Raw genomic sequence first — 119,359 nt, forward strand, 5'->3', positions numbered from 1 at the left:
GGAGCAGAGGCGACTACTATATAGTTCGATTGTGCGATCATAACGAGTAACACACCAATCGTATGAAAATTTAACTGGTTCGGCAGAAAGGGCGATAAAAAAGTAAACATTTAGAATAATAAAAACAAAAACAAGAGAGCCAAGGCCGAAGTAAACTATTTTGGTTTATGCTTTAAAACAATGCATGGCAGCTAAAGTATACCATTTTAGGAAGAGAGGATTCCTTCTGCAATTAGCTGTCATCGACTAGTTACCCTTGCAGTCAATAGCCATGTCCGTCTGTTCGTTTTTACGCAAATATAAATTCTTTATATGGTCTTCACTGACTTGCAATATACTTTATACTTTATTTTTTTCAACTATACAAAAGCAATCTAGAACGTTCAGAACGTCATTTCTGTTGATAAAATAATTACATGCAATACAACGTTAAGCGTTCTAGTATTAGGTTTTTTTTAAAACATTTAAAAGTCTATAAAAAATAGACAATTTTTTATTGTAACTATAAATCTGCATACTGTTGGGCAGATGCATTATTTTTAACATGGCGTGCAATTGGGCGTTATTTAAGATAACATTTTTAAATTAAAATAGCGCCATCTAGGCTGTGAACAGCAGAAACCTAATAATACACATTGTCGCATAACATATGTTGATGACATTCAGTTAAACTACAGAAGCCTAACAGAATTCTTTTAACTGAAGGAACTTACATGACATCCGTTGTGGGGCGCCACAACAACGATAGACAAGACGAAAATCGATTATCGACAGCGCGCAATTTTTTTAAAATGTTGACCGAAAAATTTATGAAAGTGCCAGGTACTGGTGAAAAATAAACTGTTTCAATAATACTTCCTAACTAATAAATGAAAAATAAAAAAAAAACTTTGAAACGGTTTGTTTATGTTTATATAATGTTGATACTTTTTAAATGTTGTTCACATTTAATTTTAAGGATTTACATGTCTTGACTGCTTTGGTTTTACAGCAGAAACTTTAAGCAAGGAATTTGGTTTTAAATAGGAAGGAATGTCTTCTATAAAAGTACAGGTAATTCTGTATATAAAACACCTTGCTATCCTTCCCATATTTTGGCAATAAACTGCAGATAACAACAAGTTAATTGAGCCACAAACTGGATGATAATCCAGCAGCACCCGTTCAGGAACTAATCAGCTTATCGGATGACCAAAGTGCCTCAATTTCGGGCACAAGCCCGGCCTGCATTGTCCGCAAGATCAACAATCCAATTATTCTGTTAATTGTCTCACCTTTATGAGCAAATTAAAATCCTGCCGAGAGTCAAATGGACCCAAGTCGCTGGGCAGGACGAAGCCATCGGCTATTGTCCTGCGAGGCGAAAAGGCAGCAGCAATCGCATCAAGAAGTCGTCGCCGCTGATCATTATCTCACAGGACGAGACGCAGGACAATCCAGGGATATGCAGAGACAAAGCTGGCAAGGGAAGAAGGGAATGGGATTGCGACTCAGACTCAGTCGAAGAGCAAAAGCCAAAGACAAACACAAGGCTGGAAACGAAGCGAAGTTTTGAGTGAAAAATTTCACAGTCAAAGGATAATCGGGATTAAATCTTCTTGAAAAGTTAATGTTTACACACGCACCTACCGTTGGCGATGAGCGGAAAAAAAGATGCAAAAATTATGAAAATATTGTCACAAGTGCACAGCAGCCAGCGCAGAGGAGCGCAAGGATCGCCAGGACGAGGCTGGACCGGAGCGAACAGGACAATTGCAGGCGGCAATCAAAACATGCAATTGTCCGTTTCGTTCCGCCTCGAATCGAACTGCAAAACGAACCGAAAAATCACAAAAAGGACGAAGGACGCTGGACGCAGGACACTGAGCTCTGAGGCCGAACCGTCGTAAGAGGATTTGCGCGTCAAGTAAACACACGAATAGTAGGAGCCCGACTTTCCCAGTCCCGGCCAGGATATACGAGTATGCGATTGAGCACAGCCTGCAGGACGAAATGAAAAACCAAATCGAAGATGCACAGCCTGCATAAATAAATAAATAAATAAAATGATTTGAACATTTTTATTTTCGCACAGAGAGACACACAGAGAGACGAAACATTATTCTTTGCGTTAAAACAAACAATTTTTTAAAAACCGTTTGTTGCACTCTTATTTACTTTAAATTTATGCGAAAATTAAAAACGTTTTTCGCAAGGATTTCCAGCTGCCGGAATGTTTTCATAGACGAGCCGTACCAAATCGCCCGGACACCCGAGCGGAGCGAACAAAAATATAGATTTCCCCACAAACAGGGGCCACTCAAAGAGTTTTTCATTGCGAATATTCCGCTTCCACTCTAAAATCCATCCGCCTGCCCCTCTCTACACCGGCAAACGTCTCTAGTATGTCGCGTATTTCTCTACAAATAAACAAAAGTCTTGTTGCAATAACATGGCATGGAATATTTATTAAATAAACATTAGACCAGCAGCCCGAGAGGCAGTTACAGCTTTGAATGGGAAAGACGATGGCAAGGTGATTTATGAATGAATTCATGCGCTGCCTGCGAAGGGTAGTGTACCAAATGCTAAATGTAAAAGAGTTATGGACAAATCAGGTAACGAAATGTGGGCTGCGATTTCTTGGCCAGATTGGTGGGTATATTGAGCCAGTGGTGCATATGTTTCTGCTCCTGATCGAAAAAAAGTCTGCCCTATGTGACTTACCGAAGAGTTTAGTTAATTACTATAATAATTTATGTTAAAAACGATTTTTCAATTCATTAAACTTTAATTTTAAAACTAAACGCATTTTTCCAGAAAGGATATTAAATGTCACAAAAACAATTGGCTTTGAATAGTATTTTTTTAATAATGGCTACACACATATTAAGACGATAACCCCTACTTCTAAGACGAAGGATTTTCCTCTTTTTATTTTAACATTTATTTTCAATTGAAAAACAGCAAATATTTTACTGCAAATTTCTTTTATTTTGTGAAATGTATGTCAAAAAATCTAGTTTTATTTTTTTTCCGTTCATTAAACTAATTTTGAGATTCCATAATGGAAAAAATATTTTAACAGGTAAGATGTCCAAGGGATATACATGGATGATATTGGATCTTGGTGGTTATGATTCCTGTGAAAGAGTTTTTACAGCTTTCGAAATATATATTTTTTCAACCAAAAAACCATTGTCAATCTTTTATTGATTTTTTTTAATGCTGGCTTGGTTTATAAATATTTGGGTTATGTTAAAATTAAACATAAGTTTAACTCCGCCTGAAATTTTAATAGTTCACCTTAATAACAACACTTACACTTGGACATCCCATCGCCGGTCAAATTCTTTTATAATTAGCTTTCTGTACAAGGAACTTCCTGGAAGTCTCAGCAAGCAGCTCATTACTTAGGCAAAAGATCCACACCTCGGACACGCTCCCAACTCATCCTAAAGCAGCCTATCCAAAACCCAGCAGCAGCGGTAGCCAGGAACACCCACTTCCCAGCGGGTTGCGGCTTGTAAACCATAAAAATGGAAACCGTAAACCGCAAATAAGCCACAAAAACCGCAGGACACGCGTGGAATCATTATCATCATAATCATCATTACGGGAACGGGGGGAAAAACCGGACACATTGAGCAGCAGAGGTCAGGTAGTCCGCATCTCGACTTCTCTAAATCTTAAGCATCTGGGGGAAAACCCGGCGAAAACTCTAGATTTCATTAAGAATTCCCGTGGCGCGCATTAAAGTCTAAACATGCCTAAAAAGTTTCCCCTCTTTTGGCCGATCAATGCCTAAGCATCGATGATTAGCATTAGCATCCGGTGTTGGCCAGGTAGGAATCTCGTTTCTGAATTCTGGATTCTGGATTCCGGACTTAGCGCCGTCTGCTGAATTTCCGCTGCTTATGACCGGAAGATTTTCGCCATGATTACGCTTATGATTAAGCTAATGGCGGATATTTCCCAACCCCTTCCCGGGATCGTTGGCGTGTGTGTGTGTGTGTGTGTGTTTGTCTGCAACTAATCTGCTAAATTGTCTGGGCAGGAAGGAACAGCAAAAAAACAGTCGAGAATATATGCATAATAAGCTCGCAACCGTATACAAATCATAAATTTTAATGAGTGGCCATATAGACTCCCTTATGCGAACCATAACTGCGGAACCACCCCGAAACTCCCTGTCGAATAACCCAAAAAAAAGATATTTCGGTGGATGGGGGCAAAGTATCTACGAATTTTTTGGGTACTGGAAACTGCAGTGTGCGAGGGAGATGGGGTCATACAGTCAGCCATCGCTGCATCTCTTTCTCTGGATAACCACGCCCCCTTTTCAATGCTGCGCAGTCGTTTTTCGAGTGTATGTGTGAGTCCCCCTTCTCATATTGGCAGAGAAAACGTTGCATATTCATGAGAGAGCAGCCGAGCGTGCGAGAGTGTGCGTGTATCTGTGTGTATTTGAGTGTATCTGTGTGAGTTACTCTGGCCTGTGTGTAGCTGCGAGTGCGCATATTTGAAAGATTGAAACTGCTTTATCAGCATTTTTCCTGCATTTCCTTTCGCTTACCCAAAAAAAAAAAAATCGTATTTTTTTTGCCGCTTAAGTCCTTGGTTCAAGTGTCTGATTAGGTGCACTCCCCTGCACTTTAAAATCAATATTTGTCTTGGATTACTCACCCAAAAAGGGCATTGCCAAAATTTAATAATGGGCAATGAGCAGCCACATGTTCGGACATGGACTCATCGTTCCACCGCCATGTGCCGGTTATGTTGGATGGCCCTCAACCAGCTCCTCATTTTCGGAGTCTCCGCCAAGCGTTGTCAACGGCGGTGTCAACGTTCCGTTGACTGCATCAAATTGAGCGTGGCAAATGGGCGCGACAGCTCCCCAACTCGGCTTGCCACTTTTCCAAAATTATTGCGGGGGATGTCATTTGAATATGGCGATTATGTTTGGCAAACCGACAGGCTTGGGAGAACGTGTCTCAAATAGCCGCCCATCAAGGCCTCGAGTTCAAAGAACTGTGATTTAACGTTTCTTCTTTATTGGATAATTAAGGGTACATTTTATGTCTTTTAATAATAAAAGAATCGCATTATATTTCAGGGTTTAACAGACATTAAAATTTAATAAAAAAAAACCATATTTTGTTAAGCAAATATTTTACTTTTTCATATTCTTAAAAAAAAAAATTTCAAAGCATAAATCTGTGAGATTATATTAATGCACAAATATTGAAACAATAGTTTCGTATTATTAAACACTATTAGAAAAATGCTAAGCTTTATTAATTATTAACGTGTTAATTATTTAACCAGTTTAATGACCAATATATTAAAACCCATTTAATTTGTTGTACTATAAATTGTATTTTATGAATCGAGCAGCCTTTTTGTTATAATATATCCATTAAAACAGTTTCCATATCGAAACATGTTAAACCTCTTTTACATTTCCGATCCAGCTGCTTTTCAACTTTCACTGCATTTGTGGAGAAAATGTTAAGTTGCAGTTTTGGGAAACTAAATCAATATTTGGATAGGTCAAATGCAGTGGGATGCCTGCAGATATAGATATAGATACGACTGCGAATAGTCAGATCCGAAAGATGTAGGAGAGCGGTACGGATATCGACAGTTGAATGGTATGGGGAAATCGGACAGACAGGCAATGGCAACTACGTAAAAATAACATGAACTGTGCAAAAATGCACAGACGTACTCAGACAGTTACTCACAAAAAACGGCTCACACCCACACAGTCGCACAGTCACCCATACAATCGCAATCACGGCGCCGATGTCGAAGACGAAAATTTGTTAAATCAGCAGCGACATCCTGAAACTCAAACAAAAAAAAAATGAAAAAAAGCCACAAGGAATCCAAATAATATGCGTAAAATGGAGCAGATGGAGCCAGAGTCGCCTCATTCGAATTTCAAATGCAGGACTCGCCTCGCATCCTGTCGAAGGACATGGATAACTGGACACACACATGGCGATGATCCATTGCCCATCTCCTCCGACAGATCGCATGCGAAAAATTATGTTAAAACAATAAAAATATTTGTCAAAATAATGCGATTGCGTTAATAGAGCCAAATATTATTCTTGTATCAATTACCCAGGCGAGTGGGGTTTTAAAGTGCGAAAAAGACAGCACACTCATGCAAAGCGTTCGGTTTTTTTGGCGTCGACCATAGGAAAATAATAATACAAAATAGTCAGCATACTTTTAAATTATACAAATATAAAACATACATTTGTTTGTTTTCCCTGTGTCTAATAACCAGACAAGCACGCAGACCAACTCATTCTGCCGCTCACGCACAAACTCATACACGCATACTTGCCCTTGCCCAAATAAACATATAAAATTTACTTTAAAGCTGACAAAGTCAATAAAAAATATTGTTTCAATAAGCAGAAAAAAAGAAACGAAGTCGGCGAAAAAACGGCAATGCAAGAGCAACAAGGAGTGGGGGTGATAAGGGTAAAGGCGGGGAAGGACTTTTTTATAGGTATATTACTGTATCTCTATTTGTTTTGTATTTGGGTTAACAACTCATCGAATGTTTGGGAAAAAGGTGTGAATGAGTATCAAGTCTAATCGCATTTATGTCAATCGACCAAAAATGTAAATTAAATATTTTGATAAAATCATAAGCTTATACTAAATAAGCTTTAAATATTATAAAGTCATCTACTAACAATCCTTCTCTAATAATTTTGTTACTTTAAATTTGGGGGTGTCAACAATAAATGAAGTTCATTTTATGAGTTAAATTTAAAACACAAAACAATGTTGTTTTTATATATTTTGATATTCTCTTTTAAGCCCTTTTTAACAAAATTTAAAGAAATCATATTCATCTAAGAATAAGCTTAAGAATATCTGATATCTGGAGCTCCATTAAATTAAAGCATCCTTTTTCCTTAATATTGATATATCTTATCAGTAAAAATGTCTTAAGACAAATAACATTTCAATTTTTATGTTTTTTTGTAACACTAATAGCCTTAAAATTCTTTTAAAGTACAGCCTGTACTATATCTTATTTTTATACGCCAACAAAAGGTTCTTTCCAATTTAAGCGCCCCAAGACAGAAAATGGTAAAATACTTAATGCCTGGCCCTCAACGTAAACAACCTTCAAACGTGGCCCTTAACTTGGGCATCTTGGCACAAAAGATCCATCAAACTGCAAATTAGCAGACAAATTTTTGGTCTCTGCCCCCAGAAGCTGAACTTTAAGCTGAAATCGAAAAAACTTTGCCCACTAATTTATGCCAACGAAGGAGGGGTGGTGGGTGGTTGCTTGAAATTTTCCGCCCAATTTTCACCCCTAGCCCCCATCACCCATCACCCATCACCCACTTGTGCTGTTGGCTTTCCCAGGTGCCTCAACTATGCGTGTGCTCGCTCTCACTTGTTTTGTATCTTGTATCTGATGGATGCGATCGATAGAGACAGAGAGAGAGAGAGAGAGGGAGAGAAAGAGGTAGAGAGACAGAGAAAGAGCCTTTTGCCTAGGCCGTATTTTAAGCATTAGTTTGAACAACAAAAACACGGGGTTGTAAAGTCGGGGAGGGGGAAGGACTCACCGGAGCTAACTAACTATTTTCCACTGTGAATAAAGCATGAATGGCGTCCGCTCTCTCTTGCCAGATACATTCTGTGTCTGTGTGCGGGCACTTCACTTACTGACTGCGAGTGGCAGCCATCGTTGGTTGGCTGCAGATACAGATACGGATACAGACACAGCTACAGCTGCAGCCACACACAGATACTTTTCGAAGCAGATACTTTTTGGTGCGGGCGTCGCTGCCGACGTCAGCGCTTCTGCTCGATGCGAGCTGTGTGTTATTTCAGTTACACAGATTCAGTATCAGACGTGTTACTATACCGAACGGTTCTGCGCTCGCTCTGCGCTCCGATTTCCCCCATCAAACAAACATATCTATATATATATATATATATAGATAGAAGTATATGTATATATAGATCGTACTTATGTGCCCGACTTGTTTAAGCAAATATTATCGCTAGAAATAATAAGAAGCAGCGTGGTGAAGTGATTGAATTGAAAGCGAAATAAAAGCAAAGAAATAGAAAATAACTGAGTTGAGGCGGCAGTGGAAGGTTGAGCAGAAATCCGCCGGATCCGCCGAAATGCATACGTTATTCAGCGACCAGAACTCCTTTTCGCGGCACTATGCCCAGACCGCCGCCGGTTACGGATCAGCATCGGCGGTGGCGGCGGCCAGCAGCGCATCGGCGGCGGCGGCGGCCCATTACGCATACGACCAGTACTCCCGCTACCCGTACTCGGCCAGTGCCTACGGCCTGGGCGCTCCGCACCAGAACAAGGAGATCGTGAAGCCGCCGTACTCCTACATCGCCCTGATAGCCATGGCCATCCAGAATGCGGCGGACAAGAAGGTGACCCTGAACGGGATCTACCAGTATATCATGGAGCGGTTTCCCTACTACCGGGACAACAAACAGGGCTGGCAGAACTCCATTCGGCACAATCTCAGCCTCAACGAGTGCTTCGTGAAGGTGGCCCGGGATGACAAGAAGCCGGGAAAGGGCTCCTACTGGACTTTGGATCCCGATTCCTACAACATGTTCGACAACGGCTCCTTCCTGCGGCGGCGACGGCGCTTCAAGAAGAAGGACGTGATGCGGGAGAAGGAGGAGGCCATCAAGCGGCAGGCCATGATGAACGAGAAGCTGGCCGAGATGAAGCCGCTCAAGCTGATGACCAACGGGATACTGGAGGCCAAGCACATGGCCGCCCATGCGGCCCACTTCAAGAAGGAGCCCCTGATGGACCTGGGCTGCCTGAGTGGCAAGGAGGTGTCCCATGCCGCCATGCTCAACTCCTGCCACGACAGTCTGGCCCAGATGAACCACTTGGCCGGCGGCGGTGTGGAGCATCCCGGCTTCACCGTGGACTCGCTGATGAATGTGTACAACCCGCGGATCCATCACAGCGCCTATCCCTATCACTTGAACGAGGACAATCTGGCCACGGTGGCCAGCAGTCAGATGCACCATGTCCACCATGCAGCGGCCGCCCATCATGCCCAGCAATTGCAGCGCCATGTGGCGCATGTGGCCCACCCCCTGACCCCCGGAGGTCAAGGGGCCGGAGGTCAGTCCTCGGGTCACTCGCCCACCACGATCTCAACGCCCCATGGTCCCGCGCACGGTGGCTGGTACACCCCGGAAACCCCGCCATCCGAGCCCATTCCCAACAATGGCCAACAGGGCACACCCACGCACCCGGGCCACAATAATAACAACAACAACAACAACAACAGCAGCAGTGTGCTCAACCACAATGGAGTGGGCGGAGGAGGAGGCGGAGGAGGAGGACCCTCCTCCGTGCTGACCAACAGCCCCACCTCGGCACTGGGCTTCCGCGACATGATCTTCGAGCAGAACCAGTCCTGCCAACTGGACAGCGGCAGTCCAACCGGCAGCCTCCAGTCGGCCAGTCCACCCGCCTCCGCATCCGTGGCAGCGGCCTCGGCGGCAGCGGCGGCGGCCGTGATCAGTAGCCACCACCACCATCATCATCACCATGCGGCGCTGAGCGGGAACCTGGGCCAACTGGGCCAGCTGAGCAACCTGAGCCACTACCGACCACATGTGGGCCACTACCAGGAGTACGGCATCAAGTACGGGGTCTAAGCGCTGGCGAGGCACTGGGCTGGGCTCTCTTGTATATTCCTGTAAATATACCATATATCATATACCCAAGAACGAGCCACAGCTCTCTAGGATGCTGTCTGTCCAGAATCTTGTATCTCAGATCTTTTTGTTTTCCATCTTGTTTTCGATTGTACTGTATACGAATGACGGGGGGTATCTAGTTGTTAAGCAACCGCATTATTGTATTAACTGTATTTGTAACTGTAGCCCGTAATATTGTTATCGAATTTAGGCTTAGTCCCAATTGTCTGCTATGCAATTTGTGATGACGTTTTGCTACACAGAATATAAACTTAAACTAGCGCATTTTGTCAATAACTAAAACTACCGCATCGGATCTATCGCCTAGTACACTAGCCTAGCCCACGTAAGCAATAATAAATTATACAACTAAATCGTAGCTATAACATTATTATCAAAACTAGCGTACACAACCAATATGAGCCGAACAAAAAAGTGTATTGAAAATATGTTAAAATATCTCAAATCGTGTGTTTTATTTAACAACCTAACAAGCTTTCCTCGATTTTCCGAACCGAAGTGGCCATTCCATCTGGCCATTGGGCTCTGGCAAAACAGACTTTTTACCCCGAAACTGGATAGCACACACGCAGAATTCCTAGATAAATAATTATTCAAGCCGTGTCCGTTTCGAGGCGTGAATGGGTGACTCAACTGGCCAATTGTCACTGGAAGATGGCTTTTTCGGTAGTCGTATCAAATCATCATTGGGCGATCAAGTGGCTCCAGCTCTGGTGGACTTGCAAATGGAGTTACGAGTATCTTGTATCTTGAGTTATCGGTTTAAAACAAATTTCATATATTCTTGATCAGGATCAATTGCCGAGACGCTCTAGCCATAACAGTCTGCCTGTATAGAAGTCGGGATCTCGGAAATTATAAAAGCCAAAGATTTGGTAATTAATATGCACGCTTTAGTTTCTAGTGTTGACAGTGAAGGTCAAAAAGTAAATTTCATTAACTATTTACATATTTGTAATGCAAACTTCAAATACAGATATTTTTGAACCACTATAAGTTCAATTGCTGAGAGAGAAATATTTTAAATATATTAGATTTTGTTAAAGAAGAAAAATCTCTGTTTGTGTTTATTCCTTTATATGCCATTTATAAACTAAAATGTTAGCTTTCACTGAGACTGCCGTCTAACAATGGCCAACAAATTACAAATCTTTAGCTAAGCAAGCTGTGGCCAGAAGTTTTTCCTTGTCCCTGCTCCTAATTGCCAAACAATTGCAGCAAATTGGTAGAAAGTAAAACACCAACCTGCGCAACATGAGCGATGAGTGCGAAAAAAGTATTGGCAGCTTATTAGCCAGCAAACCAGTTACCCAACCGAAATCGATCGATCGAGCAAAAATGCCGAGATCGATAGATGGATCGCCACTGATTGATGGCCGAAAATGCTGGTGATTTGAGCGACGATGATGATGATGATGATAATGATAATGATGATGGGGAGCTTGTCATGGTCTCGTCTTGAAACTCAGTTATTAATAAAGGTTGTACGACGCCATTGTCACTTGAATAAACTCGGTTTGGCGCCACCGCGGCATTGAGATCGCACTCGTGGAAAAAATCTGTGGCTCTCGATTTGTGGGCTAAACTCCGCTCAGGTGTTTCGCAGCTGAACCCACGGGCTCTTCGGAGGGGGAAGCGGTTGTTTTCAATGGCGGACACGGCTTGAAAGCCAGTCAATAGCTATGGCTATCTGGACGTAGCCACAACAAAGAAATACCTGGCTGGGTGGCATGTGAATGGCGCTCGAGTGCCAGCAAAAAGTGTGCCAAAGACTGTAGGCCTGAAAGTGAGCTTCAATTGGCGTCTACACTGAGCAGCGTACACTATTAATCTGCTTTGCATGTTTTTTTGAAATTTAAATTACTTGAAAAAAAATTAAAATTGCCAAAAACTCCTGAATATATATGTATACGAAAGTTAATGCAACAAATAATTAATTAAAGCCAAATCTTACCAATTTCAATAAATTAAAATCTTTCCTTTTTTTGAAAAGCTTTTATGTTAAATGAGTAGTTAAAATAAATATCTGACTGTTCAAATCAAAATTGTATATTTAATATTAAAACTAAATATTAAATCATAACATTAATTACAATTCATATCAAATTGAATGATTTAATATTAAATTATTAAATTATTTAAAAATAGTTTCATATTTATTTATATGCTTTTTATTTATGTTAAATTTGGCTAAAACTCGAATAAAATGTATATATTTAAATGCAGATATTAAAATCAATTCCGAAATTACACAAATGAACATTTTTAAAAATCTTAAGAGAAAAATATTTAAATTGAGAAGCAAGTATTTGAATTTACTCCTTTTGTTTAGCAGTATACTGATCTAAACATTCATTTCACAAAATTTAGAAATGTTTTCTAACTTAAAAATATTTGGCACTTTTATTATTATTCGCACTTATATTTATTGGAGTTCTCATTGAAGAGATGTAAGTAGAATCATGTTTTATTTATTATTAAACTATATTAAATCCTAATTTAATACAATTTTGTAACTCTTTAACGTTATTGCTTATATAGGTAGAACAGCTAAGCCCCATTTTCGTTAGAATGAATTATTTTTTTTCAAAATGTATTTTGAAGCGGTAAATATCCAAACTCAAATTTTTTTTGGTCGGCCAGTGTGCAACGAGTTTGGTATGCAAATTCAGCACATTTGGCACCAACATTTTGGGCTGCCGCGTTGACAACAAAAATGCGAAGCCATCCCGACTCCATTCGGTGTCAAAAGCAACAAAATTAAATGCGAAAACAACAAGAGCCGGGAAGGGACGGTGGGTAATGGATAGTGGATATGACGGTACAGGGTGCATGTTTGCTTGGAGTGCAGCCGTCGCTGATTGCGCGGGTGGTCCAGTGGTCCAGTGGTCCAGAGAATTTACAAGTCCAGAATCCTCTGTTCCACAGGCGGAGGACAAGATAAACAAATGCGATGGCGACAAAATGTTGCACTGTTTGCTTAGCGATAAGGACGCGCCCACACACATGGAAACGCGCAGGACAACAATGCCAAATGCCCAATAATCAAATCGGGTGAAAGGCAGGCGGGATGGGTTGTGCCACTCACAAATATTGACAGCTGTCTGTGGCTCATCGCGCAACCAGCCCGATTTACATAAATATTATTGCAAGCCTAATTAAATGCAAGTATTAGCCGGCCAGCTGCCAAACGCTTGTACAAGGATTTCGGTATCTACCGGATACGCTGTGAATATATCTATATCTATTCTGTGACTATGACTTGGCCCCCGGGAGATCCTTTGTAATTAACGCTGCTTATTTTTCGCGCTTTTCGCTCCTGACCCCTGACCCCTGACCCCATCCTGATATTTATTTACCTGGCCATTTGTGTTGATGACCTGTTATCATTGCGTCCGTTATAACAATAAATTCAGCGGTCGCCGCTGAACAACGGTGACAACAACAAGCCTCTTTCGGTGTTGTTGTTCTTGCACGGTTTGCCACGGTTGTTTTGGCAGCTGTCGTTGCAATTAACCAGGCCATAATAGACAATGGCTCTAAAGTAAATTCATATCGCTGGTTTAATAACCACACTCACTTGCCGCAGGTCGGCGGGATGACATTTGTAACGGGTGTGAGAAAAACTCTCGTAAATTAATGAACACAAATTTGTTCGATTTTATAAATGTGAAAAAGCTAAAATAACAATGGGAAATATGACACGAACAAATTTAAGTTAAATGGGAAAATATTAATTTGCACAAAAAAATTAAGAAATTCGTTAAATTTACTAGATCAAAAAATTAAAAATACGACTCCTTTCAAATATTTTTTTCAATTTTTCTTAAAAAGTTGCTCTAAACATTCGACACGATTGACGTGTAATGATGCCATATTTAATGAATTATTTTTATTGATACCTTAAAAAGAAGTGATATTAATAATATTTGTTTTTTTCCGTAATTTTGTTCTACATTTTATGATCTATATATTTTTCTCAAGTGCAGTTTAATTACCTAAATCTTAGATAAGCAAAATGTAAGCAGAAGTTAAGAAATTCGTAAAACTAAATTCGTTTTAAGACATAAACAAACTAATTGGTGTATTGTTATTTTAAATCTTGAACTTTTAAATCAGTTAGTTTTAAACGCTAAAATTATTTCGGAAAAAACAAGAGCTCAACATGAAAACAATTAAAAATAAGAAATCATGTATTTGACTCCACAGTCAAATATTTTTTTTTCGATTTTTCTTATAAAGTTGCTCTAAGCGATCGAAACGATTAACCTACAATGATCCCATATCTAAGGAATTCTTCTCCTTTATACCATAAAAGGAAATACTACTAAACAAGAAATAAAAAAAAATTATTTTAAGGACACATTATTAAAGATATCGAAAAATAAACATACAAGCTTCGGTTTTATTTTGAGAGTTATTTTCTTAATAGCTCTTGAATGACTTGAATGTTTCTATTACTACGCCGAAAAGGAAATTTCGAATACTTAAATGGCATAATGGTTTCACGGAAATTGGACTCTGTATTTCTCGATCAAATTCAGATTGATTGCTTGCTCTCCGGCAAATCAATTGAACTTTATAGACGCTCCTTTTACTCCACGGACCCACAGAGTAAACTTCCGCTTCCCGTTCTGCCCTTTGGCGCTGTGAAGGCCATAAAGCTATAGCCTGGTTTTAGTGCCCGTCCGATGGCTGCTAATACACAATAACAACGACAATAACAAAAAGAAAAGCAACTGCATTTTTATGGCATTAAACAAACTTTGAGAGCGTATGTTTTCGAACACTTTTGAAGTTTTATTGAGTTATAAATACGCAGAAATGACTTTCGAGTTGGCCAACGGCGGCCTTAGGCAGCAATTTTCAAATTAAATTTATGATCGATTTATGCAAAAACGAGAAGCACAAAACAAAAATCGCAAAAAGCAGCGCCAGGCGTCGACATTTGAGTAAATTATCCATCCAACGCGTGGAAGGAAAATCGAAGGGGGAGTTTTGGGCGGCGAGGAGTGCAGAATTTATTGGCCGTCTAGGTTGCAACACCAACTTGCAACTGGGGGAAATTTTGATTGACTGTTGTGCCTGGAACGCTTTGATCTGCAATCTCTGATGGGTGTGGATCGATGGATCAGTCATGCTGCCCGGCGACGCCAGCAAAAAGGTGCTCATGGAGCCATTAAATGGGATGTTAGAATCGGGATCAGAGATCATGTCTAGATTTTTTTCAGGGATAAGTTATTATATAAAAGCAATCAAATAATTTAAATATCACTTCGAAAAAAATCTTTTTTTAAGTTTCCTTAATTTTAATTTAAAGTCTCATTTTAGTTTATTATTCAAAGCCGATAAAGAAAAAACGTGTCATTAAAGAATAAGCTTATACAAATTTAATTTACATAAATTTGCATAGCTAATAACAACTCTATACAGTTATATCCTAAAAAAACTAACATCTCAAAATTGTAATCGATCACCTAAAACTAACAAGCTTAAACTGATATGTAAACAATATATTAATTATGCAAAAGTTACTTATTAATACCATTTAAAATTAAACGCGAATGGCGTTCTTTATCACATAATAAATCCATTAGCGCGAGAAGACAAATACCGAATTAATTTTCCCTCGTATTTTCACTTGCAAAAATATAAAAATAGAATTAAGGTTAATTGCATTCTTCGAAATTTTCTGTGTTTTTTTGAACTAAAAATGTCTGAAAACGGCCATAAAATGGCTGAATAGACAACACCGATCCTTTCCCCCTTCTGCATGAAGTAATCGCCTGGCTGTGTTGATTATCTATGCTGATGCTTGGTTTATTTGGCTTATCAGGCTTTTTGGGCTTTGATGTCACTTCGGCAATATCATCATCATCAGTCGGATTCCAATTTTGATTCAGATCGATGCGATTTGGGGCGATGTTTATGCGTCAGCCGGGCTTCGAATGTTCTTTTTATTTTTTTTTTGGCCATTTGATGCTGCCGCCGAAGTTGCCAACCAGTTGACGCGACATAAGAAAATAAATAAAATGGGGAATAACGAGAATTGCGAATAGTTTATAAGCCAGCCCCTCTTCCCCGATTTTTTCCCCTTTTTTTTTGCGTACATTCAGCACTATCAAAGTGCGCGGGACCGACTTCGTCTTAGGCCGAAAGTCAAATAATCAAATTCAGCCTTAAATCCGCATCACCCGTACCAGCCAGCCAGCCAAATACTAAAATCCATTGTTTATTTTCTAATTTCGTTGGCGTGTAAATCACGGAAACGACTTCTTCCCAACAACTCGTTGGCATTCCTTTGGGAACAGCAGAAAAATATAACACCCACCCCTCATTAACCGATCCGATCTGCTGCCTGGCCAGACATTTTGTCGACAATTTCCAGGGAAGTGGCCATAAATCAATTGCAAAAGCTTTCCAATCACTTTTCTGGAATTTCGTGTAATTATGCTGAGTGAAAACATTGGGGAAATGAAAATGCTGTAAGTGACTGCAATGAGGTTATATAATTGGGCTGTGGGGCATATTTTATTCCGTCTGTCTATGGACTATTTTCCATGAATTGAATCCGCCAGTCGCCCGGAATCATTCACACCCATCCTCGCCCACGCAAACGCCCTTCTCCAAATGCATGAATGAACAGAAACCATTCAGCGAATCGATCGTGGGGTTGGATTTTCCAATTCCAAATCCATTTCGTAACCCAAAACCCCCGGCCCCGGACAGACACACGTTAAACAATCGGACTGCAAGAGGTGTATTGTTTAAACAATTAACAATAACATAAATGCATGCATAATTACCGGCCGATATCGTGTGTAATTTCAAGAGCTTTCGACGGAAGCCCGCTCCACACGACAGCCGCCAGTGCGTCGTCACAAAATCTACGGACAGTAATCAGTGATGATCAAATTAAAATAAGGTAAATTTCAATTGATCAATACCTAATAAATTTAAACTTTAAAATTAAATATTTAACTTTTATAGAATGTCTTGTCAGCCGTCTCTTTGATTTGAAGTCTTCGAAGTAGGAATGGGATCATTAAACAGTAAATACAATTATAAAAAGGGTTAAGGCTTAATACAAAAAAAAATATAGGATGTACTGAAAAACTTTCAGTGAAAACACATAGCAAAAATATTATGAAATTGATTTTAAATAATATTAGAGAATAAGTAGGAACGATCTCTATGGACGGCAGTACATGTAGTGACAATGCGCACCAGGAGCGAATGTTTTAGTAGAATGTTTAATCCTTTTTCGTAATTAAAATTAATATCAGAACTTCTGAATGTTAAGAGGCGTTTTTGTTTAATTATTATTCTTAATTTATTAATATAAATTAATTAATATAATATAAATTTGTCTTATCTGAAAGTTGGTTCCTATAAATCGTAGTGAAAATCTGTGTGTTAAAAATTTGCAAATTTTCTTTTATAACAAAAACTTTATACCTTAATTATTTTCTTGTTTTTGATACTAAAAAAAGCTAGGCTGGCACCACTAGCCCGCGCAAATTGGTAATACCACAATGGTATTAGAATTGGGCAACAGGTGTACTTGGATCGCGATGTGGAGGAGGAGGACCACTTGACCAGCTGAAAGCCTTAATGAGCTGCTCTCAAGTGGACCTCGAACATTGTCAAAAGGTCCCCGATAGAAAGGACTCAACTGGGGTGATACCATCGCTTTTTTCCCAATGGCGCCAAGGTGTTTATCGTCGCCAGCGAGCTAAACAAACCGCAGCCAGCAGTGAAATTAAAAGGCGGAGGATTGGGCGGATGGAAGCGGAGTGGAGTGCAGTGGAGTGGAGGAGGAGGAGGAGGAGGAGTTGCCAAGAGGGCGAGGCGAGTTCATTGCGCCACGGGCGCACTGCAGATTTATCGCCCACGGAGGTGGTAAATGCCCCGACCAACGGAGATCTTGGGCTATAAAACAGACACCCGAACTGGACTGCCTAGCGCCAGCTCGTGCTGCGACTGCAGCCGTGTTCGGTCTCGAACACGCGTCCATTCCGGGCCACATCTAATCCGTAATCCCTCACACATGGCAGTTCGGGCCATGGGCCAACTGATTGCTGCAGAATCGCCCATTTCCAGAAGCGGGGGCGTGGCTGCCCGACACTGACCAAATAACTTCGCCCACAACCAGCTGGAAGTCGCATTCATGAAAAACCATAAGAAGATCGGTTTGATATTGCAAATATGACTTTCAGAAGATACACATGTAATTGTAATATTTTTTTTTGTAAAGCTTTAATACAAACTAATTCTTGATAAACTTTAAAATTAGATGATTACTGTAGAAAAAAAATTTTTAATGACTATTAAAATTATTAATCTGCTTAAGTTATAACAACGATATTGAAACTAAATAAAGCCACGTCTTAACTATTGTTAGTTTTGTTGTCATATTAACATAACAAATATTAGTTTATTGAGAACTGTAAATTAATTGTTTACAATTATTTTATGTAGAGCTTAATAAGGTAAGATAAAGCTAAAGAAAGTTCAGAACTAAAATCCCTTATGATTTTTCAAAATTTATTATTTATCAACAGGCAAGTAAGTAAATAAAGTATTATTAACAGAAAAATAAAATATAAAAACTATAACCCTAAACAAATACAAAAATAATATACTAGAAATGCAAGTTTAAATATTATTTATAGACTCTTGGATGTTAGAAACGGAAGTGTTGAATCTCAAATAGAAGCACCCGACAATGCAGCACTCCGATTCCCAATCGATCATCGTCAAGGGCATGTTTTGGGATACATGTTTACGGAAGCCTGCCCAATCCATTGTAAATATAGCGTAATAATAATCGCAAGTGGGAGAGAGCCGGCGATAAACTTGGGCAAAGCAACTCATTTAGAAATGGATTGGCAGATAAATCTTTCGGCCGCAGAATGCAGTTTACATGTAAACCATATGGTGGAGTCCCAAGGAGGTGCTAATTTATGGTTACGACAGCTTTTTGGCGTTCCAATGTTTGGCCAGGCCAATGCATGGGTAAACAATTGTCGGCGGAGTGGCTGCAATTGCGATTGGGATTGGGATTGGGAGTGGAAGTGGGGCTGTGGCTGTGGCTGGAACGGATGGAGAGGCCCTCGCAAAAATGCCAAAAACCACCTAGAGATCGGTAAACTTTCAGCATCGGCCACTCATGGCCAATTCTTCATCACTCATTCGGCATATATATTTATTGGCTTGTTTGTGTAACCCAGATTATAAAAACAGAAGCCTAATCGTTCATCATTTGGCGTTGCTCTCTGGCAACTTGGCCAGTTTCAGATCGATTGTTATTAATTTGCTTGCAAACATATTTCATGCGCTTTGCCCAATTTCATTCAGCGGGGTCTCTCCGAATCCCCGAATCCCAGAGATACGACGGCCAGCAGATGTATCTGTATCTGCGTTTTCTGTTGCACTCATGCTGCGCGTCGAAAAGTCTACGATTTCCGTTCCTCGTATAAATCAACTAGGGAAAAAAAAATCGAAACTCAGAAAAACGCCAGAGCAACAACAAATTTTTCTTCATTTTTATCTCTTTGGGGAAAATTGTGGCTGCCTCTAGTATTTATTTGTGCATAATAAGTTTTTTGAATGCTGCCAGGGGGGTGCGAGAAAGGGCTGCAGTGGGATAGCTACTAAAAAGTTCGTTATGGAACTAGACATATTCAGGGAACTTCGTTAAAACACAATCTTTGCGGTGGTGGTCTAAAGAAAATTCCTTTCGAGCGACGCCTCTGCTCGTTTGGGTTTGGTATTGTTGCCCGTCTGTGGATATCAAAATACCATACAAATCGTCAGCTCGTCATTTTTCAGACAGTTTTCTCTTCGATTTATTATTGGGTTTACGCGTGTGTGAGGAAGTAAAAGTCAAACAGTGCTTTAAGTTCGTATGCAGACAGCACGCGATGCCTTAAAAAATGAATTTAGTTATTTCAAGGGAAATGGTTTTCTTAACAAATTTTTATTTCTGATTTTTGATATTTATTTTTATGTTAATTAATTTGCCAAAATTAAAGTATTTATTTTAACATTGTTTTACTGAAACAATAACGAATTCACTATCCCAGGAAACACTAAAATTTTTTAAATATAGTTTGAGACCGTTTTCCGTAGCTGTTAATTATTATTATTATAGAACTCTATTATTGTTATTATAGACTCTAACAGGGTCAAATCAAAACATAGATTTGAACAATTTCTTGAGCTTATTTAATAAAATATAAATAAATTCAACAGAAACTAAGCTGGAACACAGGAACACAAGTTTAAAGGAACGCGTCACACCATTTTAGAAGACAGTGCCAGCATTCATTGGCTTGACGGGTATTCGCTTGGCATATTTCAAACATCCAATCGCAGAAGTACTCTTTGTCCATGTCGAAGAGAAGGAACTGCCCCAGTACACTGCTGGCCCTTCCAAAACCGGCATCGGTCAGTTTGTAACCCAATGTTACGCCGATTCCTGGCAGCTCGGTCACGGGTTTGTCGCGAATTGGCTCGGTGATAAAGTTAACCAGTTTCTGGGAATTCGATATTATCAGTTAAGGGTTGAGCTTTAAAATTATATATTTGGCTTCTTACTATGTTCCGAGTAGACATATCAGCTTTTTTAGAAAATATATTGATGATATATTGATGAAAGGTGAAAAACGATTGGAGATGAGCAACCACGACTTCTATCGTTCAATTTTTTTGAACAATATTTAAACTATCGATTAAACATGTGATGAATGATTTGTCAACACTTTTTTAGAGCCAATACCATTTTAATTTTTATATTTATGGTTGCAAAATGGTCTTACTAGCTAAGCCAAAGTAGCAAATACTTGCTAACAAACAAAAAACAAAATAAACAACTATAATACTCAATGAATGCATTTTACAATTAAAAAACGCGTAAGATAAATAATTATTAATTAATTGATTATTCATGCATTCATGCTACAAACCGTTTTCCCTAGTCTTTAAGATTGGAAAACCAACTTTTGGCGGGCACTGTGCCGTCTTGGCCAACCTGCTCCCCCGATTCCAAATTTTCAGAGACTTGGGGGCGCGCATGTGGGGATTGCTTATTTATGTACATAGTTGTTGGGTGCGTGGTGTACGTGTGTTTGAGAAGCAATTCATTAATGAATTTTAAAATGTTGCTAATCGATCGTTTGCGCCACAATTAATGTCAGCCCGTGGCAATTGGAATGTGTTATGTGAAATTTCAGCCGCGGCAACTTGATTCATTCGACCGGGGAAATAAAATAGAAGAGTGGACCGCCCGCCGTGGCTCTCTTTGACCTTTTGTAGGGCCCGCCAAAGGGCCAACAAAAAAATAGGATAAACCAGGGATGAAGCTCTCAACATTTTGACCACAATGCAAATTGAGCTAAAGTAGAGCACATCCAGATATTCTGTTTTCTTTGTTCCATATTCGATTCTATTCTTTTGGCTTCAGGCGCATTTCTTTTATATTTCTTTTTTTTTTTGCCTATGGGATGTGAAACACTTGGTGCCGCGCTGTCTGCACGAGCGGCTCTGGCAATTATAACAACAGAAATTAGAGCAACAACAATGGGCAGCGGCCGCAATAATTGTAGCAACAACAAACACGGACCACCACTGCATATTTCTTATGAATAGAAAAGAGCCCACCACCAGATGCAAAATGGATAAAATCACAATTAAAGAAACAAATAGGATATCCACGCAAAGCAAAAATTAAGAAAAGAAGATCAGTTCTATACATTAAAAAAAAAACTGAAATAAGGCTTGTCTAATTTATGAAAACTAAAATTGCCTTAGACAAGTCATATATTATCAATAAAGCCCTTAGTTTCATATATATTCTTAAAATATTTTAAGTTGATATCCAACAAAGATGTATATATATTTTTTTGTTTAAGTGCATGCCGATTTCGGTCTGAGCTTGTGGCCTGTTTGCTGTTTCTCCGCGCCTAGCGGGAAAAGTGTTGAGAAAATTAATAAAACAAATGCCAAAGTCAGCGGCAGACACAACGACGGCGATGTGAATTGTTGTAATTTTTAACCAGTTTGCTGAGCAAATATTTTATCAACATATTTTCAGAGACAACACGCAAATGTTTGTCTTGAAAATATTTAAATATTTACATTGGGAAAACAACTGCAGCGAGGCGAGTAAGGAGAACGAGTCTACCACGACGAAGACGTTGACAAATATAAAGACACTGGGCCTGCGAGGTTTGTGGGTGGTACCAGGGGGTGTTTTTCTCTCAAGGGGCTGGGAATCCCCAATGTGGACGTGTTTCAAGACTCTAAAAGCTTAAGGTTTAATTTAAGTAGAGGAAGTTATATGTACAATGCTTATTAGCTTGCTTGTTTGACAAATGATTATGGCTTATACTACGCAAAAGGATTAAACAAATATATTAAATTTTAAAATAAATTAAGCAAATACTTGACAATTTTTAACCATAGCTTAACACTACATTTTTTCTCATTTAAACTTCAGTTTACTCAATACTACATTAATTCATAACTATTCCGTACCTACAAAAATCCAATGTCAACTAGTTATTAATATTTAAAAATTTTTTATTTATTTTACGATTAATGTCATATATCACTAGATGTTTGTTTTATAGCATCCTTATCCTTAAATCTTTCAGTTCATCTTTATAGTAAAATTTAAAAATTTGAACCCATTACTTGAATTTGTCCGCTATTTGTAACATATTATTTGTATATTATAACCCATCAAATCATTCATCAAATTATTTAGGTACTTAAATGTTTTAGTTTCAGCAATAATTGGTAAGTATCCGACAAATGGCAGCTACTTGAGCTAGATACTTATCTGCATCCACAAGTAGCCATCAACGGGATTATTGAAAACGTATTGGCAGCACAGCCATTAATTATGCAGCTGATAAGCAATGAAAACACATTGGAAAATCAACAAGAGTGGATGTATCTGTGACTCTATTTGAATTTGTATCTGTATCTGCAACCGCAGATTAACACAATTAGTTGAGCGATGCACGGGCAGCTGGGAAGTTGGGAAGTTGTGAAGCTGGGAAACGTGTCGTCAATGGCGCGCGGCTAAGCAAACAAGGCCCAAAAAAGAAGCTGTGGTAAAAAGACGAGCGGAAAGATGCAGTCAAGGCTGATTGGTGGGGGAGTAGGGGTTTTAGGGGAAGTCGAGTCCCCCCAAGGCAAGCACATGTCAACAGTTCCGAAGATTTCGCAGTCAATTTGACGAGTAACGCCCATGAAAGTGATTATTGTGCGCGAGTATATGCCCATGTACCCTGCTCTCCGGCCGAGGCATATTAATTGGTAGGCCATTTTGCGGCCCGGCTAGGGTTTTAACAAGGTACGCAGACGTATAACCCTCGACCGCCCTGCAATGAGCAATTTCCTGCTGCCTACACTCACCGCCGCCGAGCCAAGACAATTTGTCCTAAATAAACATTTCATCTCTCTTGAACTGCCACAGCAACCACAGCACGGCAGCAACAGCAACCACAGCAGCAACATCGCCAGCGACAGCAGCAACATTTTATGAAAGTGGCGGCCAACGAGACGGCTGCACGGAGAAAAAACTAAGACTGCACTTTCTGTCTTCAATGTTAAATTTTTACTACATTCGTGATTAATTGAACAATCGAAAGTTTGTAACATTTCACTAAAAAATTAATGTCAAAACTGAGACTTTTTAGAAACTATTATAAGCGTAAACATATTTATTTTAATTACAAATTGTTATATACATTTTTGTAAATTTGTTAAAATAAGACCAGAAAGTTATAAAAGAAAAGTGGTTTTAAAAAATCGTATGTTTTTTAGCTGTTTTTAATACCATCTATACTCCTCTTCATCACCCTTTTGCATCTTTAAACTAGGCTATAAATATAAAGTTACTTTGCACTGGATTCAAAAATGAAGAGGCTTAGACGTTTTTGATATGCTTGTTCATGCGTCAAAGCAATTAGCTATTAATGTGGTATTTAAAAATTGAACCTTTTCTTTGCGTGTACCACTGCTGATGGCAATGGTGATGGGTCGAGTAAATTGTCTGCCTGAAATATACCACCGTTTAAAGGCAGACGCAGAGCACTCTCCCTGCGAGTCCCTTTGCGCACTTCCGCAGCAGCTATGTCGCTATATCTCTTCCCCTAAAGCAATGTGGCCATATAGCTATAGCCACTTCCCTTGGAAGTCCTGCTGCCCCCGATTCCCTTTCCCTTTCCCTTTGCCCGATCCAGTCGAGCGTCGCTCATTCGCCCGTCGCTATATGCTAAATAAACATTTGGGCACGTCATGGCTTATTGAATTGTCACTTATGCCCGAATTCGAATTTCGAGTTTCAGTTTTTGTTGCCATTGCGCTGCCTTCCCTTTGGAATTATCCGCATCCATCCACTCCTGGCTGCGTTTTGTCGCCTTTTCAATTGGCATTCGTAATGGCGACTATCTGCCTCGTTGCCTCGTTTATGTCCATCCCATTTCCATTCCCATTCACATTCACATTCCCAATCCATCCTCCTGCGACTTCTTCGGCGGCTGTGGCCACTAAAGTGCTTCCATTTAATTAGTTTTACTCCCTGGAAATTCAATTTCAGCAGTATGCCGCCTTAAATGCATTTGGAAAGAGCTGAGAGCTGCTTCAAATAATCAATAATCGATTTATGGTGTTTACTCTTCGACAGAGGCATGGGATCTGGAATATAAGATGATATGTGGCTTTATGTGAAAAAAACTAAAGTACATATGAAAAAAATTACAATGAAAGCTAATGAAAAAAAAAATGATCCTAAAAATCCACACTCGATAACTCAAAAAAATTAACTAAAATTTTAACTTAACGTAAACTTAGTCAACTTTATATTCGTTACAATATAAAATCGTTAATTGAAGTAGAAAAATTACAAATAAAATCCAAAAACCTGCAAAACATGATTGCATATCTATAAAGAATTTTGAATGGTCTTTAAGCTTTAACAAAAACACTTCATTTGTTTAAATAAAGGCTGACTTAAGAACTTACATTCTAAACTAATCATACAAGACGCGCAAGTCCATATTTTCCTATTAAATTAGCAGCCAAAGCCACTAAAATAGTTAAATCCATCTATCCAAACATTTTCATTTCATAAAAGTTAATTAACCTGAGAGCCATGAACACACTCACCGCCAACATATCCAAATGATTCCATTGACTATTTAATTGAAATATTACACAAATCTATGCATCATAAAATTTTAGAACAAATCATTCAATAACAAACAAAAATTGGCAATCAGAGCCAAATGGAAATGGAAATTGAAATTGAAATGTTTCAGGCTTCATTAAAAAATATGCCAGTGCATGTGCGCGTTGTGTGCACAATTTATCCGCCGGATACATTTCAAATAAATAACAACAATAGACACACGGACGGACGGTGCGAAAACAATAATACAAAATTGCTAAATTACAATCGAAATTACAATTTCCAATTTCATTTTCATGACTTCCGTTTAATAACAAATAAATCGCATAATCCCTAGCATAATATTTGCACAATTAAAATTTCAAATAAATTTTTAGCCAAAGCAGACAAAAATCAAAGCAATTACAAAACTCAGGCGCACACATGGACACAATGCAATAAAATAAATTAGCACAATCGTTGTAAAAAAAAATAAATATAAAAAGGCGAGGGAAAAACGATTATTGACACAAACACAAAGCCAATAAATGCGGGCTAAAAACGAGATAGAAGGCAAATCGATTGAGCAAATAAACAATGAAAATTAGCAAAATTATGCAAAATAGATAAATGCAAAGACAACCTGACCAGGTTGTGGCGGCTGGTAAAAAAAAAATCACAAATCGCTAACCAAATAAATAGAAGGCGGAGAAATTTCCACGTTTCGGCCATTTTTGATATAACTCGTTATTTTTTTCACTTACTTTCTGGCTTCCGTCGTTTAGCAAAACTTTTTCATAATCTGTCTCTGTTTTTTTTTTTTTTTACCTCTCCCTCTGGACCGCCAGTTCACACCTTGGCAGAAAACCCTGGCGAAAAGTATCTAAAGTTTATAAATATTTATGTATCTAACTGGGGCGTGCCGTTCGAGCAGCAGGGGCAAATTCAAATTGAGCGACACACAAAAAGAATTTTGGCAAAATTGGTGCCGGTTCAGGCCACGCCCACAGCGCTGACTGCGCAGCAGATACGAAAGTAGCTCACAGATACGAAAGTTGCTCACAGATACAAAAGTATCTCACCGATACAAGCGCAGTGCGGCAGCAGAGAGAACCACAACGCCGACGTCGCTGCCACCAATAGGTTATGGTGAGAGGGGGAGAGGCTGAGGGGGGTGACACAGGGTTAACAACTACAACAATTGCCAATTGAATAGTACAACTCGTTCGGGCCGCGCAGTCTGCCTCTCGATGCCCAGATCTCCAGTTCTCCTTCCGCTGCCAACATCTATATTCCATATCCCATATCCCATCGACACCGGGCGACCACCCCCTCCCCCTGCTGTCTTCGGTGGACTTGTTTTGACCAGTCGGTCAGTCGGTGTGGCCATTTGCCTCACCTCCACAGCCAAAGCCTCGACCATCGATGGCCGCACATAAATTACTGGCAACAAGACCGTTCCCCCCTCCCCGGGATTTCCCTTCCGACTTGTCCATCATGGTCGCTCTTACCTGTCGGCCCACATAGATACGAAACGCTGTGAGTGTGTGTGTGTGTGTGTGGCCCCGTGTCGGTGTAGGTGAACTGTGCATCTTTCAGGTTTTGCCGTCGCTGTTTGCATATTTTGCGGTAAGTTTGGTTTCAAAAGAGATAAATTGACCAAGTCATTTTTACACAATTGATAAGAAAATTTAAGAAAACTAATTTTAAAGCTTTTAAGGAAAATATGAGTTTATTAAATATTTTAAAGTTTTGTTTAAGTAAAGTGAACTTAAGTGAATTAAAATCATAATAAATATTTTTTTTAACTTCTAGCTTAACTTTCTAAACAAATTTTTGTTATATTTTATACACAAAACTTATTTACAATTTTTAACAAGCAAGCTTTACCTTTTGCTTAATGAGTTTAAATTGGTTTGTCAAATACAATAACTAGTGTAAACGTAATAATGTACATTCGTATAACTGCAAACATACATTGATAAAGGTGGTTCTAGTTTGTCAAAATACAATTAACATGACGTACTCATTAGCTGAAATCCAAAGAATCCTTTCAAAATTAATTAACATTATAAACAATGTGTATTTCAACAGAGTAATAGTTTTATCTGTTTTCTTATAAACACATTTTTGATTTTAGAAAGAGTATTCCAATGAAGAAACATTATTTCAGAGACTCTAATTAGCAACCCAAAACAATAAATTTACCCAATCAATTTAGAGGATTTGCGAATCCATCTAACAGACGCCAGCCATGTCTAACACGGAACACGGAACAATTAGGTAGCGAAAACATTTAACGAAATCGAATAGAACTTATGAACAGCCACTTGAGAAGCCGAAAACTAATATACATGCATTATCCCTGCGTAAGATGTGACTTGTGCATGTTCATATGCAAATCGGCAGCCGAACAACTGTGGCCCATTAAACCTCAGACCACTGCGGGCTAAATGGCAGCCCAATTGAAGTGCATTGGAAATTTTAAACCAATTAAAACAGCTGCTGTCAACGCTGCGGATGCGTAATGAAAAGAAAATATTAATAAATCATACGTGACCAATCAATTTCATGCCGTTCTGGCGGTTGCAAAAAGCAACTGCAAATGGTGAATTGGAAAATGGAATAAAAAGTGAAAAATGGGAAAATCGAGAGAGTGCCGGTCGGTCGGTCGCACGCACAGAATCAATATTTAATTTATAATTAACTTTACAACATGAAAAACAAGCGCGGTGCAAACATCAAGGAGTCCCCGGATCAGTTTGCTTTATCTTTTGCGCACACAAATCGAGGAGGAGTTCCCAAGGTAACGTGTATAACACGTGGCGAGGGGCGACATGACATTTCGTCGGTGGGGATTTGTGGCGGCTTTAAACGCTCGCCACTATGGGCAATTAACGCGGCCGTAAGCAAACAAAAGCCTGATCCTTTAGACAAACACTCCCGTGCCCGAAACGACTAGAGAGACGGGACGATGCGAGGCAAAAGAGACGGGACGATGCGAACGTTGCCAAGTAAGGGTAAGTTTTCCTTTTTCCCTTTTTGCCCTTGCCCGGCCACACATAAAGGGGCGGCTGGAAAGCAGAGAGACAACTTTTTGGGGGTGCTAATTGAAAAACTCAATATTTGTCTAGTCTGAGCTCTCAGGGTGGCTCTGTACTGGCACTCCATCCACTCAACGGGGGTTACCACTGTGGCGGCCATTTTGGTCGGCGATCGCTGGGAAAACTTGTTGGGAAAGGTGTCCGAAAGACATGGCCCCTCGGAAAAAGAGGAAAGAAATCAGTAAAGCAAACAGGAAATGCTCAAAGTACGGGATTGGAGAAAGGTAAAAGGCAAATGTCAAGGGCATTTTCCACGACTAAAATGGCAGACAAGTAGATGCATTTCCAGTCTGCTTAAATTGGATGAAACTTTTTCTCATGGCTTAACTTTGGGCTATCATTTATTTGATGATTTTTAATATGCATTATAGTGAAATCTACTGATTTGCTCACTAGTCTTATGATTATTAAGATACACATTTGAAAACACTTTGTTACTTCGTTGGTATGTTCCTTATCTTCCAAGCAAACAATCGGTAAATTAAAAAAATATCTATATATATCTATTTTAAAAATTTGCTGGCTTTCAGTTTTTTTTTTTTTTAATTTTCTAAATAATAATGGTGATATGGTTTAAAATAATAATTTTATAAAAATACATATTATTTGCCCATTTAGTGGATTTTTCCTGAATTATTTCCAAATTTGTGTAATTTTTTTTTCGCAGTCATTGAAATATTTCATTTGCATAATTATACCTCAATAATCTCCATTCACTGACACATCGGAATCAGCTGCATCTAGTTGGCACCGTATTGAATATATCTGGGCTATATATCTGAACGATGTGGCCATAAACATCAACAGCGTTCTGCACCTTTTTTAATGGGCTTTGCCATTATACGCTCGCCTGCTTTTTATGGACTTGCTGCTGCACCGTAGACGTTGCGTCGACAGTTTTTTCCCAGAAAAAACACAATCGGTCCGTTTCCCATTTGAGGCATGTGCCCAACTGATTCCAAGCGATCCCCCACTTGCCCATCCCCATCCCCTCCCCCTGTACTCAGCACTTATTAGAGATTTGATATACAGCCCAGGACGGAGGATTTGGAATGGGGGAAGCCCTACGACAACGGGGTTTCGGAATCGCAGGGCATTAAATGTTTGTATTATTGTTGGAAATAAACTCTGATTTTATATTGTCGAGGATTAATGATATTGTTTCCCCTAAATTTGTTAATTACTAGCAAACAAATTTGTGTATACAAACCATGCTTGAGTTTTTATGCATTTTCTATAGAATTTTTGAGTGATTGCAGTGGATGAACGAGTCTGAGGCATGTGGAAGCTGAAAGTTTCACCGGATGAACTCGGGGTGAAGGAAAAAAATGTCAATGCAAATAGTAAAAATTTGAAAAACAAATTTTAAAAATAATTGAATAAAAACGCCAAATGATATATCCATTTCAGATTATAGTAAAGTAATTTTAAATTATTTCCCAATAGATACCAAAAAAAAAAACAAATTACAATCGCAATCTTGGAATATCATTCAGCCCAACACCTTTTCTGCCTCTTAATTGCCATCCAATATCCAACCAATTAAGAATTTTCCCCCTTGGCATATGGAAAACCGCAGCGGATAGGCTCAGATGCAAACTCCGACAATCCCAGACCGAAGCATCAGCATTAGTTTAAAAACAATACAAAGTAAACAAACATTAGCATGCAAAACATCTGTTTAGTGGGGGATTTGGAGCTGGAGAGTGGGTGGATCGCTGAGAGGAGCGCCTGCAGCCAATATATCAATTACATGTCGATGTCGAACATAATGCAACAAGGCAAATGAATAGCGGAAAACCCCGCTCCGCTGTACACAGAATACAGCAAACAGCACACAGCTCACATGAAAAGAGCCTGAAACTCGAACTTGCAACTCGCCCGTCTGTCAGCCCAAGTCAATCAAAGTCGAATCGCGCCCCTCTCATCGCTGAAAAGCTACAAATGCCTTATTGTCAAAACAACAATAGCAGCGGCATCAGCAACAATTAGTTTACCAAATTACATGAAAATATTTTTTAAATGCTCCACAAACATTTAGCGCGCTGATTTGACACATGTCCGGGTCGCGAGTCTTTAGCCGCTAGTTTTGGGGTCTTCTGCTGTCACTATCTATCGCGAGATGGATGGATCGGAATCGAAATCGGAATCGGATGGATTGGGGAGGTGAGATCTGGGGGCGAGTCCACAGTCCATTTGTGGCATGTCGCTGGCATCTGTGGATGCCACAGGGCTGAAGATCTTGGGATCTTACATGATTTCGTGAGCTGGCACATGGACGTGGCCGTAAAGAGGGGTGCTTATAAGCGTTATAATAGCGTCTCTAAAATACTTTATCGCCTTACAGGAAGACGTTATAAAATTATTTAAATATTATAATCCGCTTATGAAAGGCTCTAGTTTTGAATCAGCTTCAATTCATAGTCAATATATTATATGCTTTTATTTATGGTAATCAATAGTTTAATTCTATTTAAATAAACATTTAAAAAAAAGTACAGTTTTATTTCTTAAACTCATATTGTTAAATTGTTTAGTTGTATATAAATAATCTTTTTAAAAAATTCAGTTTTATCATTAAGTAGTTTAGTTGTATTAAAATAAAGATATTTAAGAATACAATGTTATTAGCAATATATTAATCAATATATTTTTCAAGCCATTTAAGCCAACAAATAAAAATAGTAAATGTACCATATAAGATAAAAATTAGAAACAAAAATGTTACCACACAAAAAAATTATTTGTATGCAATTAGAATAAATGAAATTGATAATATTTACATATGCTTAAAGATTGGATGAACTAAGGTATGGAGAGCCATGGAAACTGAATAAGTTATTGGCAATCAATAAATTTCTAGCAATCAGGCCTAAGAAGTTATGGGGATGGCCCATCCCCTGTCCCGCCCCTGGCCACTTTGCAGCCCTCCCCTTTCCGCCGATGACTTTTACTAGGTGCAGTGTGTTTTATTTCAAATTCACACGAATGGAAGTCCCGGATCCGCTGCGCGATCTCTGCACTCGCCCGCTTTGTATATACAAAATGGACCAAATTGAACCGAAAAATCCATGGGGAGTATATCTCGTAAATTAACAGCGTTCCATTCGGCTGGTAGATTCTTTCTTTTTCTTTCTGACTACTCGTTTTCGTTTTGGCCATTGTTGGCACAACCATAAAATAAAGTTTCAAGAAGCGTATAAAATTTATAGCGATTCGTTTTGGAGAAAATCTGACAGCGAACACCTTACACTCACTCCCCCATCCATATATCTTTCCCGATTCTATCCCTAAGCGATCTATTTTGATTGACAGGACTGCCGGGGCGTCGATCTGTTGTTGGTGTTGCCACAATCGATGCTGCTACTGTGTCGGGCCTAATGCAATTCGCATTTCAATGCAATTTCACAGGCAATTGCAGGCCACGCTGCACAATAAACTAAGCAGCTCAGCCGGAGAACCATCCTCGCCCTTACTCACGCACGATTAGGCGTCTGGGATAATGGCAGAATATCATCAGTTGCCCGATATCTGTACACCAAGAGAAATATTGTTGCACTGGAAAAATAAGAATGTCTTCAAATCTAAAGTTGCTGAAATATATACCACCATCTTCTATGACCGATAACCCATTCAAATCTGGCTTGTTTAACTGTTTTTAGGAATGGTCAACAGTAAATTTTCGATGCTTATTATGTTTTTTTATTTTGAAAATATATTTTATATATTTTTATATATGTTTTAACCATTTTAATTTTACTTCTTAATGTTAAAGCTTTGTCATTTAATTAAAGGGTAAAATAGGCTTTTCTCTAATGACTTCATACCAATTTCCAACTGGTTTTATAAAATAGACACACATATTTAATAAAACTAGTAAAATATTTAAAATAATGTATTCAACTTTTTAAAGTAAATAATTTTTTTTATTTAAATATTATTGGCTTAATACTTAAATGTTTATATTATTTATGTACATTTTTTCTTGAAAGCATATTTTTTCACAGTGAACCTATATAAAAGAAAGCAGGTTTTAGGGGCGCTAGGGCCTCGATATTTAAGGTGCTTACACGGGTTGCTCTTTTTTGCCATTATTCGCCTCTCATATTTGGCCGGGATTCCACGAAAGACATTTGTGCAACAATTTGGTTTGGTGGTGAGCTTATCCTCTCTGGGCCTCTGGCTACCAAAAATTTTTAGCGGATTCCCACTCGAGCCCGGTGGTCCGTTTCGTATCCCCATCCCCCTGATAGTCGAGGATAAAACTTGCAACCCCTTTCGCAATTCGCAGAGCGAACTTTAGCATAACAATGGCGTTGCGACTTCTTCGTCTCTTGTGAGAAGAAGGGGGGTTTATGGAAATTAGCCCGATACACAATGCCTGCAGCCTTGATGGGATGTGATGGGGATGGCAGTCTGCTGATACGGAGGACAGGACAAAAACCACAGCTCCGGACGGACAAAAGGCCGGAGTCAGAGCCGGAGACAGAGCCAAAAGCTTCGACTATGCGTCGGCAGAAAATTAATTCATTTATATGCAGAAAATTCAATGTTACAATGTTATCAATTTTGGCCCAGCGGCAATTCAGTTGTCGAGCTGGCCAAAAGGGTGGGATTAAAGGTGTACCCTTGGAAGAGTGGAAAGACGTTTTACGGGGGAGACGATGAGTTAATTGATTGTGGGAAGGATTGACTCCCAGCATACGGCCGTAGATGCCCGATTAGAGTCTTTAAACATAGAAGCTGTATTTGCATTTCCATCAGGGATTATGTTGGACAACCTAATGCGATGCATCTATAATCAGGTTATACACCAAATAATTTTGTTTTAATAGCCGGAAAACCGATCTTATGCCCTGCCACACCCACTCCTCCCCTTTTTTCGAGGAGCGCAACCAAAGAAAGATCCAAAACAAATATACCCGAATGACCCATTCAAATCCGATATCACCGCCACCAAGTACGGTCATTTCCGACCGGAATAAGTGTTAAGAGTCCAACGCGACAAATAATTTCCATGCTATTTCAAGTACATATTCAAATTACACTCGATATTTTACAAACTCTTGCCTTCGATTGGGCATCGCAGCCCGAAGGAAGCCCGTTAATGAAATGCGACACGTATTTCCCCTGACCCAAAACGGGGATATATGGTTATACGGCTATGTAGATGTCTTTGCCCGTGCCGTTCGTATGTCCGTCCGTACGTCTGTCTGCTGTGTAATAAATACGAGACTCATTAAGAAAACCATAAATAAATGCAGCGTCAGTGCATGACCAACAATTAAGTGCGAGGAGCAGGCCCAAGATCATCCAATCTGGTCTCGAGCTCGACCGATAAAAGAAGCGACCAGGGGCCGTTCAAGCACAGTGGTTTGGGTTTAAGGAAAAAAGAATATTAAAACCTTTCAACTTGTTAAGGAAACCGAAAATTCCAAAGGTGCATATATTTACAAACACATCTAAACAGATCCAGTTAAGCATAAATGGTTTTATATAAAATTACTATTTAAGTTCTGTGAAATACAACTCTTTTTTGCAAAGAAAATTCTTTAAAAAACACTAAAGATCTTCTTAAACAAAGAAGAAGGATATATTTTTAATAAAAATGGCTATCTGGCATATGTTCATAATGATTGATATTAACAAATATTAATGTGTTAGATGTCAAATGTAAGAAAAAACGAATATATTATTGTAATACATATTCAGTGCATTATTTAATAAAATATGAAAGCTACTACTTCCACAAACCTTTTTAACTATTTAATTTATAAGAAATTGGATTGGATTTATATAGCATTTTTTGATGACCGTTTAAGAATTATGAACTGAAAACGTTTAGCTTATTAACATAATATTGGGGCTTTAGTTCATAAATAATGTTGTTCCTTTTTATTTTATTTAAACCTATTTAAAATATGGCACAACAATATCCTTATTTTCCTTATTCCAAACCACTGTTCCCTGGCCCCCATATAATGTTAGGGTCTGGATCATGGGCTGATCGGGCTGCAGAAGATGTAATATGAGCAAATAGTTTGATGAGGGCTAGGGCATGACGTCCACAGAAGTGTCGCCCGGCGGTCTGGCCCGACTTGGGCTGGGTTTTCGATTCGAAATTGGAATTGGACTTGGGACTTGGTCTTGGTCTTGGTCTGGTGGACACTTGAGGCAGCCCGGCGACAAATTTTGAGTGTGCGTGTGTGTGTGTGTGTGTAAGTGTGTGTTTGCCCAAAAATAGCATGACACTTGAATTTGAATCGGCCTCTAAGTCCGGACTGGGACAGGTTTTATTGTATAATTTACTGTAAGCAGATGGGGTGCAGTAGCTGCATTCTCGTCTTGGGAATGCCCTGACCAAAATTCCATTGAATTTCCAGAGAAACAGCCAAAGACTGTTGGCTTGTGAACTGCGGCACCTGTGTGTGCCATAGATACCGAATACACTCCTGCGCATATGTCGGAGTCTATTATAAATTGTGGCCCCCGGCTTGTTATGGATAAAAAACAATCAGGATATACACACACACACACGCAGGGCGGCACCCACTCCTGATTTCTTCTTTGATTTAACATATGGCCGGGATCCAATCTTCCCCACTTCCGAGTTTTTTTTGGTCTTGGCCTGGTCTGGCCTGTTCGGCCTGGCTCCCTCCAATCGATTGCACAATTTTTCGCATTGTCGCCCTTTTTGGCCAAGCAACCGGCGGCTACTTGGCCGCGCCCATTTCGTGTCCGAGCTGCGCCCACGGCTTGCATGCGAAATGCGAAATACGATATGATGTGTGATGTCGTACGCCCCCACATCCGTTCGAAATCCCGGCGGAACCCGAAACCCAGCCCCAAACCTCACCGCCCCGGCAATATTTACTCTGAAAATATTATTCGCGCATATGGACTTGAGGACGTAATCCATAATTGGTTTGACCGTTCGCCATTTCACTCAATAAGTGGAAAATGTTCCAAGTATTGTGCCGCACACAAATTCGATTAATCATACAGGGAGGGATCGGATTTTATTGCGTGATGGAAAGTCGATTGAGATTGGCGCATGCATATTAATAAAACTTATGGGTGAAATCATAAGGCATATAAACTGATTTTATATTTTCAAAAGAGCGGGTGTAGGATTTAATATATTTTAATATTATATAAAAATAGTTACTTCTTCACACTTATTTGTAATAAACAATTTGCTACCCGTAAAGATTTTTACTAATTAAGCATTGAAGTTGATTGTATATTGATTAAAATAAAATTTACAAAAATAAATTGTGTTTAATTTATAGTTTGTTTAACATAAAATGCACATACCCATATCCCAAAATACAATTTTTAAAATTCTATTTTATGTAATTTATAATTTAAAAATTTATCAAGCACATTTTTGTTAACCACAAAGTCACTAGTTTTATTTTCCACTTTATGAAAATATATAATTTGTAGATATTTTTTTTAATAATATTAAATTTTAATTAACAAATACTAACTAGCAGCATTTTGTTGATTCTTTGCCTTGCAAGTTTTTGCAATTGTTAAGCCATTTATCAATGGAAGTTCATAAATTATCCTAATCAAATTAGAACATGCCCGGCTAAAAGTCACCCATCCATATTATTGATGAAGCTCAACTAACCGCAAGTCGAATCCCTAAATCATTTGCTCTAATGCCACTCAAATAAGTCTTCCATTTGTCCCGCCCACATCCATGGCAGCCCCCCTCTTGGAATATGAATCATTCCGCCTAATGAATGTGTCTGTCACTTGCTGTCAACACGTTGCTAAGGCAAAGGCCCCCCAATCCACCGACATGGCGATACACCAATCCACCGATCCACCGACACCGATCCCATATAGTCCCCTCATAAGTCGCGTCCCTTACTCCCAAATATGAAATGGAGCAGCCAGAAGGAGGCCTCCAAATCGGCGCTGGGCTATATTTAATACAGAGTGACATTAATGTCAGGCACAATTAGTCGGGGTGGAAAACGCCAGCGGAAAAGCGAAAAGAAGGAAGAAAAACAAGACATTTTTGGAAAGAGAAACAATCAAAAAACGATAAACGAGGCAACCAGATATAATTTGACAGCCATCGGGGCCCCGAGAACTGAGCTATATGCTGGCGATGAGGCTGATCATCCGATGATGATCACTTTGTTATTGCAGCTTTCGATCCATTCGATTTGATTCATTTAATTTCTTTTTTTTGGGTTTTTTGGGTTTCTGTGATTTTTTGGTACGTGTGTGAACCCGATCAACTACGAAATTCGCCCTGGCCGTGGCCTTTTGTCTGGCTTTTGTTGCCAATTCGTAAACAAACAATTACACAACAAAGCATCGGCAAATGGCCTATGGCCCATGGGCCCACAAAAAATAGATACTCCATCCACGTCGCATTAGACACCTTCGCAAAGAATGGATCGCCACACAATGGGATGGCAGAACTCGAGCACGGTGGCATCCACATGGCCCTGGCCCTACATCTATATACATATATATCTGATATATCCCATCCATCCAGCCGTGCCCTCAATTGTCCGACCGACTTTAATCCCGGCCTGCGGCTTCAGACATCTCAATACTCCGTTACAGTTGCGATTGCGATTTTATGGATGCGCTCGAATTGATCGCCGATTCTTTTGTAGTCGTAATCCCCCGCCCGAAGGAAGGCAACCCCAGCATCCCAGCATCCCAGTCCCCGAACCTCCCTGCCAATTTATAAAAAACAGCCTCAGCGCCCCTGGCTCGGAAAATTGTTCTTTTCGCTATCTTATTGCTGTGTTGACGCTTTTTTCACACAGTTCTCGACGGGCGCGTGGTATATGTGTATAAGGCGAATCAGATAAAAGATATAGATATAGTGTTTATATTGAGCGAAGAGCAGACTAGCTAGGATTTTACAGTGATTATTGTGCGTTGTCCCTATTGATATATTATAATCATTAAAATTGAAATGGATTTTACTGGTTCAATAAAGCCTTGCTTTATAGTTTGTTCTAAGCTTTTTCGTAAGCCAACTTAAGTTTTGTACATTTTCTTATACAAAAAAATGTTGAGCTTCATAAAAAAGTCTGAAATATCAAATATTGATGATATTTTTTCCTGGACAAAGTCTTTGTTTTAATTAAAAAGGTTATAGCCATCATGAAACAGGTAATGTGTTTTACATAAATAAACTTAAACTCCTTATTTTCATATTTTTATAACTAGATTTAAAACAAGATTAAAAAATAGACAACCTTTTTTAAAGCATTTTTATCCTTATCCTACAATGTAATAGCGTCCAATATCTTCCTATTCATATTTTAGCTAATATTGATCAAAATAAAGACTACCTGCTGCTAAGAACTACTTAATAACCTTAGTGAATGTACCATAAAATCAAGTGCTTATCTTTCTTGTAAACCTAGTCCGTCAATAATTGTATTGTGAACCAATAAAAGTGTTTGATATTTGGAGTGCCCGGGATTCATACATGCCATAAACTGTATTGCCACTGTGACTTCGGTGGGGCACTTGCCACTGAGCGGCAGCAGCAGGCTCCACTGTGCTGCCACAGTGGCAACCACATAAACGGGCACCGGCGGCGTCTGCCGTTGGGGGCGGCCAAGATCAAAGACCAGCGATCGGTGCCTGCAAAACGGTTAAATCTTTTGAAATGTGCGCACTTTTTGACACCCAATTTGTTTAGAAGTGTGCGCACCAGCTGAAGAAATGAGGGGGGCTAAAAGGGGAACTTAGGGGTTAAGAGGGGCTATAAAGGGGAGGCCTTCTCAAGCAGTTCATAAAATATCAGCTACACAGAGAAAACAGTTTGCAACCTGCTTTTTATATCTCCAAATTAATATGAACCTGGGATTTGCACATTAACAACAGGTTGTAATCATATATGAAATTTCTTAATATTCTGAGAAAAGTAAACAAAAAAGTTTATATATAAAAATCAACTTTTAAAAAAAATTTAAATACGAAGTAAAGATTAATTTAAACAGTTATGAAAATAACAATGAAATATAAACATTAAATACATTATGCATACCTTTTTATGAAATGATTTTTAAAATTAAGTTAATATGGATATTTTTTTGACATTTTGACACATTATCTTAAAAGAAGTTTTTCTGTCTGTAGAGAGGGGAATCGGGATGAAGGAGAACCGCAGGGTGAAAAAGAGAGGCAGCATCACATCAGTGGCAACTTATTCTGCGAAATTCATTAATAAAACTGTCGAAAGTGTTGGCCATCAAGTGCCTTAACCCCTTCCCACCCCCTCAACAGGTAAAAACGGAACAATCAAAAGAAACTTTTGATTTGGCATTTTTGTTTTTAATAAAAATTCAAAAGATTTACACCTTCTCTAGGCAAGTAATTCCACTTAAAGTTCTGTAAAGCAAAAGAAATGGGGGGAAAAAGACGTGCGCGTGGGCACTACGTCTTCATTCATAAAAACGCTTAATTAAGAACTTTTCCAAATAAAAAGGCGAGACTCGGGCAAATGGGATAATAATAAGTTTATTGATTTGGGAAATGCCACAAACCGGATGTTTATCCACTACCCACAACATCAAGATCAGCGCTATAGAAGGGAACTGATCGTAAGCAACGTGTGAAATGTGTAGGGATTATTAGGGTTTAGAAGCCGGAAGATAACCGCTTGCCATTTCGCAGTTTCCCCCCCGCTTTTCAAAATTTTCCCAGGACCAAGAGAATTCGAAAATCCTGGCTAGCAAGTTGGTAAGTCAATCGTCAATCCACCGCTTACCAAGTTACGGAATTTCCCCTGGCCATCATTCTGGGCCAAAGTCAAAACATGCGGTTTGTGTTTGCGCATTAAGTTGGGAAAATCACCCAGACGGAGGCTGGATTTATTTGGGCAAAATGACTTTGCAAATGAGATTCGTCTGCAGCCTGACCACCGAAGATGTCAATATTGTCATGGGCCGGGGATGGCATTCAGGCCTATGCAAACAGCAGCCTTTTGGCCAAGACTACCTGCTGCGACCGGGTCGCCTTGTAGGTGTGCATAGTTTCTGTTAATTTCCAACACCTCCGCCACTCGACTCGAGTTTCCCGAGCGCACAACGTGACCCACGGCCCAGGGGCTGGATTTGGACTCGGATTTGGACTCGGATTTGTCCACTGGGCCGGGGCCAACCTGCCAAGTGCCGCATGTAGCCATAATCGATGTGATTAGGCCGTGCCGTGTGCTTCGATCGGGGCCTAACCCCTAACTTGGCCCCCATGGACGAGTAATCAATAATTCCCAACAGGCTGGCCGGGCAGCTCGGTGACGTATTTGGACAGCCACTGACAGCCAAGCAGGCCCAAAAGAAACAACCAGCAAATGGCTGTGAATTCCCAAGGCTGAATCCCAGATACTCTGCATACTCGAATTATTATTGCCTCAATATTGAAAATAAAAGAGTCATATTATGAAAGTCTTAAAAAATTTGTAAAATTTGTTTACTATTGAAGAAGTAAGACCCTTTTTATTTATCAGTTAAAAAAATAAAGTAAGTAAATTCTTATCTTTAGTTATTATTATTTTAGCATAAAATCTTTAAAGAAAACCATATTTTTCAAATTTATAAAAAAAATAGGAGTAGTTATTTGTGACATTTATTTTTAAAAGACTTCTGTGATATTATTTTCTTTTTAAACAGCTATAATTTTGCTCTTATCCACAAAGTATATTTGACAAATTTGGAAAGTAAGTAATAATGTTTGCAAGTTGCATAAAAACCAGTCAAATTGGAAAACAAAATAAATAAAATTCAATTATGAACGGTCCATGTTTAATACTATAAATACCTATATCATTTGTAAATAATACGATCCACAATTCAATTTAGCTTTAATGATTGTCTCAATATACCCTGAATATGCAAGGGCAAAGAATCGAATCGTCTTGGGCCAGAAATAACTGAATGACTCGGCGGGAAATGATTGTTGGCCAGCCCCAGGGCGAGTTAGAGAAGGAAATGAGCTGCACTTAAATGCATGCGAGAAAACCACTCGATGCCAACAAGTGGATAAGAAGCCACCACGACACCATCAGCACACAAATGGAGCCCAAACGAACTATCAATGTCAGTGAATTGGCAAAAAAAATTTAAACTCAATTTGTATGCAGGCCAGCAGAGCTGGAATCTGAAATCTGAAAGATGGAAGTTGGAAGATGGAGTCCGGCCACGAGGAAACCCTTTAGCTGGGGCTGACACACCTCAACGATGCGGCAGTGAAGTGGGTCCACCGCATCCAGATCTGCCGGGGCATTAATGTGCGAGAGGTGAACACCCAGCCGGAGTGGTATTGGGATCGCTATGGGAGGCGGGGGTCCAGCTCCTAAGCCGCTAAAGCATGCGTAACAATGGCCAACACGAAATCTTAATGATCGCCAAGCCAAGGAGGAGTCGATGACCAGGCACAATTTCGAAGGCCCAAAAGAGCTGGCGAGTTCCATTCCATTCATTGATTCATTCAGGTCGGGCCCTAAATGAAGAGCTCCAAGTGTTTTCAACGCACGCAGGATCGCTGCCAGATATCGGTTTTCATGTTTATTATTTCATTTTTCGTACATGTGTGTATGCCATTGTATATGCCTTCCTCTACCTCTTAACTCTAAATACAATACAAAGCGCTGGCGAATGAGTTTCGGAACATAATTAGAGTTTTGCAGCCAACAGTTGTTAATCAATAATCAATATACAAGGTGCGTAATAATAAAAGTAGTACATGTAAAATATAAGATAGTTTTAAAGCGAATATAACATATGCAAGTGCTGGTGAATACTCCTTGATACGCTCTCTTTGCCAACAAGTTTCTCGATTTCTAGCCAATATTGGAAGTTGGTTTAAGGATTAAAGCCACAAATGCGCCTAAAGGTCCAAAGTGGGGAATTACGGGGGGTTAGGGGCCTGCATGCGGCAACTCTTGTCTTTTCAAAACAATTTACTAGTTTGGTATTGAATGATTCGGAGTGGCCAGATGGCTCTAGTTCTTGAACTGAAAGACAAGTATCAAGATGATGGTTAACAGCACGGCGCTTAGGATGCCCACAAGGATCAGCTTCTTCTTGCGCACTTTGTTCTGGAAAATTCGTTTTGCTATTTAAAGGACTTCTTTGTGAGATTATCAGTGGACTCACCCTGTAAGAGCTCGCCTTGCGCAGATTCTCCGTGCCCTGTGAGACGAAAATGCTTGTCTGCTCCACCTGCGACTCAATGGAGTCGACCGTCAGTCCCTGCTCGTAGACCAGGGCGCCCAGCTTCTTGTAGATCTCGTTCACGCCCACAATATTGCTCTCCAGCTCTCGAATGACCTGCTCCTGCTCCTCGAGCGCCTGCAGGTCCGCCTGCTCCTGAATCTGAGTTTGCTGCTGCTGTTGCTGCTGGTTTGATTTGCGATTAAAGAAGTTGTCCTCGAAGAAGGAGTTGTTATCCTGCTGGCTGGCGCTGCTGTTGGAGCTGCCGGTGCGCGAGGAGCCGGGAGGACGGGCAATGTTGTAGCTATCACCCCGCGCCTGCCGCAGCGCCGTCTTCTCTATGTCCGCCGTCTTGCGCTGGACAGCCTAAAAATACCAATCGATAAGCATTGGGGCGTGACTCACAAAGCCATTTGTTTATCTGCGAGAACAAAAACAAACCTGGAAGGCGGTCAGTGCCGCCGTGAACTCATCGACCAGTCTATCCCGCTGGATCTTCAGGTGGCGCTCCTTGCACTTGTCCACCTCGTTGATTTGATTGTTTGTGTCGGTCACCAGCTGGTTGGTGTAGGTCATTATCTGGTGGCTGTTTGGGAAAGGGATTGTTATGTTAAGCATATTCTATAAATACATTTGATGGGTGAATCAAACAGGGCTGTTCGGGTTTATACTTTTAAGGTCAATGATTAAATTTGATTTACAACTATGTAGCTCACTTCTTAAACAAATAGATACCTTTGAACCTAGTCAATCTGTTGTAGCTTATATAATTATTGCAAAACTAAGAACAATTCAAAAGATTTGACAAAGTTTCTTAAAAGTTTTAATATAACTGACCTATATAACTATATTTACTAAGCAATATTTTATCTGTTGCTGGTAAATTGACTTCAATTTAATAATGATCCAGATAGTGAATAAATGTTTAATTGAATTTAAGAAAAGAGTTGCTCAAAATGGACCTAATTTAAAACTGTCAAAAGGAATACTCAAAAACACTACTAGGCACTTTTTTAACAATAGAATAGAGAACAAATTCAATAACTGAAAATGTATAACCCTTTTCTCTGGCATATGGTAAAATAACAATTTGTAGATTTTGTAATGGAAATATTGCTAATTCCGAAAGCTAGACAAATAATATCTTACAGTTGCTTCTTAAGCTCCGGGGAATCCTGGGGCGTGTTCAATTGGTTGACCATGCGCTGCATGGTGGACACTGCGAAAACATGGATAAGCAGATTAGTCATAGGCGAAAGTTTTGCAGGCAAAGACAGACACTCACCATTTTGCTGTACCTTCTGGATGCTTGTGGCTATGATCTGGGCCAATCTTTGGAAATCTATTTCACTGAGGCCACCTCCTCCTCCTCCTCCGCCACCGCCTCCTCCTCCGCCCCCACCATTCAGGCCATTCTCCATATGCTGCAAGTCCATGCTTTCGTAGGCAGACACTTTGGTGACCTTTCGCGTTCTCGGTGGCACTGAGTTATTCCTGGAAAAGAAGGCAATTCAATTAGCTGGCCCACTTATATCACATTCACTTTTTATGCGTCTCAGTCAGGTTCTATTCTATTGGTTTGTTTGTTTGTTTGTCGAGATGTTCGTCTTGTGATTGTGAATCCCTTTGTTTGCTGCCCACCACCCACCTTTGTGGTTGCCCTTGCTGCCCGTTTGTTGACCTCCGATGATTGCCTTGACCTTAGCACATCTCTTTTATACTTTGTACGCCTTGCGCTCGCTGCTATTTGTTGATTTCAATTCGTTGGACGCTTGCAAAACTGCAATTTTAGTTAGTTTTTTACAACAATTGGAACGGAACTGCCAACTGGTGGAATTCAGCTTTAGCTTTAGCACATAAAACTGCCATAACGCAATCATGGGTTTCGGTGATTTTTTAACACTTATTACTTGCGTTTCGCAACACTAAAACTTATATCGATATAAAGCGCGTGATTTAAAGAAACTAATATTCTATAAACAGTTTACAATGTAATAATATGTTATTAATTAATAAATTATAAAAAAAACTTACAAGTTTTTATGTTTGTTGGGAAAGCTTAAGATTGTTTCATGCTATAAAAAAATTTCAAGAAATTTTGGATAAGACCTTTTATAATTTTGTTAGATTGGTTTTTTATTGTTTGAACTTTGAAAAAAAATCTCATGTTGGTTGATATGAGCCCAGATTCTTAAGCATAGAGTAAGAAATGGTGCCTCTATATAATTCTTACTCTATGTCTTAAGGTACCCAAAATGAATAAATTGGTTTCAGTTTTCCCAAGTTATCAATAACATTTATTTAATTTTGTATAGGATTTTTATTAAACCGGTTTTGCAAAATAATTAATTATAAAAGATTATTTTTCGTCAAAGTGTCAAAAAATGCATTAAAAAACTTCGTCTTCAAATTATACTAACAGTATTCCTTACTAACAAACCAGTCTATTTCAAAATTGAAGCCTGGTAGACAATTAAACCTGTTTATAAAAAACAAAAGCATCTTACTTTCGCCATCACCTGGTGTATATTTCAATTAAAACCTATATTAATCGGTAAAAATCAATATGTGAAAGATCATCATCAGTGCCCGGTGCTTGAAGCTCATTAGGGGTTAACGAACTTTTAAATATTTAAATAAATTAGGTGCATCCACTAATTATCTTTTACCGGGCTAAAAGATTTTATTAATATGCGAGCAAACCTGATTTATAAAAACGATCTCGCTTGTGCACCTAATTTAAATAAGGGCATTAGTGCAGGCCGTTTTAATTCGAGTCCCAGCTGAAAAGTTAATCTAGAAGCTTTCTAAGGCAGGGGCGGGGTATTTAAATTTATTGTCTCGGCGCTTTGATAATATGTCTCGTAGTTAGAGGCCCTGTTTTTCGGCGCTCGTATAAATAAGCCTTCAGTTCCCAAAAGTGGCTTAGTCGATCCGTAGAGCTCGTGACGCTTCCCTCGCTCCGATCAGTCGAAAGTTAGTTCATCAAAATTCCGTACTATGCGTGCACTCCGGTTCTGGCTAGCTTTGGCCCTCCAACTCACGGCGTGTAGCAGCCAGTATAAATATGGGCCAGGTGCGTGACGCCAAGATCGAGATCAAGATCGGGCCCGAAAAAAAAAGAGTGAGAGTGCGGCCGAAAGTAAACACATAACATATGCAGAATTGATTAATCAAGTGCTAAACGGAATACAAAAAGGCGTCAGCGAAATACATTTTATTAAATATTTGACACCCCACTAACAGAGATGTCAAGCACCAAGTTCAAAAACGGGATAAATAACCTAAAGAAAAAAAAATTGAGTCCTTTTAATTGCTTAACTATACCGCAAATAAATACTATAGCACAAAGGTTTAATTGAATAACGAATCTATTTCAAATTTATTGGCTTAAACTTCAATTTAAGTTACTTTCTAATGAAAATAATTTCCCTTTTAAATATTTTTTTCGAAAGTGAAGTTCAAAACAATGCCTATTGTAGTTTTTTTTTGGAAATCGACAGATGTGCACGGAATTGATGAGCTCTTGAGGTTGTACTTGAAATCATTTACATATCAGCCAAAAAGAATAATACAATTAATTGTTATACTGTGTACTTTGTAGTAAATGAATATGGAAAGCTAAAATATCCGAAAAGTGGTTTGCTAAATTTCGTGATTGGTTAATTGAATTGAATTTTAGAGAATTCCTGGAACCTGCACTCCACCTCTGAGCTGAAGAACAAGGAGTTTTGGTTCCACGATGCCCAACGCGTCCTCTACGAGAAGCTGTCCACACCGCCCAATCAGTACAAGGCCAAGAACGTGATCTTCTTCCTGGGTGATGGAATGTCCGTGCCCACTGTGACCGCCGGAAGGATCTACGATGGACAGCTGCGCGGGGTGGTGGGCGAACGGAATGAACTGGAATTCGAGAAGTTCAACTATGTGGGTCTCTCAAAGGTGGGTAATTTGATAAAACAAATGTTTTGCTCAACAACAAGTATAAAACCACCCCTTCGTAAATTATCAATAATAATTATTTTTATTTGCTCTACTGAAAATTAAATTTATACAAAAACCAGTAATAAATCAATTCAAATTCTCTCCTGGTATTAATTTTAAGTAATTGTTCAAACAACGGTTTTATATTCAGGTTTGAATGGTTTATCTGTGGTTTTGATAGCATTGTCAACTTACGTAACCGCTAATACTTGAAATGAAAAGGTGCGTTATAAGCAAATTCTTGGAGTTGTACTTGAATCATTTATATTTCTTTCAATTTAAAATTTTTCATATTGCTATACAAGTTTCATGTGAATATTAACATGAAATATCTACTGTCGGCTAACACAAAATCATGCGTTAAACTTATTTATTGCTTATTAATTTTGGAAACCTGTGAAAGAATGTGCTAAAACTATAAGTAAATGTTTACTTTAATTTCAGACCTATTGCGTCAACAAGCAGGTGGCAGACTCTGCCTGCACCTCCTCGGCCTATTTGTCCGGGATCAAGGCCAACTACCTTACCATCGGAGTGACCGCCGATGTGGAGTTGAACGACTGCAAGGCCTCCCGGCTGCCACAGAATCGACTGTCCTCCATCGCAGCGTGGGCACTTAGGGGAAGGAAATCCGCTGGATTGGTGACCACGACGCGGGTGACTCACGCCAGTCCGGCGGGAGTTTATGCCCATACCTCCAACCGCGACTTCGAGAGCGACTACGATGTCACCAAACTGGGCCAGAGTCCGGGCAATTGTCCGGATATTGCCCGGCAACTGATAGACGGAGAGGTGGGCAAGCGGTTACGGGTGGTGATGGGTGGTGGGACCAAAAAGTTCCTGCCCAACACAGCCACCGATGCGTACGGAAATCAAGGTCAGCGGTTGGATGGAAGGGACCTCATCGAAGAGTGGCAACAGACCAAACCCGGAAACGCCAGGGTGGTGTTCAACCGCACGGATCTCCTGAACACCGATGCCCAGAGCACCGACTTTCTGCTCGGTCTTTTCAACGCCTCCCATCTGGCTTACCACCTGGACGACAGTGTGGACACTCCCACTCTGCCCGAGATGACGGAGGCAGCTATTAATGTGCTCGCCCGGGATCCCAATGGCTATTTCCTGTTCGTCGAAGGCGGTCGGATCGATCATGCCCACCACGAGACCAAGGCGAAGAAGGCTCTGGATGAAACCGTCCAGTTTTCGGAGGCTGTGCGAAAGGCACGACAGCTCACGAATCCCTGGGACACTCTGATCGTGGTGAGTGCGGATCACGGCCACACGGTCACGATCAGCGGATACCCGGATGTGAATAACAGCATCGTGGGCCTCAACTCGGAGCTGAGCAATGTGGACCAGCTGCCCTACACGGCCATCTCGTATGCCAATGGCCCCGGCTACGAGAGATTCTACACGTCTACGGATGGACAAGTGGAGCGCGTGGATCTGCGGACCCTGGACTTCTCAAATCGGGATGCCATCTATCCGCACGGGGTGCCCATGGCGGAGGAAACCCATGGCGGTGGCGATGTGGCCGTCTATGCTCATGGTGAGTAACTTGAGGAATTAGCAAAACCACTAAAATAATTAATTGTAATTAAAGATAAGCTTTTCAAAATACTACAATATTACAATATTTTTAAATGTCTAACACTTATGTAACATATATTTTTTAGGTCCGTGGTCACACCTCTTCACTGGAGTTTACGAGCAAAGCACTTTGCCGCACCTAATGGGCTTCGCGTCATGTCTGGGCCCTGGAATTACATATTGCGATCTGCAGCCCAAGGCGGTGTACAATCCATAATAAATTATTCTAAAATAGACAAAAAAAATTATAATAAAAATTAAAATATATTAAAAATTAAAAAAAAAACTAGTTTTAATTAAATAAGTATTGATGAAAGCTTCCAGAGATCAAACCTTGATTTTCCGGAGCAGATGGACTACCTGATTCACAAAAATGACTCTCAACGTTTTTTGTATGGCAGCATTATTTTCTAAAGTGTAAATAAAGTTTTTCACCTGATTTGCCATTTTTATATTTTATCTAAAGTTCTGCTTTACTAATTTCAGTCATCGATAGCTACTTTACTAAATATAAACCATTCTTTAACATTCCCATACATTGTATAAGGTTTCCTAATAATGAATAAATTGCTAAAACTGAAGTTCAGACAACATAAATTAATTCTCATAAAATAAAAGCTTGAAAACCGAAAATAATTTTTTCACTTTATCTTGAAGATGGAACATTCAAAAATCTAACAAGCTTTTAACTTCAACAAAAATGTAACTTCTCTGCTTTTTAATATTTTTAAAAAATTCTTTTAAACATAGCAATGGTTTAAAATTTCAGAATTACGCTCTCTCAGACATAGGAACGATGAATGATTGAGCTTAAAATTGTTATAGCTTCAATGATTTTAAGCATACACGCATATGTAAGTACAAGTATGTAAATCGAAATTAATATGTTTTAAAGAATAATCTTGGCGATAGCTGCAAAGGATCGGCTTGCCGATGCTTGCATCAGTTCTTGGATATATGTACTATTTTTATTACAAAATTTACAATATTCTAACCAACTAAATTTTATAATAAATTCTTGTCCAAACACAGCAAAACTAACGAGAAATAACTCATAAAACGTTTTCAATTCATTATAACAAATTGTTCCTTATGGCTTAAGAAATCGGATAGCAGATTGTGGGATCCCCCTTTTTGATTCTTAGTTAAATGGTTTCGGTGTCTTAGTTAATACTATACTATCTATCAAATAAATCGCTCTGCTAGACCATAAATGTAATCCCCATAAAAATATAAAACCCTTTCCGGGAAAAAATGTAGTGGTAAATTACAGTAAGTACGAAAAAGTGGAATGATAATATATAACAACAAGATAAACTTAAATGTGAATAAACCTTTCAATGTTCAATAGAGCGAAAACTATTTTTTTTACACTTAATACAAACAAATTATTTCGTCAAAATTCTCAATCAATTTGTGGTTCCCCGAATTATAAAATGGAAAACATGCATACATGCATATGTACATACATACATAAAAAAACCAAACATGCATACATACATATGTACATACACACACATGTAGCTAGGTTAATGTATAACAGTTGATACATACATATGTAGCTAGGGTTCCGTTAATGTATGTATAACAGTTGATTGCTGTGTAGGCTCATTCTCTTTTAGAAAATTAAACAAACTCCTTTAGTGTGCGAATTTACACTCAATGAGATAAAAATGAACCTCGATCTTTTTAATGATGGGAATTATTCTTATACATATTCAATGTATGCCCTTCCGGTTTCCCCCGAAAAAACGAAAACTTAGTTTCTAACACTTAATACAGACAGATTATTAACTATTAAAATTCTCAGTCACCAAATTTTTGGGGGTACCGAGTTGTGAAAACGGAAAACATGCATATGTATGTACATACATATGTACATATGTATGTGTTCTTTATCGTATAACTCTGTATGCTGCGTATGCTTGTTCCTTCTCAAAAAAGTAAACATACTCCTTGGGGGTACGAATCCAGAGAAAATAAACATACATATGTACATAGATGCTTTTGTGTTCTTTTATTTACAAAAACTCAGCAAAAAATGCAAACCATAATGCTTTTGTTCTTGGATATATGTACTATTTTTATTACAAAATTTACAATATTCTAACCAACTAAATTTTATAATAAATTCTTGTCCAAACACAGCAAAACTAACGAGAAATAACTCATAAAACGTTTTCAATTCATTATAACAAATTGTTCCTTATGGCTTAAGAAATCGGATAGCAGATTGTGGGATCCCCCTTTTTGATTCTTAGTTAAATGGTTTCGGTGTCTTAGTTAATACTATACTATCTATCAAATAAATCGCTCTGCTAGACCATAAATGTAAACCCCATAAAAATATAAAACCCTTTCCGGGAAAAAATGTAGTGGTAAATTACAGTAAGTACGAAAAAGTGGAATGATAATATATAACAACAAGATAAACTTAAATGTGTATAAACCTTTTAATGTTCAATAGAGCGAAAACTATTTTTTTTGCACTTAATACAAACAAATTATTTCGTCAAAATTCTCAATCAATTTGTGGTTCCCCGAATTATAAAATGGAAAACATGCATACATGCATATGTACATACATACATAAAAAAACCAAACATGCATACATACATATGTACATACACACACATATAGCTAGGTTAATGTATAACAGTTGATACATACATATGTAGCTAGGGTTCCGTTAATGTATGTATAACAGTTGATTGCTGCGTAGGCTCATTCTCTTTTAGAAAATTAAACAAACTCCTTTAGTGTGCGAATTTACACTCAATGAGATAAAAATGAACCTCGATCTTTTTAATGATGGGAATTCTTCTTATATTCAATGTATGCCCTTCCGGTTTCCCCCGAAAAAACGAAAACTTAGTTTCTAACACTTAATACAGACAGATTATTAACTATTAAAATTCTCAGTCACCAAATTTTTGGGGGTACCGAGTTATGAAAACGGAAAACATGCATATGTATGTACATACATATGTACGTATGTGTTCTTTATCGTATAACTCTTTATGCTGCGTATGCTTGTTCCTTCTCAAAAAAGTAAACATACTCCTTGGGGGTACGAATCCAGAGAAAATAAACATACATACATACATAGATGCTTTTGTGTTCTTTTATTTACAAAAACTAAGCAAAAAATGCAAACCATAATGCTTTTGTTCTTGGATATATGTACTATTTTTATTACAAAATTTACAATATTCTAACCAACTAAATTTTATAATAAATTCTTGTCCAAACACAGCAAAACTAACGAGAAATAACTCATAAAACGTTTTCAATTCATTATAACAAATTGTTCCTTATGGCTTAAGAAATCGGATAGCAGATTGTGGGATCCCCCTTTTTGATTCTTAGTTAAATGGTTTCGGTGTCTTAGTTAATACTATACTATCTATCAAATTAATCGCTCTGCTAGACCATAAATGTAAACCCCATAAAAATATAAAACCCTTTCCGGGAAAAAATGTAGTGGTAAATTACAGTAAGTACGAAAAAGTGGAATGATAATAAATAACAACAAGATAAACTTAAATGTGTATAAACCTTTCAATGTTCAATAGAGCGAAAACTATTTTTTTTGCACTTAATACAAACAAATTGTTTCGTCAAAATTCTCAATCAATTTGTGGTTCCCCGAATTATAAAATGGAAAACATGCATACATGCATATGTACATACATACATAAAAAAACCAAACATGCATATATACATATGTACATACACACACATGTAGCTAGGTTAATGTATAACAGTTGATACATACATACATATGTAGCTAGGGTTCCGTTAATGTATGTATAACAGTTGATTGCTGCGTAGGCTCATTCTCTTTTAGAAAATTAAACAAACTCCTTTAGTGTGCGAATTTACACTCAATGAGATAAAAATGAACCTGGATCTTTTTAATGATGGGAATTATTCTTATACATATTCAATGTATGCCCTTCCGGTTTCCCCCGAAAAAACGAAAACTTAGTTTCTAACACTTAATACAGACAGATTATTAACTATTAAAATTCTCAGTCACCAAATTTTTGGGGGTACCGAGTTATGAAAACGGAAAACATGCATATGTATGTACATACATATGTACATATGTATGTGTTCTTTATCGTATAACTCTTTATGCTGCGTATGCTTGTTCCTTCTCAAAAAAGTAAACATACTCCTTGGGGGTACGAATCCAGAGAAAATAAACATACATACATAGATGCTTTTGTGTTCTTTTATTTACAAAAACTCAGCAAAAAATGCAAACCATAATGCTTTTGTTTATCAGCAGAGTAAGTTTTCTAAACAAAATCAGTGGGTATTAGAATTCGCAAGTGAAAATTAAAACAAATAAAATCATATTTTTTTATTGAGCATACATATATATGAATCAATTTATTTGATTGTTACTGAATCAATACAAATTTGAGTAGTACAATATGCAAACACAGTTAGTTTAAATCAAAAAGGTTAGATAGGTCATCCAAGCTGTTCTGAATGCGAGGATCGCGAAGTTTATCGAGCACTTTCTTCGAGTTGATGCGGCATATGCGAAGCTGGTCGTTGCTCATGCGATCAAAGACGTTTTTGTCGTCGGCCCAAAAGAAAGCCAGATGTCCAGCATCGAGATAATTCACCAAGCAGTTCCACATCTTCAACAAAAGGGTGCCCTCATCCTGTTGCCAATTGATTTTGGGCAACTCTTGGAGGATAACGGTTTTTATCATGTAGCTGGTTAGATGCGGCAAACCAGCATTCGGCCTATCTGGATTCTGTTTGTCCCGAAGTCCCTTCATAAGGCGAAGGACGTTCTTTAAATTATCCTGACGCTTCATATATTCTCGCTCCCATTGCGCGGCGCAAACCAAAAAGGTGCGATCGTCATTGTCTCCCCTTTTCTTTTGCGGAACGGCGAGCCAGGAGTAATTGCCACGCTCCTTTTTAGAGACCTTCAGATCTGACAATGGCCAGGGCCACTGCGACTCAACGAACTCAAAGGCCGGCACTATATCGAATTCAATGATGCGATTTCCGCATTTGGCCTCAATAGAATGAGCGCAGCCTTGCCCATCCAATGTATACTTCACTCGGTAAACTCTACCAGAGCTGGAGCTGGTGACATCCAAATAATTATAGGCCCCAAACACACGATTAAAGACTGTTCGCAACCAGCTCTGCAATTTGTCACGAGAAATATATCCGCAATAGGATACGAATTGGTTGTATCCATTGGGTGCTCGGAGATAAACAAATCCCTTTTCATCGGCAACCGGGGTGATTTGGAACGGGAACTTGAGCTTCAAGTGCAGGTCGAATTCATCAGGAGTGCCCAGCTTCACGCGATCCAAGTAACTTCCTGTTAACAAGCAAACCAAAAAAAAAAAAAATAATAAATTAGTCACAATTTTTTTAAACAAATAATATTTGGTTACTTCTGGTGAAAACATTAAAAATACATATATATATGTACAATATATATTACTAAAAAAAAGGAAACATACCACCCAAGCTTAGACCGTCGTAGGCTTTTTTAAAAGTTGAATCAGCATTTTCCAGTTTTTCCATCACTTGGTTTTGAATACACAGTGCATCCTTGGTATACTCGCGACGATCTTCTTCGGAAATCAGCAAGCGGTTTAAGATTGTCTTTAAATTAGCAGAAAAACTCATGATTACTTTTTCTTGTTCAAGTTAAACTTTGCACGACAAGCTTTAGCAAACGAATGGCAATTGTAGAAGTTCCCCTTTTTAACAACACCTCGGTCTTTTGGTTAACAGCAGAACAACAGATGCATTTTCGATAACAGCCGCTCTGTTTAAGTTTAAATCCAGAGTTGCCAGTACTCAAGAAATTATACATTTAAAAATAACTACACATTTATTATTTTAACATTGCAATACCTTTATCTCTAGTATTGATGTTGTAAACGTATGTCTTACATTTAACGCTCTAAACAAAAATCGATCTCTTGAATTTTGTCTTTGGTCAAACTTGTGACTTGGGCCACCTTTTTTTAAGGATAATGATACAATATGTATGTAATTAACCATGCATCGGCGGGTGCCTGTGTGAATGTGTGCAGACGCTATATAGCGCTATTAGCGTGCCAACTAGCACGGATTCTCATTAGAAAGTGCAGAATTTTGACCTATTTATATTATTTATTACTAAAACTGATAGATGTCTTAAAAAATAATTGTTTTCAAGGTGTCGTTTTTCTACGTGTTCACACCGGCTACATGCCAGAAGTAGAGATGGCCGCACACCATTAAGGATTATTCAGGCGGTTCACGTACGGTCACACTAAAATAAGCGCCGGCAAATGAAGACAAACTGCGCATTTTATTTAATAGTATTTGACCGAATTTGCTAGTGATTTAAGTGTTAAAACCTTAAATGTCTACTACAAATGACGAAAGTTCCCCGCTCAGGGGGAAAACTAGTTCCGAAACAAAAGATTTGGTCGTTCAACAAGTATCCACGGACACTGATATGGAACTCGAACACCCGGGCTCAAATGAGGAAAACAATGCTCGACAGGAATTCACACGAAATACGGATAGCGTAGACACAATATTAAATACAAGTTCTCGACAGGACTTCACACGAAATACTGACAGCGTAGACACAATATTAAATACAAGTTTAGATATGGTAGAGACCGTGATAGATGACAATGATAGCGCAGATACTGTTCCCTTTATTCCGCCGCCAGACTCGGATGTGGAAATGGTCTCTGCGAAGTCGGAAGTCATATCAGAGTCAGAGCCGGAGAAGGTTGCCGTAAGAAAGGAGCGCCGCAAGAAGACCAAGGAGCGACCTGCTCCACCGGAAGCTCCTCCTCAGAAACTCAACTGGAAGTGGAACCTGCGCATTCTGATCTCCAATCTGTACATGAAGAGCGAGGACCGCCTGCCGGGAGCTTGTGTCCCCAAGTGTCTTCATAATACCAGTCAGTGTACGGACAAGCATCGCTGCTCCATGCTCCCGGATGCTCCCAACTTCACGGCCGTGCAGGCCTTACGAACCACGCTGCATGGCCAGCACTACGATACTTTTCTTGACATCCTGGAGATGATGGTGCTGCAGTGCGTCTACCCCGGTGAAGGCGTCTTTGATAGACTTATTGACATGGCCATGGTAAGGATGACTTCCTCATGTCTTGTTTACGTTTGTAATCGAATTCTGTATTCTTGCAGATCCTGATTGCTAAGGAGATGAGCGTCAAGGAGCTGGGCGACACCTACAACAAGCTGATACGCACCTTTTTTCTGCTGGTCGACGCCTTTCCTCCCTGCTGGACCGCCTTGCGTCCATACTACTTAAACTTCCTGGGCGTGAAGAATCCCGCCTCGCGTGAAACGCGTTCCAATGATTCTCCCCAGAAGCTGCAGTTCTATCTGGATCTCCTAGAGGAGAACCTTCCCCAGTGCAGCGATGATGATATACGTGAAAACACCAAGTTTTACGAGAAGTTTGTGTTTAACTTTTCAGAAGAGGAGGATGCCAATATGTCGCAGGAAACTGTCTTTTTGCGGCATGTTCAGGAGTACGACTGGCTGAGTGGCAAGCTCTGTCTGGACGACTTCAAGAGAATGTCACCCGCAGTCCGTCTGGCACGGCTTTGTGATGTCCTAAACATGCTGACCTGGGTGCTGGAAATGGAGTTCCTCTCCTGGCTGGATCACAACAGGCTGCGTCAATCGGAGTCTGAGTTGTTCCAAGAGGACTCAAAGCCATTTGCCTCTATTGTATTCGGAATGTCAGTTAGCACGCGACTCACGGACATTGTTAAACAAGTCATGAAGCTTTTCGGACAGGCAGCAGCCAAATCCATGTACCCAGAACGCCAGAGAATTCTCCAGGTGAGTTTTGACATCATCTGTTATTAAGACACACATTTAAATTGCTCTTTCCACCAGCGCCTTATATCACTGATTGTAGAGGTCAGCAACACGGCAGAGCTAAAGTACGTGGACAATGCAGTGATCTATCCGAATCTCGGCCCCCAAACCCGTGTCCTCATCGACGACTTCTTTAAGATCTTCAAATCGCAGAATCCCAGGCACATCAGCACCTACATAAAAACCATTCCGCAGTTGGATCAGCCGTATCTGCGCTTCGAATTTACGGATCACTTCCTCCAGTTGTTTTACTTGTCCAAAAAGCTTCCTTTTGGACCGGAGAAGGTGGTCGAAGAGTTTACGACCCGTCAGTGGGTAAATTACAAACCAAAGATCGAGATCGAAGGGAACGACGATGAGCAGTTGTCCCGCGAGGATTACCTGGCATTGCTACTCAGCGCATTGAAGGACTATGATAAGTGGCTGAATCTCGGTGGCTTTTGGAAGTATCTGAAAAGCAAGGAGCACATTCAGCCGTTGCAGACGAGAACCAGTAGTCCGCTGGCCACACCAGTGGGCGTGATATCCGGCGACACCGGTAAGGTGTTCATGTTAGACGAGATGGAGGAGGAGGTGCACACCTGGAAGAAGCGTATGAACACCAAAGTAATAATTGCCCGACCCAAGGTGAATCTCCCGGTGGCCAGGATCAATGTGGCCAAGATGTGCTTGCGATACGGCGAGGATGTGCGACAGATGCGCTTCCTGCGACGACTGCTGCAAAAAACAGTCCAGGAAGAGGTCGACGTTTCGGAATGGTTGATCTATCTGAACGAGTTCCTGGGCGACGACGAGCCCATGTCGCAACCGGACTCGGCATCTGCCACCGAATCGGATGAGCCCTGAGTTACCTAACTCTATTACACTAGATCCTAAGCTCAAGTATGTTTTTTAGGCCTATAATACCAAAAGTTCAATTAATTTTTAGTTATTCTAAGCTGATTGAAAACGCTTAGCGATTTTTTTGTATTATGCTAACACATTTTTACCGAAAAGGGTCAAATAAGAATGCATTTGATTCATTGCCATTTGTCATAGTTTTCGTTTGTGTATTTCTCCATTGCAAATATATATTTATGCTGTAACTAAATACACAATTACGTACACATTTACATATAAATACAGCTACTGCGCATGTACATACATACATTAATAAATATATATGTGTATAATTATACAATATTATCGCGATTTGTTTTTAAGCCTTTTGCTTGTTTGTTTTTTTTGCAGTTCCTCATCCATCTGCCACCTCGTTTTGCCTAACGTTTTCTTGTCTTTGTTCATTGTATGTCTAAATTCTTTGCAGTTTTACATTTTACACACTCAACTATCATTAAATTAGACTCTTATATGCTAATCTCACTACATCACTTATATGTAAAGTATATGCATACGCGTGGGTTTAGGGAAGCAGGGTGCAGAGCTCAGATTTGAAAATTGGGCAGAAATAAATATTAGGCCTGCATTTCACTTTATGCTTGCCGGGATCTTTGATCCTATAAGATTTCCGCATTCAAGATATTAACACATATGGCCCAAAGCGGATTCAAGCGTTGCTCAGATCATTACTCTGCTGGGTTGGGGTTTCGCGTTTTTTTCGTTTCTGCTGTCTTGCTTTCAATTTGTTAACACTACACATTAATCAACATTTATTTATTATTTACTCCATAAAGGCTAGGTTTCGTTTAATGTACCTCCGCTTCCCGGCTTGCAATTGATTCGTATACATTAAGGGATTTTCGTTTTTGTTGCGCTTTGAAATCTATAGGAACTAGACGCATGACGCATGAGTCTTTTGAGTGCGACACATGCTGCAGTTTTTGAAGGTATTTAAAGGCGGTCGGGGGGGATTGGAAACAAATGGCAGTCGGGCTGTGAGTAAACCAAGGGTAACATAAAAAGTCGAAGGTTGTATTTTTAGAAAATATTATTTTCTCTTTTAAAAAGGTTTTGTTTTACAATTTAGGTAAACACTCTCCTTAACGCCACTGCTTTCGCTTTTTATACATACAAATTGGAGTTGGGCTTTGTACAGAACTTGTTGCTTTCCTATCGCATAATCGTAATTAATTATCAATTAATTAGCGTTAGTTTGTATTTACTTCATTAACTAATATTTAGGCGAAGGCTAGCGTAACAGCTTTTGTGTTTCCAAATTATGCCAATGCAAAAATTAAAACTACTAAGACTAATCAAATTAAAATTAACAAAACGCTGCATTTAAAACTATGGCTCTCTAGGGACTACAAAATTAGATAGTTTCGACCACTTAACACTAATAAAATTATTTTTGTTTGCCGTTTCCGGTTTATGGTATTGTTTATGGATTTTCTGATAAGTTTACAAAATTAAATAATTAAGCTAGGAATTTTTAAAACAAATTTAATTTGTGTTAACCCAGACCAAAACGCGCCCTCACAAGATGGCGAAAAAAACGTCGGCAACTTTGACTAAGTCAACTGTCAACAACAATTTTTCTTAAACGTTAAATGCTAAATTAAACAATTTGAAAGTGAGTTGGATCAACAAATTTAAAATTTTAAAAGGGTTCGCACTTTGTGAAGCATTTTAGTTCTTTTTCTTACACGCAATGACTTTTTGCTTATTACGGGTTTAGATTTATTTTTCTATTAGCAATTTAGTTTCTTTCTAGTTGCTCCTAGTTATGGCTAGGCTTATTTAAGTGTTTAGAGAGTGGTTTTATCTATTTCTGGGGCTGAGAGGGTGTGAATGTGAGATGGGGTGCGCTGTAATATAGACAACTTTCCGCTAAGGTCTTTCTTCTGGTTTCTAGTTTAGTTTACCTTTACTATTAGTTTTAGTATTACTGTTTCTGTTTCTGATTTCGGTATTTTTTACGGTTTGTGTTTTTCTCTGGGAGCTCTGAGTGCTGGTGTTGGCGCCTTTCGGTTAGCTACTTTTGAAGCGTTTGCTATACATTCATCTTGGTAAGTTCTTAGTCACACATTTAAACCTTAACAACAACAACAATGTTCGCTACAATTAAACAACTAACAACAACGTAAGCGTACACACCAAACATGGCTCACTTCTGTCTCGATCGCTGCTCCTCCGCCTTATCCTGCTCCTGACTCTCTACTACAACCGTTTCCGGCTCCGGCTCCTGTTCCTGTTCATCCTCCTCGTCCACATTCTCCTCCTTGAGCATGTACTCGAGGAGCAGCTCATCGACTCATCCCTCGCGTTGCGTGGCCGCCGCCGCTGACGTCGTGGCTGTGGCACCATTCGATGGCGATTCCAACTTAATCACGCCCAGCTGTTGCAGTTCCTCGCGCGTGTGCTGAATGCGACCTACCACCACGCCGCCCATGGTCACGAAACTTCCGTCCGCCGTCACAGCGCCTAGCTGCATGGCGCTGGAGAGATCGCCCAGAGCCGCCACATTGAAGTGGTGATGCGGCGAGCCGTCCTGGAGTTGCTGTTGCTGATGCTGGGACACTGTCGTGGCGGAGGGCAGCGTGGTAATGGTGACTCCTCGCTGGTCGGTGTGCTGCTGCTGCTGCTGCTGGGACGGAGGGGGAGGCTGCTGGTGGTGCTGATGCTGCTGCTGGTGGTGCTGATGCTGGTGTGACTGCTGCTGGTGCTGATGGTGGTGTGCCGCCAACGCCATGCGTCCTAGTCACCCCTCCTCCTCCTCCGTTTTGATCTTCACAGGAACGTAGACCTTGTCCATGACGTGGATCTTTATGTGGTTGTTGAGCGTGCTGGACTGCCGGAACTGCTTCTTGCAGATGACGCACTCGAAAGGCTTTTCACCTGCAACAGAACATGGGAATTAGCTTTGGGTGGTTCCTGGGCACATCCAACTGCTTCACTTACCCGTGTGGATCTTCACATGGTTCGCCAGAGTGCTTAGCTGACGGAAATGCTTGGGACAGTAGTTGCAGTTGTAGGGCTTCTCGCCCGTATGGATCTTCAGATGATTCGTCAGCGTTGACGATTGACGGAAGGTCTTATCACAAACGTTGCATTTGTAGGGCTTCTCGCCAGTGTGGATCTTCACGTGGTTGGTCAGTGTGCTCAGCTGCCGGAAGCGACGATCGCAGACAGTGCAGTGGAAGGGTTTCTCTTGCTCGCGGACTGCTCCTCCTCCTCCGCCTCCGGGGGCGTTGCCCTCGCCGGGATGTTCGCCATGTCCGTTGGCCAGGTAATGATCACTGGGGATCGTCGTCGGACTGTGCGTGGTCAGGTGCGTTAGGTGTGGCGGCGGCGGAGGCGGAACCGCCGGCTGCTGTTGCTCTGCCGCTGCCGCCTGGGCCGCTGCAGCCTGAGCAGCTGCCATGGCCGCTGCTTGGGCGGCACTGTGCGCCTCCGCCGAGATCCCGCTCAGGTGCATCTGGAAGGGCAAGGGTAGTTCCGTGGGCGGCGGCGGAACCGACGGAGGTCCGCTCGATTGCTGTTGCTGCTGGTGATGCTGCTGCTGCTGTTGTTGTTGTTGCTGTTGTTGTTGTTGTTGTTGTTGTTGTTGTTGGACCGCTACCATGTGAGCAGGATGCGTGGCCTGGGTGACCGTCTCATTGTTATTGTTGTTTGCTATGGTGGTTTGGGGCTGGGCGGCCACTATGACGATGTCGCAGTTGCTGCTCATCGCCGTGGCAGCAGCATGGGCATGGGGCAGGCTCTTGATATGCATCTTGAACCGCTGGCTGGGGATAGGGACTCGGACTCGGATTCGGTTGCGGACTGGGAGCTGAAGTTGCTGGAATCTGGGAGGGCAGACTCTGGTACCTCGGTGACTTGAACAGAAAGCTGGCTAACAAACTAAGATCAATGCTTCAAAAATGCCACGACATGCTCATCTTGGTCGCTTCTCTGTTGTTGTTGTTGCTGTTGTTGCCGTTGCTAGTGCCTGGGTTGGAGAATGGAGATTGGGATGGGATTAGTCGAAGCGGCGGTATGGCTTTTTGGTATGCAAAAATATGTGAGGAATTCCCAAACGTACGAAATACCTAACTGCGAAATTATAAATCTAAATTATTCAATAGCTGACACAATTCGCTAGCTGGGCTCCCAGTTACTCCCTCTCTCCCACCCCCTATTCTCCACGCTTCTAGCGCTTCTTTGGCGCTATAAAGAATATGCAGCATCACCAAGAGATTTCAACTCAACGTGTATCTTCGTTTATAAGAGTTTTACTCGCCTATTAAAAAAACTTTCCCAATTATATTTTGTATATGTACAAGGGTAATGATTAAAGAATGTGCGGATCACACTGCTACTAAAGTTGCCATGGGGTCGTAAAAGGTCTAGTTTTTATAACTTAATCGTTTTTATAGAAACTTCAAGAGAACTTGATCCTGGCAGTTGTAATTGAGTAAATGCGCTTTTAATTTAATCATACAACGTTTTGGGTGGGAAAAAAATTGAAGAACTATACCCCATAGTTGTCAAAGGATTAATTAGACCAAGATCGCAAGAATTTAAGATACATATTGTGGCATGAGAGAAACCTTTAAGTTATCTTTAAATCGATCGGCTATATCCTCTAGATTTCATATAAAATTCGTTTTCCATATTTGTTTTTAAAGAAACATATTATATTTAAGATACATATGATCGTTAAAAAAGATTTTAAAAGAACAGTTTGATATTAATCAAAGTCGGACCACTTTTTCTACACATCGAATAGACTACTAAATTTTCCTTCTATCTTTAAGGGTATATAAACTTCGGGTTGATAGCCAAAGGGCATAAATTATAAAACATACGATTATGCATTTTAAAACAAAATAAATACGCGCGAGTTGCCTGCATGCATGTAACTTTATTTTTCGATCGCTGGTTTTTACGTCCGCCGGACAGGTTACCTGGCCCGCCCCCCGCTCACCATTCCCCCTTACACACACAGCCACAACCGTACACTGAGACCAACACACACATGGAGCACTCAGGTATCTCTCTTTTTTTTGTATTGAACTGACAGCGTGTTACTTTCTCGCAAATTACATGTGTTTTCCCAACAACTGAGCCTGGTATTCACAATTTGGCCAATTGGATAACCAGCCAAAAGCAAACAGTGATCAGCAGGATTTCAAACTGACCTTTTTTGGGCGGGCTTTTCGGGGGAGATTTTCCCTTTTTCAAAAGCAGTTTTTCCACTAACACGTTGCCTTCGGATCACCCCTCTCGCTCCCCCTTCACCAGAAACTCGCAACCACTTTCAGTCGCACACACACACTGGACACTAGCACACACACACATACACAACCGTACTGTGTAAAAGCTCTTTTGAGGTTAGGAGACATTTAATTTTGGAGCTCTCCGCTCGAAATGTCCAATGTTTTTCACACGCCTATAAACCCTCCGATTACCAGGTGATTTCAATTCCCATTTGGGTTTTCCAAGGCACACATTCGCACTCTTTTCGGGCGCCCACACATTGACCTACCTTTCCATTTTGTGGCTGTGCTGTGTGGGGCCTTTCAGGTTTAGATTTCCCCCCGTTTTACATCATTTTCCGCACTTGGTTCGGTTTTTGGGGGATATAGGCCGTCGGCAGGGTGTACGCGCTTTGCTATCGCCTATCGAAAACGGGGCCTCACAGCATTATCTGTGGCTGGGTCTTCATTTATAAAAAGCGTATAAACGTTAGAAAAATAGTACAAATATTTCTTTTCTTTTTTTACTGTTTCGCGTACAAAATAGACGCGAATGAACTAGTGCAAATTGGGGATGGGCGATATTTTGGGGGACCTGTTACTGGTCACGAGTGTGGCGAAGTCACGATCGGCGGTCGTTACTTGTTAAGAAAATTGTTTTAATTTATTTTTAAATGTTTTATAAATTAAGATTAAATATATGCAAGAACTGCTCGCAACTTTTAAATAATAGTTCTTTTTAATAAATAGTTTGTGGTAGTATTCCATTTGAAGGTTTAAAATAAATATTGTAATCTTTGTTTCAAAGTATTTATTGACCAAAAAACGTATTACTGAACTTGCACTACATCATTAATATTTTTATTTTTCTTACCTTTAATTACAATCAATATCGAACAACTAGTCTTTATATCACTAGTTAGGCTTGACAGTGACTTATCGTGACATCGAATAGACCATCACTACGTAAATAAACTGGTTCAACTAGTGCCATTCACCCGTGAACGTGGTCAGTAATTTTTTCCCGCCCCAGTACGGTCACACTGCCCGGTGCAGAACTTTTATGGCAATTCGTTGCTTTATTTTCATTAAATTGTACTTCAAGACCAAATGCAATTGCTTAGAAAAGTGCTGGCGTTGGTGCAAGTTTTATAAAATCGTGCAGACCCGCGACGACTGCTCGCCATGTGCCTGTCCATTGGTTAAGCTCAGCTCGCTGTTCACTTTGTTTGTGTTCTTGTTGTGAATCGCAGCCGGCGGACGCACTTCATCTGTTTTGCAGGGAAAAAAGGACATAGGTGAGTCTCTGACTTAGATTACTTGTATCCCATAACCATTAATATGTACCTTCAATCCTGACCGCCTTTTCGTTGCGGCACGAGAGCCTGTCCATCACCTGCTGCACAAATCCTTTGGCGTCCTCCTCCTTTTGCTGAGCCACCGCTTGGACATGCTGAATTGGCCCTCATTTGCATGGCCCGGATGTCCTCCTGCATCGCCTTCTTGCTGCGCTCGACCACCGCATCCAGGGGATCCTCGAAGGGATTGCTAGGCTCAAAAATGTTGCCATTACCGTTGCCATGTCCTGCGGAATTGTGGTTTGAGTTCACGGATGCGGTCGTCCGCTCATCCTCCTCGTTGGAACCCGAAAGTGGTAGTCGTTTTGGGTGCCCCCTCTTTGGAGGACAAATCGTCCTCACCGCGAGGTGTGGACACCGGCGAGCTTGGCGGATCCATCTCCCTGGCTGCTTTTATCTGAAACAACGACGATATATTCTCCTTGGCGCCCAGTACTTCACTGGAAATCTTGTTGGTCACCGAGTCCATGGCCCTGCCCATGGAATCCTTTGTGTCCGAGGCTGCCTTGACCGCATTACTGCCAGCCTGCTCCACAGCGTGCATGGCATCGCTGGCCATGCGCTGGGCGCCTTTACCCGCTGCTCCCACTGCACCGCCCACGGCCTCCACAGCTCCTCGAGCTCCTGTGGCCATTCGCTCGCCGGCAGCTTCCATGGCATCTCGCGCCCCATGGGCAGCATTCCTTACGGCCGTTTGAATAGAGTTACGCGTGGAGTCCATGGCATCCAGCGCTTCATCGCCGACTTTTGCCGCAGTCTCTTCGGTATGCGTCACGATTTTGTCCACCTGTTGCTCCACATGCTGCAGCATTTGCTCCCCATCCGATTCCAAATCCTCAACAGAACTCTCGAGTGGTGTGTCCGGCATTTGTTCTTCCACCTTGGCTGTGACATCAACGCCATTGTTGATGAAGCGTATCTCGCTGACCACCTTTGCTGCTGTCCTTCGAATCCTTCGTTGTCGGTTATCTCCACAGCCAGCTGCTCGTCCTCTTCCGTGGGCGGTGTGGGCGTGTTCACTTGATGGTGGCCGCCGGCACCTCGTCAACCGTTTCCAGGCTGGACACTAACTCGGGGGAGGTCCTTTCCAGATGGTCATGATCCATTGCCGCCTCGTATGAGAAGTTTCGTATGGGTGTCTTCTTAATCGTTTGTGGTGTGCTGGAATCACTGCTTTCCGGGTACGGAGTCCTTGGACGCAGCAGTTTTTCCTGGCTGCCAGGCATTTTCTCTTGGGCGTTTGATGACTGCATAGATTGCATGGATTTCTCGGATCTTAGAGATTCTGTTGGAGATTTGGGAGGTGTAGGTGTATGTGTAGGGGGAGTTGGTAGCTTTTGCATTGAATCCAAGGGTTTTTCTGGGGATGTGTTTGATTTTGATGAAGATTCTTTGGCTCTTGCACGTGTGTTTGCCGATTTTACTGGGGAGGCAACTAGATTTATTGGTTGTTCCTTGGAATTCCGATGGTTTTATAGGGGATTCCACAGGGGCCGTGGGCTCTGTCTCTTTGTAATCACCCATTGTTTTCATAGCATCACTGGCAAAAGCAGTATTTGCATGATCCTCCATGTCGTTCTCAACCTGACTTAAAGGAGCTTCCATCTCCTGTTTGTTAGTTGAAGTTTGAAGAGATTGCATAGCTTTATGTTCTACTTGATTGAATTCCTCTTTAGAAGGGCTGCTTGGAATCATATTATTTTCTTCATTGCCATTTACCTCTTTAAGTTCCATATTCAAAGGATCGCCACCTTCAATATTTGCATTCACATCATTGTGTTCAGTTTTATCTTCTTTCTTTTCTGCTTGCTCACCATTGGTTAAATGTTTCACCGCCTCCATGGCAGCAGCTGTTCCGGCCCCTGCTGCAGCTGTCAATCCGCCCACAGTGGCCGCAATAGATCGGTCCTCCGACTCCTCGACCCCTTGTTGTTTGGTGAGACTTTTGCCACTATGACTTCTGCCCTGAGCCCCATTTCCATTTGCATCCGGCGGTTGCAGGACGAAACTACGGCTCATGTAACGATTCGGCTCAGCTGAACCAACCACAGAAGCGGACGATATCGAGGATCGCGGGATGCCCTGCACCAGAACGTGTTGATCACCCACGGCGATGTCCAACAGCCGGAGATTCTTAAACTTGGAGATCTCGCGGAAGGTCTTCAAGTGATGGCCGCTCTCCGAGAACGTAGTGAAGAACTTGTTGGCCTTGCTGAGCACCGCGTAGAAGGAGAACCCCTTGAGAAGCTTCCAGATGGGTCCGTTCTCCTCGCTGTCATAGTCGTAGAAGCGCTGGAATACCAGGCTCTTGTTTCGCACCGACTCGAAGCTGCGGTAGATGCTGCCTGCATTGGTGACGATGTACACTTCGCTGGTCTTGGAGATGTGCATGAAGATAATGGCCTCGGTGGGCGGCAGGTTCTTCTGCAGCTCGGTGAAGCGCGGAAAGACGAACTCATTGAGGTGGCCGGTGAGGAAGAGGTTCCCGCTGGCGGTCAGCACAAGGGTGGACTCGGGGCCGCAGGCAAATTGTTGCACCGGTGCATCCAGACGAATCTCCACTGGATGACCGTCGTAGTCCGCCTCCAGTTCCCCCAGCTGCTGTTGGGCATTTGAACCGCAGCCAATCAAGCGACCAGTACCTTTTGATCGTGAAACAGTAAGGTTAATTAGCCTATAGTGATTTTTTATTTTTGACTACTCACTGGTCAGCACGGCAAAATGCTCGTTGCCCGCTTGGATGGCCATAAAGTTGTCCGTCTCCTCGCTCTTGGACAGGTAATCGTCAAACTCCTCCAGCCGAAACGGCTTCCGGATGATGGCACACTGCTGCTGTTCCACTTGGGCGCTGGTGAAGTGCTGGGCCACATGGGTGTCCTCGGGAAAGATGTTGCGACCCGTGAAAAAGATCTCGTTGGAGTCTGTTAATGAGATAGAATTTATTTTGCTTTTTTTAATGTGACACAAGTATAAAAATATTTATCTGCTTAAAAACGATTATTTTCCGTTTGGTTTAAACATAACGAGTTTCAACTTAATATGTACTTTCTAGTACAATTTTTGTGCATACCTTTACAGAATACATATGTTACATAAAAGTATTTAAAATTATTTTTTTTTAATATATAACTCTATTTTTAACATAACTCTATTTTTATCATACAGAAAAGTGTAACTTATGTTTTGAATTTAAACTCATTGTTTTTAAAACCCGAATTGTTTAAATTTTAATAACGTTTTATAAGGTTCTTTTTTAATGTGACACAAGTATAAAAATATTTATCTGCTTAAAAACGATTATTTTCCGTTTGGTTTTAACATAACGAGTTTCAACTTAATATGTACTTTCTAGTACAATTTTTGTGCATACCTTTACAGAATACATATGTTACATAAAAGTATTTAAAATTATTTTTTTTTTAATATATAACTCTATTTTTAACATAACTCTATTTTTATCATACAGAAAAGTGTAACTTATGTTTTGAATTTAAACTCATTGTTTTTAAAACCCGAATTGTTTAAATTTTAATAACGTTTTATAAGGTTCTTTTTTTAATGTGACACAAGTATAAAAATATTTATCTGCTTAAAAACGATTATTTTCCGTTTGGTTTTAACATAACGAGTTTCAACTTAATATGTACTTTCTAGTACAATTTTTGTGCATACCTTTACAGAATACATATGTTACATAAAAGTATTTAAAATTATTTTTTTTTTAATATATAACTCTATTTTTAACATAACTCTATTTTTATCATACAGAAAAGTGTAACTTATGTTTTGAATTTAAACTCATTGTTTTTAAAACCCGAATTGTTTAAATTTTAATAACGTTTTATAAGGTTCTTTTTTAATGTGACACAAGTATAAAAATATTTATCTGCTTAAAAACGATTATTTTCCGTTTGGTTTTAACATAACGAGTTTCAACTTAATATGTACTTTCTAGTACAATTTTTGTGCATACCTTTACAGAATACATATGTTACATAAAAGTATTTAAAATTATTTTTTTTTTAATATATAACTCTATTTTTAACATAACTCTATTTTTATCATACAGAAAAGTGTAACTTATGTTTTGAATTTAAACTCATTGTTTTTAAAACCCGAATTGTTTAAATTTTAATAACGTTTTATAAGGTTCTTTTTTTAATGTGACACAAGTATAAAAATATTTATCTGCTTAAAAACGATTATTTTCCGTTTGGTTTTAACATAACGAGTTTCAACTTAATATGTACTTTCTAGTACAATTTTTGTGCATACCTTTACAGAATACATATGTTACATAAAAGTATTTAAAATTATTTTTTTTTTAATATATAACTCTATTTTTAACATAACTCTATTTTTATCATACAGAAAAGTGTAACTTATGTTTTGAATTTAAACTCATTGTTTTTAAAACCCGAATTGTTTAAATTTTAATAACGTTTTATAAGGTTCTTTTTTTTTTAGTCCAATAAAATTACAAAATAATATAGGCAGAATTAACTGCAGAACAATTACCAAATTGCTACCATTCACTAACTTTTTCCCCTAACTGAAACTTTCTCTTGGGCCAATTTCTTTGGTGACAGATTGTTGAAGCTAACCAACTTTCAACATATTTGTTGATTCACTCACGTGTCAGCATCACGGCCCAGTGGTTCCCAAAAGCGGCGTCGCATATCTTTAATCCCAGTGTTTTTCAAGGCCTTCACGCAGGTGGGTTTGGTGACAATGTCCACATTGCTGTTGTGGCCGCCGCCCTTCTTGCCGGAGGCTCCTCCATGGCCACCAATCCCGAGCTGCCCGTAGTGGTTCTCGCCCCAAACAAATAGTCGGCCAGATTCTGTAATTGATAAGAGCGGTTTGACATTTGCTTTGGCTTTCACCTGCTGCCGCTGGCTTTTGTTTTGTTTGTTTTGTTTTGTTTTATTATGTTTGGCAGGAGGGTTGTTTCCCTTTTCTTGACTTTTATTGATTGAGAAAGTGTGCCAGTGTGGGCCAATCCGAAAATCCCTCAATCCCCCAAACGTTTCAACTATTTAACTGCTCCCCCGCAGAAGTTAACGCCTCAATTACGTTAGCTTCGGTTTTAGTTTCAGTTTTGTTTCGGTTTTGGGTGGATTACTTCGTGAGTTTGCTCCATATTTCAGGTATTTTAACGCCGCGTCTGACCCCATTAGTTGTCGAAGTTGCCGTGATTCGAAGTGCTTGGTCAGCTCTTCTCAGTCTGTCCGTGGATTAAAAGCTTATGTAATGCGGCTTAAATGTGGGACAAATTTATTACATTGGAAAAAAACGCTTTAAATAATGATTGATTCGCTTCTAATTAATTAAAAAACTAATTTAAAAATATCAAAATGTAATTGAAATGTAGCTGAACAATTACAAATGGTATATATTATTTATAGGGTTAGTTCGAATTGATATTTTTCGTATTCAAAGAAATCTATTTTAATTTTGGTACTTTTAATTACAATATTACCTAGAAATGGGTATGTTTCCTTCACAGTGCAAGGTTCTAAGGAAAAGCACAGGCAGTAATCAAGTTCGATACGGATTGGGCGGATGAAATATTTAAAACGCCCATGCAGTAAACCTCATCCTGTTGTAGTTTAGTAATTCAATAGACCCCGCAAGACTCACAGATAACTTGGCCATTGCAAAGACTGGGCCAACAGGAAAGTGAAAGTGCCCGGGGCGTTCAGCTTATTATTATTTAAAGAAAACTGCAGTCAACATGCAACCGACCACCGAGCGCCAATAGATTTTGACTTGACCACTTGACCAGGGGTTGCATTGCTTGACCAGCCAAAGGATTTGGGGTCGCGTAGTTACCACAAATGACAGCGCTCTGGTTTGGACCGGATATCAGGCGCTTCACAGGATCGTTTTTGATGTAGAAATAACTCTGGGTATTCTCCGCCAGATGGGATTTGCCCAGGGTGAATATGGCTCCGCTGCTGGGAATGTCCATGATGAAATTGTCACTTTTGCGTTCCTAACTTTAGGTGGGTTTTGCTAGATTTTTATTGATTTTAGTATCAGTGAGTCTTGCATATTTTTCGCCGGCTGCATTTCAAATGTTTATGGGTTGCCCCTAGGCGCACATATTTGTACACAACAAAGCCATTTGGAGTTTCGTGCTCCCAATTCCCGAGGCGGATACTGCCGTGGCTATTCTGGCCGGCACTTGCGGTCAGTCGGACGATTCAACGCGTACTGGTCAGCCAGGACTAGGGCTAGCAGTCTAGCAGTCTAGCAGGCTAACTGGCTGGCCACTAGCCACTAGCCAGTAGCTCACTAGCTCACTAGCTCACTAGCTCACTCGCACTCCCACAAATGGGCCATCAATATTGGGGCATTTGAGCCGGCCCGCATAAGTGTGCTATGGAAATGTGAGTGAGTGAGTTTTCTCCACTAAAAGAGTGAGTCACCCTACTCCGTCCGTTTTCCCGAGTTAAGTTATTCCGTGCGCCAAAGAGCGAGTATGGGAATTCGGGTTTTTTGGCTAGGAGTATCGGTTCACCCCCCTCTCTTTTTGTTATTTATGGCATTTGTGAGTAATGTTTGCAAATCTCTCGGAATACGAGCCACGTTAAAAATAACATTATTATATATGTGACTGGGGCGTTGATTTCCCTTTCGTTGCGCATACGTCCCGGGTTCGTATAACACCCCGCTTCCCCGACCTGTTGACATTTGGGCAGGACGAGTGTCCTGCGAATTCGCGACATTTCTAAGAAGTTAATTAATTCGTTTTGGTCAGCTTTTCTTTCGGTTTCGGAGGGAGGCGTCCGCTTAGCCGAAATTGGCTAACGTTTTTATGACCTCAAAGGCGCCGTCATAAAACATGGCCAACTAGCTGTGGACTGGCCCACATTTGCAGACTTTCGCAGACAATTTGCGTCAATTAATTGATTCCTGACGGCATCCGAAGAAGGTTTCATTTGGTTCTCCTACTTAGTTATGCAATAAGTGCGTTTGCCAGACGACTGGGAAAGGCCAAAGGTGTCCAGAGAAATAGAGAATAGTTACCTGACATTGCATTTTCCAATCCAGAATGGTATGTCCTTATTTTATTTTTACAGTGAGAGTCTTTTAAACCAAACCAAAACCGCGTCATTTCCACTCTTTCTGCCTTAATAGATACATGAAATATCCTTAAGGCGATCTTACCATTCGTTCAAATAAATTAAACATGCATCCTAATAAAATTTAGCTTCTGCTGTAAAGCTTTGTTGATTAAAATAAAATGAGATGGTAGTTTGTCTAAGTTGCAAAAAAGTAACGTAAATAAAAAAATGATTTTGTTTCACTTAACCTTTGAGATTAGAATGGTTTAAATAAGTAAATTTGTGGGTTAACTTATTACGCAGTTCACCTAACCTTACCAGTTATTCTTACTTAGCTTTCTTTAGGAAAATACAAATTAAATTTACACTCGTTCCTTTTAAAGAATCCGTACTGTTGGCGTATGTTTCTCCGTTTCTTTCATTGGGCTCTGTATTCTATTTTGCAAGGCAATGTGTAGCCCCAGTTTAGGGTCTAAACTTTGCATATTATATGCCAGCACTTCGCCTTGTTCATGTGGAAGCCGTGCGCCTTTCGAGTATGTAGGTACTCGAATGTCTATGTAATTTATGAATCCCCTAACAAAGTTGTTTGGCCTGCAAACTGCAATTGCCCGTGCTCCCCGCCCTTTTGCTGCTTTTCCGGGCTGCGGAGTGGGCATGGTCTGTTGCATGTGCCAGTTCGCCAAGGTATTCCCCCCCCCGACTTGCTATTCCCCTGGCGGTTCCGCCCCCATCCGCTGACTTGGCAAGAGGCGAATCTTGTGCGAGTGCAGGGAAATGGAAATGCTGCCCACTGCTCGTTGAGCGTTGAACTCGCGCCCTCGGCGCTTTTTGCGCCTATTTTTAGTGGTCTTAAGTTGTGACAATTAGCCGCGAGTCCATTGAACCCTCTTCGATTGGCCTAAGATGTTAGGGATGACGTAAAGGGAGCCGGTCAAAAACCCGCGGGTCAGCTGCCGGAACTCTCAAGCGATGTGTCAATAGGCTGACAAATCTATTTGGCTTCCGAGTTGTAGTCACCGGGCCAAAGGTTGATTGAACCTGCTGTTAACCAGTTCAAAGCAATCGATTCGGGAAGGAAGAAAGAAGCGCGGTTCCCTGTCCCGAAAATAAAACGAAATTAGTTGACCTTCAGAGCGGTGGTAAGCGACGTCCTTTTTCTTTTGTGTTTGTATTTTCTGGGGATTTGTGTTGGTCTTTTCTTGGACCGCCCAGAAAGTGGCGTGCGATTTTCTTTTCATTTCATTTTATTGCCCGCCTCAAAGCTTGACCCACACTCACACACACAAACTCACACACACACACTCACACACACACGTGTTGGGGGGAAAAATGGCAATCATTGTGTAAATTGTTTACCTCGCCGGGCTAAAGGTGCAAAAAGGAAAACTTGTTATTTTCCCGTTGGCTTCTCGGAATGCTCTCCCACATTCATTCTCACCCTGCACTTTCCGCCGAATGCTTCAATGTCAAGCGATATGAAGCACGTTCCTGCAATTTACTTTTGTTGTTTCACGTGGTGATTATTTGCTGTCCTGGGAAAAAAATATGAAATTAGCTGGGAATTAGTCGACTGCCACGCCCACGCACCAGTAAAGAAAAGGAAGAAACTAAATGTAGTCTACTTCTCGACTTGCTTTAATTACAGAACCCAAAATGAGCGATGAGGGTGAAAGTAAATCGGAGCAGGTGGAGCAACCCGAAACGGAGGAAATAGCCAAGGAAAGCAAGGAGAAAGTTGAAGAGGACGAAGCAGCAGAGCCAATCTCCGGCAGCATTTCATCCCCAGAAGTTGAGACCAAGCTCGCAGAAGGTGAAATCCAATCGGATAGTGAGCCAGGTGAGACGGAGAAAGCACCATCGCAGGACTTTGCCGCCTACGAGGAGCACATGACCTATGCAGCGGATGGTGGGGCCATCTATACGGATCCCAGCACCAAGCAGAAATACAGGTGGTGCACCACACAAAACAATTGGCAACCCCTGAGCGCCGACGAGGCAGCCAGTGCTGGGGATCTCTACGAGAACGAGCACTACAAATGGTGTCCCAAGACCCAGCAGTGGCTTCCCAAGAAACAGGAAACCGAAACGGAGCACTACAAGTGGGATGATGAGCAGAAGAAGTGGATGCCCAAGCAACCGAATCCCGGCAAGGAGGGCGTCTACGGAGTGGACGAGCAGGGCGAGCGTACTTACACGGACAAAGACGGAGCCGAGTTCTTTTGGGATGCCGCCAAGAGTGCTTGGTTTCCCAAGATCGATGATGACTTCATGGCCCGCTACCAAATGAACTACGGCTTCATTGACAACACATCGGCGGGGGAGAAGGAGAAGGCTGAGAAGGAGGCGGCCGAGGCCAAGAGAAAGGAGGAGGAACTGAAGCGGATGACGGCTGAGGCAGAGGAGGCAATGGCCAAGGATAGTACGGCAGCCACGGCAGCTCCCACTGGCAAGCGGAAGGTGCAGGAGCCACCAAGTGAGTAGGATTTCCTTCCATAACAAGCCTAGTATTAAACATTTCCATTTAGAATGGTTCGAAATGGATCCGTCGCAGAACACCAAGGTGTATGTCTCCAATTTGCCGCTGGACATCACCATGGATGAGTTTGCCGACCTGATGGGCAAGTGTGGCATGGTCATGAGGGATCCGCAGACCCAGAAGTTCAAACTGAAACTGTACGCCGAGAAAGATGGTCAGATCAAGGGCGATGGTCTTTGCGATTACATCAAGGTGAGTGGCCATTAAAAACTACAGATTCCACTTATTGGTTTTGTGTTTTTTCAAACTTTATTCATTATTTTACTTTGTTTGCGCCTTAACTAGAATTTATCTTGCATAAATATTATATCGTAATTTTATATCATATGTTTTCGTATTTCATTTGTGTTCTGCTTTCCGCTTTAATGATTTCTTTGCTTACGTTTCGCTGACTATTTTGTTTTATTCGCTTTTCACTTATTCGTGTGTATTGTAATAATATTTAAAATTGGTTAGTTTACTATTAAAATGCATTTACTTGGCTATAAAATTGCTTTTCCTTTCGATTTCATACCCGTCCTTGCCAGCTTTCAATTTCCATTTTAAACGAAACAAAACGTACTGAAAGTTGCCCTTGGGGTTTTCCATTTTTTTTTTCTTGCTTTTCGCGTTTGAGGTATTAAAAAATACATAAAAATTTACATTTAAACATACTTTAGTAATTACATACATCTTTGTAAAGTATAGTTTGTAACCTAAGAAGTTAGTGAATGGTCGGTGAGGACCATCCGATGATGTTATCAAAAGATTATTAGTAAGTTATTGCTTCGCTATGCCCGATTAGAGGACACCATAGGCAAACAAGTGCGGGGAGTTTGACTGGGACTCTGACCCAAAGGAGTTTTCCACTCAATCTTACGTTTTCTTCACTATAATATTCTCGTGGTTCTGTGCTTGAGTTTAAAAATGCTCGTGATTTGCGTGTGTTGGGTTTATTGGCTTTAAAATTGATAGCTAACTTCTAGTTCGGTTATTAAGGAAACATGCGTGACTGGTGGCCATGTGTGTTCTGTGTTCTGTGTCCTGTTTGCTGTGGGTGTGTGTGTGTGTGTGTGGTGTGTGTGGTGTGCTGTGGTGTGTCTATATCCTAGACCTATATATAGTATATCTTTACTGTACAGTACTAATAGAGCTAGCGAAGTGCCTGGAGATTGGGTTTCCTGCTCGATCGAAATGCAATTGAAATTTGATTCCCCTTCTCTCATTCTGGTAAATAATACTTTTGCGTGTTCTTTCTGTGTTTTTTTTTTTTTTCCTTTTTCTGTATATTAGTTAAAGCACAAAGAAAACAATCGAAAAGGGATCGACTGGGCAACGGTGCGTATGTGGAACCAATTTAGATCGATATGTCTCGGTTAGTATTGGTTAGTTGGGGAAGGGTGAATCGCGTCGTCTCGATACTCGGGACTTCTACTCATCATCACCCAACCGCATGGCCTGCTGTATCCGCTTCAGTTCCTTCGCCTTCTGTTCGCGCTCCTTCCTCTCCTTGAGCAGCTTGCGTCGCTTGCGCATCTCGATGAACTTCTGCTGGTCCTCGGGACTCAACGCCGCAATGCGGCTGACATAGAGGCGGCGCTTCTCCTCCATCTTGGCCTGGACCTCGGCGTCGGCCAGCTCCTTGGCCTTCTCCAGGCGGCGCTTCTGCTCGGCGGCCTTGGCCTCGTCGGCAGCCTTCTTTTTCGCCTCCTCGGCCTTGCGCACCTCCTCCGCCTCACGCATCTCTTGCTCCAGGCGCTCCTTCCGCGCCCGTTCCTCTTCGAGCACCTCCTTGTTCAGCGTTTCCTCCTCCTCGGCCAGCTTCTTCTCGGCGGCCTCCCGCTGTGCTATTTCCCGCTCGCGCTGGCGCTGCAGCTCCTCGCGCCGCAGGTTGTCCTCGTGCAGGCGCTGCAGCTCCTTTTGCTCAAAGCGGCGCGTTTCCTCCAAACGCTGCAATTCCTCGCGCTTCTCCTCCTCCTGCTGCTTGAGTCGCACCTGCTCCAGGCGTTCGGCCTCCTGTTTCTCCAGCTGCTCCTGCAGCGCCAGCTCTTCACGTCGCTTGGCCTCGTGCGCCTCGGCCAGTTGCTTCTCCCGCTCCGTGTTGGCCTGCTTCAGCTTCGCCTCGTACTCCTCGCGCAGTCGCTGCTCCTCTGCCAAGCGCTTCTCGTGGTTCCGGCGATCCAGTTCCTCCTGCTCCTCGCGCTGCTTGCGTCGCTGCTCCTCGCGTTCCCGTCGCTGTTCCGCCTCCAGTTCGCGCTGTTTCTGGATGCGCTCCTGGCGCAGCTTCTCCGCCTCCTCATCGGCGGCACGTTGGCGCTCTGCCTCCGCCTGGCGTTGCTTCAGTAGCTCCAGTTCCCGGTCCCGCTTTTGCTGCTGGTACTCCCTGTTCCTGTTGCTCGCGCTGCTGCTTGGCCTTCTGTTCGCGGTTTTGCTGCTCCTGGTGTTCCTCCTCCTCTTGCCTGATCCTTTCCAGCTCCCTTTGGTTCTTCTCATCCTGCTCGGCCCGTTGTTTCTTGACCAGCTCAGCCCGTTGCGCCTTGTCCTGCTCCTCCCTCAGCTTCTTTTCCTGCTCCTCCCTTAGCCGCCTATTCTGATCCTCCTCAGAACGACGACGCAGTTCGTCGAGCTCCTGGGGCTTGGGGTCATCGTGTGAGACCTGCTCCTGCTGCCGGCGTTGCAGTTCCTCCTGCTGCAAGCGCTGCACTCGCTGGCGCTCTTCCCTTTGGCGGCGTTGTTTCTCGCGCTTCTGCTCACGGGCCAGTTTCTGGCGTTCCTGGCGGCGCGCCTGGCGACGACGCTCCCTTTCCCGCTGGCGTTGCAACTTGCGATCGTACTGGGTCATCTGCTGGGGCGTTGGTGCGGAAGCGAGGACGTCATTGGATGGACTACTGGATAGAAGTGCCGGGGGAGCTACTGTAGTTGTAGTAGAGGCACGGGGACGATTCCTCTGGCGCTGCTGTGATGGGTAGTTCACATCGTTGGGATGCTGATTCTGGTTCGGGCGATTCCTCTGGTTGTTGCGACGATTGTTGTTGCGGCGGCGGTTGGGAATGATCATCTCCTCGTCACTGCCCTCGGCCTTAACACGGCGGTGGTATCTAAAAGAAAAGGAAACACCATAATTAGTTACTTATTTCCGCTTTCAGGTGGAAAGTGTCAATCTGGCGCTTAAAATCCTGGACGAGTATAACTTGCGGGGCCACAAGATTCGGGTGCAGAGAGCACAGTTCCAAATGCGTGGGGAGTACAATCCCGCCCTGAAGCCCAAGCGAAAGAAGAAGGACAAGGAGAAATTGCAAAAGATGAAGGAAAAGTGAGTGATCCGGCAACCGAATTGGGGCTTCAACCTATAGAGATCATTATTTTCCATTAGATTATTCGACTGGCGGCCAGACAAAATGCGTGGCGAGCGCTCAAAGAATGAGAAAACAGTCATCATTAAGAACCTTTTCACCCCGGAACTCTTCGAAAAGGAGGTGGAACTCATCTTGGAGTACCAAAACAATCTGCGTGAAGAGTGCAGCAAGTGCGGGATGGTCCGCAAAGTGGTCATCTATGACGTAAGTACTCTGATGGTTTCTTTCAAAATCAGCATGTATCTTATATTCCATTCCAGCGGCATCCTGAAGGCGTTGCCCAGATCAACATGTCGTCGCCGGAGGAAGCCGACCAGGTCATCCAAATGATGCAGGGACGCTATTTTGGCCAGCGACAGTTAAGTGCCGAGTCCTGGGATGGCAAGACCAAATATAAGTAAGCTTAGAAAAACTTTCTAATCGAGATCAATTGCTGACTCTTTTGACCACTTATCCACTTATAGAATTGATGAATCAGCTGTGGAGGCCCATGAACGCCTCTCGAAATGGGATGAGTTCCTGGCAGAAGAAGAAGCCGCAGCAGGGAAAGCAGCAGCAGCAGGGGAGGAGGAAAGGGAGGATGATGACTCGCCGGACAACAAGCTGTTGCCCGGAGATGCCACCCCTTAGACTCAATTTACCTGCGATCGTTCTCACGCGGTTCAAGGATCTCCAGGACCACCTCGTTGGCCTGCTCGTTCGGGTAGGTGGCGTTCCAGCGGTTGTAGATCTTGTAGCGATTTGGTCCGCTCACCTTGGGCATCTTGTGCTGGCAGACTGAAGCGTAACTTATCCGAGCAGGGACGCGCCGACCAGCGGTACTTGAGATTCGGATCGTAGATGGCGCAGTTATTGTCCTGCGGTTGGCTGTTGGAGATAAGTTGCACATAGCTAGAATTGTTGCTTAAGCGTTGTAGTTAATCTACGGAAATAAAGGCAGAAAGGAAAGAGCATTGAGAAGATCAACTTACGTGGGATCGGTGTGTGTGAAGGAGTCGGTGGACAGGTTGCGGCCGCTCATGCTCCACTGCCATCGGTGGTTGTGATGATCATAGGTGGCACCCAGCCAGATGGGGTCTTTTTCTATTCAGGGGAGGAACAGGACAGGAAATATAATATTTATGAGTTTATCTTTGATTAAAACTCATTTAAATGTAACTTAAAACGATTAACTCACCACCTGACTGCGCATCGTGTTTCTGAAGGAACTGCCTCAGTTTGCGGTCGGCATGTTTGCCCGGCTCCGTCAGATTGGCGTTCTTGTCCTTGCAGAAGAAGTGCGCCTCCAGCCAGCTGCTGCGCTGGTCCACCAGGGAGTAGCAATCGGTGCCCACGCGCTGGAACTGCGGCGGACACATGGCGTATACGCGACGTTTTGGTCTGGGAGTTGGAGCAACTGCATCCGGACTTTGGCCCGGCGAGGGGCCATCGAAGCTAATTCCGGCAGCGCTGGAATGGAACTCCGCCGGAATTGTGTGAGCAACTAAAGGCGTAAAAAGATATTCAGTAAATCAACGCGGCAACTGCATGTGCAACCACTCACATAAAGCTAAGATAAATACTTGACAGCACCACATTTTATGGCTGCCACTCATTTTGATGCCTGCTACTTGCTGGACGATGATGATGATGCGCGGTTTTATTCCTGTTTTTCCCGGCTAAGATGAATCTCTGGTTTTGCTCTGTTTTGCTCGTTCTGGCCACTTTTTACATCGCTCAAGCGACGACGGGCTGCAAGAAAAGGGGAATAAAACGTAAACAAACGATGAACATTCGTTAATCTCTCAACTCGTCTGCTTATCATAATTTTATTTCAGCAAATGTTTGTTTTATGCAAATATATTCCGGCGGAGGAGCCTCTAACAAGTGTTTCCGTTGATGGATGGACACACAAACGCCTCCACACTGGCCAAGACAAATTGAGCCGACGGGAATATATTCGAAGAGATTTATTTTATTTATTGGCCCCCATTCATAAGCAGCTTTATCCACGAAACTGGTCATCTCTCGGTTAGTCAGTGTCCCATCAACGAGTAGCTCATTTGGCCGCTCATTGTGTGACGTTTCAATTAACACTTTCATAACTTTAACCACCTCGTCAAGTGGCAGACAACCTGGTCAAAAGCCGTCACTGTAGCTGCCACCGCCACCGAGGCTTGTTATTGCATTCTATTTTCAATTTGTTGACACACCAAGTGCCTCAGACTCGGAGTGTGTGAATGGTGTGTGTGCCGGCTGCAGTGACCCACTTTTCGCATATAAATGACTTGAAATGCCGCGGGTTAGTCCGCTAACTGTTTTAGAGGGTTTGTGATGGGTTATTCTTAGCCCAACTGCAACTTAAGGGTCTTGGATGCAGCTTAAAAAATTTGGTTCTGTTGAGTCAGATGAGAAGCTCGAAAAGTTGAATATGATTTTCTAAAAGCAATCCACTTTTGCCGAAAAATAAATGAAAATGTTTTTAAACAAAATGTTTTCATTTTAGGCAATAAATCTTTAATTCTTTCCATTATTAATTGACAGCACAATTTGGTTTGATAAACGAGTCTAGTTAACTTGCGTTTATATTTGTAAAACAATTTTATCTTTATAGAAATTTTGCAGAATTTAACTAAGTTGCAATTAAAAATGTATGCCTAATTAAAAAAAGATAAGTTTAGTTTTGCTTATCAATAAAACTCCGCAAAGCCGTAAAACTCCATAATTTAAAAGTTAATCGTTTTAGAAAATTAAATTAAAGTTGTAAAAAATTCCTCATATATGCGTAGATTTGTAGCTCTGATAAAAACTGGGCTTAGAAAAAATCTTAGTTCGCTTTGAACCTGATTCAAAAGTGAAAGTAAAGAAGATTTAACGATAAACCCAATTTTAATTAAAAGTTTGGCCTAACCTGCAAGTTCGACCGTAACACGTCTTTCACCTTTGACATTCCAGCCAACTTAATTAAATGATCTATCATTTAAAGCTTTTAGCGATGAAATTACCTGTTTCAATTGCACTCTCTCAGCAAATTGTGGGCTTGATTGTGTCATTTTAATTGAGCCATTCGAGCGTGCGGCTAATTCATCGCCTCCCCTTTCATTTCCCCCAAAGACCAGTGCACACGTATGCGCACGGCTAATCATATATAATTCCTGTAAAATAATTCATGCCCACGAAAGCAAACAAATTAAGGGGGGGAAAGAAAAGAGTTAAAGAAGTAAACACACGCCGGCCAACTGGCTTGACAGCTTCGCCAGACAGGCCGGAGTTACCTGGTTTTGTCTTGGCTCCCAGCCATTGTTGGCTTGTGCCTCTTGGCTTTTCTTGGCCAACGGCAATCGACAACGAATTCCTCACCGGTGACGACTTGACATTCATTATGGCCCCGCTACACGGAAAAAATATTATTGAGATCTATTCGAAATTGATCATTTCCAAGCAGAAGATTTTATTAAATTACAAGTATGATTTCCTAACTTTAAGAGGGCGATTCTCCTAATGGCTCTCTTCTAATAGCTTAAGTTCAGCTTTTGGATAACTTATTAGAATTAGACAGGCTTCCAATAATATATAATAAATATATTAGATATTAAAAACTTTTATCTCAACTAAATACATTTTAAAAGATCAAATTTTTATTAAGATTGGCCAAATGCTTTGTAAATAAAACGTTTAATACATTATAATTGGTTGCCAAACATTTTAGTTTTTATAATATATTTGAACTAACAGTCTTGGAAAAATATATATATTGTTTTTAAATAAATCCCAATCGTAATAATAATATAATGATCTATAGCAGTTACCATAATTAGGTACATTTTTTGATTGATCCTATAATATTAGTAATGAAATCCTAATAGATGAGATGATTCATAATTTTCTCTGCGTGCTGATCTTGGAAAGGTTCAGTGGCTGTAATTGCTGTCTCTGCAGGCGGTTTGTTTACTTGTTTTCTGGTTTGTTTGCTCGACCCGATGACGCGATGACACGAGAGTTCCCGGCAGTTGGACCTTCAAGACACCGCCGATCCACGATGTTGTCAACATTATTACAACTCGACATTCGTTTAAGTGGCTAATAAAAAGAGAGACGGCACCCACACACAAGTAGGCGCAGGGAAAACGTCTGAGAGTGGGCGGAATTTGACTGATTTATGACCCACTTCGGATGCAGTTGGCTGTGGGAGCCTAGACGACATTCAAATGTCGCGGAAAATGATGAAGGGGAAATCGGAAGGCCTTGATCTTGAACTTGGGCGGGCCTGAAATAATTTAAATTTGAGCATTACTTCATCCACGCAGCTGAAAATGTGATTTTAATTGGGTCGTATCAACAAGTTTCGGGGAATTAAACTTAAAAACAAAAACGTTAAAAAACAAAAGACAGGAGAATCAATCAGGCGGCAGCTTAGACCCAAAAAGTATAAAAATTTGTGTCTTATTATTATTTTTTGTAATAGCAGAATCTGCCTGTAGAACTAATCCTACCCTTTTTCGTAACCTTGTCCATTGGAGGCTAGAGATAAGCTCATCAGCACTTTGGGTTTTAAGACCCGAATTTTAGATACCTAAGACAATCGCAATGAGAATGGGAAACGTATTTAAATCACACGTGTGCCCCCCATCCAAGATGTTGATAAATGAGCAAGGGGCGTGTGATTGCTTTTCAAGGGGGCTTCCTCTGTTCGGGAACCGAATTTACATTTATGAGGTGCTGTATCGGTGCTACACGAAAATTAGCATAAATTATGAACTTCCACGAAGTTATTATGCCTATGCGATGATATATGATATGTAATTTAGTCGCTATTAGAATCGCATCAAAAACAGCGCTGAAAATTGAAGAGCCCCGAACCGAGCGAATTGGTAATAATTGAGATCTCTTGAGCAGATCATCACCCACTCGCAAACTCGCCAGCCATCAATCAAATAGCCAAACGAATTCGAGTTAAAAGCAAAAGTTGAATGGCTGCGTCAATGGCAGAAACATCTTTTGGACTTAACCTCTTCATGTCGGGTTCAATGCGAACGACTGCCAAATAAATTAAAAATACTAAACAGCGGCTTAGAGATCGGCATGCGGCTGGGAAGTGGACAAATTGGTGGCATTAATCTTGGCCCTGTCATATCTATGTATGTATGTTGGGGGAGTTCCTGGCCAGCAGATGTCGTAATCAATTACGGGAATCAACCCGTTCTTGGCATAATTAAGTTGATCAACGAATTTGCATAGATTTCGTTCGCTCTGCGAAGTAAACAAACACTTTAAATCGATAGCAAATTGCTGGCTAAATACCAGTTTGTGGCTTAATTAAAGGTAAATGTTTTTGTGCGGTTAATTTGTAGCCATAGGAAGTTAAACATTTATAAATACAACAAATGGGTTTCTTTTCGTTTGATTCGCTCTGGCCTAATTAATTTATGCGCATTTCATTGATTTAAATGCAATCGCAGAGCGCGCCACGCGAAACATTTCAGATTCAGTGAAAACCGGGTGTAAATGATGGCTATAAATTGCACTGCAGCTTTTCATTGCTCGTCTACGGGTTAAATGTGCAAAATCGTGGACGGCCAAAAAAATGTATACGCATCTCTGCCAGATGCAAGCCAATCACTCGCTGCACCATCTCCCTCGATTGCAGCGAAAAGTAGCCGAGAAACGTTGTCACAGCTGCCATTCCATTGCCATTTCCACCATTTTGGCCACATTTCTACCTGTGCAATTGCCAGCACTTTCATGGTTCGACTGTGCGGAATCTGTCGGTGAAGAGCCAACACGTAGTGGCTGTGGCTGGGACTGGAGCCGCTATCTCGCATCTGTCATGCCTTTTGACTGAAGTTTTCATTCTTTATTCTGCCCTCAACTGAGGGTCTTTGCCATCGTCAGCTGGCAACTTTGTCCTCTTGGAATTTCCGAGCTGTCCACTGATACACATCTCAATGCTGAGCTTAACTTACACGGGACAAAATAACGTTTAATGTCTTAAGGTTTATGAATGAATACTTTTTTAACAAATTAACTAAAGTATATATAAAATAGAGGTATTTTCTTCTAATAGTTTAAGGCAAAAAAAAGTTATTTAATGCAGTCTCTGGAACATTTTAATCCTTTTTTTTATGAAATCAAACCATAATAATCCATTTTAGAGGAGGATTTAATAAAGATCTTATATTATATAGATCAAACTTGACTTAAAACGTTAACTTCAAAATTATGTTTTTTTTTAATTTAAAACTTCTTTTTGTTTTTCCTGTGTATTCTTTTATATACCCTTCACTTACAAACGGGAAAAGTGAAAGTCACTCATTTGCTGACAAGTCATTGTGTCTGTTATGTGCTGGCTGCTTTGACAGGACGCTGGCACCACTGCAGAGCAACGCAGCAACACTAGTCCCATGCGACGTATGCGCGATATCAAGTATACGCAGTGCATAGCCATGAGGCCGCACTTTTCAATTGAATTCGAGTGCATTTAAAGTTTGGTCTCTGTTTTTTGTACCGCTGCGGGCCAAGTTGAAATTAATTTACAGTTTCGACGCCGAAAATAAACTTTTTTAATGAGTTTAGATAAATTTTAAATGGATTCTTTCCGGTTGGACTTTGCCACTTAATGAAGCAGCAAAGGGAGAAAACTTTTGTGTCTGCGTAGAAGCACTATTATAAGTTTAACCCGAATTTCATTTCAGATTTACCTGAAGTCATAAATTAAATTCTGAGTTATATGGACCCGTACGAGAGCCAAAGGCAATTCATCAGAACTCATCACAAATCAACTGGACTGCAGTTCGAATCCCACAGACCCACCTATCAATCATTTCTACCTGCTTGGCGTGTGCATGTTTGGGTCCTACCCCAAAAGATATGACATAACTCAGCCAAAAGCTCTCGGCATGCCCCATGTCCTCATAAATATCAGACGCGGCAATCGCTCCAAGTTCGCCTTTGAATCGCCGCACGTACCCGCAATTCCGATATTTTCCAACCACTCTGCACTCGTATATACATATGTGCATTTCGAATTGGATGACAACGTCATCGACCAAATAAACTGCGAGATTTGCATTGGGCGCAGGCGCCAGCGGCTACGTCAGCATCTATAACACGTACTCGAGCTCAATTGGAACCCAGTCAGTCGACTGAAGTGATGTCATGCCTCTCAAATTTATTCCGCACCAGTCGACGGCGGGGTGTCCCAGCCTATCTGACACTATCAGTTCGTACACGTTGAAAAAATATGATGTCCTCTTTTTTGGAATTCGAAGTCACCCCACTTTCTCAGTTAATAACACCAGATTCATGCATGTTTCAGTGATACCCCAAAGTTCACCAAAAGTAATAAAGGCATTTGTATTCATTTAAAAAATCGACATATTTTAAGTTTTTCAAAGCAATGACATAAATTCTACAATAATGATATTCATTATATATTAAAAATATATAAAAAAATTTAAATAAATAGAAAGTAATTTTAGTGATCTTTCTTCAATAACAAACCAAAATCAAAGCAAGTTTCAATAAAGTGAACACGTGCGAGAATAAGTTCGGAATGCCCTTTTAATAGGCAAATATATATTGAAGGGATTATATAAATGGAATTTTTTTAGTGCAGAAATATATTTAAACTAGCGATGATGTAAATTCAGCTAAATCGACCTTCGCTTTTAAGATCGTTATTTTTCCATGATGTATATATATTGTTCTGTGTGTCGATTTCATTGACATAAAAATGTCACTTGTAGTTGTAGATTTTTTTTCCACGCACTGTCATTTGAACAGTACAAATATTTTCTATTCATTTTTTTCAAGTTCAGGCTTCCCAAAAGTGAGCAAACAGAAAAAAGCGACCGAACAAATATTTGTGGAAATTAAGGCTGGCAAAGCAAACAAATTTGGCGTAACTTTGCTTTCAGAAGTCTGCTTCTGGTTTGGGGCAAATTGTTTTGGCGATGTTATGCGAGTGACCGGCAAGCAAGTTGACCATTCAGCTGCCCATTGTTGTCTGTGCCTCTTGTACTCCGTATTCCAAATTCCATATTCCATCCCCCGGAACCCGACTCATTTGCCTGGCTGCTGTGGCAGAAGCTGGAGAGTTTATGCTTGCTTGCCGCTTTTTGGGTGGGAGGCCACAAATTTGTCGGCGCGTGTCGTGACACACACTTGACACTGCCGCCTACGCACTGCCTCTGCCCCCTGGATGCCTTTTTTCCTGCCAGGGTAATTGCCTTCGATGCAGGTACACTGAGAGCTAAATGGGGCAAATTTTAATATTTTCTTTACACATTTTTCGCCAAATGTGTGTGCTTAACTTGTATTCCAGAGCTCTTGTTTTTATTTACTCTGCTAAATTGTATTTTTATACATTTAAATAATTGTATTGACATCTATAATTTTTTCTTCTATAATTATTTATGTTTATATGTCTGTGCAAAAATTGCTTTGCTTAAGGGGGGTTTCTGGTCTAGAAGCCTGTATTTTAGGCATTTTTTCAAGTAAGATAAAAGAGAATTGAAAAACCCCCTTTACTTAATTGTAATTCAGGAAAAAAACATTTTTTTTTTGTGCAGAAGCTGCCTTTGGTTATCGGCGCACGCATTTGTGTTCTAAGTTAGCTTCCAATTGCCTCCCACTGACCGAAAAATTCCGCAGGACCCAGGTCCTAGTGACTCTGGTCTTCTTGTCCTGCTTGTTCCTTCTGTTCTTGGCGTTCGTGTCAACGATAAATCAAAAGTTTTATCTTGTTTGCTAGCCAAAACCTCCCACATACACATGAGTTGCCTTGAAATCGTTTACAGGCTGTGGGATATTTGTTGCTTCGTTTCGGGTTTTTGTGCGTATGCTGCAGAAATTTGTTGGTTTCTTGCTGATGGGGTTAGGACTTGCATTGTCCTGGAGTTAAACGCATTATAGAATGTTAGTTTATGGCCTGGCTAATGTGGGCCCCATCACGTATACGTAGTGCTGACAATGGCAGGCCAAGTGGAAATATTCCCGCCTGTTTACTAAAATGTTGAAATGTCCGCAGGCACGGGTTTTTCTTTTTTTTTGTCGAGCCAGAGAGCCAGGACATGCATGCAAAATGATTTCCGTTTGACTGTAATTTATAGGCAACCGGTCTGCTGCACTCGTTTTTCCCCATTTAACTCTTTCCTCCGTAACTCCACATTTAACCATCATCCTGGCATCCCCGTCAGATGCTGCATCATCACTTGCCCCCATCCTCTCTCATCTGCGGAGGCCTTTTGTTGACTTTACGGCTATGCAAAGTCTGGCATATTTATAGATTGAGTGGCAGAGGCAAGTGGGCGTGGCATTAGTTTTTTTTTAATGGTCAGATGATGCTCTCGACGCTCAGCCAGCCACTTTTGGCGTTTTTTAATCTATATTTAAATTTTCCAGCACGAAATGTCAAGGCGAGCCATTTAGAATCGCCACAAAAATCACAAATCAAATTCGATATCGAAAAATCAAATTACGTTCTCATAGGCAGCGCCACGTATATGGTGAAAAGAGAAAAAAAATATAAAGAAAAACTTTGACATAGCAAATGGCATGCAAATTGATTCTGGTCATAAAAAAGGAATGAGTTAAAATCTCCGCTGACTAAGCCAAATGCAGCTATAGGTGTGTTCGATCCGTGGAATCAACTGAATCATCTGCAATTTGACTCACTCAGGTTTTTCTACCAATTCACAGACTTTGCAACACCAACTCTTAGAAATTGTCTGTGACTTTGAAACAAATTGTTCAAATATTGGCCAAGTATCAATATTGATCGGGGGCATTAAGTATATTGTTGCCGTAAGGCCACAGAAATACCATTGGAAATTATTACGTATGCGCCACGTGCGACGGCATAAACTTTTCTGTTTGTACTCTTATTAATTTATATGCCACTCCAATGCCTTATCGCTAACTTATTGTAGTAACTGCCGCTGCAATTCCCTTTTTCCATAAAAAATGCACATGACGATAGTGCCCAAAGGAATCAGCATAAATAAGCACTGGGAAAGCGCGAATGGCTGGCGGAATCGCTTTAGACCCCAGTCTCCAAACGATGTTGGTGTGAGGAAATAAATATAAATAAGTGTAAATGAAAACCGAATACGCAAAGCAACAAAACCAAGTCCAAAAGATGAAAACCAAAGTCGCCGCTTTGCATTGCGCAAAATGTGCGGTAAATATTGACAAGAGGGCCAAGAGGAGTAACCACATTGGAGTGGGCGCTTTTTTGGTGGCTCAAATTGCATTAGCCAAATGAACTGCAAGCGTATCCAACAAGCATTTGATTTATATGCTTGCATTTTGCCGTGTGAAATTTATAATACAATTTCATTTCCAATTTGTACGTGAGTTTTTGGTTAAACATGGTAAGCGTATATTTGATTGTAAGAATCGATAAATAACTAACATAGATTTATTTTGGTAAATTAGTTAATGCGTTATTGAGATGTTTGACTTATTGTTTTAAATTGAGAGAAATATTATTTATGTATTTTAGTTAGTTAGTTAGATTTTAAATAAATCCTTAAGTCGATCTTAATTTGGGGGGAAATGCTTTGGTGTTGGCGATTACTTAAATTGCTTATTCCTTATTTAAATAAAACACTTTTAATATAATTACCTATTGGATAGACTTCTTTGAGACTTTTCAAATCAGAATTGGCGAATCTGCAATACAAAAATACAGAAAAAATCAATAAAAACTCTCAAAACAAAAGAGAAAAATATGCAAATTGTACTCTAGACATTTTCTTTGCCATCACAAAATGCAAACCATCTCGAGTGTGGGGCAAAAGCATTTTGACATATCGAGGGGCGAATAAAAATGTAAACTTCTCGATTCAAGGCACTCCGAGTCAGCGAAATGCGGTCCAGAAATAATAATAATTGCAACAGAGTAAGCGGCGGATCACAGCCACTTGAAAATGTCAGGATTTCCCTATACGCCCCCTGCTATTTCACCCATCCCTTTGATCATCTGGCGTTTCTTTCATAATTTAAGCAACTGCATTCTGTGGCTTTGTTTGTTTATCTTTGTTGGCTTCGACGTCTGTCAGCTGGAAATGTTTATTTTGCCGATATAGGATACAGCAAGTCGCAAGAAACTTACCTCCTCCCCGTCAAATATCCAACTGAATTCCTTTGTCTTACCCAAAAATTTCGATGAGGCTGGCGCTCTTCTAAAGTTGTATCTACTTATGCACGTTGAACTGAGTAATTATGCTTAGAAGGTTTCTAGTTTTTAGCACAAATTTAGCATTTTTGTGTTTCTGGAGCGGATGAGAACAAAAGATGCGGGGAACCTGATATTGCATAAATTTGCCGCCAGCTTTTGAAAAGTTGATTTGAATTTAAATCGAATCGAAATCGGGGCAGACTCCGTTGCTTCGGTTCTGGCAAACGGAATTGGATTATTAAATGTGCCACGAGCTCCGCAGTCCGTTTTTAATTCCTCCATTTTGCACATGAAGCCTCACTTGAATTGGTAATTTATTAAATTCCGTTCGACATAATTCGCCATTTGTTTCGGCAATAAATTTCAATTTGGTCAAAGCGAAAACCAGGCGCAGCCTCTCAAATTGTGTCAATTGGAAATAATCAAGCCATTAAGATTGCTATCTTCGTTTTCCCTTTCAGAAATTGTCACCTGGCCTATGATTAGATAGGCGGTTCCCAACATGCCGTTGAATCTAATAAGCCGGAGTGCAAATAGAAAGTGAGTCTGGGCGCAAAATTACTTTGTCAACTTCATAAAAGGCCAAATTGCAACATTGTCTGTTTGTCTATCTCAATCTTTTCCATTCGATTTGCATAACCCAGGCTTTGTCAGAGCTGGGCGAAAAATGCAAACAACTGCCAGTGGGGAAAAAGTTTTTGAGCAGACAAATGTCGAAGTGCAAAGAAGTCAGCAGTAGAACTTTCAAAGTGCAAGTGCCCTAAAAATATCTAAAAAGCAAACACAACGAAGAAGAGTGCTTCGGAAAGTGTTTTACGATATATTTGCTTAAAGAAATGTTGCTGCAGTCTGGTTACATATCATATACTATTACATAGAGAACAAACACTTAAGACTTGTGTGCGAACTATATGTTTTATAAGATTCGAGACAAATCTAATTAATTATTGTTGCTTTTTATTTAAAAACGTACATATGTATGCCCATTATAATAAAGTAATAATAATAAACCTTATAAAACTACGACTAAAGCTGACTTAAACGAAAATGATTCATTAGAACGCTAAACTTTTATGTGTTTAACCAAGTGTAAAGAACTTTATTGTTTCTACGAAATGTAACAAAAATCAGTGCGAAGCTTATGTAAATATGTTTATAACCTGTTTTCATTCGTGTTAAAAACAACTGTTTTTTTGGGCTGATAAGATAGGAGGGCGACATATCAAAATTTGCTCACGGATTTCGTCATTATTTGCACATGGCCCATATTTTAGTACTTAAAGATTGGAGTTAAGTGATTTCCCAAATCGTACACCAAGTTTGGAAAATTCACCTGCCGTTGAACAAGTAAACTTGTTTCCCCAACACACACAATAACTTACAATAATTGTTATTGTTAGTGCTGTTGTCATTTTACAATTTAACACAATTTGACGGGTTGACGAACGCGCTTTGTGTCTTTTGTAAATTGGCTTCCGTGGGTTGACTGGCCATTGATCAAACGTGGCCCAAACCGTTGGCCATCTGGCTTTAATTACGCAATTTTGCATTGATTGTGTCATTGGCGATTTGTTTAACCGGCAAAAAGTCGTGCAATTGCTTCGATTTGATTGTCTTGACTTCAGGAGATTGTAATGAGGCCTTAACTAAGTGATCATTACCGAAAGGTGACCGCCAATCAGCGATAATTTGTTTTCCTTTAACTGAGCTCTAAGATCTTTCAGTTTTAGCGACAGCCCTAAACAAAAATCATATCTTACTTTTCTGTTCATAAAAAATATGTTTACTTTAAAATTGTATTTGTATTTATCTGTTTAATATGAATTTTGTAAGATTTTTCATATTAAAAAATACATTGAAATTATAATTAAAATTTATAATTAATTTATTTATTTATTTATTTATTTTTGTTACCACTATTCGTTAACCAAGCTGATTTTTTTTTTTTTTTGCATTAATTTTGGTTTGTACTATGTTAACTTTATGTTTTTTGTGACATTAAAAAAAAATCAAAATAAATATCTCAACAAAACGATTGTATATATCTCCGATTAAGATAATGGTTTTTTGTCATTTTAACATTAAGTGGCATTAAATTCATATTTTAGTATCATAAAATAAAGAAATCAAAAACCAAATAACGTATGTTTTTCGGTTGATACTAAACATAATTTAGAGATATTAAACATGAAATTTATTAAATAGAGAAACCACAAAGTATCATTTTTCATAACATGAATTTTAATGATGAGTTCTTTGCAAAGGTCACTAGTTCAACTGGCTCTGTTAGCCAATCTCCGTCTAAGAAAACGTGGCTCAACCTGTCGGCCAGTTCCGGCAGTGAGTAGCCTGTCATAAAGATAATGCCGCCCTCGGTCAACTGATTGCTTCCAGGGAATAGAACCAGAACCCCAAAGATCGTGCCGCAGACTCCGCTAAATTCAGAGTGAAAGAGTTTCGCGGCGGAATGCATTTGGCCTGCGTGGGATTAACGGTCTTGGAAAGACAGCTGTGATGGGGAGAAAAATTAGGGAGGAGGAGAAGGGGAACCGGGCTCGATATCTCAATGGACTTATCTGCGCCTCGGAAACTGGAACAATTTGTGGTGCTTTGTGAGCCAACCAGTCGACGGGGCAATTTGCACCGGACCGTCGGCCAAGACTTCCCCAGTAATCGGCTGCTCAATCAATTGGCTGCCGCCGCCTGTTAGTCCAACTGTCGTCCGTCTTTCTGTTTGCCGATTTGAGCTGCAAGCTTATCGAATTAATCGTTCGAATTAGCTCGGGACAGCTCAATTTGCGCCGGTTGCACTTCCCATATACTCGATCGAATATGTTAGGCTCTTTGCCTTGGCTCGCTGGTGGCTAAATTGCAGCAATTATTTTGTTTGTCGTCTGGGCAAACAACTTGCGAAACGCTCGTCGGGATGTGCTCTCCATTCGCTGGCGCATCTTGTTAATTATGAATGAATTTATGCGACAATGGGCGCAACCGCAAATGTGAGTGCATAAATTAGCATGTCAAGAAAGCGGATTCCATTTCATCACAAAATGCACAGGGGAAAATTAGCGAGGCGGAAGTTGTCGAAGGGTATTGTCAAGAACGAAACAAAAGCATAAGATAAGACATCAGCAGTTGAACTCAGTTTCTATGCATTAAAAACGAAACTAATGCTCAAGCTTTTTAATCACAATTATTATATATAAAGCCATAAAACTTTATATTTCAAATAGACTTGATCAAAAAAAATTTTACGGCTTGCTTATACCTTGTTTGCGCTAAATACAATTTTAAAAATCATAGAAAAGTAAAATCCGTTTATGAAGCTTCATTAAAAATTTATTTTGAGCTTCATTGAAATATTTAAAGCTAATAATGACCGTTTATAAGCTTTATTCCGTGTTAAATAGTTTTAAATCAACAACAAAATAAAGCATTAATAAATATTATACTATACTCCTTAAACTTGTTCTCTATTCAAATTTAAGGTTAACAAAACCTGACAATTTCAATACTTTAAGGAATATGAGGGCAAACTTGAAGATGGTTTGTTGTTTGATAGATAAATAAGTGGTTAGCAGTCACATCAAAGACTTTATTATGCATTATTCATCAGTCAAGATTTGTTTTCTCTGTGGGCCTTAAACGGTAGCGCCTAGAGGCACAAACATGAGATCTTAGATACGGGCGAGTTCTTTGTACAAATGTCAGCCATGGAACGCCCACAATGCACGACCGCCAACATAATCCCCATCATCAACAGCCCCATGATGCAGATCGTAAAAAATAAAGAGTGGAGGGAGTATAAGGAGTATAGGAGGAGGTGCAATTTGTTCAATTGCAGCAGCCTCTTGGGCGTCACAAAACGCGAATCTGTCTGCATCTAAAGTACTTTTTCCACTCTGACACAGTGACCTCGTGCCTGGTATTTTCCATTCTCCATTCTTCATTTTCCATTTTCCATTTTCCCCTTTTTTCCTCTCAGTTTTCCGTTTTTCGTTCTCCATTCTCTTTTCGCGCCATTTGCTTGGCTTATGACTGATTATGGCTCACGTTTCGGCTAATCTATGACGGAGTCTGGAGAATTTGTCATCGGACAAACAATGGCATCCACTTTGGTTTTCTTGGAACCCATTCGGCTGCAAATATTTGCATAACTCATTAGGAGAGATGTTCGAGATAGGAGTCTATGGCTAAGCAGTTTGCAGTTGGTCGCGATCGCAAAAGGCGAAAATATTGTAATTAGTTTTTGGGGAGCGGCGGAAATAGTGCCAAATCGGTAGCTAGCTGCTGGTCTTTACTGCTCAGCGTTTTGGAAAGATGCTGATAATTTGTTAAGAGCGTAGGTGGTTTGTTATACTATTTGGAAGTATAATCTTTCTTATTGTTGCTGCTTGCTTCAATACATTTTTTCGGTTTTCTTATTTTATTTATAGTTATTAATTTTTTTCGTGACCAAAAACAAAACGTATGCTTACAATTGTTTTATTTTCTAAATTTTAAGATATATTATTGGGCGGAGAAATAAGAGTTTTAATTACAAACGTTTTTACTTTTTTTTGAACATTTTGGAATTACCCGAGAATTGACCAATTAAATTCAAACACATATTAACCTTAAAATCTAAAAACTTATGTTGGCAATACTGAATTAAGTATTAAGTATCGATAGAAGAAATTAGCTTCCGCCACTCTAATTTCCTAAAGCGTTTTGCAGCACTGTTATTTTTATGACAGTTTTCTAACAAATTTTTCTCCATCCATTTTTCAATCATGAACTCATACGAGGAGGTCTTGTTCAAAGTGCTTGACAATTTGCTGGCGGAGAAGAACTGCGATGTGAAGGACGAGCTATTACGTCACTCGATGGTGGATCTACTTCGCAACAGTAAGTAGCCATTTCCAGCCAAAGAAAAGTTTTAATCATCGGTTTGTTTGAGGATTCCGTGAGATTGCAGTTGGGACCTCCAATGGGGCCAATCACGCTGGTCGCAGTGCGCCCAGCTACTTTGATCTGGAGCGCACCTTTGGCCTGATGGACATCAAGGTTGGTGACCTCAAGGCCATTTGCCAAGGTCATTCGGCAGAGGCGGTACCACTGCTCGAGTGTCCAGTGCCGCAGACACTCGACGAGGATTTCCACAAGGGGCCACAACCGATGCTGAGCGGCACGAAGGGCCGGGAAATGGGCTGCAACTCCCATATTCCCGACTATTTTCCACCATTTCCCGGGGCGCACACCTACAAGAACACGGTTATGGAGCAGGTTACGGACAGGAGCTATGTGGCCGTGAGGAATCGTCATGCCGAGAATCAACTAAATACCAAAAAGGCCCTGAATGGCTTCTACTTGGGCTGCAGTCCGAATGCATCGCTTTTTGAAAATTCCAAACCCGACGACAGCTGTAGGCTTTTGACTGTCGGTCCGCCTAAGAAACCTGCCTATGTGGACGCTCTGATGCCACGCAGCCAGGTCTTTGAAATGGACATTTACGAGACCAAGGAGGAGATTACCCATGCAGGTATTTAACCAGTTAAGAAAAATTGAATTTCAGTATATATTAAAACTACTTAAAACCCTTATAAAAAGTTATATGATAAAGCTTCCCCATTTATTTTGAATGAGTGACAGACTACAATATTTGTTAAGAAAGAAATTCCTTTCTACACTCAGAGAAAAATCATGGTAAATCTAATATTTTCTGTAATGATTTAGCCCCGAGAGATGTTGGGTTTAAAGTAAGAAAAAATGTAGTTTTAAATTAAAATAAATTAATGTCTTATTTTCCTGTAGGATAAATCAATTTAATATGTTTGTAATTACATTATCATTAGTTTTTGATAAGTAAGATTATATTTAAAAAAAAACAAATATATTAATCTTCAAATATTATAATGTTTAATTTTACTGTGGAGTTATTGTCTGGCTGAAGTAAGCATCCATTTTATGAAAAAATATAACAAATAAAATACATTTTAATATTATTAAAAAATAAAACTTATTCTAAAAGCTAAGAGAAATGATATTCATATAAAATAATAGAAACCGTTATTTTTTAAATAACTGGCTCAAGCAAATGATGAAAGACCACCTTTAAAGTTAGTCTTAACTGCACAATTCTAATACCTAACATTTATTTTTGAGTTCTTGCTTTAAATTTTATAAATATTAAACATTTATGCTTTGTTTTTTTATTAAGAAATAATGTAAATTAAAAAAAATAACTCTTAAGAACTCTGAACCAAATCCCAACGCTATTTGTGAAGCAACCTCGAAGCTTTCAACGCTTTTGATCGGTTTTCCCCGCCCTCCGATTTTATTTTATTATTCAGTCATCATCTTCTCATCGTAATAAAAACTTTAACCCCGACAGCCCTTGTCTGCCCCTTTCTGATGGAGCCGAAGGAGCAGATTTCACGCCAATCCACTGAAAATTGCGGAGTCGAAGACGTGGAGATGCAGGAGCCATGCAGCAATGTGGAGCTGGACTCGGACTCCGATGGGGTGGAGCCGGGGGAGGTCCTTGCAGGAGTGGGGGCCCAGAAGGCCATTCAGGAGATTAACTGGTCACAGCCGGACTGAAAACTGAAAACTGAAAAACCGAATTAAACTGCAGCTCAGGAAGAGCTGAAAAGCACACGAAATGTTTCCATTACAGAACGGAGCGGATGCACGTGAAAAGTGTGAGAAAAATTAATTTATTACAATTACATTTCATTAAGGACTGCCACACGTTGCCCTGCCAACAGCCGATGCAAGAGATTGGGGGGCAGAGTTCGAAGGAGCAGATGCTACTCCTGCTGACTCCTGCCGACTCCTGCTGCTCGTTCCCGAACGGTTGCGATTCGAAAGTATTAAATAACTTTGTAATTTAATTAACTTTGACGTCGACTTCGTCTGCGCTGCTGCGCCGCTTAACTTTGATTAACGTTTGCCATTTTTCAACAAGTTTCGACCGAACTTCGACGACACTGCTGAGTGGCAGTCCGGAGCCAAAGGATTGTGACTGTGATTTCTTCGTCGAGCTCGGATTACAGGGGATTGGCAGCGTCTGTTTTTCGCTCCTCTCATCTTCCGCTCAAGTATCCATCCCCAGTTATTTGAAATTTTATCTGGCGAATGGAAGGGCTTCGTTGGGCGGGGAGTATTGAATGCAATTAGAGATGGTGGATTGGGGTGAGGGGCAGAATTTTTCAGTATGACAAGCTAATAATTCCAGGGAACGAGCATAATCACTAAAAAAAGCTAATTACAAAGGATGAGTCAGAGTCCTGGCGTTAATCAATATAGCGCTAGTCGTTTTCATTCCGTCAGTTTTATTTTTCCATTAAAAAGTATTTACTGAAATAATGTTTAGCTCTTGGGTTTTATATGCCAATTGAAATAAAACGCTTGTTTCTGAGCATTTTTTATTGGTTTACAAATAACCGTAATTTGAGGTGATATATCTTCTCATAAAAACCACAGTTACTGCTCAAAATTTATTATTTCAATATTTCACGAAACAGGGAAATATTTTATTCTCAGTTCAATAAAAAAGTATTTAAATTATATATTCAATTGCCTGTTTCAATTAATAAAACATAAAGAGCATTTTAATTAAAATAAAAAAATTTATGAGATATTTTGCAGCTATTTAAAACATATTATTGCAATAATGCAATAATGAATTGAGCATATTTGTGGTATGTTTTTATGAAAATATATAAAAAACGTGAGTTTTTTTTCAAAGTCAGGAAAAAACTTTCAATTTTTAAAGAGGTAAATATAAACTTGACAGTTGCTTTTGCTGCTTTTTAAACAGCTATTATAAAGTACGTTTAATTTTCTAGCACATTTTGGAAATGCAAATAAAACGAATAATTCTGGGAAAATGTTTGTAAATAATTCAGATCGCTGAAGAATTTGCCTGTTGAATTTGTCTAACAACATTGATTCAATAAATAAGTCTAATGACCTGGAAACATGACGCATTTGGCCCCACATTCTCGGGATGCTGGCCCTTTTCTGCCCATCACTTGGCTCATCATTTAGTCATCAGCTTTGAATTGGTTTCAACATTTTCCGCCGATGATGATTTTATTTGGCACAGGCATCAGGCACATCAGAATTTTACGCACAATTTGGCTTTGATATTGTGCCAGGGTCGGGGTGTGTCGGCATCAAGGGGTGATTTTTGGGGCAAGGGGCCAGGGGCCAAAGATCAGACAGCTGGCAAGCGCCGGCTGATTGCAGGCCGCTTCACTTGCCAAATTTTCCGACTTTTCTTGGCTGCTGCCTGCTGCCTGCTGTTACTGTGCCATTAAAATGCATAAACATAAACATAAACAACAACGGTACACAAATTTGTGAAAGACCTATAAAAATGAAATTACATTTATGTGGGAAAACATGGGCAGGCGAAGAAAGGCCAACAAATGTTTAACAAAAATGTGCTGTTTTTATTGTTGCTCTGCCCAATTGCGTTTGTCATTTTAACCCAGTTAACCCATGTTAGCCAATGTGCATCTATCTATGCACAAACATGTTGTGTTTGTTGTTTTTTCCATTGGCCACAAAATTGCTTTGGCATCTTTGTTTATTTTGCGGTCAACTGATAAAATTCAATTCACATGAATGAGAACGAGAATGAAAATTATGGCTGCTTTGATTATTATTTTGCTATTCTATGCTTTCATTTTTTCTGCCCTTTTTTTAGAAACAAACAAAAAAAATAGTTTAGTTTAATATAAATGAACAAATATGAAAATGTACAAAGAAAAAATATATAAAAAGAATTACAAATTTAATTATCGGCATTAACTATATATTGGAAGATTTTTATAGTTTTTTTTTAATATTAAAATATATAAGCATTTTAATGATCTCCTAATCTCCTCTTCATATCGATTTTATGTTGCATAATAGCCTTCATTTTTGTTCTGTGCATGCATGCGGATTAACCCTCGTGACCTCAGGGCATATAGTTTGTGATTTATTTATTCTAGTTGATAAAAATGCGGCCGGGTTAAAAGCGGATATCCTAACGAACAGCGGGTGGAGAAGGTCGTGCGGCGATGGTAAAAAAAAACAGAGCTCGCTCTGTCATAAAGTTCACATTTTCATTTCCGTTCACGAACTTTTGTGTGTGTAAGTTTCGCTACGAGTGTGAGTGTATTTCGCCCATGTTATCTTGTTTACTTGTGAAGCCCCTCGACGCACAGGAACCACAACAACAACAACAACAACAATGTTAACAACAACGACATTACAACCATAACAACAAAAGCCAATTTTTCATAAATCTTTTTTCCCCAGCTCTACAACCCACTGTCGTTGAATTTTTACAGCTGCATTTAACCTTTTTCTCTTGACATTCGCTTTAAATTTGATGCCCGTGTGTGCCATAAAAAAGTTCCTTTCGAGTATATTGCTCATACGCCTCGTTGTCTGCGCGGAGCCAAACAAATTGCTACCTCGTTATAATTATGATGTTTTTACGCCTAACAAGGCGGAGTTTGGAGCTCTCTTAAGCAAATCAATTCGAGTTCACGCTTCTTTATTTATTTACGTGTTTTTCTTCCCTTTTTTTTGCTCTTCATCGGCGCGTGTGTGAAATTTACTTTCCATTGCCTTTCCACAGCCTCACTTTCTTTTGCGTTGTGGTTTCAGTCATTTCTTCGACTTGGCCCGGCTTTATTTGATTTTTATTATCAAGCGGCTGCCTTAAAAAAAGGGAAATACAAAGCAAGCTTGCTTTTTTTTGCACGTGTTATTTCCCCGCCCTTGTTGAGCATCTTTTCTTCGTTGCGGCTCGTGTTATTTATGTTGTCTGCCTTTTGACACACATACTCGGGAGTATGGAGTCGAGAAAAAAATAAGGAAAAAGTGCCAGTAAATCGCTCTTAGTTCGTGTTTAGCATGAGAATGCGCCGTTGCCTCGTTTGGGAATTACAAATTTCTACGGCCCAAAGCAACTGCAGAACATCATCCACTGTCAGGGACCTTCCCGAAAACTTCAACTCGGAATATATGATGGGTGCAGAAAAAGCACTGGTATTTAGTAATGGGTAAGACAAGATATACTTGCACCTACCAAAAAACATAAATGGGTTTTGGGGCTGGCAAACCTTCCATATATTTTATTTATTTTCTTACATATGGGGGCTTAAGATATATAACAATGCTATGTACTTTTAATATGACTACATAACTTGAATTTGAGAGTTGTATTATTTTAATATTATTTACTGAAATCACATGCTTAAAAGGACCTAATTTAATATGAGAGATAATCTGGAAATAATATATCTAATCTAATAAATAATATATATAATATATCTGGAAACCCGCCTATTTCCCACCTCTAAATACATTTTTTCATTTTATACTGTCCAATGGTTCCAGTATGTCAGTTCCGAGAAATAGTTTGGCAAAACAGAAGCAGCATAAACAGAAAAACCGGGCTGAATGAAGCCACATCCCTTTTGGCCCATTTGTACGTGTTGTTAGCACGTTCTGTTGCTTTATGGCCGCTTTATTATGTAGCCAGGGGACCAGGGAAACTCACTTCCTTCTGGCCAGCTTTTCCAGCCTTTGTGCGTGTGTGCGTCGTTTGTGTTACTCGATATTATGGCAGCTATATAAAGACAAGTGTATACACGATTATATTTTTAGCATCGCTCTACGTGCGTAACGTGTTAAAAATAAAGCAAATTGGGAATACGCCGGGACTGCTATTCTATTACCAAATTGTACAGCCCCGCCCCTATTTCGGCTTAATTAAATTGATTGAATTTGATTGCCGGCAGTGCCAACTTGCCAAAGAGGATGCAAATATAGCTTCCCTGGGCTCACCTGTCGATTTTCTATCACTCTATTCGCAGCTCTGACAACACCCAAATATGCAAATTTTTCAGCCTCACTCATAGCGTACTCGCAAAAGGCAGCAATTTCGCCGAAAATGCATTTCGAATTGAATTAATAAGCCGCCTGGAAAAGCAGCCAAAGGAAAGGAAAGCTTCGCTTCTTCTCTCCCGCAATCAACTGGCAAATGAAAATGTTTTGCGAATACCTTATGTGTTTATAATGCCAGAAACGTGCCAGCGTGCAGAAATTTTAGCATGTCAAAGTAACAGCAGCGAATGCAAGTCTACTACAGATGTATCTTGGCTCGGCTTCCGTCAGGAGCCTGTCTCATTAGCTTGTCTTGCCAATTTATGCATTCTAAGTAGTTTCACCCGGCCTCAAACCCAGATCCCACATCATGACAATGAAAGCCAGCGTGCCATTTGCCAGGCCGCAGCGGGGGGTTTTCATTTCATAATCACAACAAAACTAGCCTGAAAGGCTTTTGCGGCAAGCTGTCTGGAACAAAGTCGGGGCTGCCGAACAATGCTACAATACTATACTATATACAGTGAATATAATACTTGAGCAGCCATGAATGAGGCATGCAGCAAGGGCAAACGGCGCATGCGCAGCATTTTGCGCAGCTCGAGTTTCCCGCTCGAAGGCGACTCGAATGCTCCACTTCAGGTGGCAAGCAGAATTTCCGCAATCTTTCAAATCGGTTTTTTATTGTGTCAGGAGGAGGAAGACTTTGCCTTTGCCAGCCACAAATCATGGCCAAAGATCCGCGGAGCAACTATGAGCAAGCCATCAGTGGTGATGGTGGAAATTTTTTTTGGGGGCTACAAAAAAAACCAATTAAAATCGAGATTTTCAATTATACTTTATTCCTCCTTTAGTCTTAAAAAGGAAGATTTTCTGTTTCGTTAAATGTTACAATAAATAAACATTTTACAGTTAAAAAAAAAAAAATTGTTTTAAATTGTTTTCAACTTTGAAAATTTCAATTTAATATAGCTTGTTGTGCTAGCCCTAATTTATTTTTATATTTTTAACAATTCTTAATTTTTTAGAAATTTCGTAAAGCATTTTAGCTTCAAATTTGTAAATGAAATGATTTGTTTGTAATTTATTTTTTTAAGTCAATTATTTAATTAACTGATAAATTGGTTAAGTATTTTGTATATTTCTGAAGGGTTGTTTTTTAAAATGGACACTAAATGAATAACATGTTTTTTTACTCACCGTATTGTTTGAAAATCTCTAAACCATTTAAGCTATAAATTGGTATCCAACGAAATTAAACAATAATTTGCAATTTTCCAAGAGGCCATTAAAGTTTTTGAAATGTGAGATTAATGTTTAGTTCCATAGGCGATAATGGGGAATTCCGAATACAAATTTGAGGAAGTTTTGTTGATTTGCGACCCCCCTCTGAGTTGGCCCCTGCAATCTGTGGCTCTAATGGGCTCGAATCGATGCTATCTTAAATGTTTATCTCAAACGATGCTTCGCTGGCTCTATATCTCCCTCTTTGTCTGGCGCTGGCGTCTCCTTCTCCCTCTCTAATCAATTTCAAATGCTTTTCGGGGAGTTGAGTTCGTCGTGCCGGTCGCATTCAGTCGTTCTTATCAGCATTTGGCAATCTTTCTTTGAAATATTTTTCCATATGGCTGCCGCTTCATCTTGTCGAGATTAGGCCACCAACAACAACAACAACAACAATAAAAACAACAGTAATAGCCAGAAAAAGCAACAACAATGAGGTCTGTCAGCGGCATAAAATGATGCAGCAACATGCTGCAGCAACATGTTGTTGGTGTCCAGAAAACGTTTATTGCTGCAGGTCATGAAGCAGCCCATAAATATGAAAAATTGAAAAATATCCACACACACACACACCATCGAACGGGCCTTTTCCAAGTGGAAAATGCATTCAGCTCTAGCACAAATTTTCATTTCTATAATGGAAAAATGGGGAATAGCTGTGGACGCGAGACAAGCCGTTGCAGTTCAATGACGAAGCGATCGAATGATTACCAAGTGGCCTGGGGTTGGCGTTCTATTTCATTTTTATCTATATGTTACTCCACTTACAAAAAAACTATATGTCACTTAAAGAAACAGCAAACACTTTCTCTAAAATTCGCAAAAGAAAGCAATACATTAGCCTGTTAATTAACGTATGTATATGTACAGTACATAAACAATAGTACAAAAAGTAAGTCAGCTCAATGTAAAACTTAATTCAATAAAAAGGCAAGTCAGCAAGTTAATACTTTTTTTTTTAGTTTTTTAAAAATTTACTGAAGTTTCCTTTTAAACATGGAAAAAGAAAAAGGACTCCAAATAGAAAATTTTTGGTAATGTAATATGTATCGTTGAGATGATAAAAATAAACTAAATTTTAGATATTCTGCCTGTGAAAATGTTGGAATGGTCATAAGTATAGCTAAATAAAGTTCTAAGGTGAAAACGAGAAACATTTAAAACTTATTAAAGATGTAATTTTTTGCGTGGAAAAAGAAAGATTCTTTTTTTTGGTTATTCAACTGTCGCTGCAATGCAATCTAGACAATTTTTGTGTAGCACTCGCAACAATTCCCAAAGTCCCCAGACAGTTGACTAGTTGCAGCACCTCCCACCACCCTGCACCCATTTGATCCGCCCCCGAAAAACCACCGCTCAACTGCTTGCCACACATGAGATGGCACGTTTACGAATTTGAATTCAATTTGCGGTGCATTCTAAGGGGACTTTAGCCGGGGGCCATCGCGGCAGCTGAACATGACCCTCCCCAAAAGCACACAGTCACCCAGCCATCACCCATCCCACCACCCAACCACCCACCATCGGAGTGCCCCATGACCTTTGGCCGCTTCTATTTTCGACTCGATTTCGTTGGTCTGAACTTGAAAATGTATTTCAGGCACTTTTCCCTCTTGCCAGCCCATTTCCCGGGAGTGGATTTTATTCTTGAATATTATTTATTTATATGCCCTGTGCCACATCTCGGCTGGATGTCACGGCATCTGTCCCTGAATGAGATATATTTATAGCCCGGCTAATTGCGCTCGACCTTTTGTTGCGGTGGCTGGTTGTGCATTTTTCATGGATTTCCCATTTCCTATGAGTCTATAAATGAGTCATAACTTTGTTTTTATGCAGATTAATTGAATCATTTTCGAATAAGCTTATTAAATTTTTTCTGGCTTATGTATTAAAATTACATTGAGCCCGTCGATTGCACAAAGTAAACGTCGAATGGCATCAACATTGCATATTAACCTATAGCAAATCGAATTGTTCCTTAAAATAAAAAACCCGCACACAAATGATCAATAACAAGAAGGAAAGCAAACTTCGGCAAGCCGAAGTTCATATACCCTTGCAGCTATTGCATTAATTAATACTTTTGAAAACATTTAAATTATGATTTACTTGAGTATGTGCTAAAAAAAAACATTGAAACTATGATGATTTGCAGCTCAATTATTAGATAGTTATTTTATATATTTTTATTATTTCTATGGGAGCTATATGCTATAGACGTCCGATTTTGATAAAATTTATACCATAATTCTGAAATAATTAAACATTGCTATATGTCGAAGAACTAAACAGAAAATTAAAAAACAGAAAAGTTATAATTTTTTTTCATTTATTTTTCCGATTGTTCCTATGGGAGCTATATGCTATAGTCGTCCGATCCGGCTCGTTCCGACTTATATACTACCTGCAATAGAAAGACAACTTTTGGAAAAGTTTCATGCAGATAGCTTTAAAACTAAGAGACTAGTTTGCATATAAACGGACGGACAGACGGACGGACAGACGGACGGACAGACGGACGGACAGACGGACATGGCTAGATCGACTCTACTAGTGATGCTGATCAAGAATATATATACTTTATAGGGTCGGAAACGTCTCCTTCACTGCGTTGCAAACTTCTGACTGAAATTATAATACCCTCTGCAAGGGTATAAAAATAAAAAATTCCATAAATGTACTCTCAAAAAAAAGGAAATGTTCTACTGCCCTGTCTATGTCATCCGACAAAAAACATCAATCACGTTGGCCAATTCATAGGCATCAACTTCCAATCCCCCGCACTTGCAGTTGAAATTTTTTCCAACTTATTTGACAGCTGGGGGAATGCCTGTGACAAGTTATCCACTTTAATCTCAGGTGTCGCATAATTTTGAAATAAATAAAAGCAAAAAAATGTACACGAAAATAATAACCATGATTTACAGAACAGCGAATTTTTATTCGGCAAATTTTTGCTGTAGTTCGTGTTTCGGCATTTAAACAACCGCTTAATCATCAATCATTCAGACCATATAATTTTTCAATGCTTGCCAATAAAATCAAAAATAAAATTCCGCGAAAAAAGTACAACAGCGGAGCGAAACAGAAGAATAAAATTTTTTTAACCCAAATTCAACAAACAGAGAACACGAGAAATGCTACAAATAAATCAAAAAAACGTTTGATGTATGTTCCAAGTAAGAAAGAGAAACTGTGACATAAACGAAGGCCTAATGATTGCCAGTTGCCATAAATTTTGAATAATCTCCGGTATTCTTGGAAACGCCAGCTAAATAGCCTCGAAAGCACCCCGAGAAGAAACAATTAATTGTCAATTAGGTTCGAGGGAAGCCTGTCCCTGTCGCAACAAGTGTTTGCTGTGCCCTTCTATCTCTTTTAAATATTTTTAAATGGAAAATCGTCTGAGTCTCGAATTGCGTTGGGGATGACTAATTTCGATCTAAAAATAAATAGGAAAATAGCCGAGAAAATTGGCACGCTTCTCGTTTCTTACAAAGAGCAGAAAACGAAGGAAAATGTTTACGCCAAAACTGAGGAAAACTACGGCGAAAATAAAAGAGTGAGCCAATTAGCCCACTAAATTATGGTGGAAAGCCTTAAGGCTTATCTGAAATATACTTGGCTAGGAAGATGTTTGCGGTTTTTAGTGCCAAAATAAACACAATTTATATTGATGTACAGAGAGTGAGTATGTGAATATTTAGTGCTTTTATGTTCTTAAAACAATTAAACAGAGAAAAAAAATAGAATCAGTTAAAATAGGAAAGGAAATTATTTAAAAAATATATTTTAAATATTTTTCGTAGTATCTGGGAAAATAAAATGTCCCACGCCTTTTGTATTACTCATCTAACATCATGTGTTGCTAATATATTTCTAGATTTCCGCAGATTTATTCATCTTGTCTTTGTGTCAGCAAACACATTAATGAACATAACTTTGTTTTTCATATTTAAGTGCTAGATTTTTAAGTGTTTTCGAGGGGGATGTCAGCGAAATCATCAGCAACGTTTCATTCCAATCATTTTAGTGCCTCCGCCAAGAGCTTTAATCATAAATGCTAGAAATTATTCACGGCCAGCTGGGGCGTGTATATCCTGCCCATTTGACTAAGTGAAGCCCCGGGCATTGAGTTTTATTTTCTGGGGTTGCGAAGCCCCTGTACACAGCATACACCCGTAAATAAGAGAAGTTTGCGGCTGGCCATTGGCCGATTTTATGATCATCCAGCAACCCAGCGACTGACATGCGAACTTCCGTTTCTCGGGGCAGGAAATGCAAATAAACAAAAGGCCACAACAGCTCCCTCGCTGGTGTAGGGGAATTGATTTTTATGGGCCGTAAGTTTGGGATATTTATGCAACAGCCTTGCAAGAAACACTCTGGATTTGTTTATGGAACTGGCAAATGGCAAAACCTCACACTCGACCATGAGAAGTTTGCGGCATCTTTAATGGAACATTAGCATTGCAGACAGGGCAGAGCAAAAAAAAGAATTATAACTTAAGCAGCGACTTGATTATGCTTGATGGCCAACGTCTGCCTGGGGGCGTGGCACGTCACTTCAACGGACCAGCCACTTTTTGTGCGATTTATTCCACTTCCCTCTGGATTCTGGATTCTGAATGCTGGATTCCCTTTTTTATTTCTCCTTTTCGGGGTTTTTATTTTAATGCGCGAGCATTAACAGCCCAAGAGTTTTGGCTTTTATTATTGCTCATTTGCACAGTCGTCCGTTTGTCTTGGCAAAAAAAAAAAAATTCAGAAAAAAGAGGGAAATGCGGGACGATTGGGGTAACGACATTATGCTCATTTCACACACAATGAGCGATGGCACTTTGGCCAAGCGGAAGTTCCTGGAGTTGAGCAACGATGTAAAATTTCCTCTCTGATATTAAATATCTTAAGCAAGTCGGCACTTCTGTGGCATTCCTTAAAAGTTCCTGCTTTTATACTCTTTAATAAATCAAATAAAACATGAATATAATTTATTATTTCTGCCTTTTCCTCTTTTAAAGATTCTAAACTAATTCTAGAAATTGTCATAAATACAATTGAGCTTTAATTTAGTTCTCCATATATATAAAATGAAAATTTAAATACCATATACCATAAACTTCTAATTAATTTATTTTAGTTTTCCAGATATATTAAATACAAATATTTTTCTAATTTTCTCCAATTTAAAGTGTATACATTGTTTTCCTAGGCCTAATTATTTTCAACATTTTTTTTTCGTTTGCCTGCTGAATGAAGAAGGTCTTGTGCTCTTTTCGGCGTAAAAGTTCATGAAAATTCAATAAGTTTTCTTTCAAATGAAGTTGGTATTTCGCCTTTTTTATTTGCCGGTTGTCGGCGTTTTTCAAGCGGATTCCTTCGCTTAGCGTTAACCGTTTTTTGTTTTTTTTTTTTTGTTGGGAGGTTTTATAAGTTTTAATTAGCCGCATTTTATGCAAACGTTTTCAAATCAACAAAAGAGTTCTGAATATGCGGCTCACGCGATAAGGCGGGACAAAAATGAGTGGATATGGGTGCGAAAAGATAGAAAGTTTGTTTGATGATGCAGCTCCACTTTGTGCGAGTGGGAGAAAATCAATTAGCCTTTGGCTGAGTTGCCCCAACAACTCCTTGCTAATCGACATGTGGGTGGCAAAGTGAGAAGGCCGTGGCAGGTGGCAAGTGACAGAAGGAGGCGGAAGTGGTTCCATATCTGCAGCGCACTGCGCTGTTTCCGTTGTTCTTCGCCGCACGCTTCCGTTTCCTGCCTGCATTGCAGGTTCTATCCCCGCCTCCATCCATTGCTGATGACTTTTGTCCTTGTTCGCCTTTGGGCAAATATTGAAACAACTGATTAGTTTGAGTGAGCTCAACTTGTTCTGCATGCATGTGTCGGGCATTCACCAAGTGCACAGCACAAAATAAATAGAAATTCTTAAATGAAAAGGTCATTTGTGCTGCTGCAGATAGGAAATATCTAATGAAATCATTTTGATTTCTGAGAAGCCTAAACAGCTATTTTATATGCTGTAATATCTTTCGATGTACTTTCTAAGTTTGAACAGGCAACTGCATTACATATTTTATTTAAAATAATTATTTCTGTACTAACATTTTTCTTTCAGTGGCTTGAATATGTTCGTTTGGGTGCCAGCCTGTCTCAAATTCATAGTGAAAAGGGTCAATTTGCTAATAATTATAAGTCAATATATACGAATTCGAAATTGTGAAATATTCATCCGGCACTCTAATTGATGTAAACTAGCTGGAAACTGCCCCAAAAATCGATCCCTGCAATATTCATATCCGTTTGCCGAATTTGGCTGCGGCACATATATATGTGAGCTTCCTGCTAGATTGCCCAGAAGTATGCAACGGAAAATTGCATTTTCTGATTCTTTGTAATTATATTTGCCATGCAAATGTTGTGTGTCTCGGTTTCTACGGCTCAGGAGCTCTGTAGCTCTGCAGCTCTGAAGCTCTTCCGCATCCAATCCCAGGAGTTGTAGCCAGTCCCCAACCCAGCCCTTTAGCCAAACTTAAATGACATTTGAGTTGCAGACTTTTCCTAATGGAATCACAATTTCCCAGCCACCCACACACACGAACACACGACACAGGAAAAGTTGGGTAAATAAATTTTTGTTGTCTTATTTAACTGCAAAGTTGTGCGCAAATAAACCGATCTACTCGGGTGGCAATGGGCAGCGGGCGGTGGTTCGGTGGGCGTGGCAGCAAAACGTCGCACAAATTGGACTTAATCAAATTGCCAAAATGTTGACAACCAAAAAAAAAAAAAAAAAGAATAACAAATATTTTGCACGCTTGGCTTGTGTTTTTCGGCATCAACTTTTCGAAACGAACGAAGAAGAAAAAGTTGTGTAGGCATGGAAAATTGATATGTCTGCTTCTAGTTTCTCTCGCGTTTCTGTGCTTACGTAATAAAAAACTTTTTTTAGAATAGAGAAACTCTTAGCTTAAATATAAAATATGGGTTTTGATTTTAACAATATGAATTTGAGTTCAAAAAGTTTTATTTCGATATCTTTTATAAGAATATAACTGCTTAATTCAATGGAAAACTTAAAAAAAACCATAGTAAAACGTACATTTTTCTTAGTGTATGGTTTTTTGTATGCCAAATTGATGTTTGAACTGAAAAGAAGCCTAATAGCTTTTATTTATTTCCAATCAAGGCTAAATTAATTAAATGCTTATCGATTAGCTGACCAATAAATGGCCATCTTAGCCATATAAATAAGGAGCAACTGAAGTGTGCGGTGCAAACTCGAGCTACTTGGCCAAACAAAATCCTTTAGCAATTCCATTTAACTGCAATTTATTGTTCGAGAGGCTTTTGTGCCAAAGCGAACTGACCTACAAATTATGCAGACTGCGAAAGTTGTGTAAGAACTTGGCCATTCAGCTAATTGAGTTGTGCTGCAGGTGGAACTGCGAACAACAATGAAAGTCAATTAAGTGGCTAAGCCTGGGAAAACATCTTCATTATGCCCGGCGATTTGAATAAGCGCTAAAAATTCATTTCGAGTGACCCAATTAACAAGGCAGTAGTAACAGAAACAACAGCACCAAAAGCAGCGACAAGTGAAATCGCATTACGCGTTTAATTACAGTGTCCTGGCAACAATGCTGCTCCCCTCCCTTTGTCTCTTTCTAATTGTGTCTTGCCATCTCTTTCTTATCTGACTGCCACTTCCGGTGCTAACAAGCGTATCCTTTCCGGCCAGTGGCGCCGTTTGGTTTGAAAAGGATTTCAGCAATTTGCCTCACAGCCTTTCTGGGCTTTTTAAAAACATTTTTTTTTGCAGCCCTCTCCATTTTTGCAGATTGTTAGTACTAGAAGTCTTTGTTGGCAACGTTTGTTTGCACCCATCGGCGGATAGCAGTGTTTTTGTATATTGAGTGGCACTCCATTGTTGACCTGCTTGGGCAACAACTGGGCAACACCACCTACGCACTCGCACCGTCCGACTGCACCACTCAACTGGGTCAGCCTAACGCATTAGGTTGGCTCCATTTAAAAGTGCCTCCGAAGAATGATATCATGTGGGGCAAGCTTATCTTAAGATAACACATATGGGTGTAAGAATATTTAAGCCAAAAGAAAAAAACCCACAAAATGTGAACATTTTTTACACAAATCTTCTGTTTTAAAACATAGTTTTGGACATTTCTTCTGTCTTTATATCTAAAAAAAACAAGCGAATAAATACAATATTTTATGCAATTCTAAAAACATTTCTTTACATTCTGTTGTATAAAACAAAAGATCATGCTCTTCTGAAGAAAAAGGGTAATGTAAAAAGTCAATTTAAAGGGACTGCACGTTTTTATCGACCCACCATACTCCACATGGATATATGAATGGAAGTGCTGGAAAGGAAACGGGTAACCCACTGAAAACTCCAATTACTATGGCTCAGCCTGAGTTAATCAGAATTGAAAGGGCGTTGTTGTTTTAACTGCGATAGCCAAAGGCACGTGGCTTCAGAAGGTTTCAGGGGATAGATTTAATTGAGACTTGAACAATTGCGGAAGTGGACTGCCCCAGGGGAACACAATTCCGGGAACATGTCGGCCCCAAAATCTGCATTGGATATGACCCCAAAGTGTCTGATTAGCCATTCGACATGTGGCTCGTGTCCCCCGCTTTGCACTTCGATAAACAAGCAAAGCGGGCCAAATTGATGCGCCTAATTGGCTCCATCGAAACCATTGCCAGCGGCAATTGCAGTCATGTATCGCGATGTGAGTCTATGGATTCGCACATATTTATATGCGTGGGCTGGCACAGGCAAACACAACAACTTCATTAATGGGTGAAACAACAACGTCCCCGTTTTGCCGGCTGATTGACTGATTATGGTCAAGTGGTTGACTGCATAGTGTTATAGTGTTGGCCACCAGCACCAGCACCCCTCGCTCCCTGCCTAAATGTTTATTAATTATCGTGCACATTTCAAATATATTTATCATGCACACGCCGTCGTTAAATTGGAAATATTTTATGCTCGGTGTTAATTTTTATTTCGCGTTTTTCGCATCTCGCTTTTGGGTTTTTTATTTTTATGAACGCTCTGCGATCGCATTTTGTTTGGCTTAATTGCGCGTGGCGTGAATACGCGGCGTATGCGTTATGTGCCTCGTGTCTGCCGCAATGCATTGCACATACGCACTGGCGTACGGCTCGCCATTCGCTCCGTTTTCGCTTAAATCAACATGCTAAAAGCTGAAATATTTCTGCCAACTGAACACAATTTGTTGCGTTTGCATATCGAATGTTGAATTGCATTCTTTATTTTTAGTTTCAAGGAAAAGTTGTACGAATTCGGAGGGAGTATTCATGGCGTTTGGTAAGCTGGAAATAGTTACCATGATTATCCGGATCACGAGATCTTACCTGGAAAGAAAAACAAAGAAGGTGGCTTTAAAATAACTAGTATAGGTTCACGGTAAAGGAAAATGCAAAAACTTTTACTTTAATAACTTTGTAAATTTTGCAAAAAAATTAAAAATGTAACTTTTTAAAATTTAAACTCAAATTTAAATCAATTATAAACTATTGTTCTCATAAAATTAAAAAAAAAATTAAAATCTACAATAAGTTATATTGTTTAAAGCAGTACGCGGCTTATTAATAATACAAATAGTTGATATATTCATCGAGATTACTTTGAGACTTTAAGGCCAACGTTTGCAAACATGTGTAGTGTGCATTTACTTTAATGTATAAATACTTATTAAACTGTGTGTTTTTCTATTCAATTTCATCTGGGTTTTCCCTCCATCAGCATCTTGTTTACTGAGATATTTTTCCTGTCACATTTCCGCTAAGCAAACTCAAATTAAGCGCATCATAAGAACCCGTCTCTACGCTAAAGATCTATTCTTTTCTCAGTTTGCCAGTTGGCAAATGCAACAAATGACTTCTTGTCAGCCGAACAATGCTCGAGAAAAATCTATGGCAGCAACGGGCAAATTTCTCGCACTGGATTAGCGATGCGAAGCAGCTAAGCAAAGCCGGCAACAAGGGGTTAAGGGGGCCTGCAAGGGGGCGGAGTTAAATTGCAAAGCAGCTGCACAATGCAAATGAAACTAACAAAAATAAATGCACAACAAAAGGGGGTGAGTAAGTGAGTGTGTGCGAGGAAAACACATTTTTTGCTTGGCGCACATGTTTTAGTTTTTTTCCTCCGCATTTTCGCGTTTCCTTCTGGTGCAGAATTTTCCGCCAACTTTTTCTACATGCATGTAACTTACTAAAGGAAATTACATTTTAAACGAAAATGCAACCCCTTTTAGCAGCCGACTGGCCCTATTTAATAACTAATTTGACAAAACAGAATAAAAAAACAGGACCAAATAAATTTATTTATAATTTGCTTTGGGACATAATCAATTTTCCATTAAATTGTATAACAAATCATTGACCGAACTCTAATTGAAAAACGAACAAACAAGCCACAAATATGAATTTCATGTGCCACAATAATTTCGAAGAGCGAGAGGAAGTGCGGAACCTCGGATTGTTTGCAATTTGCATAAATAGCGGACAGCCCTCGGGGCGATACTGAATTTTGGGGTTGGGGACGTGTAGGAGCAGCATCCTGGCTGGGAAAGATTTATGGGCGGTTGGAAAAGTGGCGCCAATTTATGCCGGAAATTTTTCGGCATATTTTTGGTATTTTCATTGAAATTGAAAACATATTAAATGTACATTAATTTCATATGTCATAAGTCTGAGGGCAATGAAGAGGAAGTCGCTCGAAGGCCGGAAATATGATGGATGGAGTTAGAACATTCCGTCGAGTGCTGTCGGAAATGCTTTTAATATTAAACGAGTGCCGTGTTTCCATAATAAATGTTTATATAAGAACCATCTTATTTTTTATTCTAAAAAATATTATGAAACAAAATTGTTGGAATAAAATCTTCCAGAATCAGAATAGAACATACAAAAAAATGTAAACGGTTTTTAAAGCATTTAAAGATTTGTTTAAATAAAAAAAGGTTTAAAGGTTTTTAAATCTCTTTAAAAATAGTTTTTAATAGTTTTTTTTTTTTTATTTTCTGCAATAAAATTTGCCTTGTGATTTCTTGGAGTAAGTTTTTTAAACATATAAGTTTTCTTTCTCCTGATCAGAGAATAATTGGTGTGTTAATTAAGTTATTCCAAAGCACTTAAGACACAACCCATAGTAATTTGACTAGATAAGATTTTTCGATAAACCACAGACCGAGTTATCTTATCTGTTTCAAATGAGTGCACAACTACCTTATACCCTTTGCAATCTGGTCGAGTTTATCGGGTTAAGTGGGATGATTTCTCTCCACAGGTTCTCCTTATCAGATGCGTCACCATCGGCTGTGTCAACGCCATCGTGGCCATCATTTTGCATATTAATGGTGTTTTCATTCACCGGCGCAATAGAATTTATAATGAGGCACAGCCCGGCTTGAGAAGCTGGCCTAATGAATTACATCATTAATTCTCCGCAACCAAATTCATCAAGGGAGCAGCATTAAATAAACCAAGTTGATTAATTTCGTTGAACTTTAAGACTGTCTTTATGACTACTTCCCACTAGATTGGCTTAATTAGAAATATAATTTAACACCTCGATGCCAAATGTGATTGTGAATTTTATACCCTTATTTGCCCAAATCAAAATCAAAGCAAAGTCCGCAGACAAAAACAAAACTCCCCGGCGACAACATTGTCTCCGAATTCTGGCGTCAGAAATTAATCCACCACAAAAAGCCTATATTTTTAAGGGGGTTTGTTGTCTTTCGTGCTGACCACATAATTTATTTGATTTCCTGAGCACGATCGTTTATGATAAGGGGTCTCAAGAGGCGGCGGTTCTCGGTCCCTTGTTATAGTTCTGTTTGTTTAATTTTTTTTTGTTTGCCCCAGCAACATGATCTTGTATATTTCGCATTCCAGACGCAAAATAAACTTGAAAGTTTTTTATGGATTTTTGGACATTTCTCGCTCTTGGGGGACCCGCTTCAGCCTAATTGGCATTTTCAGCGCGTCTCCATCTCTGCTTCTCTGATGAACTGCCTCAACGCACCCAAAACATATTTTATATGGTTTCGCCTTATTGTTCTTGACAATTTTTGCATGTCGAAGCCGAATTGAAAAAAAAACTTTTTTCCCCGCTTTCTTTTGCCAAAAAAAAAAGAGGCCAAAAACCGATATGCGTCTGTGCCTGCGCCTGGGCAATCATAATGGTGCCATATCTCACCGATTTGTGTCGGGTTTATTCCGTAGTCGGCGTTGGGTGAAGCCATAACCACTGATTTTACGAGTATGTTCGCAATTTGAAAGTTTTTCGATTTGTTATGGGCAAAGCGACGCGTTTAATGCTCTTAAAGGTGTGCGAACGATGAGATTATGATGTAATTCATGCAAAGTCGAAACTTGGGTGTTGGCAATTCCGATGAGTGCGAATTTGGGAAAATGGAATATTATAATTTCATGGGGATAAGGTCGTCAAGGGCCCTTTTAAATAAATTTTTTTATTTGCTTAGAAGTTAAGCTTTTATAACGGCTATTTGCATTTTCTATAGAAAGCGATATCTATAAAAGTTTATTTATTTATATTGATTTGTGTATATTAATTTCCGGAAAAACCAGAAATAAATTAACATTTTTATTGAGTGTAATACAATTATTGATTTTATAATCAATTTATTTATTTTTTAACCATTCAAAAGTTTTTTATTTAATTAATATAAGTAACCTGCAAAATAATAAGTTTATAGAGAGTTATTGCTATATAATTCCCACCAAACATACTTAATATAATAAATATTTTGTTATTTTGACTTAATTCAATTTCATCCCAGGGTAGTGCCCCGAAATTTGCTGAGGTCAACTTAAAAAAAGTTCTCAAAATTGGTAAAATCATGCTTACCATTGGCATTACAACACATTCTTACAGCTCTGTACTTTGGTCCGTTACAGTGAAAGACATAAAAAAAAGACAGCGGAACGTTCGCAGAATGACACTTCAGTTTAATGAACCTGCGATTCGCGACAGTCTGGGCAGAACAAAAAACGAGTAGAGAGCCAAGCTGAACTCGAATGTCAAAGTCAGCGAATCCCAACAAGCGAACCCGGGGTCCCATTACCAGTACCCAAATCGTGGTAATTCCCGAGTCAACTCCACCCAACTGCGCATAATTAAGAGTAAAAACCGCAGAAAAGAAAACAATTTGTTGTCCGATGGAAGTTGTCAAGCGGTGGATCTGTGGTTCGTTGGTTGGTGCCATTTGCCTCCCTGTTGGCCAGATTGTGAGTATGTGCGTGTTCTACCGGTGCGAATCCTTGTTTCCTGGAGGGAGAGTTCCGCTTTCAATTCGGAAACAGAGCAGTCCCAAATCTAGGGGTTCGAGCTGGCCATCAAAAGCGCAGCTGGAAAGCCAAACATCGACTTAATTAGGGCCGGGACTCTGTTGCAGCTTCAAAAGAAAATATTGAATGAAAAGAGGAAATCTACTGCTGCTGCCGGGCTTAACCCCTATTAGGAACACCGTTCTTAAGCATCGGCTATAAATATAGCTTTATGTAAAAATATGTTTTGGATACAACAATAAAACCAACAGATGCAATTCTGCGTACAACTTATTTCAGTCTTCGGCAAACAAAAGTTTGTTCTACAATAATTAACAATTTAGTAATACGATTAATATGATTATCTGTTTAATAAAAAAATATCGATTTTGTTAGCTATATAAAATTAAAATGTATTGAAAATTTTGTACCGCAATATCGTTAGTCTAACTATGAAGTGGTTTATTGTAATCTTCATCTAATACGTTTTAATGAACTTTTAAGTGTGAATTAATACCAAAGAATATTATATTATTATATATAATAACAAAAAATGTTCCTACTTTTAGGGACTCAATTCCTGAAACCCAGCGAAGGGTTAATCAAAGTCTGGCAACGGGGCGTATACTCAATGGCGCAGCTCTTGACACAAAGGCTCACAAAGAGTGAAACTTTTCGGTGGGCGAGCCGTATAATAGGCCGCCGTTGAATGGCGCCCAGGTCAAGGCCGACCCACCGCCCCTGGTGCGCTGCCAGACAGGAAGCTGAGCAGCGGTACTTAGCCGCTAACCCCACGAACATCAAGTGCCAAAGCCAAACCGATCGATTAGATTGCCACCGATTTATAAGCAAAATGCAAACGGGAAAATGCGCTCGTAAAACATTCTTAGCAGCTAGAGAGCTGTCCCGGTGCGATGCTGTTCAATCAACGAAATTAAACCTATAGTCGACGCCGTCTGGTCGTCGATTTGCCAGCTAATGTCAACAATTTATAATGCATCGACATGACAGGCGTCGGTTCTCAAGCGCCAGCCCCATCGCCTCATCATAGAGCCAAGAAAAACTGTGATGAGCTGAGACAAGTTGAGCCGAGCCCACTTCACTTCGGGCATGTTGCCTTCTTAATGGCCGGCTGTTTGTTCACCAATTGATTTTTATTACAAAATATATGGCTTATAATTTGCCACAAAATAAATATTCAAATTTGTGAATTTTTCCATGTAATAGGGGGCACTAAAAAATTCCTAATGAATGAGTGCCGTCATCGAGTGAGATAAATGAAGAGGAAGCTGTGTGAATAAACAGTGTAAGATGATTTAGATTATGAGGAAAACACTTGAGCTAGAACAAGCGATCAATATAAGTTTATTTTGCATCTTATTTTTCAGAAAATAAACACTTAAGTTTAGTTTTTAATTTACATTTTTACTCAGATTGCTCATATGGGGAAAATCTAAATTAATTTAATTATATTACTGCTAAATAAAATACGAATTAATAAAAGTAAACCTGATATTGCAAATAAATTTTTGAATTTAATTATCTTTAATTTTTTTATAACCTTTTACTAATATTATACTAATTGATCTGAACAAGTCGAGCTGATAAGCTAAAAAAATTATATTGATGAACAAATGTTTTTCTAATAGATTTCTTTTGTATGTATATTTCGAGTCTGAAAAAAATAAATAACATCTTTGGAAAATTTTAATTTCTATCTTTCTTTATTCTCTGTAACTGGCAATAAAAAAATAAAATGTTTGTTGTATAGTGTTATTTATTTAAGAAATATAATAGAACAACCGATCTGGATAAGACTAGATTCTTCCAGATTTCTTCCGACGAAAAAATTGCACTAATTGCTAGAGCAATAAGAATAATTCCACCGATTCATAGCATTTGCCCGAATACTTTCCTTACCCGACCCATTTCAAAGTCAAGTGGCCCGCCTAAAATGCGCAAATTCCAAACTATTCAAAAATCCCATTAAGCCATTAGAATTCCCGATAAAGAACACATCGGTGGGTCCCAAAGGGAAAGCATAATATGTTTTCCATGTGCTCCAGTGACCGCTAATCTAATCTAGGCTTATCTATTTCTACATTTAGTGGCGTGGCGGAATGTGCCTGAGTTTGCTACACATGAAAATATGTTTTTAAGCGATCCCTTAGATGGCTAAGAATCAACTTTGGGGCTGGAGAAGGGGGAAAAGCACAGGTAAGTAGGTGGGTGAAGCTCAAGCAATTAGCAAAAATTGCAAATTAATAATCAAGTCTCGTGCGGATAACAAGGACAAAAGCTAACACACGACACCCACTTAATACAAGGTGGATATACAAGAGGGTTGTGGGTGGTGGCAAAGTGGGTGGAATGAGTGGGTGGCCCAAAAGCCATAACAATTTGCAAGCGTATGAAAAATGTATGCGGAGCAAACTTTAAATTCATTACACACACGCAAAGTCAGCAGCATTGAAAGAAGGTAGATGCACACACAAGAAATGTATCACCGAAATGTATCTATAGTTGGCTTTTTTCCATTAAAACACCATTATATTTCTAATATTAATGGAATATTCATATTAATCGCCAAAGCAACCAAAAATAGTTGGTTAAAAATATCGTTTATCTCAAATAGAAAACAAATAAATCCATGCTTTATAAAATTATATTAGTCTTTTTTAACTAAAACAAACATTGATTATATATATGTGTATATTTTCATTTTATACTTTACTTATATTAGTTTATTGTTTGCGTTTTATAAAGAGTTTATCTTCCCAGGACAAGATGAAAAAGAAGAGGTGAGATTATTTAATAAGAAACAATTAGAGACAAAGTATCTTAAAAATGGTGTGGAATACAAATTCCGAAAAAGGTAAGGGAATATATTTTTTCTGTGCAGAAAAAAGGGGAAAAAAGATGAGTAAACGAGGCAGGAGAAAGGTGACAACTTTTCCACATGATAGTGTATGGAACATGGACACGGGCAGGCCAAGCAGTTTGTTTAAACTGCGGTCGCTTGGCAGGATGTGGAAACACCACACCCACACATATGCATAAGCATTTTTGCTTGCGTGTGTGCTAGCACTTTCAATAAGTTCACACACAAACACACATAGTTACTCTTACCTCCTAAATGTGGGTGTACCTGCCCCAATCTCTTTGCTGGTAATTTGAAAAAATTTTCGTGCCTCGCTTCTATTTACGCTTTTATCTCAGTGGCACATTTACCAAAAAACCCCCTCTTTTTTGTACAATTTGTATTTCTTCATTTCTATTTGCTAGCTTTATCCGCTTTTTCTTCATTACGTTAGAGTGTCTTTTCTTTTTGTGTGAGTGCACTGGAAATTTTCAACTATTTAACAAACAAAATTTATTATGTTGTAATATCTGGATGAACTGGAAGATATTATGTAACTAATGCGACAAATAACTAAAATGATAAGTTTTTTTGATGCTCAATTTTCGTATTATATTGCAATCTCAAACTTTTTCAAGGACACCACAAAATTGCCGTTCTTGATTTAATACAATCTCCTTATCAAGGGTACAAAATAAAATATCAAACTTTAAAACAAATTAAATTTTTAAAAGTTTATATTTTTTGTTAAACTCAAAATAAATATCTTATTTTAAACTAAAATTTTTTTGTTTTATCCTAGTTGGATTTGAATTTTAAGCATGACAAACATTGTTTAAAATTCGTTGACTAAATTTTCTTTATGTGTGTTCGTGTTAACCTTGGGCAGGGCATTAAAACCGTGCCAAGTGTCAAAGCCAGGCCCCCGAGTTGGCCGAAAGCTGAGGAGCCGGACAACTGGACATTTATTGAAGGATCCACCTCCCCCAAGGCCCGTTTCATCGTCCCGCCTCTTTTGGCCACCTGAATCGTTGGCTGACTCATTTAAAATTCGCCAAGGTGTGCTCATGTGTGAGTGGGCCCGAAATCCAAGCTACTGGCCCATTTCTGTCCCTTTTTTCTTTCTTTCGGTCTAAATGCTCCAGCTTCCTCTTCTTTCTTAGCCGTTTCCCTCCGTTTCCGCCGACTTCCCCTTGTTCATATCTTTTTCTACCCTGGCTTTTTCGTGTTTATCTCACTGAACTGTTGCATTTTTTATACCATTTTATTTCATTTTTATTTTTATGCTCTGCCAAATGTTTTTTCTGTCTTTCTTTTCGGTCTTCTTACTTTTTTGTTATTCCTTTTATTTTTACCCGTCTCGGATTCTCACATCCCCTGTATACAAACACACTGAAGTTTATCATTTTTGTCTCAGTGGAGACTCAAATAGTGATCTAAGGAACTTTGATAGTTTCAATGGGATTTGAACAGCAAAAATTATTCATTGAAAAATGTAGTTCCATAAATTATGTTCAGTGTCATTGCAATAAGCTTTGCTTAAACATATTATATTAGTTGATAGGTTTTTAATCTGGTTAAAATTCAATTTCCATATTGCTCATTATAGCCGAATACGTCCTCAATTATGTTAAAACACTCTATCCACATATTTCGGTTGAAAATGAATTAGCTTATTTAATTCATCAAAAAGCTGAAATTGGTAAAGCTCATGTCAACTGCAAGAATGTATAAGCCACAAAATTGGCTTCAATGTTTACTATATTTTTAAGTCAATTTATAATCAATATAATTGCTATTAAATAAACATTTTAGCCAATAAGCTTTTATACTAATCCCTCTGCTGTTTTTGCCAAAAAAAAACCTGATAATAAGCCCATTTTGCTTATATTACCAGGGTAATAGCATTTCGACTAATTCCACTTGCAAACTCCAATGTCCTCTACCACAGACATAGCCTTTTGTGCTGGCTAATGTCTATTTTCTTGTATTTCGGTTTCTTTTTCTGCATTTCGGCATTTTATGATATCCCAGCGCGCATTCTGTCGTTTTTGAGTGCAGGGCTTTGTTTTCCTTTTTCTGCGGTATATTTCTCTTGTTCCCGCCTTACTTTTCATTTTTTGCTGAAGAAAGCAATGTATTTTTAGTGGATTCTGCTAAACGTCTAAAAATATGCGCCATGTCGAGCACCTGAGTGGCATAGAGCGGGAAAAAGCATGAGAGGGGAAGCGACTCGCTTTTTTATTTATGACCCTCGAAAAGCGATTCGTGCATTTGGCTTAAATCTCCCAGGAGCAGTCTGCTCCGCTGAAGGTCATCGTTGGACACGTACCCCTGCTTAAAAAAAAAAAAAAAAAAATAAAACCAAATCGATGTTAACGATTATTATTTCTTGGCTTGTGGAAGTTGTCGGCTTAGTCACACTCACTCACTCACTCGAATCGACGACTTATGAATATGAAATGCATTCGCACGGCTGGGGAAAAATACAAAAAACAATTTGCAAAATATACTTGTGATTGACAAAAGTGTGGCAAGGACATTTAGCGAGCGAGCAGCTCTGACGACATTGCCACATTAACGATAATTGATTACCAAGACTGACCACCGCCCCAAATCCAGTGCCCAATGCCCATTGCCCATTGCCATTGCCTTGTGACAGCTCATTAATAAGCGGATTTGGCCCTTCGCAGAGCATGTCCTTTGGCCTTCGCTTTGTGTTGACGAGCTAATCTACTGCATAAATCTACAGTTTTGTTAACAATCCCAACGAGAGCTCAGATACCAAAAGCGGTAATAAAAAGGGCACAAAAGTGGCGGCCAAAGGCAACCAAATGCACGGCAAAAAAATATCAACAAAGATTGGTAATCAAACAAATTAGCTACCATCTCCGGTTTATCATTGTGACATTTCATAATACCGGTAAAAGTATTTTTAGCAAATCAAATTTAAAAGGTTGCTAAACATTTCTTTTTTCGTGAATTAAGACTATCTAATCTATCAGTTCACTCTCATGTTATATACATTTTTCTTATCTGTCTGACATAAATACCAGTTATAGAATTTTTTTTTTTAATTAACATGTAATAAAGAATGTTATTTAATGAAATAAACAACATATTACAATATTGTTATAAAGTTCAATGATGTCACTTTGTCGTGTTTCCTGATAGATTTGACCTTTTTCGAATATCTTAAGTAAAAAATATTTTAACGTACCCTATCCGAAAACATGTTATTTTTTACAAAATTACACTATTTACTGTTATTTATATTATTATTAATAAAAAAAACAAGTTTAAATTCTAATAAATTAAATTTTAGCTTTTGGCTTATAAAAACGTTACTGATAAACTTTATTCACTGCACTGATTTGCAGGCCAAACAATCAAGCCAAGTGATAATAGAGAAATCATTAGAAATCATGATTGATGAATTCGGTTCGCACTGATAAGCCTCAAATTGTTATATTAGCAAAAACTGATATGAAAACTGTGCACATGTGCACCTGCCCCACTTATATGTTTTTCTCTGTGTAGCAATCAAGGGGTCAGAGGTGAGCCGAGGGTCGTGGGAGTGGCAACATCATTGGGGCAGGTCTCGGCACTTAATTAGAATTGCGCCCGAACAGAATAGAATAGAACAGAACGCGAGAGTGGGATAATTTATGCAGCCAAAGGAAATGGACAAGCACAAAAATATATATTCGCATCGGGTTATGCAAATATCGCCAGAATATCCAGAAATCGAATCGAAAATCGTTCGAGTTAATTGTACCACTTCTTGTTTGATTTTCACTTAGCCCGTCTTTTTCACCGGCGAGCCACTTACCTTTCTTAGATGTTCGCAAACAATTTGAAATGCAAATAGGCAGAACTCCCTGCTTTCCAAGCTCACTTCACGATGGCCCGTTGCCAAAATATATATATATATATATACTCGTATATAGATTTCTTTCGGTTTCCGCAAGTGACAGACTGTCCGTTTTCGCGAACACACGGTAAATATTGAAACTTGATATGTATTTTGGGCCCAAAATCAAGCCAATTAGCGCGATTTTTGCAGGGGGGAAAATAACACACGGATTCGGTTTCGCTTTAGGAGTTGGCGGAATAGCAATAGGAATCGGTATCAGAATCGGAGAAGGTGTCAGGCTAATCTAACCGGCACGACCGAAATTTCACCTGCAGCAACACCTGCCAAGAAGCACTTGCAGCTAATTGTAAGTAGCACTGGCGAGCATCGGCGAAAATCAAACAATCGCACTTGTTGTTGCCCAGAGTCGTTCGGAGTTTAAGTCTCAGATGGTGTTTTGGTTCGTTGTTAGCCAACCACTTCTAACGGCCAAGAGATTCGGATGCCGGCAGTTTGAAGACTGCTTCGTTGGAAAACGCGTCTGTTCGCCACGAACGGAAAATTGCGACTGGCAAAACGCGAAAGCAAACGCAAAGCTCACCGCTGCCGGCTTGTTAGCAACTCACAAAGTTGCCGCTGCCGAATTCAACGCTCACTGCTGTGACTTAGTTGCCGTGATGCTGTTGTTGCCAAGAGAGAGAGAGCGCAGTACACTCAAAAAACTTTTGCTTTGTTAAATAATAATCCAAAATTTTTAAATAACAAAATTTATATAAAACATACTTGTTAGCCCTTTATT

General features: G+C 39.8%; 11 protein-coding genes across 13 annotated transcripts; 5 read left to right on the forward strand and 6 right to left on the reverse strand.

Moving 5' to 3' along the window:
• The first annotated feature begins 7,899 nt into the window (after window positions 1–7,899).
• LOC128258265 (fork head domain-containing protein crocodile) lies at window positions 7,900–10,198 on the forward strand. The gene has a single exon (XM_052989800.1). It carries the CDS (start codon window positions 8,161–8,163, stop codon window positions 9,688–9,690), a length of 1,530 nt encoding a protein of 509 aa, XP_052845760.1. The 5' UTR covers window positions 7,900–8,160; the 3' UTR covers window positions 9,691–10,198.
• A 9,768-nt stretch (window positions 10,199–19,966) lies between these two features.
• LOC128258580 (barrier-to-autointegration factor-like) lies at window positions 19,967–20,477 on the reverse strand. The gene is made up of 2 exons (XM_052990274.1): window positions 20,356–20,477; window positions 19,967–20,294 (listed from the first exon to the last, which is right to left on the reverse strand). The coding sequence occupies exons 1-2, from the start codon at window positions 20,371–20,373 to the stop codon at window positions 20,040–20,042; spliced, it is 273 nt and encodes a 90-aa protein (XP_052846234.1). The 5' UTR covers window positions 20,374–20,477; the 3' UTR covers window positions 19,967–20,039.
• A 20,111-nt stretch (window positions 20,478–40,588) lies between these two features.
• On the reverse strand, window positions 40,589–43,099 carry LOC128258691 (syntaxin-7). Its single transcript, XM_052990488.1, has 6 exons — window positions 42,898–43,099; window positions 42,535–42,743; window positions 42,399–42,468; window positions 41,691–41,835; window positions 41,193–41,615; window positions 40,589–41,134 (listed from the first exon to the last, which is right to left on the reverse strand). Exons 2-6 carry the CDS (start codon window positions 42,683–42,685, stop codon window positions 41,039–41,041), a joined length of 885 nt encoding a protein of 294 aa, XP_052846448.1. The 5' UTR covers window positions 42,686–42,743; window positions 42,898–43,099; the 3' UTR covers window positions 40,589–41,038.
• Window positions 43,100–44,128: 1,029 nt separating this feature from the next.
• Window positions 44,129–47,242, forward strand: LOC128258687 (alkaline phosphatase). The gene is made up of 4 exons (XM_052990482.1): window positions 44,129–44,325; window positions 44,932–45,191; window positions 45,678–46,782; window positions 46,910–47,242. The coding sequence occupies exons 1-4, from the start codon at window positions 44,250–44,252 to the stop codon at window positions 47,038–47,040; spliced, it is 1,572 nt and encodes a 523-aa protein (XP_052846442.1). The 5' UTR covers window positions 44,129–44,249; the 3' UTR covers window positions 47,041–47,242.
• Window positions 47,243–51,222: 3,980 nt separating this feature from the next.
• LOC128258689 (cyclic GMP-AMP synthase-like protein) lies at window positions 51,223–52,584 on the reverse strand. Its single transcript, XM_052990484.1, has 2 exons — window positions 52,331–52,584; window positions 51,223–52,185 (listed from the first exon to the last, which is right to left on the reverse strand). Exons 1-2 carry the CDS (start codon window positions 52,497–52,499, stop codon window positions 51,281–51,283), a joined length of 1,074 nt encoding a protein of 357 aa, XP_052846444.1. The 5' UTR covers window positions 52,500–52,584; the 3' UTR covers window positions 51,223–51,280.
• A 524-nt stretch (window positions 52,585–53,108) lies between these two features.
• On the forward strand, window positions 53,109–55,875 carry LOC128258685 (uncharacterized). The gene is made up of 3 exons (XM_052990479.1): window positions 53,109–53,970; window positions 54,030–54,695; window positions 54,753–55,875. The coding sequence occupies exons 1-3, from the start codon at window positions 53,227–53,229 to the stop codon at window positions 55,578–55,580; spliced, it is 2,238 nt and encodes a 745-aa protein (XP_052846439.1). The 5' UTR covers window positions 53,109–53,226; the 3' UTR covers window positions 55,581–55,875.
• Window positions 55,876–56,643: 768 nt separating this feature from the next.
• On the reverse strand, window positions 56,644–61,080 carry LOC128258688 (adult enhancer factor 1). The gene is given in 3 exon segments (XM_052990483.1): window positions 56,644–58,511; window positions 58,575–59,604; window positions 60,797–61,080. Coding segments are annotated over 2 exon segments (1,398 nt in total). The 5' UTR covers window positions 59,389–59,604; window positions 60,797–61,080; the 3' UTR covers window positions 56,644–57,927.
• Window positions 61,081–61,879: 799 nt separating this feature from the next.
• On the forward strand, window positions 61,880–75,805 carry LOC128258686 (HIV Tat-specific factor 1). Of its 2 annotated transcripts, none has more exons than XM_052990481.1 (7): window positions 61,880–61,919; window positions 70,933–71,760; window positions 71,813–72,015; window positions 74,949–75,115; window positions 75,176–75,362; window positions 75,419–75,555; window positions 75,623–75,805. In XM_052990481.1, exons 2-7 carry the CDS (start codon window positions 70,941–70,943, stop codon window positions 75,786–75,788), a joined length of 1,680 nt encoding a protein of 559 aa, XP_052846441.1. In that variant the 5' UTR covers window positions 61,880–61,919; window positions 70,933–70,940; the 3' UTR covers window positions 75,789–75,805. The 2 variants fall into 2 exon arrangements, with proteins under 2 accessions (XP_052846441.1, XP_052846440.1); XM_052990480.1 differs by lacking the exon at window positions 61,880–61,919 and adding an exon at window positions 62,012–62,151.
• Window positions 61,977–68,650, reverse strand: LOC128258683 (uncharacterized). The gene is given in 12 exon segments (XM_052990476.1): window positions 61,977–62,124; window positions 62,201–62,306; window positions 62,308–62,499; window positions 62,501–63,145; window positions 63,147–63,173; window positions 63,175–63,233; window positions 63,236–63,671; window positions 63,673–64,853; window positions 64,917–65,132; window positions 66,847–66,910; window positions 66,912–67,054; window positions 68,047–68,650. Coding segments are annotated over 12 exon segments (3,330 nt in total). The 5' UTR covers window positions 68,186–68,650; the 3' UTR covers window positions 61,977–62,002.
• On the reverse strand, window positions 72,047–119,149 carry LOC128258684 (trichohyalin). Its single transcript, XM_052990478.1, is given in 9 exon segments — window positions 72,047–74,187; window positions 74,189–74,900; window positions 75,800–75,936; window positions 75,938–76,025; window positions 76,130–76,241; window positions 76,336–76,641; window positions 76,702–76,889; window positions 85,765–85,811; window positions 118,537–119,149. Coding segments are annotated over 7 exon segments (2,361 nt in total). The 5' UTR covers window positions 76,754–76,889; window positions 85,765–85,811; window positions 118,537–119,149; the 3' UTR covers window positions 72,047–73,233.
• On the forward strand, window positions 90,643–93,115 carry LOC128258690 (transcription initiation factor TFIID subunit 8). 2 transcript variants are annotated; one of them, XM_052990487.1, is made up of 4 exons: window positions 90,643–90,661; window positions 91,110–91,206; window positions 91,259–91,840; window positions 92,693–93,115. In XM_052990487.1, the coding sequence occupies exons 2-4, from the start codon at window positions 91,185–91,187 to the stop codon at window positions 92,899–92,901; spliced, it is 813 nt and encodes a 270-aa protein (XP_052846447.1). In that variant the 5' UTR covers window positions 90,643–90,661; window positions 91,110–91,184; the 3' UTR covers window positions 92,902–93,115. The 2 variants fall into 2 exon arrangements, with proteins under 2 accessions (XP_052846447.1, XP_052846446.1); XM_052990486.1 differs by lacking the exon at window positions 90,643–90,661 and having other exon boundaries at window positions 91,033–91,206; window positions 92,693–93,114.
• Window positions 119,150–119,359: the final 210 nt, after the last annotated feature.

Source organism: Drosophila gunungcola (genome assembly GCF_025200985.1).
Source record: "Drosophila gunungcola strain Sukarami chromosome 3L unlocalized genomic scaffold, Dgunungcola_SK_2 000003F, whole genome shotgun sequence".
In the NCBI taxonomy this organism is placed as follows: domain Eukaryota; kingdom Metazoa; phylum Arthropoda; class Insecta; order Diptera; family Drosophilidae; genus Drosophila; species Drosophila gunungcola.

Excerpts from the sequence above, each read along its gene's own strand:
- LOC128258265 (XM_052989800.1), top strand. The coding sequence starts at position 8,161 with ATGCATACGTTATTCAGCGACCAGAACTCCTTTTCGCGGCACTATGCC.
- LOC128258691 (XM_052990488.1), bottom strand. The coding sequence starts at position 42,685 with ATGGACTTGCAGCATATGGAGAATGGCCTGAATGGTGGGGGCGGAGGA. Across the intron at positions 41,836-42,398 it reads CCGGAGCTTAAGAAGCAACT|CCACCAGATAATGACCTACA; the intron begins GTAAGATATTAT and ends TTTCCCAAACAG. Across the intron at positions 41,616-41,690 it reads CGGCACTGACCGCCTTCCAG|GCTGTCCAGCGCAAGACGGC; the intron begins GTTTGTTTTTGT and ends TGGTATTTTTAG.
- LOC128258687 (XM_052990482.1), top strand. The coding sequence starts at position 44,250 with ATGCGTGCACTCCGGTTCTGGCTAGCTTTGGCCCTCCAACTCACGGCG. Across the intron at positions 44,326-44,931 it reads CCAGTATAAATATGGGCCAG|AGAATTCCTGGAACCTGCAC; the intron begins GTGCGTGACGCC and ends ATTGAATTTTAG. Across the intron at positions 45,192-45,677 it reads ACTATGTGGGTCTCTCAAAG|ACCTATTGCGTCAACAAGCA; the intron begins GTGGGTAATTTG and ends CTTTAATTTCAG.
- LOC128258689 (XM_052990484.1), bottom strand. The coding sequence starts at position 52,499 with ATGAGTTTTTCTGCTAATTTAAAGACAATCTTAAACCGCTTGCTGATT. Across the intron at positions 52,186-52,330 it reads CGACGGTCTAAGCTTGGGTG|GAAGTTACTTGGATCGCGTG; the intron begins GTATGTTTCCTT and ends GCTTGTTAACAG.
- LOC128258685 (XM_052990479.1), top strand. The coding sequence starts at position 53,227 with ATGTCTACTACAAATGACGAAAGTTCCCCGCTCAGGGGGAAAACTAGT. Across the intron at positions 53,971-54,029 it reads GACTTATTGACATGGCCATG|ATCCTGATTGCTAAGGAGAT; the intron begins GTAAGGATGACT and ends GTATTCTTGCAG. Across the intron at positions 54,696-54,752 it reads AACGCCAGAGAATTCTCCAG|CGCCTTATATCACTGATTGT; the intron begins GTGAGTTTTGAC and ends TCTTTCCACCAG.
- LOC128258686 (XM_052990481.1), top strand. The coding sequence starts at position 70,941 with ATGAGCGATGAGGGTGAAAGTAAATCGGAGCAGGTGGAGCAACCCGAA. Across the intron at positions 75,363-75,418 it reads GCAAAGTGGTCATCTATGAC|CGGCATCCTGAAGGCGTTGC; the intron begins GTAAGTACTCTG and ends ATTCCATTCCAG. Across the intron at positions 75,556-75,622 it reads GATGGCAAGACCAAATATAA|AATTGATGAATCAGCTGTGG; the intron begins GTAAGCTTAGAA and ends ATCCACTTATAG.
- LOC128258690 (XM_052990486.1), top strand. The coding sequence starts at position 91,092 with ATGAACTCATACGAGGAGGTCTTGTTCAAAGTGCTTGACAATTTGCTG. Across the intron at positions 91,207-91,258 it reads GGTGGATCTACTTCGCAACA|GATTCCGTGAGATTGCAGTT; the intron begins GTAAGTAGCCAT and ends GGTTTGTTTGAG. Across the intron at positions 91,841-92,692 it reads GGAGGAGATTACCCATGCAG|CCCTTGTCTGCCCCTTTCTG; the intron begins GTATTTAACCAG and ends TAACCCCGACAG.